Source organism: Panthera onca, chromosome X, assembly GCF_046562875.1.
Source record: "Panthera onca isolate mPanOnc1 chromosome X, mPanOnc1 haplotype 2, whole genome shotgun sequence".
NCBI classification, from domain to species: Eukaryota; Metazoa; Chordata; class Mammalia; order Carnivora; family Felidae; genus Panthera; species Panthera onca.
In genome coordinates this window covers 13,208,777-13,328,905 of record NC_138357.1, presented here as the reverse complement: position 1 = coordinate 13,328,905, position 120,129 = coordinate 13,208,777, and the positions used below count along the sequence as shown (strand labels likewise).

The following is a 120,129-nucleotide window of genomic DNA, read 5'->3' as shown; positions in this document are numbered from 1 at the left end:
ATTAAAGGAGGGAAGGGCCACATCATTCTGTGTGACCGCTGTCCACGGTTACACATGTCTATCAAACCCAGACTTGCTTTCGGTTTGGTCTTTGACTTGCTTTTCAGAGCAAAGGGATGACGTAAGGGGCCTGAGGAGCTTGAGGGGAAGGATCCTCTGAGAGAGTCGTGTTATTAAAATACATGCATCATGGAAGGAATGGCCCACCAGAATAGTTCTCTAAGAGCTTGCAGTTGAGTTGTGATGGAGGTAACTGAGAATGGTGACATCCACTCAGGTGTCTCGTCTCCCACCTGAAAAAAATGTTAACAGAAAGAGAACGGTCAGCGTGCAATCTAGACCTAGTACAGTCTTCGAGGAAGAATTCACCAACGTGTCTCCAATATCGTCCGAGGCTAAGGAAGAAGTTGCCCTAGACCAGAGAACATAAGCATCACGGGTCCTAAACTAGCCCATCCCCACAGTGAAGAAGGGTGCCCGGGGGGCTCACAGGCATGAGTCGTTCCAGGGAGCCAACTCACCTTCTTCTGGGGTGGCTGACCCACCAACTCACTCCCCTTTTCTACGGGGTTGCTGACCCACCTGCGTATAGACCTCAGTGTGTTAGAATAGCTCCCTTTATGATTTAATAAACTGGTGTTCCGGTTCACAGCTCAGCTTTTTGTGAACTTGGTTGATGTGAATCAGGCATCCTGTATTTCATGACGTGGGGAACTACTGACAAAATCACGTCTGGGACCACTTTGACCCCACCGAGCTGCTGCCCTCACCTCACCCCCAGCCAGGCCTCCCTCTCGCTGAGGTCTTTCAAGTGCCTCTAGTTCATACCTTTTTACTTTAGGTTTTCAAACCTAAATATCAATAAATGCATTTTCAAACGTCTCAGAAAGTGTTCCTTGTCGCGTCATTCACAGAGACGTGTCCCAAACACTACGTTCGGCAGGGCCCTCGGCGTAATGGGCCCAAGTGCAATACAGCACATCTGAGTTTTCATGGACCTTGCTAGTCTGTGATTTCGGGATGTCTCGTTCCTTTATTCAACAAATATTCAAGGACTGAACACTGTGTGCCAAACGCTGACGTGTTCGTCCAATATGAATCCACGTTTGTGTATCTTGGGACGGCACTAAAATGACGTATCATGAAAGGAGGCCGGAATAAAAATAGTGAGTGAGGCTGATGCTTCACGAACAGAGGAAGCCAGTTCTGCTCTTGTTGGCTAATGGAGGGAGAGACAGGAGACACTCCGATTGGCCGCCTTAGGTTTGAGGAGGATCCCGATTCACGCGTGCAAACGCGTTACTTCATGTGTGAATGACAAACGGTCTGGAGCCCCAGCCCTCCAGGGTTGATCAAAGTGAGCCAGTCGAGGCCCGGTGGCCACGGAGACCACACCGACAAAGGCCGCAAGGGGGGGTGGCTTGACACTTCCTGGGACAGGTCCTCCCCGTGGCAGAGAAAGGAGATCCTGGGCCCCTAAGTCTCCCAGCCACGGTTCTCCTTTTCCCACAACGACTGAAGTCATCGGGAGCCACCTGCCATGTGTGGCCACAACTCAACACGTGGGGGGGCCCCGAAGCCCGCCCGAGAGCCAGCGACTTCACAGCCAGGTCCTCGCTAGACTCCACCCAGGGCGCTGGCAGTGGCCATGGAAGAAGCGTTAGCGCTTCCCAAACGGCTGCAGCTACTTAACCTAAACGGGTGGAAACACACCGCTGCAATATTGGAAGCGACAGGTTAGAACAGAACTCACGCTGCGGGAAGAAATGTGTGTTCACGCAGGGCGGTCATCTTAACTCGCTGCTTAAGTATGACGGGTTTTGGTTCTTCTGAAGCTCCTTAGGTTCTTTCTTTTCTTTTTTTCTTTTCTTTTTTAACACTTATTCATTTTTGAGAGTGAGAGAGACAGAGTGCGAGTGGGGGGAGGGGCAGAGAGAGAGGGAGACCCAGGATCCGAAGCAGGCTCCGGGCTCCGAGCCATCGGCCCAGGGCCCGACGCGGGGCTCGAACCCACGGACTGTGAGATCGTGACCCGAGCGGGCGTCGGACGCCCAACCGACTGAGCCACTCGGGGGGCCGCACGAAGCCCCGTTGTTTCTGATGGCGGGAACGGAGCACTGTCCGATTTTTCTGCCAAAGGAGAAAGAATGGGTTTTCTTCTCTACTCTCCGAAACCGTGACAGACCAGGCCACAGAGTCGCTTCGTTATGATTTCCCAAACAGCTTCCAAACGCTTCGGACACCATCAAAACCACTCTGCCCATTGAACAGATGAGGAGATGGAGGCCAAGATAAGGCCGGGCCCAGAGGAACACACTGGAGGAGTCAGGACTCGAACTCAGGTCCCCCACTCTATAGAGCTTTCGATCGGACAGCCGGCTGTTTTTAGGGCAGCCGGGGACATCTGCAGGTGACCAAATCAAGGCCAACAGGTCGTCCGGAAGGTAGAGCAGCACACTGTGGCTGCGGCCACTGCCTCCTGGCAGGCACTCGGTGACACAACACGTGTGGGACAGACCCGCGGGGCTGGGCTCTAGCCTCTAGCCCGGCCGTGCACACTGGGCCTTCCAGATGTGACACCCGACTTCTAGAACAGGTTCGTCGGTGTCCTCCGGCACGCAGGCATTCGGCAACGTTTCGATTCAATTGACTGCGGCTGTGCCGGCTAAGACACAGCCGGCCACGGCAGACCACTCCAGAAGCTGAGAGGCCCGCAGAAGCCGAACTTCTCCCCACGCAGAGCAGCTGTGGGGGACCAGGAGGCCGGCTTCAGCCGCCCCCAGGCCCGTCTGAGCCACGCCCTCGGGAACCGGGGCTCCTCTTGAATCCGAAGCTAAGGCCGGCTAGAAATCTCATGGTTAAAAGCCCCCCAAATCAACGTGTTCTGCAAACCGCGGAGGCTGCCGAAGGAGTCCCAGGGGGTAAAAGACCGGAATTTCTGCCCCTTTCAACCAGTCCGGGCACGCCGGCCACTCTACTCATTTTCTCCGACGGTAGTTTCGAGGCAGACCTTTTCCCACCCTAGCCTTGAACTTAGGGCTTGCGTTGAGATTTGCAGTTATTTCAGCCTCGAGCATGGGAAAAGTTACCAGAAAGAAGAGTAGGACGCAGATTCTTTTATCTACCTATAGAAATAGATATAGGTATAGATATAGATAGATGATATGTAGATATATAGACACAGAGAGACAGATATATAGAGACACAGAGATAGATATATATAGATGAGATATAGATATAGAGATATATAGATAGAGATATATACAGATATAGATGATATATATAGATACATATAGATATTACCTATAGATAGATGATATAGAGATATAGATAGATATAGATAGATATAGATATAGATATAGATATAGATATATAGATATATAGATATAAAGAAGCAATGGCTTCTGGAACAGGGCCACAGCGTTTTCTCCACACCCTTGCAGAACAACAGTAGGATTTCGAATGCCCCGCCAGATCGCTCACTCCGGTAGGAGTTTTCCCAGTTGGTTGAGAGAAGGGTAGAAATAAGGACATGGATATTCCTGATTCCAAAGACTTCTTTTCAAAAGGTTGCTTCATTGCAATGTTAAATATGGGATCTTAATCTATAAAAATTTGCTGAGATAGCAAATCTCCTGGGTGCTGTCATTCTTAAACTTTTAAAAATGCAGTCCTCTGTGACTTCTCCAGATCAGTAACCGGGAAGTGGCTTAAGCACTGACCTCATAACGATAAAGTGGTCCCGTGATTTATGCTGTCGAGGGGCTCAAACCCCACGAACCGTGAGATCATGCCCTGTTTGTTTCTTAAAGAGACCCAGTTGTTTAACATTTACTAACCTACCAGTGGGTGGAATCTAATTATTTGACTAAAAAGTCTTCATTTTTACAGTCCTGCTACTCAATTATTGCTGTAAGGGAGCACTAAATAATACTGTGAATTAAAATACAGAAGTTACTTAAGAAAGCATAATATTCACGAGCTAGAAAGCCTAAAAAATCAGACCTTTAAAATTGTTCTCAGAGAGCAACAGGTACTTTATGTAGTCAAAGAAAACATAACGTTCCTTAAATGCAAATATTTCTCCTATATAACACGTTCACACAGTGGTAAATTGACAAAGGTTTATTCTGTGCTCGCTTTCTGCTGGTATGCTCGTTCACTGTAATTTGTACGATATTTATAAATGGAATAGAGTGGAAAAGAGTTCTTGACAGTTCTTGACAAAGAGAGTTCTCAGCCAGCATGTAAGATTTAAAATAATAATAATAATAATAATAATCCCTGGGGCGCCTGGGTGGCTCAGTCGGTTAAGCGTCTGACTTCGGCTCAGGTCATGATCTTGAGCTTCGTGGGTTCACGCCCCACCATGGGCTCTGTGCTGACAGCTCAGAGCCTGAAGCCTGGTTGGGATTCTGTGTCTGCCTCTCTGCCCCTCCCCCTGCTCATGCTCTGTCTCACTCTCTCTCTCTCTCTCAAAAATAAACATTAATGAAAATTTAAAAAAAAATCTGCACAGGGATGTATGGAACAGGAGTTTGAGGCAGGGCTTCACTACATTTCAGCCATCAGGGGATAAGACATTATATTGCACTTTTTCAGTACTGAATTAAAGTGAGCATAGCTTTCTACAGCATAAAATGTTTTGGATGCATAAAAATGTATAGAGAATAACATCATGAGCTCCCACGTATGAATACCCATCCATTCCTTCTCTCTCCCCGACCCTCAGCTACCAACCTTAATTTGATGTTCATCATCATCCAGCATATACTTTTACTTTAAATTACCCATTAAAAGTACACATATTTTAAAACTTTATACAAATGGTATCATATTTATCCTGCAGTTTCCTGTGAGATTCATTAATGACAGCATAGCTCTAGATCTTTTATTTTTTAATTACTTTAAGCGGGGGAGGGGGGGCATGCGGAGAGAAAGAAAGAGAGAGGGGGAGAGGGAGAATCTCAAGTAGGCTCCACACTCGATCCCACGACTGGGAGATCATGCCCTGAGCAGAAATCAGGGATCATGCCCTGGTCGGATGCTCAACCAACTGAGCCACACAGGTGCCCTGAGCTCTTATATATTTTTTATTTTTTTTTAATTTTATTTTAGAGAGAGAGCATGCAAGTGGGGGGGAGGGGAGAGACAGGCAGAGGGAGGGGGAGAGAGAGAGACAGAGAGAGACAGAGAGAGAGAAAGAGAATCCCAGGCAGGCTACACACACAATGCAGACCCCAACAAAGGGCTCAATCCCAACGCCCCTGATATCATGACCTGAGCTGAAATCAAGAGTCAGATGCTCAACCGACTGAGCCACCCAGGCGCCCCCTCTAGATCTTTCCTTTTAACCTCTACACAGTATTTTGTTGTAGAATATTCCATAATATCCCATTCTTCTGTTCATGGTCATTCCTGTTGTCTCCAAATTTTGTACTGTGCTACTATGAACATTCTGGGACACATCTCGAGCACGTGTGTGTTTCTCTGGGGCAGATATTTAGGAACGGAACTGCTAAGTTATACAGTACTCATTTCAACTTTGCTTACTATTGGAAAATTGTTACCGAAGTGTTGCACCAGTTTATGCTCCCGGTAGCACCGTGTAAGAATTCTTGCTTCACATCCCACCCCCTCCCCCGCCCCAGCACTTGGTGTTTTCAGAATCCAGGTAGATTTCTAAGGTCCTAATTCCGGTATGTAAGATGGCTGTTTTGCACTGAATTCGGGTATTTTAAAACTAGTTGTAAATGTGCAGGGAGGTATAGCCCTATATCTTCCCCAGCTGCAGTAAAGAGATCATTTTAGCTTCTGAAGATAGATTCCAAAATGTCCGCCATGGTGGAAAAGTTACGGTTCCGTTTGTCACTAACGTTTTATTTGTTCTGCTTTGATTTCTCATAGATTGTCATGGAAAAGAGCACATTCACTATCAAACTGAGAGTAAAAGTTAACTGAAGTAGGGGGCACCTGGGTGGCTCAGTGGGTTGAGGTCGAGCGCCCCCGACTTCCGCTGTCATGATCTCGCGGTCCGTGAGTTCGAGCCCCACATCGGGCTCACTGCTGTCAGCACAGAGCCCACTTCAGATCCTCTGTCCCACCCCCCGCTTGTGCTCTCCCAAAAAATAAATATTAAAAAAAAAAAGTTAATTGAAGTAATCCTAGGCACATCAAGCTCTTTTCATGCTTCAAATCTTTGACTTTCTCTTCTGCTCCATTATGATATTTTAATTGTTCTCCAGCCTGGTTGCATTTCTTTGCTTATTTTGATAGTGATCAAGTTAGTGAGTCTCTCTCACAAATATGCAGATGAAATGTATCTTCGAAATGGTTTATATTTGATCTTGGTTGGGTTTATCCAAAGTTTCATTTAGCTGAAGGAATGCATCTTCATGAAGTCCAACTTCACTGGCTGTTCTCAATACACGTTAATAGTCCTATCTGGAGGTCATACGCTGAAAGCATCTCCCCAGAATTTAGTGCGCTAATTTGTACATGTGAAAATGAGGTGATCAACAAACATCGGATAGGCGCTCGCTAAGTGCAAAGCAAAACTGAAGACCTAAATATATCATGCATGAGCTTTAATATATATAATACAGTTTGAACTAAAAAGGAAAGCCTATTGTCACTTCTACTGATTTTCTTTTCAACAATACAAAGGGTTTAAGTTTTCTCTTTAACACTGGTTCCTTTTTTTTTTTTTAATGTTTATTGTTTATTTTTGAGAGAGAGACAGACAGAGTGTGAGTCGGGGAGGGGCAGAGAGAGAGGGAGACACGGAATCCAAAGCGGGCTCCAGGCTCCGAGCTGTCAACACAGAGCACAACACGGGCTCGAACCCACCAACTGTGAGATCATGACCTGAGCTTAAGTCCAACACCTAACGGACTGAGCCACCCAGGCGCCCCAGCACTGGTTTGTTCCTAAGCGTTTTGCTGGCCTTGGGCAGGCCCCATGAAACCAACTGCAAACTGACCATTTCAAATCAACGTAGGGAAGTGTACCAAAATGTGATAAAAATAACTTGCTTTGACAATTACTTGCTTGAGACTTGATTCGTTAAGCACTCTCGAGTTTACTGCCCCTAGGGGAAGCAGGTTCCTATGTTCTAATACCTATTAATAATAAGCATTTTTCTCAGAGAAAGTCTATTGAGTGAAACTGGAGTGATTTCTGACCAAGCCCCAAACAGAATCACTAATTTCTCTTCCAGTGAAGCATTATACTCCCTTACATTTACAAAAACATACTCAGAAATGTCCTCGCTTCTTAAGAGAATACTAGAGCCCAGATGTCAGCATGGCTTTCATAACAACTCTATGAGATTCATACGCAATTTTGGAAATGTCACCAATAACGTTTACTCTTCAGCCAACATAGGAATAAAAACTGGAATACCCATTTTAATTTTCAAGGAGCTCTTTGGAGATTAGCTTCTTTCTAACTAGTTCACTGAAAGCACTTGCTCAAAAAAAAAAAACTCAAAGTAAATTTAAAGGCAAAAGAAATGTTTCGTTGTGCGATGGGATGCTCACTGAGGCACCTGAAACATTTCTCAGTTTTTAAAGAACAGAAGATTCAGTTGAACCAACTTGATAGATTTTTGTTCCTTCTCTGTATTAAGCCCAAAGTTCTGGTTCCCTAGTGAGCTTTGGAAGAGGTGAAGTCTGGTGAACCCAACTAGGTGCCCTTTGCAAAAGCAATGGTTCAGAAAACCATCTCAGAGATCTAGCTGTTTTCCGGGTTTCCTTGGGCTCCATGATATGGAAGCAGATTTTTTTCAGAGTGTAGAAATATCCACTCACCAATGTGGCTATCCATCTGACCCCTGGAACCTCATTTACAGCTATCTTGGGGGAAGAAACTGTCTTTAAGTTTATTTAGTTTGAGAGAGTGACACATTGCAAGCGGGAGAGGGGCAGAGAGAGGGGGGAGACAGAGAGAATCCCAAGCAGGCTCCACACCATCAGCACAGAGCCCAATGTGGGGCTCGAACTCATGAACCGTGAGACCACGACCCGAGCCGAAATCAAGAGTCAGACACTTAACCGACTGAGCCACCCAGGAGCCCTAGAAAAAAAAAAAAGTCAGTTTTTCTTTATTTAAGTAATCTCTACACCCAACATGGGGCTTGAACTCACGATTCCGAGATCAAGAGTCACATGCTCTTCTGACTGAGCCAGCCAGGCGCCCCTGGATGAAGAAACTTTTTGAACACAACATTTTATCCTAGTTCTAGTCAGATCTCTCCATCTCTGTCTCTCAGGGAATTATGAAGCAAGGCTCAAGGTAAACATCTATTTTTCCCAATTTTCTTAGCATCGTTTATTAAACAGTCCCCAATTTCCCCACATGCCATGCTACATCCAATAACACAGCAAATTCCATATGTGTAAGACTTTGTTTCTGGTTTCTCTTCTCTGTTCTATTGTATCTGGCTACCATGAGGCTAATTCTCACTGTTTTATTTATTACCGCATTATGACGAACCTGAAGGTCAACATTTAACTCAAAATACCTCTGGTATCTTTCGGGTGTCGCTAATAAAGGAGAGGAAAGGAGGGTTCAACATATAATTGATACTATACTAAACTGAAGAAAATACACGACTAAATTTAAGGTTGAATATTTTTAATGTGGAATTAACACAAGTACATTTACATTGTAAGTACATTTACAATGTAATTAAATTTTGAAGACTTAAAGGGAAATTGCTGCTATGTTTTATAGTAACACACATTTATAGCCCAATAAAATTAATACAGTGCATTTCCATGTACAAATACATATACAAATGTAGCATTCGTTGTACAGTGATTAAGACATTAAAAGACTATAACTGTATGTTTGAAACTACAGAACTCAGTATCGTCTTAAAGGATTAAAATCGCTAGTTTAATACCATAAAAATGAAGACGTTTTGTGCAGAGGGGCATCATCAATCAAAAATTTTATCTCCTAGCTGTGTCTTCTAACCACAGGGTCAGCACTCAAGAGAAACGTACTTTAGTCTCATTTTGTTGTTGTTATTGTCGTAGAAGCATTAAGCGAAACATCACATTTATGGACATTTTCATGAGCGAGTTATAAATCAATCATCATAAATTCGGCAAATTGGACATTCGAAGACTTATAATTTGCAGGTACCTTTGAATAAAATACAATCGGTTTGTCATACAAACTGTTACATCAAATGATACCACTGGCATTAACTATGATCTTAACATGACACATAAACCTACTTAAAAGATACATTTATGTCTAATATAGTTATCGTGGTGTTTATCATAAAACCATAATCAAAAACCATGCGCCTAATGTGCCAACTTGACAGGAAAACTCACAGCCCGTGATTCAAAAGGCAGCAATTTCAAACCATTGTCTTCAGTGGTCCATAAAAGAAAATACTCCAAGCATAAATTCAACACCGCATGCAAAAGCTGGCCCTGGGCTTTAAAGCAAGTGGTCACGCTTTTTACATATTTAGAAGAAAGACATCTCTACACGGATCACCAAAAAAAACAAAAACAAAAACAAAACAAAACAAAACAAAAACCCTAGGAAGAGACACAATATAACTTAAGAACACCTTTACCAGAACTGCTTTTTCTACAAAACGCAAAAGCAAGTGAAGACACTGGAAACGTAGAGCTTTGTAACAGGAACACCTCTTGTGCAAATAGGAGTCTTTCACTTAAAGCTGTGACACGTGTATCCAAGTTTCAATGCGTAAAATGTAAACTTCAACACATCCTAACTACAGGATTTTTGGCTTTGGATCTTTCCAGAGCCGTAAGACAGCTCTGTCAACCCTAATACCAGTCAAAGTGCAAAAGAGGTCCTTCAGAACACATCCCTTTGGTACGTTAGAGTCCCACAGATAACAGAAGTAAATAATGAAATAAAACCACCAGCCCACAAAGGGGTTTACACTCTCTGGTTATCTCTCTTCTCTCTTTGGAATTTCGTTTTGTTTTGTTACTGAAAAGTTACCCCGAACATTACAGGGAAAGCGTTTTGCCTGGAAATGTTCCGAGTGACTGATCTCTGGGTTTTAGATGGAGTCCGAATGCTTGTCGTGGAAAACCCTACTTGGAAGCGAAGTAACCTGCACTTGTCACCTGAGGGGGGGGGGGGTGGGGCGGAAGGTGTGAAGATGGTTCTTGCAAGAATGAGACAAACTGCGAATGACGAAGTCCTTCTCAGTCCTGAGGAAATTCTGTGAATGTCACGGGCAGCACAGATCATCCTGACTCTTGTGCTACGTATCTGTAACGCTTTTAAGAAATATAATCTAGTTCACACCTCCAAAGGAAATCTTATTTCGAAAAGTCTATTCATTCTCCTTTCATTCAAGGGGAACTTAGTTTCCTTGTGTTACTCAGAGCAGCGGCTACAAAATAATGAAGAATGATCAACGTGAGGATTCAAAAGGTGCATCCTAAATCCAAAGGTGACGTCTCTTGCTTATTTTACTATGAAAGGTGTTATTCTGGTACAAGATTATTTCTTGAAGCCATCTAGTTTATGAATGGCATAACTTTACTGGCAGCAAAATAAACAGAATTCACATCTCCTACAACTGGATTTCATAAATATTATATGAGCTATGCTTGTGTGCATATAGATAACAGGAAACATGTTAAGCACGTAAGTATCAAAGAGATGTTCACCCTGTATTTGCCAGATTCCAAATAAGATAGCCTCGTGTCTATCTTTAAACCTAAGTGCTGCCGACAGTTGCCTGTGTGGTCAACTGTAATTTCCTAACCCACTAACTGGCACAGATTCAATTTTTGTAGGCCACAATACACTGTTTTGCTCCATGCAGTGTAATGAGGGTAGATCTCAATCCAGACCACTTGATATTATAGCATTCAACAAAAATCTACCAATGAGTATCAATGTGTCAAAGGACTTAAGTCATAAATGCACGTGATGGGAAAGGCATGCATGCTCTCAAAAGGTCTGAAGTCAGAACTTTCTAGAGAATAGGGACCAAGGGGACCTAGAGCCTTGATCCAGTAGCATACCGCGCTGAGAGCAGTAAATGCTTTAAGTGCTGGTGATCTATCAATACATTACATTTCTACCCTCCCGATGGCATGAAACAAAGAAAAGGCTATTGGAAAACTATACTTACGGTAGACAATTAAAAGAACTAGAAAAGATAATGCGGTTTTTGCCAACTAAAGTGTACACATTAACAAACATAGAGTAAGCCCTTTGCCGTCTGGAAAACAAGCACTGGCCCAAAGCCAGTGTAAGCTGTTCGGCCACGTGCTTTCCAGAGGGTAGTGACACACACTGAATCTACGGTGATTGGTTACAGTAATGGAATCACTTCAAATTAAAGCTAATCGAATATGTAATTTTACATGTCCCACAGTTCAGTTAGCTGAAATGTAATGTAATTAACTTTGTCCCGAATTAAGTATGAGGACAATCTGGCTCTACATTTAAAATGATGATACAAGTGATGGAAAACCTACCAAGTCTTCCTGTATTATATATATGGAAGCTAGATGAACATACTTGGTGTGTTCAGTTTTCAATCTTGGAGACCGGAGCATAAGAAACGCCATTATTTTCCAATACACACATGGCTTTATTGGTTTTTGAACTGCTTCGTAAAAAATGATTTATATACGTTACTTTCAACAGCTTCTCCAGCATGTACTTTCAGGGACTCCTGTATTTCTTCTCTCATGAATCATTTATTTTATTGTTTTGAGAGGTGGGGAGAGGGAGAGAGAATCCTAAGCAGGCTCGATCTCATGAACTGGGAGATCGTGACCTGAGCCGAAATCAAGAGTCGGACGCTTAACCGACTGAGCGACCCAGGCGCCCCTGTCGTCAATCATTTAAATAAGCATAAAGCAGTTAGCAGAAAGCTGGCCATGTTGATTTTCAAACTTTTCAATGCAGCAGATGGAATCAGTGAAATCTGGGGGGACATGTGATTCGGTACAACTATCTGGCTTCTGAAAGTGTTGGCTTTTAGTATCTTAGATTTTATCTTATTCTAACAGATACAAATTTTTAAAGTTGTATGTGCAACTTTCAATTCAGCATGTGCAAGGTTTCTGTTTGATACTCTTCGTTTATAGTTAGTGCTTCTTCTGCCTCGTATAATGCAAGAAAGAAAGAAACTGTTAACTACTTGCAGTTATGAAGATATTGTCCTGTGCTTTCAGATTTCAGAAGCTTTTACTCTGGGTTTTATGTTCAGGTCTATGATCCAACTCAAACCGCTTTTTGTATACGGTATGAGATGTACGGATGAAGGTTCATTTCTTCTCCGATACGGATACCCAGTTGCTCAAGCACCACTTGTTAAAACAACCTGCCTTTCCCCATCCGGCTGGCTCGGTACCTTGATTGAACATTTTTCGATTATGTGCATGTGGATCCATGTTAGAAATCTCTGTATCTTTCTACACTTACATCAATACCACATCGCATTTGTTACTATGACCTTATAGTAAGTCCTGAAATCAGATATGTAAGTCCTCCAGATTTTTGAGATTCTTTTGTTCTGGATTTTTTGCCTTTCCATATGCATTTTTTTTTATTTGAAAGAGAGAGAACATGAGTGGGGGAGAGAGGTGGGGGGGGGAGAGGTGGGGGGGAGGGAGAGGGAGAGAAAATGAATCTTAACCAGTCTCCACGCTCAGTGTGGAGCCTGATGCAGGGCTCGATCTTCGACCATGACATCATGACCTGAGACAAAATCAAGAATCAGACGCTTAACTGACCGAGCCACCCAGGAACCCATCCATATGCATTTTAGAATAAACCTGCATTTTTTTAATACTCAGATTTTGAGTGCGTGAACTCTATAGGTCAATTGGGTGACGATGGATTTTTTTAAAGTTTATTTTGACAGAGTGAGAAAGCAAAAGTAGAATAGGGACAGAGAGAAAGAGAGGGAGAGAGAGAGAGGGAGAGGGGGAGAGGGAGAGAGGGAGGGAGAGAGGGAAGGAGAGAGGGAGGGAGAGAGGGAGGGAGAGAGGGAGGGAGGGAGGGAGGGAGGGAGGGAGGGAGAGAGAGAGGGAGAGACAAAGGGGAGGGAGAGAGAGAGGGAGAGACAAAGGGAGGGGGAGGGAGAGGGAGAGGGAGAGGGAGAGGGAGAGGGAGAGGGAGAGGGAGAGGGAGAGGGAGAGGGAGGGAGAGAGAGGGAGAGGGAGAGGGAGAGGGAGAGGGAGAGGGAGAGGGAGAGGGAGAGGGAGAGGGAGAGGGAGAGGGAGAGGGAGAGGGAGAGGGAGAGAATCCCAAGTAGGCTCTGCACTGTCAGAGCCCCAATGAGGGCTTGAACTCATGAACTGTGAGATCGTGACCTGAGCCAGAACTAAGAGTTGGACACTTAACTGATTGAGCCATGCAGGTGCCCCAGGGGACAACGGATTTCTTAACAACACTGTGATTTCCAATCCTTAAACATGGTATCTCTCCCTCCCCCTTATTAAGTTCTCTTATACATATCTCAGCAGTGATTCGTGGTTGTCAGTATAGAAGGCTTAGACATCTGTTGTTAGATTTATCCCTATTTATTTTACATTTTATATGACTAATGTAAATGGTATTGTTTTTTGAAATCAGTTTTTTCAATTCTCTGTGGCTAGGATCGAGAATTACAGTTTATTTTGTATAATGATTTTGTACACTATGGCCTTATAAAATGTTATTACTTCTACTAGGGTCTTTTTGTGTAGAGGTTCCTTATGGTTTTGTACAAATACGTGATCTGCTCGGCATGACGGTGCTGCCTCTTCCCTTCATTTTGTTCTCTCTTTATCTTGAGTTATGAAAATGGCTATAATAGAAATGGTGAGAGTGAATATCCTTGGCTTGTTCCCAATCTCAGGGCGAAGGCTTCCAATATTTCACCATTAAGTGTGATGTTAGTTGTGGTTCTTCATGAGCGTACATGATCAGATTGAGGAAATTCCCTTTATTCGTCTGGTGAGAGTTTTTATCACGGATGAATATGGACTCTTGTCAGCTATTTAAAGGATGACATAATTTCCCCCTCTGTTACGTTCACATGGTGAATTGCGGTGATTTTTAAGTTTGTAACACAAGTATCTGAACATCCAATTTGAAATAGTTCCAATTTCTCTCGTGCTTTTTTGTCCCACGTGTTCTTTGGAGGTGCATTGCTTACCACCCAGAGATCCACGGACATCCATTTCTAATGCTTTTTAAGACTTTATATGATTACAGTCTTTTGAAATTTACTGGGACTTATTTTAATGACCCAGCATATGATCTATCTTGGTGAATGTTCCATGTACACTTAAAAATAATGGTGTATTCTACAGTCATTGGGTGCAGGTTTTAAATAAATGTCAACTAGTTCAGATATGTCAGACTCTTCTGATTACTAATTATGTAAATCATTCAATAATTATCTAAATAATTCAACAACCGGTGAGGAAATACTCTAAAAGGTGACCCAGATTTAGGGTACCTAAAAAAGCAAACAAGAAGTGACCTTTATTTATTTAATCTCTATACCCAACCTCTATACCATTTAATCTCTATACCATCTAATCTCTATACCCAACGTGGGGCTTGAACTCACGACCTTGAGCTCAAGAGTCGCATGCTCTTCTAATTGAGCCAATACAGAATTCCAATACAAGTCCAAACCTAGGAATTCAAAGGAAATATGTGCATATGATAAGAATGTTCACAAAAAGTCTGTGTTTTCGTGGGGTTTTTTTGGTGATACCTTTCGATAGATAGCTCAGTATTACTCAGGGGGAAAATGTAAAAGAATACTGGTTTATTTTCAAATACAGAAGTTTTATGTATTAAGTGTAGGGTTAATAGAAGGGAATATTAGGTCAGCACTCATTACTTTATGCTACCTTCATATATGACGTCTTGGACACAGACACGAGTGTGTGTGTGTATGTGGCTGAAAGCTAATGTAAGGAAACAACGTACTCAGAACTGACTAAAACACACTGGTAAAGCGTTCTTGGACAGTATAAGGCTGGTACTTTAAAAGCACATCATCAGTATTTAGTTCTGAAGGATCTCTTACAAGACACCTTGGTATCTGAGACTCTCTTCCATACCAGTCAACCTCGCAGGGAAAAGTGTAACATGTTTTAAAAATCTTTCTTTGTTATTTTAAAGCTACGAAAGGAAAAAAAAATAAAATAAAATCCTAGCCAACATAATATGCTTGCAGCTCTATTTCTAAGTGCAGAAAAGTTCTTGCCTATGTCGATTGCATCCTTGGTGGAGCTTTAAAACTGTTAGCCTTTAAACAAACAGTATACAGTCTGTTCATATTATACCTGTAACTTTGGCATTCTGAAACCCATAGTCACCAATTAAAATCTGCGAAGTATTCCCGGGAATCAGACCTTCTTTTCTTCTGTTTAGATTTTTCACCAACCTGAATGATAAATGAATTAGTAGCCAACAGTGGTAATATACGGTAACGACAACAACAAAAAACACATGTAATCCAATGACCTTCATGACACTGTCCTTGAGTCCTTTGAGTGACCTACAAGGGACTTAGGTTACTAGCAAAAATGCTGATTACTTTAATGATCCGTCATTACTTTTCACCCTGGCCTGTACTCGTCCACCTTTAGAGTCAAAGTACACACTCCATGTGGCCTTTCAGCTAACGTCATGGGCACAGTGAAGACAACAATCATTTCACAGCAAAGTTCCAAAAGATTTATGGAGTTTCGTTCACTCAGTCCTCTCCCAAACTAGATTTCCTTACTGCTTTGGACTCTCTATAATTACACAGTATATTCGGCAGAACCATCTTGGCAATCGGTGCTAAGTGAAGTCAAATGCATTAGAGTAGAATGGTAGGACTAAAAAGTCAATATGTGAATTGACAAAGAGAAGGTGACTGTGTCGTAAAGTAGCAAAGCATGGTTCCTGGCACACACTGGTAGGCATTCATTAAAAATGAGATGAGTCAATGAGTGACTTCAACGACCAAATGTAGTGGGATCTGTAGCCATTACAAAGCCAGGTCTCTCAGTTGAAATGTCTGAGCCAAGGGTAAACCACAAAAGAGCATGCAGACTCATAGCATTTCATTCTTTCAGAGCATGTTTCACTCACCAAAGGTTAACATTCCTTTCAGTGAGCTATAGAGGCATAGCTGAAGCAATGAAAATGAGATACTGATAAGAAATGTGATATTTCTGCTTCTTGGGACTGTATAACAAAGATACAAGTAAAGCGGAACATTTGATTAGATATGCATGTGCCCCCGGCAAAGGTCATCGTAAGCACGGAGAACACACTCACCATTGACCTTCGGCATCTTCATGGAGAAACCGAAAGACATCTCCATTTCTGATCAGGAGGTCTTCTGGGCCCCTCTTCCTGCCATCTGCTAGGGCTTTGTAATTGCCTGGAGACTATAAGGTTGTTTTGAAAGATCACATTACAAACTTGACTATAAAACGGCCTGGGTAACTGCATGCTCTATGACATAAAGAATTCACCCTTCAGTGGGAATAGTGGTGGCTACAGCAGCCCAGCGGGGATGAGCAAACACGGAACCGTTTGCGATGGGGGAAGAAAAAGCAGAACATGGGCTTATGGAGCCTGAAGAATTCATTTTTGTTTGCAAAAAAGAGAAGTAGAGCACGAACTACACAGAAGATAACAGAGAACGATGACTTTAACTTCTATGAATTATAAGCACAAACCCACGGGGCACCTGGGTGGCTCCGTCGGTTAGGCGTCTGACTCTTGATTTCGGCTCAGGTCGCGATGTCACGGTTTCGTGAGCTCAAGGCCCCGCATCGGGCTCTGTGCTGTGAGCCCAGAGCCTGCTTGGGATTCTCTCTGTTCCTCTTTCTCTGCCCCTCCCCCCACCTCTCTCTCAAAATAAATAAACTTAAAAAAAAAAAAAAAAAAAGCATAAACCCAGAAAAAAACCCAGTGTGAAACTAATTTTTCAATACGGTTACTTGTAAACTCCTCCTATGGAAAATTTATCTAGACACACACAAAAGGCAGCAGCCCTAAGCAAAGACTAACACCCTCAAAAGGATTTCTGGGATTTGTATCATTTTGCACAGGTAAAAGTAATGAACACAGACATTCTGGGTCCAATAAAAGCACATTAAACCATACTGCTGTGCTTTACTTGGCCTTAATCTTTTGACAGCTATCATGTGAGCTTGATTCATTAAGAAGCTAAATAAATTATCCAAGGCCCACTGATTGCACTTTGCTACAACGTAGAGAGAGACGAAATAATTTTCAAGTCCAGAAGTATTCTTTTTTTAAAGATTTTATTTTTAAGTAATCTCGGGGTGCCCGGGTGGCTCAGTTGGTTAAGCGCCCGACTCTCGATTTCAGCTCAGGTCATGATCTTGTGGTTCGTGGCATCGAGCCTCACGTCAGCGCAGAGCCTGCTTGGGGTTCTGTCTCTCCTCTCTCTCTCTGCTCCTCCCTCGGCTCGTGCTTGCTCTCTCAAAATAAATACATAAATAAATAAACTTACAAAGAAAAAAAAGAATTTATTTTCAAGTAATCTCTACACCCAGTGCGGAGCTTGAACTCACAACCCCAAGATCAAGAGTCGCGTGCTCCACCGTCGGAGCCTACCAGGCGCCCCAAGTCCAAAGGTGCCCTGAGATGAGGCATTTTCCAGCACAGCAGCTCACCCATTGAAGACGGGCATTTAAAACGAGTACCGTAACTAAAAATCTTTTAAATGAAAGAGTTACGTGGTATCGATTCTTTGCACATGCCAAGGAATTAACCTGAAAACAATATCCACATCACTCGGGCCAAACATCTTTTGAGCAGTACTTTTCATCAGCCTAACAGAGCGGCTCATTGCAACCCATTTTACTTTTTGCTCTCTCGTATGTTCTCCTTAGTAGCGCAACTCAGGGAATAACGGCGAGGAGACAGAGCTTACAGGGTCTTCTCCATCCCCATCCCGTGATGAAAGTCACGCTGCCTACACACTTCGTTTTCTGCCACCGTGGCTGGGAAAATGCTTACTCAGCACCTTGATAGCTCCTGACGAGCCCTTCACAGAGCATCTGCAGAAAACATCTAAACCCGAACTGGCTTCCTCTGAATTTTTGCTCACGTCTGAACTCTCTCTCCCGTCCTCAGATAGTATTTAATTAAGAAAACTCCCATCCAAATATGTATTACGGCCACTGTTTCATTCAGAGAAAGACTACTGTTACTTTTTTTTGAAGGTTTGATTTATTTTTGAGAGAGAGAGTGAGGAAACACAGGGGAGGCAGAGGAGGAGACAGAGGATCTGAAGCGGGCTCTGCACTGACAGGAGAGAGCCCGATGCGGGGCCCGGACCCACGAACGAGATCATGAGCTGGGCTGAAGTCAGATGCCTAGTCAACTGGGCCACCCAGGCGCCCCTAATTCTGTTACCTTCTTAAAGAAAGCATTCCAGGGTCGGCGCTACGCAGCTCTGTGACTATCCACACCACTAACCCCCTTAGCCCAACACGAGAACGGTCCAACTGCATTTGCTGCTCTGAAGGGCACCGAGGAGAGGTCCGCTCCACAGGAGTGTTCCCACCCTCCAAGCTGCTGACCTCGGAAAACTGTAGACAGAACCCTAAACAGTCCTAACTGCCCCTCTCCTAATAATCGGCTCGGATCCTAACCACAGCACACACTATTTCTTCCAGAAGTTACTTTTACTCTAAAACAAACTTTTAGTTTTATGGGGTGCTCCCTTGCTCCGTCAGGCCGATGTGGCACCACTGACACATGTTTTGGCCACCCACAAAAATGTGCTCCCCAGATGTTATCAAAGAGTTTCATACGTGTAAAGTTTATTCCCTAGGTTTTCCAATCTGGAAACGAAACTGATCAGTAAAGTAGACGTGACTCTCTCCTGTGCTCTCTGATTTTATCTCCGCCGCTGCGATTGAAGACAGGGGTGAAGTTCAACGAGAGAGAAAACTGGTCCATGTACAGAGACGCGGAATTGACAGACCACATGTCCCATCTGACATCTTGCTGGCGCTCAGCAAGAGCGCCACAGGGAGCTCAAACCCATTCTACCAGCAGAGAGGAGTGCTTACTACTGAATGTTCATGGTAAGACTGGTTTCAAATCTTTTGGCTACGAAATATACCTAACGGCCTCGAGGATCTGGACGGAAGACTGCCCCCACGTGCCTCACTATTGCATCAGTAAAACTGCCCCAACCGTTTTTCTTTATTTATTTACTTGCATATGTCATTACTGACCATTAGGGGCCTTTCTTCTTCTTCATTGTCATCATAAGAAGAATAGAAATAGTTGCTTGACCACTCCTCAGGGTCTTCAGAAATTTCTGCAGGTGATGACATCTGGGTCCAAACTAGAAGAAAAACATGGGGGGGGGGGGTGCAGTTCCTTAATGGTGCTGGTCTAACACAGGGAGTGAAGTAAAACTAAGGCTATAACCGTCAATGGCCCAGAACAGTATCCTTATATAATAACACCTCCAATTAGACTGTACTAGTTTAGAATTTCTGGTATTTCAGAAAGGGCCTGGAATGTCACATACTTCTGTTACTTCCTAGGATGGTTGCAAGTTGGAGTTGGTGGGAGAATTATTAAAACTAATAAGTTAAATAACATTCCGGAGAATATTGACCCTTTCGATATAGAGAATATTATAGAGAAGAGAATATAATCCCTTCCAAAGTTGTTTTCTATGGAATTGCTACTGGTCCTACTCAAACAGCACTTACAACATCCTACCTAATAATATTATTATCTTTGACCTGTCTTACTTCCTTATTAGGCAAAGACCGTGGGTCGTACATTGTATATCCATAAGAGTCCTGCGTGTAAGAGGTGCTTAATTCATAAAATATATCAGGGGCGCCTGGGTGGTGCAGTTGGTTAAGTGTCCGACTTCGGCTCAGGTCATGATCTCACGGTTCGTGAGTTCGAGCCCCGCGTCAGGCTCTGTGCTGACAGCTCGGAGCCTGGAGCGTGCTTCGGATTCTGTGTCTCCCTCTCTCTCTACCCCTCCCCCACTCATGGGCGCGCTCTGTCTCTCTCTCTCAAAAATAAATATACATTAAAAAAAAATCAAAGGGGCGCCTGGGTGGCTCAGTTGGTTAAGCATCCAACTTAGGCTCAGGTCATGATCTCGTGGTTTGTGAGTTCGAGCCCCGCATCGGACTCTGTGCTGACAGCACAGAGCCTGCTTCCGATCCTCTGTCCCTCTCTGTCTCCGCCCCTCCCCAGCTCTCACTGTCTCTCTCAAAAAAATAAATAAAATAAATAAAAACATTAAAAAATAAAATAAAAATATATTGAATTGATACAGATTAAATAATCTCATACAGGCAGAGAACTAACAGAATCTCATCTTGGCCACACTAAACTATTCATGTTATCTTGGAAAAATCACGTCAAATTTCTCTAACTTGGTTTCCTCATCTGGCAAATGAAGGCAACGGTACCAGGCCCTCATCCTGACTGTTCAAGGGGCCGCAGCATAGATGACCTGAAGGAAGTGACTTTCAGTTGAACAAGGCTGTCATTGCTTGTTTCTCTTCGACTAGGAGAGAACTCGTCCGGACTGAGGGCCTTCTTATTCACGTATCAAGTATCAGACATTTGCTAAGCATTTCTCTTAAGCATTTTTCTAGAAAAGTCTATGCTGTTTATCCCAGAGTTGTGTAGATGACCTTGCCAGGTGCTTCTACAGTAATCTATTATATTTCTCTACTATAACACAGTAATTGCTTCTTAAATGATCATTCTACCCTCCTGGCTTCATAGGGATGGCAACTGAGTGTACCTTTTTGTTTGTTTGTTTTTTAAAGTAGGTTTCACACCCAGTGCAGGGCCCAGTGTGGGTCTTGAACTCACATCCCTGAGATCAAGACCTGAGCTGAGATCAAGAATCAGAGGCTTAACCGAATGAATTACCCGGGTGCCCCACAACTGAGTGCATCTTAAACAGACTGTATGCCCAAAGCTTTGCACAATTCCTGGCACACAGCCCGGGTTATATTTGCTGAATTAACCAACTTGTTTGAAATCAGCTTAAATGACACGATTTGCAAAAAAATAAGTAAAGATTCCAGCTGTAAATGACTCTTCTCTATTCATTAAAGCTATGGTGAGTGAAGTGTGCATTCCTCGAAGCCAGGAGATGTTTCACTCATCTCTGTACTCAGTGGGTTAAGCGTCGGACCTCGGCTCGGGTCGTGATCTCGCGGTTTGTGGGTTCGAGCCCCGCGTCGGGCTCTGTGCTGACAGCTCAGAGCCTGGAGCCTGCTTCCGATTCTGCGTCTCCCTGTCCCTCTGCCCCTCCCCTACTTGTGCTCTCTCTCTCTGTCTCCCTTTCTCTCAAAAATAAATACACATTAGAAAAAATTAAAAAAAAAAAAAAAAAGAAGAACCACATAGAGAACGTGTTAAATCACACATGGCTGGGTCTCACTCCCAGAGTTTCTGACTAAGAAGGTCTGGGGCAGACCCAGAGAGTCTGTCTTCCTTAAAAGTTCCCACGTGATGCTGATGCTACTGGTCCAGGCACAGCTCTGACACCCAAGCTGCAGGGCCCGCCAGCGTTATCTTGCACGCGGAAAACAAAAGGACCTTACGAAAATGGGTTAATTTTGCTTTCTCTATACTAAGGTAGCGGACAGGAAGATTTTCCGAATTAACAACGGGAGGAAACACTGTGCACAGCCATGAGTCTTACCTTCCTACGGCCACTATGCATACCTGTGTTCGCTTTGGCCTGAACCAGTGGGACGGTCTCCCGGACGTCCACCACAGTGCTGCTGTGTTCTGATTCAGTCTCCTCGGCACCCATAAAGGATCCGTGTTGCCTTCTGAGACAGTAAGTGTGTAAAAACAAGTGAGCTTTTATATGCTTTAAGAGTAACAAGAAATTAAACATGGAATTTTCCCACTGAGCTCGTGCGTTAGGAACATGCTCTAAGAATCATTCAAACCCAGCTGATTGCCCCCTGAATTTCAGCCCGTGGAATGATAGTAATATCAGAAAAGCTGATCCAAGCCAGCAGGATCTCTCTTTAACACAGAAGGAAAAAGGTACTCCCTTCAGGGCCCACGACAGGTATATTGTTTAAAATTCTTATCATGTGCTGTATTATATGATTGAAATTTGCTGAGAGGTAGATCTTTTGTTTTAAATAATTTTTTTAAAGTTTATGTATTTATTTTGAGAGAGAGAGAGAGATTGATTGAGAATCCCCAGCAGGCTCCATGCCGCCAGCACAGAGCCTGACGACACGGGGCTCGAACTCAAGAACCGTGAGATGGTGACCTGAGCCGAAATCAAGAGCAAGATGCTTAACCGACTGAGCCACCCAGGCGCCCCTGCTAAGAGGTGGACTTTAATGCTCTCATGACACACACAAAAGGATGGTTGGGATTAATATTTCACAACGTGTATGTATATCAAGCCAAGTTTTAAATATATATCGTTTTTAATTGTCGACTATAATTCAATACAGTTGGGAAAATGTAAACAAAAAAGTCCCATAAAAGGAGGACTTTATTGGCTCTTGTAACTGAAAGTCTAAGGATTAACACTGGACACATATGGATCCAGGAGCTTAAATAATGTCATCAGGAATCTTTCTATTTCAGCATGGCTCTTCCTCTGTGCAGCAGTGACTGCCGGTCCTTCGTTACTCTTACAACTCTCTTTCTCCAATCAGATTGAAGGTGGCCAAAACTATTTTGAACAGAAAGCCACGAGTGCAGCCATTGTTTGCCAACACGCTACTCCCTCCAGGATATACTGAGGACAAAGCATCTGTAATCATGTTTAAAAATTAGCCCAGGGGCGTCTGCGTGCCTCCGTCAGTTAAGCATCTCACTCTTAATCTCGGCTCGGGTCGTGATCTCATGATCGTGGGATCAAGCCCTGCGTCGGCCTCTGTGCCGGATGTGGAACCAGCTTGAGAGTCTCCCTCTCTTCCTCTTCGTCTTCCCCTCCTGTGCTCGTGTGCGCACACACATTCTCTCTCTCAATAAACAAACAGGTAGATAGACAGATGAACATCCTCTCAATAAAGAGGTAGATAGATAGATGGAACGAAAGAATAAAATAAAATAAAAATTAGCCCAAACTCTGGGGTGCCTGGGTGGCTCAGTCGGGTAAGCGTCCGACTTAGGCTCAGGTCATGATCTCACAGTTGGTGAGTTCGAACCCCACGTCGGGCTCTGTGCTGACAGCTCAGAGCCTGGAGCCTGCTTCGGATTCTGTGTGTGTGTCTCTCTCTCTCTCTCTGCTCCTCCCCTACTCATGCTTTCAATCTCTCTCTCCTTCAAAAATAAAGAAACATTTAAAAAAAATTAGCCCAAACTCTCATATTATTTTTAACATCCAGAGAAACAATAGGATAATATTAAGGATCATTAGGCTCCACGTATAAGGATAGAGCTGAGAAGATGATGTATTTATGGAATTTGATGAGTTACTCCTAAAAGAGAGGGTAGTTTTTCTCAGAGATACTTTATAATAACATTGTCTCGTGGACATACAGAAAACAGAAGACTGCAGGAGTGATAATTTCTTAAAGAATAATCACTTACGCATCAATCTGCTGAGTAGGAAGCTGATCCTGTTGTGTTAACTGATTGTGTTGCTTTCGTTTTTTAACTGTGAAAGAAAACAAAGCTTATGGGAGCACCATTCACAAGCCGCACTTCTTCCATGAATCATGCACACGCATGCACGTACGTGTACACACACACACACACACACACACACACACCATTCCCATTAGAATTAACTTCACAGACCGGAAATGACCAGGGGGAAAGGCCGGTCTGGATGTGAAATATGGAAAAGGACTGAACTACGTAGTATTTTATCAAGAAATTCAAGTTTATAACTGTAACCATCACCATGTGAACATTGCTTGAGGTCCCTGGCAGAGTTCACTCATGGGAAGGACTTAGAGTTAATACGGTTAGTTTGTTGTGTTACTTCTCAAGCAGTGGAGTTCACTTGCCAGTGTAAAGTTCATTCACCAAGAGAGTTCAAACAACCCCTTGAACCTTGCTCTTCTACTAATTAGTTTAACAAACCCTTTCACTATAAATAGTATAAAGTAAATATCAGCCCCATTCCCGGTACAAATTATCCCAAAACAGGAGTCAATGAGCTGTTACTGTACTTCTTGTTCTGAAGAATGCAAGCTTGAAATTACCTGTCATAAGTTCCTGTTGCTTCAACAAAATACTTCGTATTTCTTTCAACCATGTCATTTTCACATCGACATTCGGAGCCTAAAGATTTTCAAAAGGGAGGAGGAGAGGACAGGTTTCCTTTGAAAAAGAACGCTTCACAACAAAACAAATGTAACTAAGTATATCACACATGATCTACATCCCAAACCACCAAATTCAAACTCTACTATCTGATTCTTAAAACTTCTAAGAAGCAAGTAGGTAGCCATCAGATGAGATGAAATCATCAAAACCCTTTTGAAACTGCCCTTAAAAAATAATGCTCAGGTAAAAAAAAAAATAATGCTCAGAGAAAAAGCACAATACAATCTAAATTATTTTTCCTTTGTAGGAGGGTCCTTTTAAAAATATAAATGTTGACGGGAACCCTCTTGCCCTATTGGTGGGAATGCAAACTGGTACAGCTGCTCTGGAAAACAGTGTGGAGGTTCCTCAAAAAATTAAAAATAGAACTACCCTAGGACCCAGCAATAGCACTGCTAAGAATTTACCCAAGGGATACAGGAGTGCTGATGCAGAGGGGCACTTGGACCCCAATGTTTATAGCAGCACTTTCAACAACGGCCAAATAATGGAAAGAGCCTAAATGTCCATTAACCGATGAATAGGTAAAAAAGTGGTGGTTTATATATACAATGGAATACTACGTGGCAATGAGAAAGAATGAAATATGGCCTTTTGTCGCAATGTGGATGGGACTGGAGAGTGTTATGCTAAGTGAAATAAGTCATACAGAGAAGGACAGATACCATATGCTTTCGCTCTTATGTGGATCCTGAGAAACTGAACAGAAGACCGTGGGGGAGGGAAAGGGGAAAAATAGTTTCAAACAGAGAGGGAGGGAGGCAAACCATAAGAGACTCTTAAATACAGAGAACAAACTAAGGGTAGATGGGGGGGTGGGGGAGGTGGGAAATTGGTAATGGGCATTGAGGAGGGCACTTGTTGGGATGAGCACTGGGTTTGTATGGAAGCGATGAATCATGGGAATCTACCCCCAAAACCAAGAGTGCCCTGTACACACTGTATGTTAGCCCATTTGACAATAAATTATATTTATTAAATAAATAAAATTATATTTATATATACGTGTATATGTATATGTATGTATATGTATATATACACGTATATATAAACATTTTTATGTTTCATTTTGGTAAAAATGAAACAAGTTCTCCTGATTCTGAAAAGACAATCTACTGTAATCTTGATAACTTACAAGTTTGTAAAAGGACAGCAAGAAGTCTTATATGTAAATCAAACTCAGAAAATGTATTTTTATGAATTCTTATCACCTAATATAGAACTAAAACGAAGAAAAACCACTGAGCAATTTCAACAAATAACAGCACATTCACAGGTCACAAGTCATATACAAATACTTATCACGATGACAACATCCTCTTGAAATGCTCTCATTCGTCTCCCCTTCCCTGAAACAGGTTGGACCTTGTAGTGCATCACGCCAGGGCTTTAAGCGTATGTTTATTTTTTTCATCATGATAAGGGTACTCTGAAGCAAATTTTTGAGAGACAGTGACCAAATCTGAACTGTCATATCACTGTATCTCACAAATGAGAATACCAAGCCCAAGAAAAACTCATAACCATTCGAAATCTGTAACTCTAGATGCTTGACGGGGACAGAGAAGCCCTGCCAAGTTCTTGGTTATCAGCTCCGGTTGATAAGTATCCTTGTAGTTGTAAAACCTCAAAGCCCTAGAGGGCCACCCGGGTGGTTCAGTTGGCTAAGCGTCCAACTCTTGACCTTGGCTCAGGTCACAGTGCCACAGTTTGTGAGCTCGAGCCCCACATCGGGCATCTGCACTGATGGCAAGGAGCCTGCTTGGGATTCTGTCTCTCCTTCTCTCTGCCCCTCCCTTGCTTGTGCTCTCTCTCTCTCACAATAAATAAACAAACTTAAAAAAATTCATTTAAAAACTCAAAGCCCGAGAAAGCACCATAGACCCATCTCAAGTTAAAGAAAACATGTGCTACTGAAAAAATGCTTGATTACACCACAAAAAAATATGAAATAATATTTAAGCGACCTAAGTGAGAGGAATGAGAACTTTTATAATGGAACCAAAGTTATTTTTGTTCGTTGCAGGTTATGGCTTCTAGAATAATTCTTAAAGGACCAACCTGGACAATATAAACTTCTTCCTTGCCAGCATACCAGATTTCAAACTTGCGGTTATCTCCTTTTACATATTCAGTGATGCCAACTTCATCCATCTAGAATATGTTAGTCAAAATTGTCATGAGGGTTTTATTTGGAATATGAAATTACATTAAATCTACACTCGTCATACTCTAAATGAAACAGAATTTCTCACTTGGCAAAATACACATTTTATATTCAAGAATATGAAATGATAAATACAACCACAGACCTGAGTATTTAAGTGTTTTCACTGAGCCATGCGCTTACAGTATAGATTACATATTCCATTCCAGTGATGGAAACAAATGTTACAAATCTGAACCTCCAACTAGTCCCCATAAGATCGAATCCCATTACAATTAACTGCACACTATGAAAACAAATTATTGTGTCAAACGCAGAACTAAAAGTAATTAAACATCAATAAAAAAGCTCATCCCAAAGTAATTTAAATGGTTACTTTTAATAATCCTTTGTCAGATAAATTCATCTGACAGATTATTACTTATCTCTATGGAAGCCTTATAAGTGATAAACAACCAATTTATGGGGTGGGGGAAAACCAGCTAGGTACACAAGGGTCCCCTCTATTCCACCAACCTCTCAGCTTCTCTGGAAGACAAATTATCTGTCATAGCAGAGTGAGATCTTCCCGTAGCCAGTGAAATTGTTTTTTTAATGTTTATATACTTAGTTTTGAGAGAGCGAGAGAGAGAGCACGAGCAGGGTAGGGGCAGAGAGAGAGAGACAGAGGATCCCAAGCAGGCTCCATATTGTCAGTGCAGAGACATGGGGCTCGAACTCATGAATCGTGAGATCATGATCTGATCGAAATCAATTAACCAAGAGAGCCACCCAGTCGCCCCAACCAGTGAAGTTTTTGTATGCAATATCCCTTTGTTACCACAATTTTTTCTTCCCTGTATGATTGTGCAAAGCACAAACTTCAATTTTCTTTCATCCTGTGCTAATAGCTTGGTTAATTCTATTTTGTGCCATTTCACTCCCTCACACACACATTCTCTTTCAGTTCTCTTCTGCCTTCTGTTTTTGTTCAATTCCCGTCTAATTATCTAAAGGAATATCTCATTCTTTGTTCCATTTATAAGTACCCCAAACAGCGCTGATTAGAGTTGCTAAGCATTAAAAGCACCCCTAGTGAGATCACCATATCAAGGGAAAGAAAAGGGGGGCACCTGGGTGGCTCAGTTGGTTAAGCATCCGACTTCAGCTCAGGTCATGATCTCATGGTTTATGAGTGAATTTGAGCCCCATTCTCTCTCTCCCTCTCTCTCTGCCTCTCCCTTGTTTGTGCATGTGCTCTCTCTCTCTCTCTCTCTCTCTCTCTTTCTCAAAATAAACATACACTGAAAAAAGGGAAAGAAAGGGGATTATGCTTAGAAATGAGATGCATACATACAAGAGTCTCTGATGTCTACCCTGAATGTGGTCCCATGTTACTTCCAGAGTCTCCAAAAATACTTTTTAAGGTTCTTTTTTTAAAGTTTATTTATTTATTTTGAGAGAAAGAAAGAGAATCTCAAGCAGGCTCCATGCCGTCAGTGCTGAGCCTGGTGCAGGTCTTGATCTCACAAACCATGAGATCATGATCTGAGCGGAAATCAAGAGTTGGGATGCTTAACCAACTGAGCCACCCAGGCGCCCCTTCTTTTGAGAGAGAGATACAGAGAGAGACAGAGAGCGAGCGAGCATGTGCACAAGCAGAGGTGAGGGGCAGAGGGAGAGATACTTAAGCACTGAGTGTGGAGCTGGATGCAGCTCGATCTCACGACCCTGGGATCATGACCTGAGCCGTAATCAAGAGTTGGATGCCACCCAGGCACCCCTCCAAAAATATCTTCGTATTCCTACTCAACCGCCCCAACTAAACGTACTTTGGCTGAAACATCAAGATTTAAGATAAATAATAACCTCATGTTCAATCCCTATTTAAATTGATTGCATTTCAACACATACTTTTAATCGCTCAAGATGGATCACACCTGGGCTTTGGAGTCTGAGAGGCCCGGGTTGGAATTTCATCTCGTATTATTAAGAGCTATGTGTTCTGATGGAAGTTGCTTAACCTTTCTGAATGGCAGTTTCCTCAACTCTAAAACGGAAAGAATACCTTCTTCACAGGGTAGATTAAAGGATTAAATAGCATGCATTAAATGCTTAGATCGTATAATGAGCTTTTTAAAGTATGAGTTTGCTTTGTAAACTTTCCCTTGTTTGAATTACAGTAGTTTTGTTATTTTTCACTTCATACGTATAGCATACGTAGCATTATAGATTAAAGGAGCTTTTTTTGATTTGCCCTGGTAATCTAACCATGATGTCGAGCAGACAATCTTGTTCTGAGTTCCAAACAATTCACTTACAAATGATCTACTGGAATGCAAAGGTTTTACTGAAAGGTTGTCAGATGTTATTAAATGTTACGATACCATGAAGTGTTTACTATACTGTGAAATTTACTCAGTTTTAGAATCTAGAGGCAGTTAAAGGTCTAACTATATGCATATAGTTATATAGTACTCTATAGTACATATTATATATAATAACAAGCCTGATTCTATAGTTACATCCGAATTGTGGTCTCTGCTGTATCTATTATGTTTGCATTCATATTCCTGGTAGCTATGAACATAAATCCTTTATTATAAAGCATTTTATCTGAAGACATCTCAGTGTGTCAAGTATTAAGGGCTCCAACTTGTAACCTAATTTTTTGTCATCAAGGTAACGTAAAGATGTCAAATCTTTACATTGTTAAAAGTCATCCAGTGGGTCAAGAACTCGGCAATGATCACCAACAACTACCAAGCTGAAGACATTTATATTTATGGAATAGAATGTATTTACTTCTTGGGTTAGTATAATTTAAAATATTGAGCGCCATCTGGGTGGCTCAGTTAGTTAACCATCCGATTCTTGATATCGGCTCAGGTTGCGATCTCACGGTAGCAGGATCGAGCCCCGCGTGGGGCTCTGCAGTGAGCCTGGAGCGTGCTCGGGATTCTCTCTCTCCATCTCTTTCTGTCCCTGACTCACTCGCGCTCTGTCTCTCAAAATTAAATAAGACAGACATTTGTTTTTAAAAAAATTATTTTATTTTTTAATGTTTATTTACTTTTGAGAGAGAGAGAGAGAGAGTGTGTGTGTGTGTGCGCACAAGCAGAGGAGGGGCAGAGAGAGGAGGACAGATAACCCAAATCGGGCTCTGTGCTGACAGCAGACAGCCCGACGTGGGGCTCGAACTCACAAACCGTGAGATCACGCCCTGAGCTGAAGTCGGACACTGAACTGACTGAACCACCCAGGTACCTCAATAAAATAAACGTTAAAAAAATTGATCTTGAATCACATTAACAAAAAATGTAGCTAAAATGTAAGTGCTATGAGGCAGGTACAAGAAAGATACTGGGTATAAAACGGTAACATGGCTGTATCGTTTTTTTTTTTTAATGTTTATTTATTTTTGAGACAGAGAGAGACAGAGCATGAATGGGGGAGGGTCAGAGAGAGAGGAGGGACACAGAATCCGAAGCAGGCTCCAGGCTCCGAGCTGTCAGCACAGAGCCTGATGCGGGGCTCGAACCCACGAACCGTGAGATCATGACCTGAGCCAAAGTCGGACGCCCAACCGACTGAGCCGCCCAGGCGCCCCAACATGGCTGTATCTTAAAAACAGTTTCTGAGACCAAAAAGAAGAAGAAAGAAAAAAGAGAATTATAACGGATTACAATTTATGCAAATTAAACTAGATGCGCACAGAACATCAACACACATTTAACAAAAACACGCAAACTGAAGGATATACATCAAATAAATGAGAATGGTTGCTACAGGAGTAGAGAGGAAATTAAGTGTGGAGAATAGGGAACAAAGGAAGGAATGAAAGAATGAACGAACAAAAAAACAAGGCCTTCCAGCATGGTGCAGTGATTAACAGCATGGACTCTGGAACCATCTACCTGGGTTTGAACCCGTGCTGCGCGGCTTACTAGCTATGTGCCCTTAACCAAATCAGTCGCCTCTCTGGAACTTGGCTTTCCCACCTTCAAAATGGGGCTCATCATAGTTCCTACTTCATCTAAAGTTGCCATCTGGGTTCAATGAGTTAACAGTGCCATTTATAAACACTTAGATCAGCTTCTAGCAAATAGTAAGCACTCCATGCAGGGTTATTAAATTAAAAAAAAAATTAGGTGATGATAATAAATGCAGGAACTGAGGAATCTGAAGAACTCGAACCTCTCCGTCTGGCTGTGACCTGAGGGCCTTTCCTCTGTACAGAAGTGGCCGGCTTAAAATATAGCATGCGATTGTTAGGCCACGGGATTCTAGCTTGATAGGATGAACTCAAGACAACGGTCCGTGAACCCCAATCGTTACGTCACACACCGACTAGTACTGCTAGCGATGATTTAATCCCAGAATCTCACAATAGGAAAGCAAGAAGAAGTAAACAGACTGAGGCTTAGGAAACAGCCAAACTCGGGGCGCCTGGGTGGCTCAGTCAGTTAAGAGTCTGGCTTTGCTTCAGGTCACGATCTCAGTTCGTAGGTTTGAGCCCCACGCCGGGCTCTGTGCTGACAGTGCGGAGCCTGCTTGCGACTCTCTCTCTCTCCCTGCCCCTCCCCGATTTGTGCTTTCTCTCTCTCTCTCTCCAAATAAATAAACAGACATAGAAAGAAAGAAAGAAAGAAAGAAAGAAAGAAAGAAAGAAAGAAAAAGGAACTAGCCCAATTTCCATCTTTGTCTGTCAATGCGATCACCATTTTCCTGGTACTCCTGGCCTAAATCTTTGCAGGCAGCACTGAATAATCTTTTTTATTAAAAATATTAGACATTATCGGGAAACCAAAGAAAAAGGAGACTGATTTTTTTTTTCCCTTCAAATGGCAGGTATTATTTCTTTCCTGTATCTAGTAAGTCACCAAGCCCGTCGGTCTCCTTCCACTGAAATGTTTCTTGCATCTAGCCGACCCTGTTTCCATGGTAACCATTATAGTTTGAATTCTCATGACTTGGTTCCCGCATACCAGTCCCTCCTCACTCTAATGTACTTCAGAAACATTCTGTTGCCCACCACAGTGACAAATTCAAGTTAAAAAAAAAAAATCGATACAAATCAGAAATACAACATTAGGTACTGGCTAGGTCACTCTACAAATAAAAAGCTAACCAAATGCATTTGGGTCCAACACGCCTATGGAGAGAGTCTCATCCCCAGAAATAGGCACAGAGACAGCAAGAGATCTAAACCCCGGCTGAGGTCAACCATAAAATCTTGGTGCTCGATCGCTGTTTGTTGGAGACATAAAAGAACAACGGAGATCTGGGGGACGTGGAGGCGGGCTGCTGATGTCAAAAGGGCAACTCGGTGCATTTGCTGTAAAAGCAGCCGGAGTTAAGGAAACTTGTGGCGCTGCTGAGGGTTCAGAGCAAAGCAGGGGAAACTCGACAGTAGGAAGAGGCCCGAATCGGGTCGTAACTCTGGGTAGGAACTTTGTTACCAACAGCCTGGGACTGTCGGCCTTGTGGGGAGAATCAAAAGCAGGGCCTGCTTATCTGGGAGACTCCAGACACAAAACACCTCGGGACACATCGCTTATCCTCTGTCCCTGCTGCTGAAAACGTCGTCAATTTTCAAATGGCTGACAACGAGGAAAGAACATGCTCATAAAAAATGACTCAAGTCAGGGTGGTTGGGGAGGCGAGGCAATAGTTTTCTCCATGTTATATTGCCTCTACAATTTTTTTGAAATTTTATTTTTAAGTAATCTCTACACCCAACGTGGGGCTCGAACGTACAACCCCGAGGTCAAGAGTCACATGCTCCACCGTCTGAGCCAGCCAGGCGCCCCTGCTTGTACAATTTAAAACTTGAGGGGTGCCTGGGTGGCTCAGTTACGTGACCGACTAAGACGGTGCTGACAGCTCAGAGCCTGGAGCCTGCTTCAAATTCTGTGTCCCTCTCTCTCTCTCTTGCCCCTCCTCCGCTCATGCTCGCTTGCTCTCTCTCTCTCTCTCTCTCTGCCTCAAAAATAAATAAACATTAGAAACAAAAAAAAAAGACCTCTACTGAAGATTTTGAGGGTTGGGGGAGGACAAAACGGGCAAAGGGAGTTCAAGGGTACAAGTTGCCAGTCAGAAAATAAGTAAGTCCTGGAGATGTCACGTACAGCCTGGTGACTGTGGTTAATAATACTCTATTGCACACGTGAAAGTTGCTAAGACAGAAGATGTTAAAAGTTCTTACCGTAAGAAAAAACTTACAACGGTGTGGTAATGGATGTTACCTAGGCTTATCGCGATCATTTTGCAACACACACAAATATCACATCGTTGTGTTTTACACCCGAAGCCGATAATAACGTTATACGTCAATAATGCCTCAATAGAAAGATTTCATTTGAAAAAAGGGGATGTGAGGGACACCTGGGGTAGCTCACTTGGTCGAGCGTCTGACTCTTGATTTTGGCTCGGGTCATGATCCCAGGGTTGCGGGATCGAGCCCCGTGTTGGGCTCCACGCTGAGCGTGGGAGCCTGCTTGAGATTCTCTCTCCCTCTCCCTGTCTCTGTCTCTCTGTTCCCCTCCCCTGCTCGCATTCACGCTCAAATAAAAAACAATAAATCAATCAATAAATAAGTAGATAAATAAAGGGATATGCATGTATAAAACCCACTCATTTCACTTGAAAAGGTGCACAAGCTTTTTTACATATGAAATAATATTACGTTACACAATTTAAATTGTCTTACTTTCAAACAGTGCTTAAAGCTGTACGATGGGTATCTATCAGACCCTTCTCCGCTTTCAACGCGCCTCTTACAAAAGACAATGGCTTTTTCGTACAAGAACAGATGCCGCTGCATTGGTTTGAATCTAGCAAAATCCTTCATTTTTGTAGCACCTTTCTTGTGTCCAGTCCAAACACTGAATGCTCCCTGCATTACCATCTTGCCCAGTTCATTTAAGTTTCCCTATGAAGGAAAATCAACACTCATCAGTACAAGGTGGAGCTACATTCGGGCCTCTGACATCAACGTTGTACCGTGTAGCTTGAGCTACTAAATTCCTGCAACACAATCTGCACGGTCTTTAAAACGTCATTCATCACAACTTTACGTGAAAACACGCCATGTGTCACACGGGTACATAATTAGGGCGGGGACAAGAGACAGAAGAAAGCTCCTTTTCCCTGGCTTCCTGTCTCCATGTGGATGTATTCGGGGTAGGCCCACCCCCCACCCCACCCCCCGCCCATCTTCTCCTCAATCCTGATTGGCGACTGACATCTACCGGTCCAGGGATCCCCACTAGGCAGAGCTAAGTCTAAAGACTTGATTTTTTTTCTTCCGTATCTATCTGGGACTATGCGAGCAGCAGTTCCGGGGCAATACATCTCCTTAGAAGACCGAAACATTCCTTCAAACAAGATCTCCCATTCTTCGGCTCTTTTTTATTTCTCAGCTGGTTCCGGGTGGCGACGAAGAAAGAGATCTTAACTCGCTTACCCACAAAACTGCGACAATCGTTACAATTTACTTACAATATAGCCATTTATTGCGATCTGATGCATGGAGTCATTAACTGACTTCAGTAAATCCAGCATCGTGTCCAGAGCCTCCTTTAATTGTTCAATCCCTTGGCAGCCGTTGCTATATTTCAGCAGCTCCTGTGATTAGAAGTCAAAAATTAATATTGGGCAGATATTAATAGCGGGAGAAAATGAATACATTTCTGGCTAACATGCTTTCAAGGAGGAGTCCACAGATAATGTCATTTTGTGAGTAATACCTTTCATTTGCTATCCGTCCCATGAGTACTATATTTTAAAAACCGTGTCAAAATTTGGGAAGAAATGGAATAGTGACTAAACGGCATCGAGTAAAGGGCACTCACTGCTCTTGAAGCTGCAGAAAAACAGCTATTAGGACCCACTAGAGATTTATGTTTAAAGTAATCACACTTTTCTGGCCTTCGACATACAACAATTTGTCTTATTCATTTTGCCTAGACCACAGAACACCGTGAAAACATACTGTCAAATAAGCTCAGTGCTTACACTTAACATTTTTGTAACCTGAATTTCAACGTGACACGAGGGGTGAGCCTCCTCCAATTTTCATCAAGAAGGCTACTACGAAATACTGTCTCAAACTCTACGAAATGTGTGTTTAGTTCTTCTCAACCATAGTAAAAAGATTGGGGCGCCTGGGTGGCTCAGTCAGTTAAGCGTCCGACTTGGGCTCAGGTCATGATCTCACGGTCCGTGAGTTCGAGCCCCGCGTCGGGCTCTGTGCCGACAGCTCAGAGCCTGGAGCCTGCTTCGGATTCTGTCTCCCTCTCTCTCTCTTCCTCTCCCCTGCTCGCTTGATCTTGTGGTCACTCGCGCTCTCTCTGTCTCGAAAATAAACATTAGGGGCACCTGGATGGCTCAGTCAGTTAAGTATCCAACCCTTGATCTCGGCTTGGGTCATGATCTCAGAGTTCATGGGTTTAAGCCCCGCATGGGGCTCTGGGCTGACAGTTCAGAGCCTGGAGCCTGCTTCACATTTTTTGTCTCCCTCTCTCTCTGCCCCTCCCCCGCTCATGCTCTGTCTGTCTCTTTCTCTCTCTCTCTCAAATAAATAAACATTAAAAAAACTGTTTTTAAATAGTAAAAGTTCGGCATTACACATACATCAACGTAACTGGTATGGATAATTAACTCGCTATAAAGACTCCAGACAGCCTCAGATTACATCTATGCGCCGGGCACTTTAAGGGCCACAGTGAACCCAGGCCCTGAGCCTACCTATTCCTGGTGCTTCCTAGTCACCTGCTTCCTTTTTAATGGCTTTGATACATTTGACCCACAGAAGGAAGGAAGGAAGGAAGGAAGGAAGGAAGGAAGGAAGGAAGGAAGGAAAGAAAGAAAGAAAGAAAGAAAGAAAGAAAGAAAGAAAGAAAGAAAGAAAGACTTTATGTAATTACCTTTAACAGTAACTGATACTTAGTGATTCGTTGCACGGGTTTGAGCAAATAGGAATCCAGACCAAGCCTGTGTTTTAATTTTCTTTGACATTCCTGTCATTAAAATATAATTATCAATGAATTTAAGACATGCACCCATGAAAATACCAAGCATTCACTGATTAGACCCAATGCATGCAGGTTTCTTACATCTCAAGGGAAATTTACCAGGAAAACCACTGTTACATATGGTGTGGAAATTATAAGCAGCGGTATACGTAAAAAAACCACTGTAAATGTTGCCTTAAGGATTTGAGAGGTATAAAATGCCAAGATTTCAAATACTAATAAGTTTTTACCTAAAATTTGCATTGATGTGGAATGCCTAAAAGATGAGAAAGCAATGAATGACCATAGATGAACATGATTAAACATGAAACATGACTAAAAAACGTACGTAAGAAAATTTTTAAAGGGCTCAGCTGCACAGGTCAAGGCCAAGAAAAGAAACAGGTTGTGCTGAATATAAATCAAACTGGGTATGAGGAGAGGTTTTTTGAACACCACAAGAAAAATGGAGACCTCATCAACTGGTGCTATATTTCATCTGATTATTGGCTCGCTGCCACTATAAATATGAGGGTCATGCCTTTGGGTCCTGGGAACATTGTAGGGTCCCTAACTAGGGCGAGATGGGGCTGATTTGGATGAAATGTACATGCAAGCAGTACAGAACACAGAGAGAGTAGGAGAGGCTATATGTGTGTAAGATCTGGGACCTGCCTCTGAATATAGATAAAAACCAACATACAATCTAATTCACACAGCGGCTTATGGTTAAAGATGATGGACCAATACATCCATTTAGCTCCCCTTACTCATGAAACCCAACTGAAATGATTAAAAAGTAATTTTTACAACGCAAAACCCAAAGTTACAAAGATGGGAGAGGAAAAACACATCAACCAAATACGGAAACTGAACGCCAAAGTGATAACGTTAGACAACTGTGCACGCTAGAGAAACGTGACTCTCAAGTTGGCAGAGTTTTCGGAAAAGCCAAGGAACAAGTCAGTTTATGTTATAGAACACCTTCTCCCCGCTTCCACAAAGACTCCAGAATTACAGACATCAAGGACCTCTGAAAGGGGGGAAAGGAAGGTCAGGTTTCAAAAAATGTGGTTGTTAAAAGTCTGCTTAAGAAGTAAGTAGAGGGGCACCCGGGTGGCTCAGTCGGTTAAGCATCCGCCGCCTGATTTCTGCTCGGGTCATGATCTCACAGTTCGTGGGTTTGAGCCCTGCTTCAGGCTGTGCATTGGTGCGAGTGTGCAGTGATCAGGACATCACACACTGCTGGCCGCGATGTAAAATGGTGCAGCAACTTGGGAAAACAATCCAACAGTTCTTCAAAAAGCTAGAGACAGTTACCAAATGACCCAGAAATTTCATACCCAGGTACATGGCCAAGAGAAATGAAAACATATGTCCACAGAAAAACTTGTACGTAAGAGGTGGAAAAGAACCAAATTACCATCAACTGATGAATGGGTACATTGAATGTGGAATACCCACATAGTGGAAAGAAGAACTCATATCTGCTACCACATGGATGAACTCTGAAAACATCATGCCAAATGAAATCAGCAAAACACAAAAGATCACATATTTTATGATTCCATTTATATGAAACGTTTAGAACAGGCAAATCTAGAAAGACAGAAAGTAGCTTACCGATCACAGAAGGCTGTTGGATGGGGGGGGAGGGGGGGGCGGGGAACGGGAAGTAATTACTAAAAAGGTATGGGTGGGGTTTTTTTGTTTTTTTTGTTTTTGGAGTCATGAAATTGTTCTTAAACTGATTGCAGTGATGGTTGCCCAACATTGTGGACATAGTAAAACTACTTAATTACACATTTGAAAAGGCTGAATTTTATGGAATTTTAATTACACCTCAATGAAATGGCTACCCCCAAAATTAAATGAGCAGAAAAGTTAAAAAAAAAAAAAAAAAAAAAGGAGAGAAGGCTCAGAGAACCATGCCACCTTGCACAACTAGGTGGATGCCTGTCCCATCGCATAGCAGGAGAATGGATGTTTACCTGAAAAAAGTAAAATGGAAGGCCTATGAACTAGGGAATATCTGATCCAGTTGAAGACAGAGTACCATATTGAAAGCAAAGAGATTACTTGAATATTTATGTACCAAATTAAATACTCTCAGCGTTTTCACCTAAGTTGGCTACCAGAATACTGGCAACCAGGTCCTTATTCACCAGGTAGTAGACTTAGGAATCTAACCAGCCTGAGAAAGATACAGGTGTGGGGATCCCCTCAAGGAAACACCTTGACACAAATCACTCAATAGTGAGGACCATGGTCAATAAATCCACATATGTGCAGGAAAATTCCAGCGAGCTTTGTATTCTAGTGCTTACTCTCAAGGTAAGTGGCCAAACAAGTGTCACCAGACATTTGTGGGAAGTATCGAATATGAGTGACAGGAACAAAATGAAGAAAAAGAAAAAACAAAAGCAATCTGAAGACAGCAGAAATTATGCAAGGAGAAGAAAACTAGTTTTAAAAGGAAAATCTATTCTTATTACCCTCATAAAGATAAGTGAAGATACTGAATTCATGAAATGAAAACAGGGTTCTATTGAAAGGAACATTGAGGGAACAAAAAAGGGTAGAGGCTCTACAAAATTAAAAATATAATGGCAGACACAAAACTCTCAATAAAAGGACTGAAAGACAAATTCCAAAAAATAGAGCAAGACAGCCAGAAAATAAAAAGAAAAGATCAGAGAATTAGAGGAATGGTCGAGAATGTCCAACATCTGTACAACAAAAATTCCAGAAAGACAGAATGGAAAAATTGTGCAGAGAAAATCAAAGAAAAAAATCCAAGTAAATTTGGACAAGAGGTTCCAAATTCAAAGGGATCGCCACAAGACTAACATAACGGATGAAAATAGTGCCAATGTCATGGCACTATTTGTGAAATTTCAGAACTCTAAATACAATATGTTCCCATAAGCTTTCAGAGAGAAGACAAAAATAGGTTACACACAAAGGATGGAAAATCAAAATGGGGGGGCACCTGATACCTCAGTCGGTTAAGCATCTGACTCTTGATTTCAGTTCAGGTCATGATATCATAGTCATGAGATTGAGCTCTGCATGGGGCAAGGAGCCCACTTAAGATTCTCTCTCTCCCTCTCCCTCTGCTGCTAGCCCACTTGTGCTCACTTGTGTGTGTGCATGCTCTCTCTCTCTCTCTCTCTCTCAAGAAAATAAATAAATAAAAATAGCATCAGATTTCTTAACAGCAACACTGGAAGCCAGAAAACAGTGTAGCAAATACCTTTAAAATTCTGAGGAAAATTATTTTTTACTTACTGGGTATAGACTTCTATACCCAGCCAAGCTAGCAATTAAGTGTTAGGGTAGATACACTCAAGACATTTGTAGACATGCAAGTTCTCAAAACTTTTACCTCCCAGTAGACATACAAGTTCTCAAAACTTTTACCTCCCAGGCACACTTTCTCAGTAAAACTGCTGGAGGATATGTTCTACAAAACAAGTGAGTGAAACAAGGAAAAAATATGGCACCTAGGAAACAGGAGAGCCTACGCAAGAGACCATGAACAGAATCCCAAAAGTTATATTCAACAAGATCCCAGGTTGACAGCTGTGCAACAGGTCTAGTGAGCCTTGATGAGCAGATCAAACAAGTCCAGGAGAGATTAATTCAAAATGAAATTCAGAGAAAAAAGAATATGTTTAAATGTACTAAGAAGAAATTTATGTAACTCTCTTAACTCGGAGAGTCTATGGGTAGGTAGAATAGGGAAAAGTATCTAAAAAACTAAGGAAGTAAAAAAGACAATTGCAGGGGTAAAAAAGGGATGGAAATGCAACCATCTTATACCGGAGGATTCGTCTGAACATAGGAATTACCTAGTCTTACTAATTTACCACTGTATCGATATAACTAAACTTATAACCATATTGGATGTTTTGGAGGAAAAGAAGTATGTGTATGTATCTGGTGGTGAGGCAGGGGCAGTGAAAGAGGGCTAAAGTAGCGATATAAATGTTATTCGGAAACATGGAAGTAAATATCAAAGGAAGCAGCTGAAAGAACCGAGAGTGGTTGCCTCTGGGAAGCAGCACACAGATTTGTGCGCGTGTGCGCACGCGTGTGCACGTACACATTGTGTGGCAGGGTCAAGTTGTTCTTTGATCTATCTGTATTATATACAACTCACAGTAGGAATGGATTCATAAATAAGAACTATCCCAGTGTCTTCCGGAAAGAGTATATCCAATACCTGAATAATTACTATACCTGGAAAAAGGCGCATTCTGAATACTTCTTCCAAATTGCCTCTGATCTGGGTTTATTCTGACAGTATTTTGCATACATCTGAAAATCATCTTTCTGTGATAAAAAGCACATTCAAACGTATTATCAATCCGTGAACATGTACTGTTCTTATCAAGAAAGGCTGAGCTAGAATGAGTAGAGCCAAGCATTACACGTGGCCTAAAGGGCCTGCCACACTGGCAGTAAGTCAGGATCCCTCTCTGGAATCCAAGAAAAACATGCCCACCAGACTGAGCAGAGGAACACATAATTATCTCAGGAATTTCACCACCTCCACTTACCAAGTTGGAGAGCTAGGGAAAAGCCTTCTCCGACTGAACTAGACAAATAGATGAATTTGTTCACAGCTGTAAGCCAAGAGGGTACCAAGGAACACGCCGTCTCCATGCCACCAGCCTCTCAGTTCCCTAGTGAATGAACTTGTGGCTAACTTCCAAGTCCCTTGGCTTGTCACTGGGATATCATCATTGTACCATGACCCCGCTGGGTGTGTGACCATGCTATTCTCTCCCCCTGGAATCGTCTTTCCTGGACCCCCATCTAACGGGCTACCTCCTAGTCACTCTCTAACCCCCACCTCATGAGTCATCTCTTCTGGAAAGCCATCCTTCATACCTCCAATCTATGTCAGATGCCCCTCTTCTTGGCTCTTACAGGATCTTTCGTATATTCCCGATACAGCACAACTCACACTGTATACAATGATTTTCCCCCTGTTCTTCTCTGTGAATATAGTCTTGGTCGAATATAAAATCTCCAACGAGCAGCACAGACATTAAGTACTATATGAGCCCGAAGGAAAAAGACTGGTGTTGCTTAGGGAAGTCAGGGAAGAATCTGGCTACCACTTAAATATGTTTAAAGTCCGAATATATTGAGAAAGGTAAGGACAAACAGCTTTTTCTTAACCATATCATATTCTGAGTCCATTAACGCTTTCTGGGATAAGACATCTCTTTGGAAGCTTTCAATGATCACCATTATCAAATTGACTCTCAAATCAAGATGGAACTGATTTTTCAGGAAGAGGAGGAAGTAGATAAGTAGATAAGCAGAGAATATTCTAAGGAAAATTCTAATGGAGGAGAGTATGATTACAAAGCTTGGGAAGTCCATTGTGCTAAGTATTCTCTTGGGATGTGGAGAAATGAGCCTCCCTGAATGATCTCATAGAATAAAAAGAACAGACAGCCCTCTGTTTTGCAAAGTCCCCATGATAGATGCCCTGGTGTCTGAAAGCCAGACTACGTTTGATTCTAAGACTTTACGTGCATTAGAGGGGAATACCAAGGCACCTCTTAGGCTAAAAATTAACCAATCCAAGAATGGCTGAGCTAAGATGATTCCTACTCTCACATCTTCATAGCCAGGCTGGTCCCTGGACTCCTGGGATCACCCAGAGGTCAGTGGGCACAAGCTGAGCCATCGAAGCGTCTGATTCCATCAGTCTCTGTAACAAAACTGGGTTTACCATTAAATACTTGCTGGAGTGATGGGTCTCCTCCCAAAACATAAAGACATAAAAAAACAATACCTATACAAATCCGGTCTCTATACAACGAGCTGCTATTTTAGTGGCCCGTATTTATATATTTTTAAATAATAATTAACAAACCCTTTCGAGGAAACAAGGTCCCACTCTCTCTGGAGCGTCAACGCAATTTTCCAGACTGCTCAAGAAAATGCTGTGAAAATGTCAGAGAAAAAAAAAAACAAAACCACGATATAATTTTACATCAAATACAGTAAATTAGTCAACAGCCCTTTAAATAATACGATGCAAAAGAAACATTCAATTCGGCAATTACATACTCGTTATGGAATTCATAGATTTCTGCCATATTTCCAAAGAGGACATCCTTTTTATTTCTCAGGAGAGGTGGCATAAGATCAAACATCTCAGGATTATCCATCTCCGCTCTGTAGCCCTACCCAAAATAAATACATTTGTTCATTTAAAACACGTTCACGTTAACACTCGGTTGGGCCACCAAAGGGTATAGCTACAGCAGAAATGTGTACGGCAGGACTCCTGGGTGAAAGCTGTTTGTAATTCCAACAATCAAATCTTCCAGTACCCGAAGTTACCCATTTACAAAAAACTGTTGTTCTCAGAAAGCCAGACAAGGAAATCATCGTTGCCCGCTCAGCGCGTAGAACAAAGTGACTCTCTTGGCCTTCAGGGTAGCTGATGGTATAGGAAACAAACTAGAAATCAAGCAGGAAAAACTGTATTACAGGCCATTAACCTCTCCTTAAGCTGCCAGTAAGTGTGTGGGTTTTTAGACCAAATTAATATTATGACATGTGTATCAAATGAACGGTTTTCTTTTACCTTTAACTCTTTCCAGCACCATTTCTACACAGCACAATTCTCACTACTGAGGGAGAACCCGAATATGCACATTTAACGCATGGGCAGCCTCAAACAATGGGAGAAACACCTACTGCTGGCATGTGACAAGGAAGGAAAGGGACAGAGAAGACTGTCCTCAGTACTTCCTAATGAACGTAGCAGGGAGAGCACTGGGGCGAAGGTGCGAAAATAGAATTTGAGTCACTTACCAACAAAACAGTAAACAGCTCGCGAACATAGACCCTCTCTGTCTGTATCAGCTCATTTAGGACGTGGCTAAAGCAAAAAGACAATATTTATCAGTTATTTTGTTGCCTTGGAATTATAATCTTTCAATCGTTATCATCATAAATTGTCTAAGGTAAAAATTGTTAACACCTAGGAACTACCAATGGTTTTGGCTTTATCATCAAAATATGGAGTGAATCATACAGTCTCTAGAATAAATATCGCCCACAAGACGCTTTAAAATATATTGAAAACAGGGGCGGGCACCCGGGTGGCTCAGTTGGTTAAGCTTCCAACTTCAGCTCAAGTAATGATCTCATAGTTCGGGAGTTCGAGCCCCGCATCGGGCTTGGTGCTGACCGTTCGGAGCCTGGAGCCTGGAGCCTGGAGCCTGCTTTGGATAGTCTCCGTCTCTCTCTGCCCGTCCGTCCATCTCTCTCTCTGTCTCTCTCTCTCTCTCTCTCTCTCTCTCTCTCTCTCTCTCTCCCCCCCCGCCCAAATAAATAAACATTAAAAAAATTAAAAAATAAAAATAAAATATATTTAAAACAAAGGAAAGGGGACTCAGGACTTATTTTTCAAAATGAAAAAAAAAGCCCACTTTATTTCTATCTCACTAAGCTTAAGAGTCAATTTATTAAAAACTCAAAAATCTATTCCTAAAACTTTGGTTTATTTTGTTGTGGGGGGTAGGGAAAAAGACAGTTTCTCTTTCTCCCTCTCCAAAAACATAATGATATTAACATTTAATGCCCGATTTTCCCCTTTCCCAGTAATGTTCTGAAATTTTCCAAGACCTGAAATGGATTTATTTTACTGGTTTTCCTAAATGTAGATCATATTTAAACCTTAGTAATTTTGATCTCTTTAAAATAAAATACATTCCTCTTCCAATGTGATTTCTAATTGACACTTTTTTTTTTTAAGAGAGGGAGAGGGAGAGAGACAGACAGACAGACAGACAGAGAATCCTAAGCAGGCTCTACGCTCAGCAAGGAGTCCAACACAGGGCTTGACCCCAAAACCCTGGGATCATGACCTGAGCCGAAATTAAGAGCCGGACGCTCAACTGACTGAGCCACTCAGGCAACTCAATACCATATTTAAAATCCATTTCCTGGGGCCCCTGGGTGGCTCAGTTGGTTGAGCGTCCAACTTCAGCTCAGGTCATGACCTCCTGGTCCGGGAGTTCAAGCCCCGCATCGGGCTCTGTACAGACAGCTCAGAGCCCGGAGCCTGCTTCAGAATCTGTGTCTCCCTCTCTCACTGCTCCTCCTCCGCTCATGCTTTGTCTCTCTCTCTCACTTTCTCTCTCAAAAATAAATAAACATTAACAAAATAAAAAATAAATAATAAATAAAATTCATTTCCTCACTCTCCAATACAGGTAACACATTTAACTTCTACTTTTGCCTTTCTTTTATTTTTACATTTATAAGCATTAACATTATTTATCTGAATATGTATCGCCACACAACTCTAGGATATAAAATGTTAAAGGTGAATCTTCTTCTTTTAATTTTTTTAACGTTTATTTATTTTTGAGAGAGAGAGAGAGAGAGAGAGAGAGAGAGACAGAGCACAAGGTGGGGAGGGGCACAGAGAGGGCGAGACACGGAATCAGAAGCAGGCTCCAGGCTCTAAGCTGTCCGCACAGAGCCCGATGCGGGGCTCGAACTCACAAACCGCGAGATCGTGATCTGAGCCAAAGTCGGATGCTCCAACCCACTGAGCCGCCCAGGCACCCCCCCGAAAGGTGAATATTCTTATGTCTAAAATAGTAACGTTATAAAAGTGAGCACGCTATTTTTAACATCTCTAAAATAACACTGTATGTCTAAATAATCCTTGTAGTTTTTGAAACAGCGACTGTCCCATTCCCTGTCATCTCTTTTACAATAGAGGAGATGAAGAATCTAGAAAACTCTGGCTAATTTTCAAGTCACACAAACAGAGCACATTCGCCTGGACCACTGAATCAGAGATTCCTACTGGTAGATGTGTATAGAAGTGTATGTCAAAAAAGAAACGATACTTCTGTAAAATATCCAAGCTATTGTCATTGTCCAGACTGGAGGATTGACCAGAATTTCTCTGCTCCCGACAATCATGCACCACTTCGATCTGAAATGATGAAAATGAGACTTAAATTAGCATCTATGTACGTATAGTTCCTCTTGAAGGAAATCTAGTTCAAACTAAGTTTTCTCTAGGTCCTAACTGTGTACATAACTTGAAAAAGAACACTAGGATTTTTTTTTTCAGATTTAAAATGCTAATTAGAATTTATTGTACACATTAAATAACGTTTTATTTGGCACTTCGGGGAAGTGAGGTTAATGTATAAAACGTTGAATTTCCAGATAACTCGTTTATTTACTGAAGAAAAAACCCAGCTTTTTAACCTTAATGATTTTTAATGGAAGCCTTTCTAGGAAATATGACATGAATCCTGGAGTCCTTTAAACACAACATCATTGACTCTCTTTCCAATGATCCAGAGGTATCATCAGGAACATGAATGATGTGATAAAATCCAAGGGTTAACACTCTGGGGCTAATAACACGTGGGTAACTATTCTTTCTTAAAATGGCCGTAACTTGTTTATTTCTGCCTCTGCTCTCTGCCACATGTCAGCTTTTGCTACAGGTGATTTCTCTGATCCTAAACCACGATCTTATTTCGAAGATTCTACAGTCCTTGAAGAATATCCGATGGAAAAAAAGACAGTCTCTTTAACAAATGGTGCTGGGAGAACTGGACAGCAACATGCAGAAGAATGAGACTAGACCACTGTCTTCCACCATTCACAAAAATAAACTCAAAATGGACGAAGGACCTGAATGGGAGACAGGAAACCATCAAAACCCTAGAGGAGAAAGCAGGAAAAAACCTCTCTGACCTCAGCCGCAGCAATTTCTTACTTGACACATCTCCAAAGGCAAGGCAATGAAAAGCAAAAATGAACTATTGGGACCTCATCAAGATCAAAAGCTTCTGCACTGCAAAGGAAACAATCAACAAAACTAAAAGGCAACCAACGGAATGGGAAAAGATATTTGCAAATGACATATCGGATAAAGGGCTAGTATCCAAAATCTATCAAGAGCTCACCAAACTCCACACCCGAAAAACAAATAATCCAGTGAAGAGATGGGCAGAAGACATGAATAGACACTTCTCTAAAGAAGACATCCCGATGGCCAACAGGCACATGAAAAGATGCTCTACGTCGCTCCTCATCAGGGAAATACAAATCAAAACCACACTGAGATACCACCTCACGCCAGTCAGAGTGGCTAAAATGAACACATCAGGAGACTCTAGATGCTGGCGAGGATGTGGAGAAACGGGAACCCTCTTGCCCTGTTGGTGGGAGTGCAAACTGGGGCAGCCACTCTGGAAAACAGTGTGGAGGCTCCTCAAAAAATTAAAAACAGATCTACCCTACGACCCAGCAATAGCACTGCTAGGAATTTACACAAGGGATCCAGGAGTACTGATGCAGAGGGGCACTTGTACCCCAATGTGTATAGCAGCACTTTCAACAATAGCCAAATTAGGGAAAGAGCCTAAATGTCCATCACCTGATGAATGCATAAAGAAATTGTGGTTTATATACACAATGGAATACTACGTGGCAATGAGAAAGAATGAAATCTGGCTTTTGTAGCAATGTGGATGGGACTGGAGAGTGTTATGCTAAGTGAAATAAGTCATACAGAGAAAGACAGATACCATATGTTTTCACTCTTATGTGGATCCTGAGAAACCTAACAGGAGACCATGGGCGAGGGGAAGGAAAAAAAAAAAAAAACATTAGAGAGGGAGGGAGGCAAACTACAGAAACTGAGAATAAACTGAAGGTTGATGGGGGCTGGGAGGAAGGGGAAAGTGGGTGATGGGCATGGAGGAGGGCGCCTGTGGGGATGAGCACTGGGTGTTGTATGGAGACCGATTTGACAATAAGCTTCTTATTAAAAAAATCAATAAAAGTAATGTTAGTTTCAAATTAAAAAAAAAAAGACTCTACAGTCCTTGGACTGGCCCAGTGAGTCAACTACAGGAGCTCTGGGATGGCTATTTGTTCTTCAGAAGCATTAGAAGTATCTTCCAGGGATCCTGGCTGTACGGGACTTTTGAGCTTGCAAAAATCTCTGAACTCCACGTAAATGTAGCACTAGAACCCAAAAATGAAGTACAAGATCTAGCGGCTAAAAAGCATTTCCACAAAATATGACAAATCCATGTGGAAAGGAACAAACATGTATCGACTACTTCCTATATATTCCTATCTATTGTGCATATATTGTATCCATTCCCCGCCCCCAGCAATTTACCAAGCTACGGCACACTTATCCTCATTTTACATATGGGAAAACTGAGCCTCAGAGCTATAGCAACAGGGCCAAGGTCACATACCTGGTAAGCGATGAAAGAGTCAAGCCTGTGATGTGTCATCATTATGCTCCCTCTTCAAGACTATGGTCTGATTTACTCTATCTGAATGTATTAACTGTTACCATTTTCATACACTAAGACTGAAAATACCATGTACGTCACTCATCAGATAGGTAAGCATCATTTACTCCTAACAGGTTTCTGTTCCAAGGCTGGAAAGTTTTGAAACGTAACTTTATACCTTTAAATGCCTAAGGATTGTGCAAAATGGCTAGAATTGGAAGAAGGTGTGCCTTCTGGAACTGGGTCCACCAGCTAGAAATCTCACCAAGAAAATGTACAGAGCCACAGCCTCCTATTTATTTCCTGAGACATGCAAATAAAAAGATCCACATAGAGGAATGTTAAGGTGTCATGAGAGGAACGTGGAACCGTAAGACACGTAAGATGATGGAATTTGGCATTCAGTCCGTTTCTTTCTTGAAAACACAAGCCGTGACCGCACAACGTGATAACCAGGCATGGTATATCAGTATAGGCCATTCTCTAGCCTAATAATGGTATTGGACACTTAGAACACTACCGTATGCCACGCATTATTGGAAATACTTCCCAAATATTATCTCATTTTTACACTAACTCTATGATGAGGGTGTTCTATTATCCCCATTTTATAGATCAGGAAACGGGAGTGCGAGAGAATTTACCCGAGGTCACGCAGCCGGTGATTGTCGGAGTTGGGATGAAAACCCAGGTAGTCTCTACAATTGCTCAATAATCCGTATCACTGCTATACTGCCTCTCGGAGATAGATGTTCTTGTCCTTACTGACCATCAAGAAGACACAAGGAAAATGTAGGGCCCTACAGTTATGACGAGGCTACTCTCTGCAGGTACCAGAATATCATGGGTAACTGAGAAGGAATCTTGTCTCTATCAAGAAATGAACAGATGTGTGTTTTTTGAGCCCCGAGTATGGACCATTAGAACCTGTCCTCTGTCCGTGTTCCATACTTATAGGAATGTAATCAATTATGAAAGAAATCTTTTGCGGAAAGGTGCAATACTTATTTAAGTTTATTGAAGTGGTGTGGGGGAAAGAAAAGCTGGGACTTATAGATGCTTTACAGAAACTAGTTCTGAACTTGAGCCAAGACTTAAGAAACCGCTCACACATCTGGGGAGATGTCAGTACTGCAATTAGACACAATGCATCAGTAGCAGCTTTTTCTTTCAGATTAAAGAGGCTTTTGAGCACACAATATTGGTTTAGTGGATTAAAAATATGGTTTAAGCCTCCACACTGATTCTGCAACTACAGCAATAAAGCCAATGTTGAATTAATTAATGATATTTACTTTTAAGTTGCTCTGATTTTGTCTCCAACTCTTCTTCCCTGGTAGAAAAATATGAAAGAAGAATTTCAGACCAGAATGAAAATCAACACTTTTAATTAAAATACACGAATGTTTATTCAGCAATTAGAGACACGGGACTATTCCAACTTATTTATACGAGTACTTTTAAATCACGCTACACGAAACAGGTGACTGGTCAGATTTATCTGTAGGATTTCGACTTCTTATTCAGCATCATCTTGCTATGTGCTCACCCATTCTGTGACTCATCAAGCATTCCCCTGATTGCCAAGTGACCACGAAGAGTTAGTAACATTTATTTGGCACTTACTGCATATGCCAGGTACTGTTCTAAGCCCTACACGGCCATTTTGTTCTTTAATCCTCCAATCGACCCTACCCGAAAGGGACGATTTCTATCCCCACTTTGTAGATAAGTATGGTTAGTGTCCTGTCCGGGAAGCAGAGGTGGTATTCAAATGTGCATAGTCCGCCGTCAGAATATACGTTTCTAACAGCTACATAAAACAACAATTCTGAAGCACGGTAAGATGCTAAAACAACACAACTTTGTCAAAATCCGAGCTTTAATCTTTCTGCTCTTCCTGTTTAATCTCTCCTCTGTCCTCTTTTTAAACACGTTGAAAGGAAAGTCATCTGTATTTTTTTTTTAAGTTCATTTCTTCGTTTTTAGTAATCTCGACACCCACCGTGGGGCTCAAACTTACGAGCAGAGATCAAGGGTCGTATGCTCTTCTAACTGAGCCAGCCAGGCTCCCCCCTCCTTTTCTTTCTGTTCTGTTTATGATGGGTAAGCCCCTATATTATTTAAAGCAAGGAGTCCAAACGTCCCTACAAAGCCCAGGGCATGGTTCAAGTGCAAGACTAGGTTGTTATTTGCAGCTAAAAAGGCTGCCACCCACACAGGCTTCATGGATCTCTTCTCTCTATGGAATATACTTTTTGTCCTTTCCTCCTCGGCAGAAACCACTGCAAGGCAACCTCGGGGAAAGGCCACGCTGTTTTGTTCTCCAAATTTTATACTTCGCTTTCATTATTTAAAAATATATTTTAGGGGCGCCTGGCTGGCTCAGCTAGTAGAGCATGTGACTTGTGATCTCATGGTTGTGTGTTCAAGCCCCATGTTGAGCAGGGAGCCTACTTAAAATATATACAGACGTAGGATGACTGTGCTGTATGCCTGAAACTAAAGTAACATTGTGTGTCAACTATACTCAAATAAAAAAAATTTTTTTAAATATGTATTTTTTATATACAAGTTTTACATTTATAGCATCAGCTATATCAATATATAAGTTAGACATAGTGGCACTTACCACATAAAATCAATTTCTTCATGAACACTGATGTCTACCATTTAAAAGACACCTGATCCACAGAGATCCGAACTTATTTATAAAGGTAACTTAGGGAGCCTCTCTAATTAGCTTTACTAATTGATTCCTTGCAACTGCACTAAGAGATGAAAAAGGAATATACACAAAACTCATGAGGAATGCATCTTTTTTTCTGAAAAGCAAGGTAGACAAGTTCATTCTCGCAACAACGTAAACGTACGGTAATACCTTGGCTCGCGAGCATGATTCGTTCCAGAAACATGCTTGTCACCCAAAGCATTCATCTCTCAGAGCGAATGTCAAGAACCACTGGCTCAGCTGTCACGCCGAGGTCGGCGTCACGTACTCCTCGTAACGGAGGACATCGCTCGTGCATGAAGGTAAAATTTACGGGAAATGTTTGCTCGTCCGGCAGAACACTCGCGGACTAAGTCACTCGCGATCCGAGGTTTTACTGTATCCCTAAAATTATGGAGCACCTAGGGTACGTGCTAGGTTCTGTGTTTGGTGCTGGGGATGCAAAGGTGAACTGAGCACGGTCCCTGTCCTTACAGAGTTTACAGGCTGACAAGAGAGACAGAAAAGAGGCAATTACACAAAAGCTGTGAAGACCCAAAGTGGGGGGTTGTTAGCCCACAGCATGAACACCTAAGCGAACTGGGCGCGGGGCAGGGGGGTGGGGGGGTAAGAGAGGCAGGAAAGAAAAGCTTACCTGAAGAGAATGGACTAGAGACAGGAAATCTGCTAGAAGAAGAGCTAGCAAAGGGGAAAGGGAGAGGGAAGGGACTAGCATCCCAGAGAGAGAAGAGTATTGTAAAATCCAACAGGCAAGACAGGTAGGGGCATCTGGGGAGGCAGGGAGACAGCTGCGGTTGTCAAGGCAACAGATGTTAGCTGGGATTAAGGACGCGGCAGTGAGGGCTAACAGTGGGGTTGGAAAGAAGGTTTGCATGTGGAATCTGACTTGCCTACAGGAAATTCAAGGAGGCGAATTGTAAATGCCACGTCCGAAGCATATGAGAAAGGCGTAGACTAGAGCTACAGGTTTTGCAGCTCAAACCACAGGTCCCCCCTCACAGTGTTCTTCGCTAACTTGTACCCCTTGTAGTAAATCGTTAATTCAACACTCATCACATCCTCCTAGGTGCCAGCACCGCGCTAGGTATGGGATCCTGTCTGACGCAAGTTAATAAAAATAAACAAAATCAACCCCCCCCAAAAAACCAGTTTGACGCACTGTATGAAAAACGAACACAATTTGATTGGACCAAATCTTGTATGTTTGGCGTAGCAATGCCTGCAACGTAAATAATGCTTTGATTTCATGTCGAAACCATGATAAATAGTGGGTAAAATCACTTATCCATCCATATCATTTATTCGGTAAGCTGCCTTCTTCCTCATAAATACATGAGGCGGTCTTAAGCTGAAGCCGATCTAAGCTGCTCCCAACAGATAGCTGTACTGCGGATGACACCCGAGTCGCTAGAATGAAAGAAACCTTGGTTTAACATCGCCGATTGGTTTCCCTGGTTTCTTTTTACGAGCGGTCATTCGATGAAATGGGAGTTTGGAGGCATCGTCTACTTTTCATACAGTCGTTTTCCCAGGTAAGTTGAACGCTAAGAGAATAATGGATGCGTGTTATGAAAAACGGGAGAGAGTTAATTGCAGGCAACATTCAAGAATAAATTGCTGCTGGCTTTAGACGTCAAACTGGTTTTTCACGTGTGCACAAACTCAGAAAATGGACCGAAGTAATAAAGATGGGTACCTTTTGAAAAAAGTTTACACGCTTGAAAGAAAGAGTATCCAACTCCCAATGCAGGGCAAAAAAAAAAAAAGTGTAATGGCATCAAATGAGAGAATCAGAAAGAAAAAATAGATAAAACAGAATGGAACAGATTGTCTCGTTGCAACCCTTTGAAGGCAGCAGGCGTTATTGTTCCCGTTTCACGTACAAGGAAACTGAGGCTGAAGAACGTTCAGTGAACGGCCCGAGGTCACAGAGCCAGAAGTCTAACTGAGGTCTGTCTTCTGCTAAGGAATATCAACGTGTTCTATTTTTATTCTCCTAGCGGTAGATGCTTATGCCCTTATTGGTTTTTTGGGGGGGGTTTTTTGTTTTGTTCTGTTTTTTTGCCCAGTATCTTCTTAGTCGACATTATTCATTTGTGAGTATATTTTTATATTTAATAACCATTAGCTACACAGCTTTCATCGTCTTAGCTTAGTTACATGCCTACATCACCTCTTTCTCAGATGATCCATGCTGGGACTGCCCTGGGTTTTTATACTCCTTCAAGCTTTCTCTGCATTTCAAAGCATTTCGTACATATATTAATGAAATCTGTGATCCTCTCAGATTAGACAGACCGAATTTAGTCCCATGTTCACCCATTCAACTAACTTAGGGCCCCAAAGGCCAAATTATTCTCCCCAGAGGTCGCGCAAGGGCAGCTTTGGGCAATCGAATCATCTCACTTCCAGATTAGTTCAACACCACCGTCACGAAAATTATTTTATCCTACAGAATGCAGAAAGGAAACGGATATTACATGGTTAAAACTCGTCTACAAATATTACAACAAGAGAATGGACTCTAACAGTTCGTTTCTAGCAGAATCATTCTATTTATCTGCACTTACAAAAGGCAATCCATTCTGTTATCTGAGCCATTCACTTACTAGAAGCGAATAAGAACCAAGTAATAGTTTATCCATTTAAGTAGTAAATATGTGTGAGCGCGTGCACACGCTTGCGTGTGTAGACCAGATCCATATCCTTTCCTCCAGCTGCTCAAGAAAGGGGTGAGTTTGATGCTGGTAAAATGTTCATGCTCATTGCAAGGTTGGACTATTCAGTCCACATTTTCATCAGTCCCTACTACGCTGTGTTCCTATGCTTTACTGTCGTATGATCCTCTCAGCCGTGACTCCTGCCCTGTGCATCAGAGTTTAAACGTGACCAAAGATGCTGACATAAAATCTCCATCCATCAGGATTGAAGAACGAACTCAGTGTTTACATCAGGAGTAACAAACGACAGCAGGAAAGGAAGAGATTTAAAACGTGAATGCAAGATACTTTACCATGTTTCGGTGACAAAAAGGGTACTCCGGATCTGATCAAACTGTCAGAAGCAGGTACCACAAACTGGATTGGCTTCACACGCTTGTCCGTCAGGTTCCTGAACCCAGCTTGTTGGTTCTCAAATATACTCCGAATGTTTTCAAGCTTGAGTTGCACTGTCTGCATTTGCACCTACAGGTCGCGTAAGAATTCTATGAAGTATTTTCCGGACTGGGCTCATTACAAATCTTATTACATTTCTCAGACTCAGTCAAAAAATTAATTTAGAGTTTAAAATGTAACTAGAAAAAATGAGGAAAGTAACAGAAAACAGATGAATGCAATGTCTTCACACGGTTATAAACCCCGAAGCTCTCAACCAAAACAACTTGAAAAAGAAATTTACTGGGGCTCCTGGGTGGCTCAGTCGGTTGAACACCCGACTCTTGATCTCAGCTCAGGTCATGATCTCATGGTTCGTGAGTTCGAGCTCCATGTTAGGCTCTGCCTGCTCGGGATTCTCTCTCTCTGTTTCTCTCTCTGCCCCTCTCCCGCTCTCTCTCTCAAAATAAGTAAACAAACCTTAATTTTTTTTTTTTAACGTTTATTTATTTTTCAGACAGAGAGAGACACAGCATGAACGGGGGAGGGGCACAGAGAGAGGGAAACACAGAATCGGAAGCAGGCTCCAGGCTCTGAGCCATCCGCCCAGAGCCCGACGCGGGGCTCGAACCCGCGGACCGCGAGATCGTGACCTGAGCCGAAGTCGGACGCTTAACCGACTGAGCCACCCAGGCGCCCCATAAGTAAACAAACTTTAAAAAAATTATTTAAAAAAAAGTATAATAAAACAAAGAAATTTCTCAAGCAGTCATGAAATCGGTCACTGTATAAAGTGCTTTACCCTTCATGGCTGGAACAAAGCAACGGCTGGAAAAGAAGGCATGTTTAAGCACAAGAAAGCCACCAAGGTAAGCACTGTCTTAGAAGTTTGTTATGTTGTAGCCCGCGGGACATTCTATAGCTCTCTGTGTTGTAAAAAGCTCCTCCTTGACTCTCCTCGATGATATGAGGCAGTTAGTTTCGCTTGGTGGCTTCCAGAGAAATCACTTGGTTATTGCTATAGGCACATTTCTGATTTTCTGGGGCACCCCCTAAGATGTGCAGCTAAGCACGGTTTTAGATAAAGTTCCAATTAAGAGTCAACTACGCAGGGGCGCCTGGGTGGTGGCTCAGTCAGTTAAGCGTCCGACTCTTGATCTCAGCTCAGGTCGTGATCTCACAGCTCGTGAGATCGAGTCCTACGCTGGGCTCTGCGCTGACGGCACGGAGCCTGCTTGGGATTTCTCTCCCTTTTTCTCTGCCCCTCTCCTGCTCGTGCTCACTGGCTGTCTCTCAAAAGTAAACAGTTAAGCTTTAAGAAGTTAAAAAAATTTTCTTTTAATTAAAAAAAGATTAAAAAAAAAGGGGGGGTCGACTATACAGTTTGGCCACAAATAGCATCACAAAAGCTCTGAGCTACAGTGTGGTGAGAGGGCTTCACGACATCTCCAACAGGGGGGCACCGAGCTAATCCACAGGTCTCTGCCTCATTAATACCAACATCTGTTGGCACCCCCTCCCCAAGAAGCTGAGTAGGAGAGCCAGATCTGTGTCCACAGAGCACCGGTACTGGTCCCGGCAACAGAAAGACAAGACATTTGCCGTAGAATGCTCTCGACACGGACCCAGTGTTCTCCTAGGACAGCATTGGCCCCGTCTCCAAGGATGCACAAAACAATGGCACGTGAGAGCTCCTCACTCCTCATTACACAGCCAAGCATAAGCCTTTGGATTCTTTCCTTTTTTTTTTTTTAAGTTTGTTTGTTTATTTATTTATTTATTTTTTTTTTTATTTTTTTCAACGTTTATTTTATTTTTTGGGACAGAGAGAGACAGAGCATGAACGGGGGAGGGACAGAGAGAGAGGGAGACGCAGAATCGGAAACAGGCTCCAGGCTCTGAGCCATCAGCCCAGAGCCTGACGCGGGGCTCGAACTCACGGACCGTGAGATCGTGACCTGGCTGAAGTCGGACGCTTAACCGACTGCGCCACCCAGGCGCCCCTGTTTATTTATTTAAAGTAATCTCTGCGCCCAACATGGGGCTCAAACTCGTGACCCCAAGATCAAGAGTCACACGCTCTTCTGACCGAGCCAGCCAGGCTCCCCCAGCCTTTGGATTCTTTGATGCTTACCCGTGGGACTAATATCACCCCTCCTCCTTCAGAGAGCCGTGTAACTACAATTTGAATAAAGTTAGCTGTGAACTTGACTGGAATCATAGTTTTTAAAAAATGCGTTTATTTGGCGAAAAAAAAAAATCACGACAGCCTCCTACCTTAAGCTCGGGTGATAAAATTACATCAAATTCATACTGTAGGGTATCAGGATCGTAATTGATAAAGGGCAGAGCCATTTCAAGAAAATTTTCAATGTCTTGGAGGGCTTTCTGAGCATCTTCTTTAGACTGAAACTTCTCTACTTCCTGGTTAGCTAGAAGGCATTCTCCTTCATCACAGCACTGACGAGCCTGGCGAGCAAATCACACACGCACGCACACACACAAAACCATGAATGAATAAACAGAAATATGTTCGCCTTTTAGGAGTGTTTAGCAGCCTCTGTGAATCAGAGCTGCTTCCAGAGCTGTTAAAAAGTAAAGATACCTGGGTGCAGCCCCCAGAAATTCTGATTCAGTAGCTCTGGGCCCTAAGCCAGGCGTTCATAGCTCTGCAGAGCTCCACAGGTATTTCTGATGCACACGCATAGCCAAGGCTGAGAAGCACGGTATTTTCTTTCACAACAAGGAATTCATTCTGCAGCGAGAGTCTGACCATTCTCTCAGCGCTAACACGTCAGCTGCGTGCTATTTTCCCCAAATCAGTAAGTGAAATATGAAACACCTCGCAAAATACATAGTGTCCTATAAATGTGTAGTGACCTGCCAAGGACAAGGATGAAAGTTTCCTTGCCAAAGAAGGAGGGGGGACAGGTTAAACTGTTCACGCTCAGATGCGATGTCTGTAAATGATATCCCTCGTTTACATTCCGCTTCCGAGGCCAGATCTTCCTTTCGCTGCCTCTTTCTGAAAGGGGTCAGACCCACAAGCCAGGGAGGAGTATTTTCCAGTCCCTGTTTAATTTCTTATTGCGGTAACTATGAAATGTGGAAGGAGTTTCTGGCGTTAGCAAACTGCCTCTAGGGCTGTGAAAAGTGTTCCGACTGCAAATTATCACCAGAGGAGAGGATGCAGAGATGTACCCAAAATAGAAAGGAAGCCATCGCGACCGTGATCTCAATGTTCACACCAGAACCCGCAATGCTTACGATACTAGACCTGCCAGGAATACTGCAAAGGTACATGGATTAAGCAAACATCATCAAATTCAATCCTTCCACCTCTTGCACATTCAACTCCGAGGCTATACCAGACCCTCACCCTAGAACGCAAAAGCAAAAACAAACGGTCTTCTTATTAAGAAATGTATCAGGTCTCACGACACTACCTGCTGCAGGAGTTTATGCATTTTGAAGATCCTGCTGAGCTGTATCCGTTTGGCTTTAATCTCATTAACCAAAATATCAGAAAGGTAACGGAGTTCATTGCACCTCTGGCAGATCAAATCAAGTGCATAATGGTGATTTGAAGCAAGTCTGTGTCCGTGTAATATCACAAAGCGGGCCTTTGCTAACAGATCCTAATTTTAAGAAAGAAGTAAAATAAACACCGTATGATCGCTGTTCAAATAGAGGAGGGGGCAAAAAGAAAGCAACTGAGAAGCAAATTGGCTTAAGCAGGGCGGACGGAGTGCCAAAAATATGATTGCATGTCATACTTCTGCAGGCTGTCAGAAAGCTCAGGGTTACAAGTAATTAGCTACGGCAGTGACGTCATCAGAAGCCCACGTGTTTCTGGTCACAGAAACAGAAAATGAACCAGCCTGCTCAGAGTGTGGACGAGATTTGCTTCTCCCGGTATGTACAGATTTAGAACAGAACTGCACATATCAGATGAGGGACACACCAGCCAAACGAAAGCGAACGGATTTCATGCCGTCTCAGCTCTGGAAATCTCGTTAGAGTCAGCACCTCCCCGCCTCCTTGACATCCTGAAGTGAACACCACAGGGCTCTCAAGTCCAAAGGGATCTTGGCGGCCTTGCCTCCACTCTACCAACTACTGGCATCCCGCCCCCCCGCACCCTGGTCCCCCACTTGCTCCCGACCTAGCAACTGAAAGAGCAGGAGGTCAGGAAATATTTGGCAAGGTAAAATAAGGAGAACTGAAGCCCGGAACGATGAAGTGACTGGCCTACCTAGCCGGGGGGAAACACAGGATTATAACAGGGAGTTATTTTTTTAATGGGTACGGCTTCAGTTTTGCAAGATAAAAAAAGTTCTGGCAATCTGTTGCACCACAATGTGACTACACTTAACACTACCGAACCGTGTACTTAAAAATGGTTAAGATGGGGGCGGGGGCGCCCAGGCGGCTCAGTTGGTTAACTGTCCGGCTCTCGGTTTGGGCTCAGGTCATGCTCTCGCAGTTCATGGGTTCGAGCCCCGCGTGGGGCTCTGCGCTGGCAGCTCAGAGCCTGGAGCCTGCTTCGGATTCTGTGTCTTCCTCTCTCTCTCCCCCTCCCCGACTTGTGTTCTCTCTCTCTCTCTCTCTCTCTCAAAAATAAATAAACATTTAAAAAAAACTAAAAAAACACAAAAAACAAAAACCAGTGGCCTTGCTCTCTCATACAAGACAGAAGAGCAAAGCTAGTTTGTTAACTGTTAAAGCCATGAGTCCAAGCTTTAAGACCAGCAAAGTGATCATCGTTTTGAGTACTTATTCTACAACCACATTTCCCGGGTATTGTGCTAAGTGTTTTATCTACAACATCGAAAACAGTCCTCCCCTAATCATTCCGCAAAGTAGGCCACTTTAGCCCCAATTTATAGATGAAGACGTTGAGGCTTAGAACACTTAATCACTTTGCCCAGGGTCATGCAGCTAGTAAGACGAAGCAGATTTATCTGTCTGAATCCATATTTGGTTCAACTGCAGATACCACATGATGGGTATTTAAGAAATTATGCTCTTGTACATTTCTATTGTTTCCAAGTAGCATTCCTGAGAGACATTTTGCTGGCTTCTTCAGAATGCTTTATGCTTCTGTTCCTATCGGTGGGCCTGAAACCGCTCACACGGTGACCTCAGAGACTGCCCGTTGCAACTACATGACGCATCGGCAGGGTCACCTCTGGCCCACGTTGATTGGGAAAGAATACAGACCAGTGTTATTAAACCCATTACGCAGACTGTTACCAGGAAAAGTGAACCGGGAGGGCTCATGCTCCTGAACCCTCACAATGAACTATTACAATAGCGACCGTCTGAGATGTCCTCTTACCTGAGAATTTTCATCTAAGTTTTCCAACTTTTTAATTTTTTGTTTTACTTGACCTAGGTTCCCGGTGACGTCTGCCAGCTCTGCTTGTTGGTTTAACAGAAGTTCGACTTCACTCACGAGCTGCAAATAGGAAAAAACCAAGGCTTTAAGCATACAAATTATTAAGCATTTTTCCTTTGATCATTTTCATAGGCAGTGCTAGTAAATAAGAACAGCGATATGGAAAAATCGCACATGTGGCAAACACTTCTGTCATTTTATTCCCAGGAATCGATATAATCTATTAACACCCAACCTACTAGATATCAGTGGATACTCATGATCTGTAAATATCTCTATGTACTTGCATATATACTCCCTAGCGCTATGGTGAGTGGTCCCAGGAAAGAAGGTTCCCCCAGTAGTAATTAGCAGCATACTTGGAACCCAGATCTTGGTCTTTCCTAACATATCCCAGAAAAAGAAACCTCTGATGAGCAGGAAGATATTTGCATGACCTTAAATTTTCTCCCCACACATTTCCTACTAGTTACAAGTGGGGGAAAGTCATTAGTGGAGAAACTCCACGGAAGCCTGACTGGGTAATCGAAATGCACATCAACGATGAGGGGCAGGTGGACTTCATTAACTCCCTCAGTTGGGGAGGAGAGAAAGATCGGGAAGGGCCAAGAACAATACCCTCGGCAGAACACATCGCTCATAGAGTATTCCTGCTGGTCATACAATGGTTAATCTAATCATAAGAAAATGTCAGACAGGGGTGCCTGGGTGGTTCAGTGGGTTAAGCATCCGACTTCAGCTCAGGTCACGATCTCACAGTTCGTGGGATCGAGCCCCATGTCGGGCTTCTGTGCTGTGAGTGAAAAGCCTGCCTGGGATTCTCTAGCTCTCTCTCTGCTCCTACACACAGCCCCCTCTCTCAATAAATAAATGAACTTTAAAAAAAAAGAGAGAGAATGTCAGACAAATGGAAAATGAGGAACATTTTATATTAAAAAGCACTGTGTTCTTCCGAAATGTCAGTGTCATAAGAGACAAAGAAAGGCTATGGAAATGTTTGTTCTAGATTAAAGGTGACTAGACAGGACAACTTATCCAACACCCAACCCTCTAAGACTGACTCCTGTACTGGAGGGGGGGAAATGATATAAATGGCATTATTGAGCCAATTGATAAAACTGGAATACCAATGGTAGGTGATATAAAAGGAATGCGTTATTGTTAAATGTCCTAAATTCGATAACTGTCCTGTGATTATGCAAGAGAATATTCCTATCCTGTAGATTCAAAAATATCTCAAGTTTGAGAATATTCAAATTTTCTGTACATCTGAATTTACGAATAAGACCTTTTTTAAGTGAAGTTCCTAAATACACAGAACCTATCGACAAATCACCATGAGATACAGATCACGTCAGTGAGGTTACGATCCGAGGAAAAGAACAATACCGATTAGAGGCAACAAGGATTTGAAGAAACAGAATGTAACTCCAGGTCAAGAATGCAGTATGGATGCAAACTAACACCGGAGTGGAGGGACAATGGGGCACATTCAGGAAGAGTGTTGTTCTTACATGGATTCGGTTGGGGAGGAGGGAAAGATCTGGAAGGACCAAGAGCAACTTGGCCTATTCTTTCTTTAAGGAAGATTTCACAGAGAGCATGGCATTCCAAAATCTGTTTGAGTCACAGGAGGGAAAGGTCTGGCAATCCCGAGCCCTGTGTCCAGAATGCGGCACCCAAACCCAATTCTGCTCACACAGATGAAATACCAAGTCAGTAAGAAAGTCATGGGTAGAAAACAAGCCAGCCACATGTGAGAGAGAAAAGAGGTGAGTTTTCTTCGGATCTCCTGGAAAAGTACTATGAAAGAGACTATGTCTCTTGACCAAGTGTGATGTATTTTCCAGAAGCATCCAACTAGAATGTACTTTTAGCCTTTCAAATAATGCTTGACCAAGTGTGATGTATTTTCCAGAAGCATCCAACTAGAATGTACTTTTAGCCTTTCAAATAATGCATAATTGAACACGATTTCACTTCACCCATCAGGCTTTTCATAGAAATAAATTACTGGATCAGCAAAAAAATGTTTTGGGGTGCCTGGGTGGAAGAGTCGGTTAAGCATCTGACTTCGGCTCAGGTCATGATCTCACGGTTCGTGGGTTCGAGCCCCACGTCGGGCTCTGAGAGCCCTCTCCCTTTCTCTCTGCCCCTCCCCCACCCATTCATTTTCTCTCTCTCTCTCTCTCTCTCTCAAAAATAAATAAACATTAAAAAAAAAAGAAAAATGTTTTTGTTAGGTCGTATTAAATACGGTCAGGGTAAGTATATGGTATTAAAACAACAACAACAACAACAACAAGAAGGAAGTGGGTATTATTTCCTTGGAAACCTAGTCCATAGCCTGAAAGCATTTTATATGTAAAATAAGTTTCAAAAATAAACATCAGGGTGGACAGCAACTGAGTCCTCCTTACAAGTTCAGTGCTTTATCCTAGGAGATTAGTAAGCAAGAAAGACATCTTGGCAGGGTTCGCTCACATTTGCTCCCTTTCCATCCCTCTCTGGGTGTCAGTGGGCATCTTGTGAGACTGTACTTCTCATGATCAAGGAGTAAGAGCCGCTGGCAATAATGAAAAACCCCGTATAAAGGAATGTTTTAACTGACCTCTTGAAAATCCTGCTCAAACTTCCATAGTTGCAGATACTGCTCCATTTTTAGTTGGTGTTTTTCCCAAAATCCATCAAAAGCTATTTCCATATCATGTACTTGAGTCAGCAATCTTAACAAAGAAAAGTCGTTAGAATTCCTTCACACCAGCGATTTGTTCTGTAGGGAAGTACATCAATCTGGTCCGGACATTAAGAATTATAAGGAGGGGCCCCTGAGTGGCTCAGTCAGTTGAGCGTCCGACTTCGGCTCAGGTCACGATCTCGCGGTTCATGAGTTCGAGCCCCATGCTTGGCTCTGTGCTGACAGTTCAGAGTTTGGAGCCTGCTTCGGATTCTGCGTGTGTGTGTGTGTGTGTGTGTGTGTGTGTGTCTGCCCCTCCCCCGCTTGCGCGCTCTCTCTCTCACTCTCTCTCAAAAATAAATAATAAAAAAAAATTTTTTTTTAAAGAATTATAAGGAAAGTCAGGGCACCTGGGTGGCTCAGTTAAGTGTCTGACTTCAGCTCAGGTCGTGATCTCAGGGTTCGTGAGTTCAAGCCCCACATCAGGCTCTCTGCTGTCACCACAGACCCCACTTTGCATCCTATGTCCCCGTCTCTCTCTGCCCTTCCCCCACTCACGTGTGCCTGCACACGTGCGCTCGCGCTCTCTCTCTCTCTCTCTCTCTCTCAAAACTAAACATTAAAAAAAAAGAATTGTAAGCAAAGTCAGAGACCATGACTCTTGGTCCACGAAGAGCCCATCAATGTCCACAGAACCTCTCCTACAAGCAAACTGATGTCTGTGAGATGAGGGAAGTTGTTTTCAGATTCCCAAAAGTCCAGAAATACTTGCACACTTAAGAGACTGAAGCAAAATTAGAATTCCCGTTCGAAAGTGTAAGATCAGTAACTCCAAACCAAAAGGAGAGTACTCACTTATTAACGGTTTGCCAGTCACCATTGATTTGCGGCCGACGTTCAAGTCTTGAACTGACGACATCTTCAATGCTAGGCACTTCCAGACTTGTGAGGAGGATTCTTCCTTCTTTGGTTACAGCTGTAATATCATTCTGGAAAAAGGCACACGGTGGGATGAATTAGCCTGCTAGCAACCCATCCCGCATGACTTCACGACAAGGAAGTGTACACCTAGAGCACGCTATAGAAGAGAAACGGCAGTTCTAGAACGGCCTCTACTGAATCCGAAACCCGTGAGAATTTCCAAGAAGCCTCTGCCTACTGAGACGGGTGTTGCGATCGCTATTTTTATAAGATCTTTATAGGCAGCAGTCCTTTGTGGTCCAGATGTAGTCTCCTTCTCTTACTGGTAGAAAGTTCTAACTCATTCTACCCTACTAATATTTTTAACGTGCTCTAATAAAGCAGTCGTAGCGTCATGAAGTCTACCACATTGGAAAGCATGCAGTTAACATAATATTTAATGCACATTCAGGGATAGGGAGATGGTTATCAACCACCGCCTGCCATATTATGTTACGTCACATTTGGGTTCATTAATTCCTCACAGAGCATACGCTGCTTTCTATTCAGAAGGTCTTAACCTTGGTGGGTAAATTCTTCGGGCATCTAAGAGTGAGCTATGACTCCCTTCAGGAAATCCAAGGGTCCTCTGAACTGTTAGGCAAAAATGTGGGTGCCCTGTATTTGTCCGGGAACAGGTTCTAAGCCACCACCAATATAAATAAGAACATAAGCACTGAGAGCTAATATTTCCGGGGCGCCTGGGTGGCTCCGTCAGTGAAGCGTCCGACTTCGGCTCAGGTCATGATCTCACTGCCCGTAAGTTCGAGCCCCGCGTCAGGCTCTGTGCTGACAGCTCAGAGCCTGGGGCCCACTTCAGATTCTGTCCCCGTCTCTCTGCCCCTCCCCTGTTCATGTTCTGTCTCTGTCTGTCTCTCTCTCAAATATAAAATAAAACATTAAAAATTTTTTTTAAAAAAAGAGCTAATATTGGGGCGCCTGGGTGACTCAGCCGGTTAGGTGTCCGACTTTGGCTCAGGTCATGATCTCAGGGTCCGTGGGTTCGAGCCCCGCATCGGGCTCTGTGCTGACAGCTCAGAGCCTGGAGCCTGTTTCCGATTCTGTGTCTCCCTCTCTCTCTGACTCTCCCCTGTTCGTGCTCTGTCTCTCCCTGTCTCAACTCAGAGGGAGGGGGCAAACTGCCCGATCACACAGCTTATGAGGGTCAGAGCTTTCTCTCCTGGAACAGTTTTACTTTGAGATTATGATTCACGAGTTCAGTCTCTCTCCTCTTCATCTACAAATGTCCCCTCAAAAAGCAATTCAAACTAAAATACGAGCGTCGTCTCTACACAGAGCTCGTATCCGAGCGCCGCCTCCCCACCCCCCCACCCCCCCACCCCCCCCCCTGCCCCAGAAGGACATGAGTGATAGAGCCTGGTGCTTCTTGAGATCATTCTTCAACTTTTGGGAGAACGTGCATCTCAAAGTACTTGGTGATTGTCTGAACTGTGACTCAGAATCCTTCACAACCCAACACTCCAGACAACTGGGTAGGAGGGGAAAGTCAACTTGCCATCTAAGGTCTATGGTAGAAAACAACAAAAGCTAGTACTCTGGGGATGCCTGGCTGGCTCAGTCGGTGGAGCGCGTGACGCCTGGTCTCAGGGTCGTGAGCTCAAGCCCCGTGCTGGGTGTGGAGCCTACTTTAAAAAAAGGAAAAAAAAAAACCTAGTACTCTGTGTAAAAGAAAGCTTGTGATCAATTTAACAATGTTTGCCTTGGTCGCAGGCCCCCTGACTCCTCATCTGGTTCTCCTTCTCCACTTCACGTCGCACCTGGGGTGGGCGTAAAACTAGATCACCCATCTGCCTTCTGATTCTCCAGCTTTCCAAATGAGCGGGCCTTTTGAAAAGATAAAGAATCCGTGATAACAAAGAGGACTGTAGACTTCTTATTCTGGGGCAGCATGGACTCTTCTATTAACAAATAAAGAACTTCTCAAGAGAATGCACCAGTTACAAGGGGGCCACTTACGTTCAACAGATCCGGGCCATTTTCCCCTTGTGGGTCCCCCACCCACCAATCAGTGTGAAATGCACGCGCGCCGTAAAAGAAAGGCCATGGGTCATGGTTGTTTGTTGACGCTTTCAGACATACCTTTAACATGTGATACCTCTCGGCACGAAGCGCAAGGATTTCTTCTATTGAAGGAATATCATCTGGCAGTTCTGTCTCCGCCAGTTCAGTTCCAAAGGACTGTAACATCTGAGCCATTTCCTTCACTGTGAGAGCAAAATTTTCTATAGCCTGCAAAGACCCAGTGATCCTTTTAATTCCATGGAAACTGCCAGCACATCAATACCTAGATCAGTAACTATACTCACTTTCATTTAGGTATGACAACAAGCACATATACTATGACCTCTCTTCTGCTAAGGAAAGTTGGCATTGCCCTTGGCAATCAACGCTACCTTTGTAGCTAAGCCTCTACGAAACTGACGTGAGGTTAAAGAGTCTTCTTGAATGTCTTTGATCTAAACTTCTGTACTCATCTCTTGAACGCCAATGAGAACAATGTCTCTGTTTTAAAGTTTCTTTCTTTTTTTCTAGTAATCTCTACACCCAGCGTGGGGCTCGAACTCACGACCCCAAGACTCGAGAGTCGCGTGCTCCTCCGACGGAGCCAGCCAGGCGCCCCTGAAAACAATTTCTTAAAGATGCCGTGGACTGAGTCATTTGCTTTCTGACTTTGTTTAGGTCTATCCCATTAGACCCTGCAAATGTAAAATTACTTGATACTAACTTTACTTTGGAAGAGAACATCAAAGCCACCGGACATTTATTATAACTTATGAGCAAGCATTAGCATTCCAACAAAGCAATGCACGAGGGTGATGGGGGAACAAACTGGCCATAACAATTCATTCAGGCACAAGACTTGAAATTGTGATCGCGAAGGTTCGGTCGCCCTCAAATGTCAAGTCGCGTTGCGCTGTTGATTGTTTCCAAAATCAACTGCTCGGGAAAAGAAAAGTTGGGGGGGGGGGAGCAACCCGTAGAGACCTTATAAACCCTCTGCTTACCACGCAGCTCGAGGTGATCTGCTCTTTCGTTTGCAGTTTTAGAGGTTATGAAAGGCTAGACGCTACTAATTTTGACGATACGCTTTCGTATGAACAAAAAGAACTGTTGAGTGACAAAGATGAGGAAAACAGGATCCTGATTGAATGAGAAATCATTTCCTTCAGAAGGGTTCCCTTATCGCTGGGATCTGGGACAAAGATTCTTCTAGTATAAACTCACATCTGCGAGGCACAGGGTCTTTGCCTATTTGCCAATGTCTAGAACCGAAGGAAACTCTACTGTAATCCTAACTGCCTCAGAAGCATCGCTAGGATGACATGAATCGTATTACTTAGCATGTTTCGAGGGCTTGTCATCTGTTAGGCACTGTGCCACGCAATTTACATCTGTTATCTCATTTAATCTTCCCAAAATCCCTATGACGTAAAGTAGTATTATTCCCATTGTATAGTTGGGAAAACTGAGAGCCAGAGAGGCTATATAGCGTGCACAAGGTTACACAGCTAAAAATCAGCAGTGCTGAGGTCTGAACCCAAAACGCTTTGTTTCTCCAAGTTACTACACGGCCACCGGAGGCAGTGGACAGAGCATGATCGCCTTACTCCCTAGGCCTCTCCTTCAACTGCCATCCTCAGTGCCTCTTCATCATTTCTAGATATTTCCTAGGGAAGAAAATCAAGATGTTGAATTATATGTGTTTGAAAAACAGGAGCCGCAGCAAGCTGTCTTTCCCAAAGAGGAGCACAATGCCGGAACTAGATTTTAAAGGGTAATATGAACTACAGGCTCTACGGTAAGAGCAAAGGCAACATACATTTCTGAAGATGATCCATTCACTGTTGGAGTACTGCAAGGTGCCGCCTAACTCAGGGGTTAACTGCTTGTCATCAATGTATGTCAGCAAATCACTAACTGAGCTCAGCATAACCACCTATATAAATAAGCAAGAGAGATACTGTTAACTGCCCTTCGCGGCATCCCTCCATTCAACTGTACAATGAACTTCAGCATTTCCTTAGCACAAAGTTACCTTTTGCAAATGGTTCTAACAGTTCTCTCCTGTACACCCTCCCCCGCCCACGTCCGTCTGCACTACGTTCTTTGGTAATAACAGTTTTCACATACGAAACATTTCTCTGTAAAGCAAAGTTAATCTCCATAGAAACCCAAATCGCTGGTTCTCCTTGATCTAAAATTTTGCATTATTAATGGCCAACCTTCCGAAAGAATGTTATGCCTACGACGGAGGAAAAGGGCTTTCTGTAGTAAGTTATAACTTATCAGGAGGGGCTGATCTTCGCAAAAGTACCATAATTTACGAGGACTCTATCCCTAACCCTAAATAAACGTATAAAAATATATTTGAAAAAAAAGATCATGGTACTATGAACTAGCTCAGGATGCTAAGTTCATGGGAGTTCAAATACGTAAAACACACGCTCATTTTTTCCCTAAAAATAAAACGTCCTGATTTTATACACACACGCACACGTGCATATACACACACATAAATAACGTAGGTGACATAGATCTCATTCAACAGGGATCGCTTTGTTACAAATTGACGAAACTCTTCCTTTATTTTAACAATAGAAACAGAAGACTTTGGGGGATTTCAAGTTTGTAGTTTGGGAAGACAAATTCTATTTCTTTTCTTTCAGATGCTTTGTGAGCACGGGTAAAGCATCAACAGCATGGTACAAAGTCCTCACAAGAATTAAAGAGACAAAACATTTAAACAATATACTCTTACTGGTAACTTCAGCATGAAATCCTCCTGACTAAATCGAAATCCAATGTCTGTGAAAGTCCTTTGAAGAAAACTGCTGGGACGTAGGACCAACACCAAGTGCAAGTTCCCAGGAAAAGAGACCTACGGAAAGGAGAAACGCAGGAAAGGAAGAACAAATCGTCAAAACGTGCACTCGACTGAGCACGTATCAGAAAATACGTAATTAAAGGAAACCGTTTTTAAAGCAATAAAAGCCACTAGAAGGACAAAACTTTAAAAATGGATATTGATACAATCTAAAAACTTGGAAACAGAAACAGAACTAATGTAAGGTCATCAGATCAGACCCTTGCAATGTTCATGGCAGGGAATTTTCTCACACAAAAGTAGATCCCAAGTTAAGAACAACTATACTTTTTTACAAAATAAATCTAGGTTTTTATTTTATTTATTACTTTTTAAGTTTATTTCTATTTTAGTCATCCCTACACCCAACATGGGTCTTGAATTCACAACCCCGAGATCAAGAGTCACACGCCCAATCGACTGAACCAGCCAGGCACCCCACGAACCATACCCTAAAACTTCATTTAAAAAAAAAAAATGTTTTTAATGTTTACTTTTGAGGGGGAGGGGGACAGAGAGAGGAGACACAGAATCCAAAGCAGGATCCAGGCTCCAAAGTGTCAGCAGAGAGCCCGATGCGGGGCTCGAACCCATGAACCGTGAGATCGTGACCTGAGCCAAAGTCGGAGGCTTAACCGACTGAGCCACCCAGGTGCCCCTGAAACGTCATTTTAAAGTTAGTCATTTGTATTTGAATTGCATTTATTCCCTGTGAAACAGAATTAGAACGCAGGTTCCTAGGATAACCCCAAAAGTCAAAGGGAGCTTAAACATTATATACATGCACTAAGCAATGGAAGAAACCGGTGTTATGGAATCATATTTTTATTTTCATCCAAGCAACATTCACGGAGTCTCTTCTACATGTCCATTCCATGTACCTAAGCGAACGACTGTCGCGCACTGTTAGCAGTCGGTGTCCCCAAATTAGTAAGATGTAGTCCCTACCCAGTTTGCAAGAAAATCAGTCTAATAGTGCAGTTCATTAGTAATCGTTAACTCTATAGCACAAGTTGATAAGTGAAACAAAGGAAGAAGAATAATCTGCAACAGATGGTCAAAACGGTCTGTTTGAAGCCTAAGAAAAGGAATTACTTAGATCAGAATGTCATTCTGGTGCACCAATGTTTCCCCCGTTTCCAGAATACGGACATGTAGGTGGTCAAGAAATAGTTGCTGAAAGAAAGACAAGGAGGGTGGGCGCCTGGGTGGCTCAGTCAGTTGAGCATCTGACTCTTGATTTTCGCTCAGGTCATGATCTCACAGTTCACGGGATCGAGCCCCGCATCAGGGTGTTCGGTGACAGCATAGAGCCTGCTTGGGATTCTCTCCTTCCCTCTCTGCCCCTTACCCACTTGTGCTCTATCTTAAAATAAATAAACATTTTTTAAAAAGATAAGGAGGGGACTATGGAAAATTAGTGAGAGACAGAACAGTATGGCCCAACGTTAATAATGAACTACCATATATCAAATGCTTACTCTATGCCAAGTATTTTGCCAACATTATCATAGTTCCTCTTCATAATAATCGTGTGAGGTAGTTAAGCTAGCGTCTTTTACAAATAAAGCAAGTGGGGGCGCCTGGGTGGCTCAGTTGGTTGAGCGTCCAACTTCAGCTCAGGTCATGATCTCACGGTTGGTGAGTTCAATCCCCACATTGGGCTCTGTGCTGATAGCTATCAGCACAGAGCCTGCTTCAGATTCTCTGTCTCCGTCTCTCTTTTTCCCTCCCCTGCTCGCTCTTTCTCAAAAATAAATAAACATTAAAAAAAAAAAGAAAGAAAGAAACTGAGGCTCAGAGAGTTTAACTTGCCCTGGCTGGTGAAGTCTTAATCTATGCCTGCATCAGTGCTCTTTTTTTTTTTTTAATGTTTATTTTTGAGAGAGAGAGAGAGAGAGAGGCAAAGAGAGAGGGAGACAGAGAATCTGAAGTGGGCTCCTCACTGACAGAGGCACAGCCCAATATGGGGCTCCAACTCCCCAACCGCGAGATCATGACCTGAGCCGAAGTCGGACGCTTAACCCACTGAGCCACCCGGGTGCCCCGTAAGTCGGGGCTGTTAATCACTGTACGCTTCCCTATCTCTTCGAGACGTCCCGGTCAGGAAAGCTAGAGGAAAATGATGCTCGAGAGTGTAGCAACGGGAGATGGTGCTAGAAAGACAGGTAGATGCCAGATCAGGAAAGACCTTGGCTTTTTCGTGGAGGCAAGGGGAGGCTCTAAGAGGTTTTAGGCAGCGGAGCAACACGATCAGCATTTTAGAGGGATCACTTCAGCTTTAGGAAAGGACTAGATTTGGACAAGAGTGGAGGCAGACAGACGAGCTAGGAGGTGGATATTAACAAAAAGAGGAACTTTCACTCAGGTTTAAGACCTAGACTCTTGGGAAATACACATTTGAAAATGGGGATATTTTGGGGCGCCTGGGTGGCTCAGTCGGTTAAGCGTCCGACTTCAGCTCAGGTCACGATCTCGCGGTCCGTGAGTTCCAGCCCCGCGTCGGGCTCTGGGCTGATGGCTCAGAGCCTGGAGCCTGCTTCCGATTCTGTGTCTCCCTCTCTCTCTGCCCCTCCCCCGTTCATGCTCTGTCTCTCTCTGTCTCAAAAATAATAAAATAAACATTAAAAAATTTAAAAAAAAAAAAAAGAAAATGGGGATATTTTAAATTCACTTTGAGGGGTGGCTGGCTAGCTTAGTCGGTGGAGCATGAGACACCTGACGTCAGGGTTGTGAGTTTGAGCCCCATGCTGGGTGTAGAGGTTACTTAAAAATAAAATCCGTAAATACAACTTGAGACGGTGATAAAGCATCAACAGTTAAGTGGCCATGAGAACCAGAGCAAGGGAAGAGGACCGAGTGGGAGACTCACAAATAAGTGAAAGAAAAGAGGTCAAAATGAAATCAATAAATTAATCAATGATCATAAACAGACACAAATCGGGCTGGCTGTCCAACTCCGAACTCCCCCAGGTGGCCGTGCCTCTGCTACCCTCTCCCTTCAGGAGAGACTTCTTCCCCTCTCTCAGGTACTAAGTGGTTATGTCCCCCAAAGTTTGTGCTGAAACCCAGCCCTCAATGTGAGGCTGGTAGGAGGAGAGGCCTTTGGGAGGTGCCTGGGTGATGAGAACGGAGCCATCATAAGGGGACTAGTGCCCTCATCAAAGAGACCCCAGAGAGACCCCTCACCCCTCCTGGAGCCTGCTTCAGATTCTGTGTCTCCCTCTCTCTGCCACCCTCCCCCGCTCCCACCGTGTCTCTCTCAAAAATAAAGATTTTAAAAAAAGAACTGTGATCTTCCTACATGACCTTGCCCTCCTATACACACAGCGATTAGTAGTGGGATGAAGTCCTGCCCTGGGATTTTTCACACCAGTGTGGAGGGAAGAACACTTTGAGGGTGCAATTCCAGAGCTGCTGGTCGCCGTGAACCTGCTGAAGAAAACTTACTTCAAAGCACGCAGCTAACATGCGTATAGAACTAGAAGCAGAGACAGAGTCCCAACGATGCTATATACCACACCCTCTATGACGTACATAGTGTGTATTTTATGTTCAACATGGTACGTACTTCCTATAGTTATCGTAAGAATTAAATTAAATAATGAACACAGAGGAACTTTGTTAAGCCCTAAAAAAAAGAAGATAGGCTTTAATTTTTACCTTGCATTCTTAGATCTAAAGACAAGTAGGCTTAGGTAGAAAACTTCCAGGATATTGATAAAGTCTTGCTTTTTTTTTTTTTAATTTGTTTAAATTCAAGTTAGTTAACATACATTGTCGTATTGGGTTCTTTTAAGTTTTTTTATTGACTTAGGGAGAGAGAGAGAGCGTGCGTGTGCAGGGGAGGGGCAGAGAGAATCCCAATTCTCCCTCGATGCAGGGCTCGATCCCACGACCTTGGGATTCCAACCTGAACGGAAATCAAGAGTTGGATGCTTAACCGCCTGAGCCACCCAAGGGCTCTGATAAAGGCTTGCTTAAAGGGGAGACTCTGACAGAGCCTTGGGAAAACTCTGGACCTATTTTTAAATTTTTTTTTGATGTTTATTATTTTTGAGAGAGAGAGAGACACACACACAGAGCGCGAGCGGGCCAAGGGCAGAGAGGGAGACACAGACTCCAAAGCAGGCTCCAGGCTCCGAGCTGTCAGCACAGAGCCTGACGCGGGGCTTGAACTCACAGACCGAGAGATCATGACCTGAGCTGAAGTTAGTTGCTTAACCAACCAAGTCACCCAGGTGCCCCTCTGGGCCTATTTTTAGATAGAAAGCATAGATTCTACTTCGATGCCATTTGCTTTAGGAGTTAAGCCTCTCCTTCTTCTTCACACGGGTAAGTTCCCAAAACCATTATACTTTCCTGCCTTGACCCAGCTGCCTTTCCACTTTTTTTTTTCTTTCAAATGGAACTGAAAGCACCCGACCTCTGTCAACACTTATGGCAAAATGTGTTTTGTTCTTTCATGGACCCTAGGTTGATCTGGTCTCATCATCTTTTCCTCTCGGACTTTCCTTAACACCATAGTCTCTGGTATCACATAGGAAATCTCTAGGTGGCCCTAAGCCTGACCACCTTAAAGCCTGGCAACTCTCTGCCTGGGGTAAAAGCCCCGGTCTCTAGCCTGCCACGCCAGGGAGAGCAAGGTTGTCCCAGCACCTAGGTCCAAGGTCCATCACATGGCAGGGAACAAAGGAGAGAGGAGAGAAAAAGCAGAATCATGGTCTATAGAATCCACAGGGAAGCGAATTCGGGCAGGGTTTGGGGGTGCTCCGCTGCTTAAAAGTCAGGGATGTTATGTAGCTATTATTTTTAACATTTTAACCATCTCATTTAACTGTCTCGTTTACTTATTTATTTCTTCTATTTATTTAAGTGATCTCTTACACCCAACACGGGCCTTGAACTCACGACCCCGAGATCGAGAGTCGCACGCTCTTCCGACTGAGCCAGCCAGGCGCCCCCGTTTACGGAATCAGTCATTGCCTATATTTGACAAAGTGGTTTGCCCCAAACATGGACACCTGGAAAAAAAAATCCTTCTAAAGAGAATTCTACATTCTAATCATATCATGCTTAAGGAAAACTTCCTGATTATTCGGCCATACGTTGTCCTTCCTTAATTCTTTCAAAATGTTTAGGGATTCACTTGTGGCCAAAAGCCCACAAAAAGTAGCATTTTTAAAGAAAAAATTTTATCAAGGACGAAAACTTCAGTTATTGCCTGCATACTTGCATTTACAGTGTTTTTCATGAAGGGATAGGTAGAGAATCTTTATTTCGCGACCACACAGATCGTTCTGGAACACACGGGCTCCGTTAAACTAATAGCTACTCTCAAATTTAAAAGCCATTTAGAGGAATAAATCCATCTGACTGGTCGGTTATTTATTTATTTTTTTTAGAAAACGAAATCACACAGTTCAGACCACGTATACGGTTTGTATCCCTCCCACCCATTGAATCCCCTGTGCCAATCGGATAGACTGGAGTTTTTGATCCCGGTCCCATTTACTTTCCCAACCTAAAAAGGTGCTTGCCATATTTGTCTAGTTACAGCAAATCCATAGCCTCGCATGAGTGACTCCGTTTCATAACTCTCTCGAGCAAACACTTACATACGTGCAGCACAAAGAATTCAGAAAATGAGATTGTACAGCCTTGTAGGGTAACAGACGGTAGCTACCCTTGCCCCGAGCACAGAACTTATAGAAGGATCCAATCACTGTGTTGCACACCTGAAACTAACATAACACTGTGCGTCAACTATATTCGAACACAAACATTTTTAAACTTTTTCTAAAAGTTTATTTACTTATTTTGAGAGGAGGGGGAGGGGCAGAGAGAGAAGGAGAGAGAGGATCCCAAGCAGGCTCCCCGCTGTCAGCATAGAGGCCAATGCAAGGGCTCGAACTCACACGCCATGAGATCATGCCCTGAACCAAAACCAAGAGTCAGACACTTAACCAACTGAGCCACCCAGGCGCCCCAAAACTTTTTTTTTTAATTTTTTTTTTTTTAACGTTTATTTATTTTTGAGACAGAGAGAGACAGAGCATGAACGGGGGAGGGGCAGAGAGAGAGGGAGACACAGAACTGGAAGCAGGCTCCAGGCTCTGAGCCATCAGCCCAGAGCCCGACGCGGGGCTCGAACTCACGGTCCGTGAGATCGTGACCTGAGCTGAAGTCGGACGCTCAACCGACTGAGCCACCCAGGCGCCCCGCCCCAAAACTTTTTAAAATACACACACACACACACACACACACACACACACACACACACATATTTATGTATGTTTGGGACCTCTGAAGGCCTTATGGTAAGGGAAAGGAGACTGACTAGCTGGCCATGGGTGAGAATGTCGCTTTTTACTGAAAGCCTTTTACAAGAATCACGATCACCATGAGCATAATTACGATATTGTGCTGAGTGCATACATTAGATTCTATTTTTATCCTTATTTCACAACTGGAGAACTTGCCTGTGGTAGGCTGAATAATCACTCCCCAAAGATGCCCACATCTTAAGCCCTGGAACTTGTAAATATATTACCTTATAAAGCAAAAGGGACTTTATAAACATGAGGAAGTTAAGGGTCTTGAGATGGGGAGATAATCCTGGACTCTTGCAGTGGGAACAATGTAATCACAAAGATCCTTACTAGATGAAGAGGGAGGCAGGAGAGTCAGAGAAGATGTGACATGAGAAGCCCAGGGCAGGGACGCAGGGCCGAGAGCCAAGGAAGGTGGGCGGTTCTAGAACCCGGAAAAGCCAAGGAAGTGGATTCTCCTCCAGTTTCCAGAAGGAACGCTGCCCTACGAACACCTTTGTTTTAGCCCAGTGAGACTCATTTTGGACTTCTGATCCCAGAACTGTTAACAGAATACATTTGTGTTGTTTCGAGCTGCTAAGTTTGTGGTAAGTTGTTACAGCAGCAAAAGGGAAGTAATACACTGAGGTTGTGGGAGGTTAGCAATTTTCCAAAAACTTCTAGCTTGTAAGTGGCAGAATGAAAACCCAGATTCACCTGGGGCGCCTGGGTGGCTCAGTGGGTTAAGCGTCTGACTTCGGCTCAGGTCACGATCTCACGGTCCGTGGGTTCGAGCCCCGCGTCGGGCTCTGTGCTGACAGCTCAGAGCCTGGAGCCTGCTTCGGATTCTGTGTCCCCCTCTCTCTCTGCCCCTTCCCTGTTCACACTCTGTCTCTCTCTGTCTCTCAAAAATAAACAAACATTAGAAATTTAAAAAAATTAAAAAAAAAAACCCCACATTCCCCTGACTCTTAAACAGGCTATGATTGAAAAATAAAAAGAGTATTTTCATTTCAGCTTTCCTTCCTCTGGAGAAATTCCTAATGGATAGAAAAAGGAGCAACAGGAGGAATTTGGGGAAGCGTGGCAACGATGGTACAAGGATCGGGTTCAAGGTCAAGAGTCTAAACCTGAAACCCAAAACAAAGGTGACCAATGTGAATGCCTACCACGTGTTAGGGGAAGAATGGAAACACGTGAAGTAGGCAGGGTTTCATCAAAACACAGCCTGAAGGAGGTGGAAAATGGCAACTCACACTCTTCCCAGATGGTGAGTAGTCACCGGAAATGGTGGGGATTATGGTGAACTGGAGAGCATGGGGGGGGGGGGGGGGGGGGGGGCACCACTAGTCAGTTTCAGCTAAATGTCAGGTGGAAAGGTGGGCTTTGCCAAATCTTCAATTTCTCAAAAGAAGCCAGAAATCCAGAGTTGTGTGAAACATCAGGATTTTTAAAGATGGGAAACAAGTTCAAAGTTTGTTGAAACACTGTATGACCTAAACAGAACACATCTTTGGACTACCAGTTTGTGACCTGTGACCTAAAGCTTCATGTCATCTGAACATGGGTAGGTATCAATATATGCTCCTCTCTCTGTGATCGCTGGCTAGGAGAATCTCGACGGGACAGAGCACTCGAGAAATTTTAACCAGAAAGGCCATATGGATTTAAGATCAGGTTGCAGATGTTTGACTATGAGCATACACATAGGGAGAGAGAGTGCTTTTTCTCTATACGGTATGCACACATTTGCCTAAAAGTTTCAAGATAATCCATTTTAAAACTATTGTTTAGGGGCGCCTGGGTGGCTCAGTCGGTTAAGCGGTCGACTTCTGCTCAGGTCATGATCTCGCGGTCCGTGAGTTCAAGCCCCGCATCGGGCTCTGTGCTGACAGCTCGGAGCCTGGAGCCTGTTTCAGATTCTGTGTCTCCCTCTCTCTGACCCTCCCCTGTTCACGCTCTGTCTCTCCGTCTCAAAAATAAATAAAACGTTAAAAAAAATTAAAAACAAAAACTATTGTTTATTTTTTGTTTATTTTATTTTCAGACAGAGAGCGAGCACGCACAAGCGGGGGAGGGGCAGAGAGCGAGAGAATCCCAAGGAGGCTGCACACTGTCAGTGCAGAGCCCGACTGTGGGGCTCAAACTCAGAAACCACAAGATCACGACCGGAGCTCAAATCAAGAGTCGGATGTTTCACTGAGCCCCCCCCCAGGTGCCCCAAAACTAGTGTTTAAATGAACAAACAGCATATCACCTATCATACCTAGTATCAGACGCACATATCTTACAGCAAAGATAACCCAAGACCACTGAGCTTTTCCATTTCTGTTTGGGGATACTACATTTCTAAATTCTTTGGTATGCTGCTTTAAGAATCCCTAATCTTTATGGTTATATAAACATGAAAAAGCACAATTTCTATTTTCTCCACAAACCCCAGATTGTAAAACTATAAATCGTGTTTGAGAGCCTGTCAAAAGAGCAAAGGGATGTGGCCAAAGGTCAGCCTTATTTTATTTTGTTTTTATTTTTATTAAAAAAAAAAAGCCAGCATGGGAGAGGAAACAGCATTGCTTTTAGCTTCTTGCGGGCATTTTTTTTTTTTTTTTTTTTTTGGAGTTTCAACATGTGACTGCTTAAAGGCACCTCCGTAGAATGAACATGCCGACATTTCTCCAGTCACTATACGCGACACGCCCCCCTCCCCCCCCTCCCCGCCCCCGCAGCAGATCTCTCTGGTTCTTCTGGTTAATGGGCACAGAATTAGCTCGCTCTCTCTCTCACCTTTCCTTCCTAGAGAAGATCTACTCCCTTCTCCTCACGCCTACCCTCAAATTCCACAGCTACATAGCCTTATAGCAGTAAGGACAGCAAGAACAACAAAAGGCATACACTTGGACGCATCATCTCACTCCTAAAGTCTGGAAATTAACCTCGCCTAAATCCTTTGTGTAGTACCAAAGAGAGGCAATTCATACACCCTGTATACACTTGTCTGTGATTCTGTAGTTATTTCTTTTAAAATGTTCAGGGGCGCCCGGGGGGCTCAGTCGGTTAAGTATCTGATTCTTGATTGTGGCTCAGGTCATGAACTCACGGTTTGTGGGCTCGAGCCCCGTGTAGGGCTCCACGATGACAGTGCAGAGCCTGCTTGGGATTCTCTCTCTCTCTCTCTCTCTCTCTCTCTCTCTCTCTCTCTCCTCTCTGCCCCTACCCCCCTGGTGCTTGCTCTCTTTCTCCCTCTCTTAAATAAACTTGGGAAAAAAAATGTTTAAAGTGCGTTATACATCGCAGAAGTTTGGTTACATTACAATAAAACAACTTCTATTCCTACAGACTTTCTCCGTTTTTTAATCTCTAAGGCAAAGCAACGCAGTAACACTAAGACGAAACCTTTGGCTGAAAGCCTATTACAGATGTGCGAGGCTTGGTACACACATTACCTAGTGAACCCCCATAACACTGCGGTCGAGTAGCTTTTACGGCCTTTTTCGGATGCACAAACCGAAGCACAGAGCAGTGCAGTAACTTGTCCAGGGTTCAGCCAGTGAGCAGGGGCACCCAGGCCTACCTGAATCCTCAGGGAGAGCTCTTTCTAAGACACAGAACACTTTTCAGTGTTACACAGGCTGAATGCACACTGACACTTGCTGCCTGGCGTTCAGGAATCACTTGACCCGAACATCTAACAGAATGGGACAAATATTAATGGTCAAAAGAAACTGGGGGAAAGAATCTGGCATCATGGAGCCCATTGAACAGAGACTGCTCTAATCCAATAGCCTAACAGAATAGAACGCTCAGGCGTGGCCATGTGATTGACCTTGACACGGTCCGAACTACCTCTTCAGAATACACCGAGGACAATTTCATGACTTCAGGTACAGAGCAGAATTTCCAGCGTCGTGAACGAATTCCACACTGTTCTCCCAGACCGCGCCCTTACAGAGTACAGAAAGTAGGAGTGACTCTGCAGACCTCCAAGTAACTTGCCACATGACCTCAGGGGCAGAAGAGTCGTGGGCAACGGTCCTTCCTTGACGTCTGTCCTTCTCGTCACTTATCTGTTATCATGCCCTCCCTCCCACTTGGCCACAGTCATTGCAATTTCCACCAAGTAACCCATTCAATCTTCTCTCTGGACTTTAAATCCACTGTCCCATCCTCTCAGGTGCTACTTATATCACAGTCTCCAAAATCAGCCCAACTCCAGAGATCCTGCAAGGTCAAACCGCTGTGTCACCGGTGAGTTTCACATTTTTTGCCCTGGTCAAGCCAACCCATGTAAACAGAACAAATGCGACTTCCACTAGAGTTCTGGGCTTCCGACTTAATCCAATAAATTGCATTTCAAGACATTGATCCCTAGGGGCCACTTGAAAGAATTCATTTAAGAGAAGAATGGAGGAGAGAAACAAAGAAAGGTAATAGAAACCTACATTCTTGCTTAAGGTCCAAACCAATATTCATTTCCTTCATGAAGCCATCCACCTGGAAGTTCTTTGGTAAGAGTTAGTTATGAACATGTCCTCCCTTCTCGAAATAGATTGAGAGCTCTTTCAGTGCAACAGTCACGCCATAGTTACCTTGGCGAAACCTATATTGTGTGTAACGCAGTAGTCTATTGGCCTACTACTAGGTATATGTATTCAATGAGTGCACGTGTCCTGAATTCACTTGTGTGTCTATTAACGTAGGTGCGTATACACGAAACTAAATTTGTCGCCGACAAAATATCTGTGTACATAAAGGAATCGGGAACTTTCCGGAAGCTTAAGCCAGTTACTTTTGATAACAAAAGTACTGATGCCAGCTGCCCCCAATGCCACGAAGCACGTACAAAGGCATTTCTTGCACACTACAAATTGTCGGGTCTGAAACTATTTATTCCCAAAGTACAAAATCATGTGTAGAGCTAAAGATACACAATTTTGTCGAAATAGAAAGATTCATAACCTAAACTATAGTTTAAACTACATCATTCTGTGCCAAGACCTTGAGTAGAAAATAAAGCATTTACTCACCCATTGAAGTTAACACTCCTTCAACCACAATAAAACTCTTACTGGTTTAGTTTCCTTATCTTACTTTTGATTCCAGATGTCATTTTTTTTTTTTTCCTAAGGCTGATTTTTACTTTCTCATGTTTGTGTGTGTTGTCTTGATTTTTTTCAACGAGCAAGGATTGTATTTTAAATCCTAACATCGATAACATTAACTTTTCAAAGAAAAAGAGTGACATTTAAAACCTTGTTGATGACCAGATATTAAATTAGTGTTATTTCACACACCCCCAAAATACATCTAAACGTCACTTAAGAAATTTGCTGGGAATTTAGTACACAAGTGAACCAATGAAGGGAAAAATTTACTTAGAAAAGTGTTTGAAACCTATTGAATGGAGAGATTTCTAAATTCTAGTCTATAATAAAAATCAAGTCACTTCTTTCCCTTAAAAAAAAAAAAGTTGTCAACAGGCTAGAATTCTGCATCTTTAAAGTTTGAATTTGGAAGACAATTGCAATCAGAAAGATTTCAAGTCATCAGACTTTTAAAATTTTTCACTGGAACAGTAAGTAACACCCAGGAAGGGCTGCCTTTTCAAACGCTGATGAAGTCAGCTCCAGACCTGTCCATGATATCACACTCTACTTGACCATGGTGAAAGGATGCATCCTTTTGTTAGATATTATCTTAACTCGCGATTTAAAGCTACTCTGCCAAACGATTCAAAACTGCTCACATGGCCTTCGACAAATAACACGCCTGACGATGTTTCCTCATAAACTTGATCACATTTAGATTTTGAAATTGCATTCAACCTCCTTGACTCCTTTATGTTTCCCTATGTCAAGATCACAGTGATCGCATCAATGCAATTCATGCAAACACAAGTCTCCATTCTCTCTCCATCTGTCCTTTAAAAGCCTCATTCGGCAGCAGTTTGTGCTATAGCACCATGCCGCAGCATCCCTGCACTTGAACTTGGGAATATAGGCTTTCCAGGACCGCAGGCAGAGCCCTTACCGCATTCCTTCTGAACCTCATCTTGCCTCTCGGGGGAGTTGCCTCTGCCATCTCGCCTATACACAATAACACTCTTCTTTTCCAGTTGTCAGTGCAACACGGATGAAATATGAGCTGCTTCTTGGGTAGTATTTAAAAACGGCAGCCAAAAATCTCTATCAAACAAAGCTACCGTAGCTGCTTCCATTACCAGCGTGGCAGCACAGCAAAAACACCCACTCTTCCTGATTAGTCAGCTGACGAGCCTTCCCGGCTGCTCATTGTAATTCAGAGTTGACACATTCCCCCAATTACTTAGCCAGATTGAACCTCATGGATTAGCTCCTGCCGGACTGCTGAAGATGAGGCATGTCCTGAGAGTGGAGAAAGGGGGAAAAAAAAAATGACTCTCTCCTAGGGGCTTGATGGGACTGGCTTTCTCCTCTACGCAGTTTGATTTTTAAGGTGGAATGCTGAGAATCTCTGTGAAGGTAGTATTAACGGATACCCTTATTCTTGTCCTACCCTGATCCGTAACTGAAAATTCACTCCAGGTTTGTTGTTGTTGTTGTTGTTATGGTTAAATGCTATTCTGAGTTTAAGCCTTGTGACAGGTTACCGGTTGGTGGAATGTTGTCTTGATGATAATCTAGAAAGAACACACAAACTTTCTAATAATGGATAGGCTTCTCTCCCAGACTGACATTTCCCCCAATTGTACAAACTGAAAATAATCTTGTTTCCCATCATTAAAAAGTATAACCTGACTGCAGTTTATTTTGGAATTTACAAATTAAGGTCTTCAAATTGAGTTGTGTAATTATTTCATAGATGTTTAAGGTAACATACCAAAGACAGTTACACCTTATCTTTTCAGTGGCAATTTTCGCCAGAAATCCTTTTTGCTGAATCCAACTTTTGCTCTCGAAATTAGCTTGTATTCAGTATTTATCTTTAATGCAAACAGTGCCCAATGGCTACTAATGGTTGGGATGTAATTAACGTGCTGGGTTTTTAAAAAATGTTTACTTATTTATTTTTGACAGGGACACTTGGGTGCCTCAGTGCGACTTTGGCTCAAGTCACGATCTCACAGTTCGTGAGTTCGAGCCCCGCATCAGGCTCTGTGCTGACAGCTCAGAGCCCGGAGCCTGCTTCAGATTCTGTGTCTCCCTCTCTCTCTGTCCCTCCCCCACTCACGCTCTGTGTCTCTCTCTCTCTCTCAAAAATAAACATTAAAAAAAATATTTTTGAGAGAGAGAGAGAGAGAGAGGGAGGGAGGGGCAGAGACAGGGAGACACAAAATCCCAAGCAGGCTCTGTGCTGTCAGTGCAGACCCCGACGTGGGGCTCGATCTCACAAATCATGAGATCACAACCTGAGCCTAAATCAAGAGCTGGAAGCTTAACCGACTGAGCCACCCAAGCACCCCTGTAATGAATGTGCTCTTGAGTATGGGTGTAGAAACTATACCACAAGCAGAAACATTTAACCTGTTAAAAAGAAACAACACCTAAGGTAATCTATAGCTGGTTATACGTCTTCATCACCTGGGCTCCCAATCTTGCCCAGCGCCATCACTTTGGCAGTAAAGAGAATGAAGGAACCCTGCGTGCCAAGGTCTGTGCTGAACAGGGTTCACACTTCCCCACTGAAAGATCGTCCCTAGAAAAGCAGAAAGGGGAGCTACACCTCCCAAGAAACAAGTCATTTCTGCTCCATTGACTTGCAACCAACAGCATGAAGACCAAATCTGATATTTCTCTTTTAGAAAAAAAAAACAAAAAACAAAAAACAACCCTCTGTTCCAAGTGGCCTATTTGATTAATAAAAATAAAACCTTAAAAAACTGATGCTATGTGCCAAACGGTCACTCAACGAAAATTAATTTAATCAAGCAGATTGTTTTGGCCAAAAGAAAAAAGCTGGGCTGGGTAATAAAAAGTGTTTTATTGTAACAAGTGCTATATTAAGTAGAAAAGAATTGTAAACTGAAATCTCGTCAACAAGCGCAAGGACAGATCCTAAAAGGCCAGAGCAAGGTCAACAGCTTTGACTTGACTTTGCCCCATTGACACGGCTCAATAGTATACACCAGGCAGATTTATGCTCTCCGAAGGAATTTTACCTTTCAAAAAAAACCCAAAAAACAAAAAACACTTAAGGGGCACCTGGGTGGCTCTGTCGGTTAAGTGTCCGACTTCGGCTCATGTCATGATCTCACAGTTCATGGGTTCAAGCCCAGAGTGGGGCTCTGTGCTGTCAGCTCGGAGCCTGGAACCTACTTCGGATTCGGTGTCTCCTTCTGTCTCTGCCCCTCCCCCCCCCCGTCGCGCTGTCTCTCTGTCTCTCAAAAATACACATTAAAAAAATTAAACATTTTTTTTTTTTTGGTCTATCCACAAGTCATCTGGAAAATGATAGAAAGCAGCAGGTGGAAAGTGCAACAACTGAAGTTCATGACAATTCAATTCTTGCTCCGCCTCTTTTAGTTACTTAGATATTTGACCTTGGATTTCACACAAAACCTTTTCTGAGTGTGTATATCGACGTAATTCCCTCAGCTATGAGACAATTATAATGATACCTGCCTGCAGTACTTAGGAAACAGAATGACCATTACTTAATAAATGTGAACACTTGAAAAAGCAAAAATATATTACATGAAGTCAAGGCTTTGCTATTTTATTTCAGTCACATGTATGAATTTGGTATTCTTCTCTCCATTGCTTATAGTTAAACACTTCTGTTAAAGAAACAAACAAAAAAAAACCCACTTGGCTGATTGGCTCAAGATGAAGAATCATTCAAGCTGGGTATGAACAGAATCTCATGCATTTTACCATGTGAGTGCCGGTAGATTTCTTACGCTCTTTGGCTAGGCTAGCGCAGGAAAAGGTACGCCGGTCAAGAAGTCCAACAACTTAGATCTCTGGCTTGCCTTCGCCACTAAATCAACTTCCTCCGGTGAGAGTGGCCTCCCATGTCAGTGGGGAGACGAAGATTTCTGATGATGGATGATGCTGGACTCTCAAAGAAAAGAATGTATTGGGGGCGCCTGGGGGGCTCAGTCAGCTGGAGCATCCGACTCCGGCTCAGGTCACGATCTCGCGGTTCGTGGGATCCAGCCCCGTGTTGGGCTCTGTGCTCCGAGCGTGGAGCCTGCTTGGGATTCTGGGTCTCCCTCTGTCTCTGCCCCTCCCCCACTCATGCTCGGTCTCTCAATAATAAACATTAAATACACACACACACACACACACACACACACACACACACACACACACACACACATTGATTCCCAGCTACTCTGGTCTGATAGAGGAAGTTAACCGCATGGTACTTCTACAGACAGCCCCAATCTTGCCAGCTAGGTAGTCTACGGGTCCCACACTGCCCTCCTCTTCTATGAAGAAGGGTCTGACAATGCCACCGCATCCACGTGAGCCTAGTAATGTGAAAGATCACCCAGGCTGTGAGCAAGACTGCAGCTCTCATGTTTTTCTCTTAGGGAAACTGTTTTCTCCATCCGGGTCTTGGGAAGCTAGGGGCTAGAATCCAACAGGGGAGCTAAGTTCTATTACTGTTGAGTCACTGCCCTACTCTATCCCAGGGGAGGAAATGTCTTGAAAGACACACATCAAAATGTTAAAAAGTGGGAGCACCTGGGGGGCTCAGCAGGTTAAGGATCTGACTCTTGAATATCGGCTCAGGCTGTGATCTCAAGGTGGTGAGCTCAAGCCCCGAGTCGGGCTCGCCGTTGTCAGCACAGAGCCCACTTCAGATCTTCTGTCCCCTTCTCTCTCTGCCCCTCTCCCGCTCGTGCTCGCTCTCAAAAATGAATAAAACATTTAAAAAAAAAAAAGTATCTGCAGAATGCATTGGTACTTACTGAGGTTTTTTTTTTTAATTTTTTAATGTTTATTTATTTTTGAGAGAGAGAGAGACAGAGACAGAGACAGAGACAGAGTGCAAGCGGCGGAGGGGCAGAGAAAGAAGGAGACACAGAATCTGAAGCAGGCTCCAGGCTCCGAGCTGTCAGCACAGAGCCCAACGTGGGGCTCAAACTCACAAACTGTGAGATCACGACCTGAGCCACAGTCGGACGCTCAACCGAGCCAACCAGGCGCCCCAGTACTTACTGAGATTTTCTGAAGAGAAATTTTGAGAGAAGACCAAGTATCCAATCTTCGATCAAGAATAATGGTAAACCGGGAGTCAGATCCATTTTGCCTGCAAGATAAGAAGAAATCATGTTTTGCTTAGTAACTACCCAAATTTGCTAGGTATGTCCTTAATTCTGACTGTTTCATTTACATTTGCTGTCTCAGCTAAAGATAAATTTATTTGGATTGGGAAAGCTATCACAAAGCGCTACATGGGAAAACCAGTTTAATTCCGTGTTCCACCACTCAATATTGAAAATTTCTTTTTCGGCACTAAAGTCATTCTTTTTTTTTTTTTTTTTTTAGGTTTATTTTGAAAGAGAGAGAGAACGTACTATCAAGCACAGAGCCCAGTGCAAGGCTCAATCCCACAAACCGTGAGATTATGACCTGAGCCAAAATCAAGAGTCAGATGCTTAATCGACTAAGCCACCCAGGTGCCCCTAATGTCATTCTTTTATTTTTTTATTTTTTTTTTTTTAAAAGGTTTTTTTTAATTTTTTTTTTTTTTTAACGTTTATTTTTGAGACAGAGAGAGACAGAGCATGAACGGGGGAGGGTCAGAGAGAGGGAGACACAGAATCCGAAACAGGCTCCAGGCTCTGAGCTGTCAGCACAGAGCCCGACGCGGGGCTCGAACTCACGGACTGTGAGATTATGACCTGAGCCAAAGTTGGCCGCTTAACCGACTGAGCCACCCAGGCGCCCCTAATGTCATTCTTTTAAATAGTCAAGGGATAGCATAATGCAAATAGGCCACTAGGATAAATTTGGCATAGTGCAATCCTGGGTGTGGGAAAACTTTATAGACAGCTGTCCTTCATTACATCAGATTTAACTTTTCATGGCAATCCATCAAGAGCCCATGATCCATCCATCCATCCATCCATTCACTCACTCAGAAAAACACTGTTAAGTACAGGTTTCTATCCTGTCTGTGCCTTTAGAGGAGGAAGTTTAACGAATGTTTTATTTGCCCTAAAAAGACCACTTTTAGGCTTTAAGGGGTGCACTATAAATTTAGTTTTCTGTGATTTTGACTGTCGTTCATGAGACTCTTCATATTTTTACCATTGTAGACTTGTGCCCTCTTAGTCTTCAGGGTTAATAAGTGGAAAATGTTTCCTTTAAAAATCTGTTTTTGGGGGAAAGTGGGTGACGGGCATGGAGGAGGGCACCTGTTGGGACGAGCACTGGGTGTTGTATGGAAACCAACTTGACAATAAATTTCACATTTAAATAAACAAACAAACAAACAAAATCTGTTTTGGGGGCACCTGGGTGGCTCAGTCGGTTAAGTGTCCGACTCGACTTCAGCTCGGGTCATAATCTCACAGTTCATGAGTTCAAGCCCCGCATCCAACTCTGTGCTGACAGCACTGAACCTGCTTGGGATTCTCTCTCTCTCTCTTTCTCTCAAAGTACATAAATAAACTTTCAAAAAAATAAATAAAAATTTGTTTTCAACCTAAATACAATCTTTCAGGAAGCTTTGGAAACTTACCCTCACTCTTGGCTAGGAAGATTTCCTTTTAGACAAATCGAAGGCTTTAAGTTTGATCATCGTTTTCAACGTATGCTTTTCTTCACGAGGACAATTATTTCTAGACTCCCAATTTTGTTTTCCTAGATCCTCGGTACAATCTTTTTTTACCAATTTAGGTGGCTGTCCGCTTCCCCTTACACGTTTTCTTTCTTATCTCCTCTGAAGGTGAGTCTTATAATCCACTTACAATAATAATTACAGCCACACTACAAAGGCATTTTCCTGTTACATTCAAATGGGTACCTGATTCATAACAAACTGAAAAAAATGTAACGAGACGCCATACCTTGCAATAGATGTCAAGTAAGTCAACGCTTTCGCTATCACTTCTTCCGGTATACATCTGAAATTACAATTTTCTGGAAAAGTAATGATCCAAGCATTATCCTTTCCCCGGCCACCTAAAACAGTATGAAAAAAAAAAAAAAAAATCAGCCGAATTAACAATTCATGTGACAACAATACAAGGAAGAGGATTCGAAAGGGGCGGTTAGAAGACAGTTTGGGGCCAATGTAACTTATATAAGGATGATGGTCTCCACATAAATCAAAATGGCAACACGCTCCAAAGTTTAAGAAGCAGCCAAGTAGTTCTACATGAAAACAATGCAAGAAAGAAGAGGGAGCAAGAGAGAGAAGGCAAAAGGAGTGATTAGAGTCCGAAGAAATTTTCATAGAATGCATGTAATAAATGTAGTTGAAACCACAGCTGAGCCCTCATATTGGACAGCCAAGAGTATTGGGGAATAACTGTTTCCATACCAATGCTAAGGGCCTAAATCCCAACTGGTGACTGACAGCCTGACAGGAAATGGAAACCTTGATAGAGTCAACCACTTACAGCTATGGTGAGCCTGAAAGAACACAGGATATAAACTACAGGAAATAAGCAATGTTCAAATGGATTTGTGGAAGAAACAACATAAGCAGTAACGGCGACAATGGTATAGAACTCTTACTGATGAATGCAAAGAAACAGCAAAGACCATAAATTCTTTGTGAGTTAAAATTCAGTGCGCACCCTACCCCAGAGCCCTCCCCATAGCTCGGAAACTATGGAACATTCAGAATGAAAGCCATCTAAGTGCAGGGATGAGCCTTACACATGTTTAAGGTCCTACTCTACAGCCTGCCCAACAGCTGGGCACAGAGTAGGTGCTCAATAAATACTTAGTGCTAAATGGAAGTTGAAGGATTCTTTTAGGAGGAAAGTTATAGGGTGGCCTTCAAAGTTAGCTTGCTAATGGAAATTTTTTGAGAAGTTTAGTTGTAATTCTTATTTGGCTGAATTCAAGTGAATAAAGATATCAGGATATAAAAAAAATTCAATGCGCAATAAAAATATGACAAGGGCAAGGCTCCTGGCTGGCCCAGTTGGAAGAGCATGCGATTCTTGATCTCAGGGTTGTGAGTTCAACCCTCACGTTGGGTGTAGAGATTACTTAAAAAAATAAATAAACTTTTAAAAAACTATGATGATGGCAAAGGAGAGAAAATGGAGTAAAAATACTTAATGCAAAAGAAAGCAAAAATGGAGTGAAAAAAACCAAAGAACTAATGGGACGAGTAGAAAACGAATAGTAAAATAGTAGATTTAAACCCAGCTATATGAATAATCACATTAAATGAAACTAATCTTGACATCCCAGTTCAAAGTTAGAGATGATCAAGTTGGATTAAAAAAAAAATCAAGACCCAATTATACACTACCTACAAGAAACACACTTTATTTTTAATTTAATTTCTTTTTTTTGGAGTTTACTTATTTATTTTGAGAGAGAGAGAGAGAGAAAGCAGGGGAGAGACAGAGAGAATTCCAAGCCGGCTCCACGCTGTCAGCACAGAGCCTGAGTCAGGGCTCAATCTCACAGTTCGTGAGATCATGACCTAAACTGAAATCAAGAGTCAGATGCTTAACCGACTGAACCACCCAGGCGCCCCTCAAATGATTTTCTTAATATCTAGTAATATTCCTGACTCCGAAATCTATTTTGTCTAAAATTAGATGGCTTTATTGGGTCCCTCACACTCAGCATGGAGCCCGCTTGGGATTCTCTCTCTCTCCCTGTCTCTGCTCTTCCTCCGTTCTTTTGTGCACACTCTTTCAAAATAAACAAACAGACTTTAAAAAGAAAAGAAAATCATTTGATAATCAAACAGTGGTAAATTCATCAAAAGAACATAATAATCCTAAATGCGTATGTACCTGATAACAGAGCTTCAAGATACATAAAACAAAAACTAATACAGCTACAAGGAGAAACCGACAAATCCACAACTTGAGCCAAAAAATTTCACCACCCCTCTCTCAACAACTGACAGAACAACTAGACAGGAAATTTGCAAGGATACAGTATACTTAAACAGCAATCTTTTTTTTTTAATGCTTATTTATTTTTGATAGAGCGTGTGAGCAGGGAAGGGGCAGAGAGAGAGGGAGAGAGAGAGGATCCAAAACCGGCCCTGCGCTGACAGCAGCGAGCCCTATGTGGGGCTCGAACTCCTAAACCGTGAGATCACGGCCTGAGCCAAAGTCGGCTGTTTAACTGACTGAGCCATCTAGGCTCCCCCCTCCATGTTTATTTTTGAGAAAGAGAGACAGAGACAGAGACAGAGAGAGATCATGACCTGAGCTGAAATCAAGAGTCAGACGCTTAACCAACTGAGCCACACAGATGCCCCAGAATATTATTCAGTCTTTAAAAAGGGAGGAAATTCTGACATATACTGACATATACAACTTGGATGGACCTTGAGGCTATCATGCCAAGTGAAAGAAGCCAGCCACAAAAAAGACAAATCCTGTATGATTCCACTTATATGAGGAACCTAGAGTAGTCAAATACCCAGAGACAGAAAGCAAAATGGTGGTAGCCAGGGGCCGGGGGGAGAAGGGGACAGGGAGTTATTTTTTAGTGGGTACAGAGGTTCGGTTTTCCAAGATCAAGAGTTCTGGTGATGGACTGCAGGGATGGCTGCACAACGACGTGAACATACTTAATGCCACCAAACTATACATTTAAAAACGGTTAATGGGGCGCCCGGGTAGCTTAGTCGGTTAAGCGTCCGACGTCAGCTCAGGTCATGATATCGCGGTTCGTGAGTTCAAGCCCCACATTGGTCTCTCTGTTGTCAGCACAGAGTCTGCTTCGGATCCTCTCTATCCGTCTCTCTCTCGGCCCCTCCCTGCTCATGCACGCGCTCTCTCTCTCTCTCTCTCTCTCAAAAAATACATATTTAATAAAAAAGGGTTAAGATGGTGCTCTCGGGTCCTCACTTCCAAGATAACCAAGAAGAGAAGGAATAAGGGTCATGACACAAAGGGCCACGGCCACATGCAGCCTATTTGCTGTAGCAACCGCACTCATTGCATGCCCAAGGACAAGGCCATTAAGAAGTTCGTTATTCCGGGGGCACCTGGGTGGCTCAGTCAGTTGAGCTTCCGAATTCGGCTCAGGTCACGATCTCACGGTCTGTGAGTTCGAGCCCCGTGTTGTCGGGCTCTGTACCGACAGCTCAGAGCCTGGAGCCTGTTTCAGATTCTGTGTCTCCCCTCTCTCTCTGACCCTCCCCTGTTCATGCTCTGTCTCAAAAATAAATAAACATTAAAAAAAATAAATAAGTTTGTTATTCGGGGTGGGGGGGTGAGGGGGTCCTGGATGGCTCAGTCAGAAGAGCAGGTGACTCTTATCTCGGGGTGATGAGTTTGAGCCCCACGTGGGGTGTAGAGAATAGTTAAATAAAACTTAAAAAAAAAAAGTTAATTATTCAAGAGGTACCTGGCTGGCTCACTCAGTAGAACATGTGACTCTTGATTTCAGAGTCATGAGTTCAAGCCCCATATCGGACTCCATGCTGGGCATGAAGCCTACTTTTAAGAAAATGAATACAATCTTAAAAAAAGGAAGAAGAAGAAGAATTTTGGTATTCAGACCACAGTAGAGGCCACTGCCATCAGGGACATTTCCCAAGGTAGTGTCTTCAATGCCTATGTGCTTCCCAAGCCGTGTATGAGACTACATTACTACGCAAGGTAGTCCGGAATCGCTCTCGTGAAGCCCCGAAGGACCGAACACCCCCACCCCGATCTAGACCCGTGGGTGCTGCCCCACGACCTCGACCAAAACCCATGTCAGGAGCTAAGACCTTGAGGACCGAAGAAAAACTGTTCTCTGGAAAAAGATAAAATGGGAGATTATACTTTCTTTGAATGTTTCTTTCTTTTGAGAGAGGGAGCGAGAGAGAGCAGGAGAAGGGTAGAGAGAGGGAAAGAATCCCAAGCAGGCTCCATGCCGTCAGCACAGAGCCCGACACGGGGCTCGACCTCACAAACTGTGAGATTATGGTATCAGTGGAAACCAAGAGTCACATGCTTAACCCACTGAGCCAGCCAGGCGCCCCAAATGGAGATTATACTTTTTAAAAAATGGTTAAGGGGGCGCCTGGGTGGCTCGGTCGGTTAAGCGTCCGACTTCGGCTCAGGTCATGATCTCACGGTCCGTGAGTTCGAGCCCCGCGTCGGGCTCTGTGCTGACAGCTCAGAGCCTGGAGCCTGTTTTGGATACTGTGTCTCTCTCTCTGCTCCTCCCCTGTTCATGCTCTGTCTCTCTCTGTTTCAAAAATAAATAAACGTTAAAAAAAAAAATTTTTAAAAAAATGGTTAAGGTGGTCAATTTTACGTTATGAGTATTTTATCACAATTTTTCAAAACTACGTACAAATGCATATGCATACACCAAGGCATAGAACATATATGTGAAAAGTAAAACTTTCTCGTAAGTGGAACTCTAAAAAAAATAACTTAGTACAAGCTGCTTAATTAGGGTCACTTGATGGCATTTGTAAGAAACATTTAAATAATCAGAGGGGTGCCTGGGTGGCTCCGTCGGTTAAGCATCCGACTCTGGCTCAGGTCATGATCTCACGGCTCGGTTCGTGAGTTCGAGCCCCGCGTCAGGCTCTGGGCTGACAGCTCAGAGCCTGGAACCTGCTTCAATTCTGTGTCTCCCTCTCTCTGCTCCTCTCCCACTCGCAGTCTGTCTCTCTCTCTCTAAAATAAGTAAACATTAAAAATTTTTTTTTAAATAATCAGAGCTATGGCAGAAGAGAAAATCTCCAGGAAGTCACCTCAGTTACCACCCTCTCTCTCAGAATTCTGCTTGCACCTATCACAGATTTCCAAAGGCGTGTCTGAAAGGCAAACGTACGAGGGTAGCAAGATTGTTTTCGTCACGAATCGAAACACACTTAAAACCTCTATTCTGTAAACGTCTATTTGTTTAGCAACCATGTGCATAATGCATAAACGTTCATTAAAATAGTGCCTCTCAGCAAGCAACTCTCGATCTCAGGGTCATGTTGAGCCCCACGTCGTGTGCAGAGATTACTTAAATACATAAAAAGTTAAAAAAAAACAAAAAAACAAACAGTGCTTCCCAAACTCCGCGTGCACCTATGTGTGCGGCTACTTATATAATAAACGGGTGACCACACTCGTTTTGCTAAGAAATTCGTTCATCTGGGGCGCCTAGGTGGCTCACCCGGTTGGGCATCCAACTGTTGATTTTGGCACAGGTCACGATCTCACAGTTCGTGGGTTCGGGCCCCACGCTGGGCTCTGCACTGACAACGAGGAGCCTGCTTGGGATTCTCTCTCTGCCCCTCCCCCGCTCGCTCTCGGTCTCTCAAAATAAATGAATTAATTAAAAAAAAAAAACCGACACGCGTTAGAGAGTGAGGAAATACATAATTTACAAAAAGAAATTCATACACTGTTCTAGTCTAAACACACGAAAAGTCTGCTTACCGGACAAGAAGGCGATATCTTGCATTAAGAAATGACTGATGTCCTTCACACGGAGCAGCAGCTGGGTTTCTATGACAAACGAGAAAGGGAGAGGGATGACACGCGTGTTGGAGCTCGGCCGGAAGCATCCGCACGATTTCTCATCATGCCGAAAAGAACCCCGGGGGCCCCGCACACACACCGCTGCCCTTCCCCCTCTACTCCTCTGGGCTACACCGCAAGGAAATCGCACTCTTGAAAATATCGCTGGGGAAGCGGGACCAGTGTCCCGGTTCTCAGAGTCTACACCTAGGGCATAAGCTACTCTCCCTCACCAGAAAGCCAGGGGCCAAGGTCCCAGCTCCAGGACGTCCCGATTTGTTTAAAGGGTAGGCTGTCACACAGAGACACCGTAGCGGACGGTCTTCTACTTCTGATAATGATAATCCCTTTCATTCTGCAAAGCTTATTAGCGATTACAGAGCACTTCTCGCATCTTTCAGCTTATTGGCGTTCAGGAAACGGTAACATATGAACTTGCCTTTGATTATTAGAGGCGGAACGACATCCAGGCATTGCTAAGTGGGTTTTAGTTGCCCCAGATCTTCAGTGCTAATTTCTCATGTCCCTTTCCAGTGAACTCTACAGGAGCCAAAAATCAAAGCCTACTACCTGCCTCTGGTCCATGGGCAGGGATAACTTTTTAAAGGAAACAGGCCATGAAACAGGGCTATTTTGGATGGCTGGTTTTAATGCCTGTGGCTCCACATCCCCTACAGAAGCCACGTTTTCCACGGCTCTCGGACACAAAGCGCCTTCAAAGACCAAGTAGATGGTGGTGTCAGGCTGATGGCACATTAGAAAGGAATTAGAAACCCAAGTTCTCGGTGGGTCCACCCTAGACAGCGTAATGGGTATCAGTCACGGAATGACCCACCCTCACATAAATCCTCCCGATGTAAAACATAAAAAAAAAAAAAAAAATTCAGTGACGTATCATTTTCATAAAACGCGTGCCATTAAAAATCTGCAATCTCTCAGGACATAACAGTCAATTCCCCAAAACGTCTTGTCATTAAAAAAGTAGATTCCTGCTACGTCCCAGGCCCGTGCATTTCCATCTGTGAGCCTTCACATCCAGACTGCTGAACAGTTATTTGTTTAATGCTACAAGTTTCCTCACATCAAAGAATGTGTCTGTGGGGCCCCTGAGTGGCTCGGTCGGTTAAGCGCCCGACTCTTGACTTTAGCTCAGGTCATAACCTCACGGTTCATGGGTTCGAGCCCCACAGCGCGGAGCCTGCTTGGGATTCTCTCTCTTCTTCTCTGTCTGTCCCTCCCTCCTCCACTCCAAATAAATAAATAAACTTAAAATTTTTTTTATTTTGTTTTAATATTTATTCATCTTTGAGAGACTGAGACAGAGCATGAGTGGGGGCGGGGCAGAGAGAGGGAGAGACACAGAATCCGAAGCAGGCTCCGGGCTCCACGCTGTCGGCACAGAGCCCAATATGGGGCTCAAACCCACGAGCCGTGAGATCATGACCTGAGCTGAAACCAGATGCTTAACCGACTGAGCCACCCAGGCGTCCCTAGTCTACAATTCTTTAATCCGTTCATGTAGTAAGAGGCACCAGGGCGTAAAATAAAATTAGGCCAAGAGCTGCGAGTGGAAGGACGCAGGCCTAGTGCGGGCCGGGCCACGGAGCAGCGCTGCGACCCTGAGCAAGTTACTCCAGACCACCGGCCTCACTGTCCCGGTTTCAGAAAACAAATGCTTTCTCGGTTCCCTTCCATTCTAGGAGATCCAAGAGCAGGTAAAATCCATAGTTACAAGAAAAACTGATGTTTCTATAGTAAAATATCACCCCCCAATTGTGCCATAAAAGGAACATCTCCACACTAATGAAAAAGGGGGAAATAATGGGTGAAAGGGAACACGTCACTACTCTAAGAAATGATCACGTTCTGGATCGGAAATAGACTGAAGGGAGAGGAGCCAGAAGACACAGGGTTATCACTGAGCAGCCACAAAAGATAAGGGGAGACGGCTGCTGACAACAGAGAGAGAGAGAGAGAGAGGGAGAGGAAGAGAGAGAGATCTGAGACAAAAAGCACACATTTGTCTTACTTGGGACTGGTTGCTAAACCAAAAACGAGCTGGTTACGAACACCGTAAAACCCCCCCCGACGGAGCAGCCCTTCACTAAGAGCTCTGCGGGACGACGATGCACTTGAACCGTCTAACACAACCACACACAACCTAAAAGCAAAAGACAGGTAAAGTGCTTGCCAATTCATTCATTCCATACATAGGACTAGGAAGCAAACGAGGACAAGTTTTTACTGCCTTGACCATAAATTATGAACCGATCATGAACGTTTCTTTTATAAAAGACAGTTGTGCAGGGGCGCCTGACTGGCTCAGTCGGCAGAACATGCAACTCTTGGTCTCGGGGTGGTGAGTGTGAGCCCCGCGTTGGACATAGAGATCACACACACACACACACACACACAAAGGTTTGCGCAAATGAGGAGATGAGCTCAGAATTCCAATCTGAAGAATTTAGGGGCACCTACCTGACTGATTCTGTTAGTAGAGCACGCAACTGTTGATCTCAGGGTTGTGAGTTCAAATCCCACGGTGGGCATGGAGTGCACTTTACATTTTTTTTTCAGTGTTTGTTTATTTTTCAGAGACAGAGAGAGACAGAGTGTGAGCAAGGGAGGGGCAGAGACGGGGGGAGACACAGAATCCGAAGCAGACTCCGGGCTCCGAGCCGTCGGCGCAGAGCCCGACGCGGGGCTCGAACCCACGAACCGTGAGATCGTGACCTGAGCCGAAGTCAACCGACTGAGCCACCCAGGCGCCCCGCATGGAGCCTACTTTAAAAAAAAGTAACAAAAAATATCGTTTTTAAAGACCGATGTTGCATGCATTCGCTTTTTTAAACAAACATTTATCCAGTCCCTACTAGGTGTTACACACTGTTAAGTTTGGATAGATGTTCTGGGTGAAAGTAAAGGTTCGCGTTCACATTAGTTTGTGAAATCGTGAGTCTGAAGCAAACCGCAACATCCCCCAGCACAGACACATACGCACCATGCAACTCCTTGGGCTATGTCTGCAGTACGCGTGCTATTTGATCACGTACTTTCGGTTTGTTGGTTGGCTGATCTCGCAGCTCGTGAGTTCGAGCCCCACGTCGGGCTCTGTGCTGACGGCTCAGAGCCTGGAGCCTGCTTCTGTGTCTCCCTTTCTTCCCGCCCCTCCCCCCCGCTCATGCTCAGCCTCTCTTCCTCTCAAAAATAAACAAATATCAAAAAAGTTGTTTTAATAAAGAAATAAAATAAATAAAAAATACAAGTCAGAATGCTCTGTAGATGAAATGACTGCCATGGGAGGTAGACAGAGCAGCCCTCCCCGTCACAAATAGTGTTTGAACACAGGCCGAGCTGCTCTGTGGGAAGGAGGCTGGCGAGGACAACCAAGCACGCAGCTGGCTTGGAATAAATGCTCTCTCTCTCGTGTCCTACTTCTTCAAGAGTCCATGCCTCCATGATGTGAGTATGTATTTCCATTCCAAGGAACCACAACTCCACTGGGTTTATCAACCCCTAGAGGGAAAATGGTAGTTTAGAAAGTTAGGTAACTTGGTACCTACGAGCATTCTCATTTTTTTTTTTTTAAGATTTGTAAAAAAAAATTTTAACTAATCTCTAACAGAAAACCATGGAGGAGGGAAAGGGGGGGGGGGAAATTACAAATAGAGAGGGAGGGAGGCAAACCATAAGAGACTCTTAAAACCTGAGAACAATCTGAGGGTTGATGGGGGTGGGAGGGAGGGGAAAGCGGGTGATGGGCATGGAGGAGGGCACCCGTTGGGATGAGCACTGGGTGTTGTATGGAAGCCAATTGGACAATAAATTATATTTTTTAAAAAAAAATTTTAAGTAATCTCTACACCCAGGGCATCTGGTTGGCTCCGTGGGTAGAGCACGTGACTCTCGATCTCAAGGTCGTGAGTTCAAGCCTCACGTTGGGCATGAAACCTACTTTAAAACAAAAATAAGTAATGTCTACACCCAACGCGGGGCTTGAACTCACAGTCCTGAGATCAAGAGTCGCACGCTCCACTGACGTTTTTACTCTACATCCTGCTGTGTAACAGCAATAATTCCAACCCTTGAGCTTTATTTCACAGTGACGCTCTCTCCCAGGGACGTTTATCCTTTCTCCGGGGTTTCTGTCCCTAGACGATAGAAGAAAACGGAGTTCTGAACCGTGCTGCACACACACGCCATTCTGTCCGGGCGCAAAAGAACCACGGCAAACAAACTGCTTCAAAGGCCAAACACCACTAATATCCTCAAGTTTTCCTAAAAATAAAAAGCAAAAACGGAGCTCAGATTCAAATAGAAGGGAAAACAACAGAACCGTCAACTGGAGGGATCCAGTCTCTTCCATGGCCACCGCCAGGATGAAAACAGACGGGAAAACTGTAGCATATGATTAGCAGTACACGTCATTTGCCGAGCACCTACTATCTGCCAGGCACAGCACAGAGCATTTTGGATGCATTTTCTCTGGTCTCAACAACAACCTCCCAAGATGTGTATTGAAACCCTCACCTTCCAGATGAGGAAACAGGCTCGGAGAGGCTCCCATTCACACTTATTCATTCAAGAAATTCACACTGAACAACTATGAGGCAGCAAGCACTGCTCAGACCTGTGGTAGAGACCAGTAGATTTAGCAGAAGCTTTTACAGCCCTATCTATTCGGTCCCCTAGCCTTCTTCAGACAGACGGTCTAAAATCTGCCCTCGGAAGAAAATCCACAATTAGCTCTAATGCAAATTACTAACTAGGGAGGTCTCCATCACCTGCCATTTCCTTCCAGGAAGTTTCATTCCAAACTATACCAAGATTGTTTACCAACAATCTTTTGCAAGAAACACCATTATTTTTCTAGCCTGAAATTCTTAACAATGATGCTTACTTTTAGCCATCATCTCTTTGAAAGTTCCCTGTTGCTGATGTGCAGAACTCAGATAAAATTAGGTCTTGAGTCCTAAATCCTGTCGCCAGGCACATGGGATTCTAGGGGTGTAATTTCTTCTCTTTCGATATGAGAGGCAGATCCACTATCCATCCGTAAACAGCAATGACTTAGCACATGCAACACGCTGAACTTGTGTTATGCTTTAAAAAGTAGAATCAGGGGCGCCTGGGTGGCTCAGTCAGGTAAGCGTCCGACTTAGGCTCAGATCATGATCTCACAGTTTGAGAGTTCGAGCCCCACATGGGTCTCTGTGCTGATAGCTCAGAGCCTGGAGCCTGTTTCCGATTCTGTGTCTCCCTCTCTCTCTGCCCCTCCCCCACTCACACTCTGTCTGTATCTCTCAAAAATTGATAAATGTTAAAAAAAAATTTTTTTTAAGTAGTATCAACAAAAGGGTCATTCTGAAACCATCACAAAATGGGGGCGCCTGGGTAGCTCAGTCGGTTGAGCATCTGACTTCAGCTCAGGTCATGATCTCATGGTTCACAAGTTTGAGCCCCACGTCGGGCTCTATGCTGACAACTCAGAGCCTGGAGCCTGCTTCGGATTCTGTGTCTCCCCCTCTCTCTGCCCCTCTCCCACTCATGCTCGCTCGCTCTCTCTCTCTCAAAATATAAACATTAAAAAAATTTTTTTAAAGCTTAAAAATTAACAGAAGATACAACATATAAACAACCGGCCATAATATATAGTGCAGTATGTGCTATAATAGAAATATACAATATAGGATGTAAGGGGTGAGAATTATTACATCTAAATTGAGGAAGTGAGAAAAAAGGACAGTTTCAGAGATGATGTAACATCTGAGCTGGGCCCTGAAAACTGATCAGGGTTCAAATACGTGGATGGCGAACGGAGGACATTCCAGGTAAAAGAAACAAGGGGCCTGCGCAGGAGCAGGTGAAGATTGGGAGACTCCGTGTGGCCTGATATGGTTTGAGTTTAGAGTACGGGATAGTCTAGCCAAAGCCAGAAAGCATGACTAGAAGCAAAAAACGGAGAACTCTGCACGCCTCCAGGGAACAGGCTTCTGAGATGCCTCTGATCCAGGATCACTGACTTAGCATGAAGATATTTTCCAGGCAGGCAACTCCTGCAACACGACAACAGGGCTGTAGAGACTGGTGGATTCCATGATCGGTTAGCTACCCACTTCTGGTGTAACCTCAGGCAATTCACCGAAGGTTCCCGGGACTCGGGTAATTTCTAAGCACCTACACAACAAAGCGTGCAGGAAGGAAAAGGAAAGTGTGTGTTCCAAACTCCAGAAAAAACTTGATTTGAGTACTATTGTAAAATGCTCTTTTTTATTTTCCAATGTTAACATTTCTGAAATCTGGAGATACCTTAGATTCACCATCACATTTTATTCAGTTTTTCATTCTTCCATCCAAAACGCTATGTTATTAAGTACCTCAGAACAAATCGATTGCAATCATAACAAGGAAAAACAGGAAATTAAAAAATACATTCCCAATCTCTTTGTGGTTGAGATATATACACATACATATACATGTATACACACACACACACGTAGACACACGTACACACGTCATTAGATTTCACAACTGTCATTTGATTTGTATTTTTCTAAACAGGCTCCATACCCAACACGTGGCTTGAACTCACGACCCAGAGATCAAGAGTCACGGGCTCTACCAACTGAGTCAGCCAGGTGCCCCCACAGCTGTCATTTTAGATGTACCAGAGAGGTACATGTTACAACTGAGGAAACCAAACTGACACAACATTATCAATTGATTTTTGACAAGGACAAGACAATTCAATGAGGAAAGAATAGTCTTTGCAACAAATGGTGATGGGACAACAGGATGTCCACATTCAAATGAATAACGTTGGGGAAAAAATAAAACTGGACCCTAGCTTACACCATATACAAAAATTAATGCAAAGGAATCAAACATTGAAACAGAAGACCTACGGGTGCCTGGGTGGCTCAGTCAAACGTCTGACTGTTGATCTCGGCTCAGGTCATGATCTCATGGCTTGTGAGATTGAGCCACCTGTTGAGCTCTGTGCTGACAGCACGGAGCCTGCTTGGGATTCTCTCTCTCCCTCTCTGCCTTTCCCCCACAGTCACTCACGCTCTCTCTCTCAAAACATTTTTTTAGTTTATTTATTTTGAAAGAGAGAGAGCTGACAGCATGGAGCCCAATGCAGGACTCAAACTCACAAACTGTGGGATCATAACCTGAGCCAAAACCAAGAGTCGGACACTTAACCAACTGAGCCACCCAGGCACCCCAATAAATAAACATTTAAAAAAAAAAAGAAACATAAGATCTAAAAACAATAAAACTCTTAAAATATAGGAATAAATATTCGGGACCTTGCATTAAGCAAAACCTTCATATACATGACATCAAAAGCACAAGCAACAAAAGAAAAAATAGTTAATTTGACTTTGTCAAAATTTAAGCTCTTGTGCTTCGAAGGACAACAAGAAAGTGAAAACAATCCACAGAAAGGGGGAATATATTTGCAATTCATTTATCTGTTAAGGAATATGCATCTGGAATGCATAGACACTTACTAATCAATAATAAAAAGGCAAGGGGGCACGTGGGTGGCTCAGCTAGTTGAGCGTCTATCTGACTCTTGATTTCAGCTCAGGTCATGATCCCATGGCTGTGGGATCAAGCCCCACATCAGGCTCTGTGCTGACAATGCAGAGCCTGTTTGGTATTCTCTCTCTCCCTCTCTGTGCTCCTTCCCCCCTCTACTCGCACTCTCTCTCTCACAATAAATAAACATTTTTTGAAAAAGAAAGAAAGCTAAATAGAGAATTACCATATGGCCCACAATTCTAGTTCTAAGCATATACCTCCCCCAAAATGAAAACAGGGGTGCCTGGTTGGCTCAGTGGATGGAGTCTGTGACTCCTGATGTCGGGGCTATAAATTCGAGCCTCACGTTGGGTGTAGAGTTCATCTAAAGATAAATTCTTAAAAAAATGAAAATGTACATCCACACAAAAACATGCACAGAAATGTTAATAGCATTATTCCCAATAACCAAAAGGTAGAAACGATGCAAACGTCCATCAGCTGAAGAATAAACTAAAGGTAGCACATCCATACAATGGAGCATTCGTTGGCAATAAAGTAATGAAGGGCTGATACATGCTACAACATGGATGGGTCTGGAAGATATTCTGCTAAGTGAAGGAAGCCACAGGTTTTATTATTCCATTTATATGAAATATCCAGAATAGGCATACGGAGAGAGACACCAAGCAGATTCGTGGTTGCTTAGGGCTAGGGAAATGGAGGAGTTGAGGGCATGTTGGCAGAAGGGTAGAGTTTCTTTTAGGAAGGATGAAATGTTGGGGCACCTGGGTGGTTCAGTGGGTTGAGGGTCCGACTCTTGATTTACGCTCAGGTCATGATCTCACAGTTCGTGGGCTTGAGCCCCGCGTAGGGGTCTGTGCTGACAGTGAGGAACCTTCTTGGGATTCTCTGTCTCCATCTCTCTCTCCCCCTCTTTGCTCCTCCCCCACTCATCCTCTCTCTCTGAAAATAACTATAAAAAAATTTTTTTAAAAAAGAAATGATGAAATGTCTTAAAATTGATTGCAACAATGGTGCCACAATTCTGTAAATGTGCTAAAACAGTGAATCTTATACCTCAAATGAGCAAATTGTATGATAAGTGAATTATATCTCCATAAAACTTACCAAAAAAAAAAAAAGAAAAAAAGAAAGAAATGAAGGGCAGAATTAGTGTTTGTAAGAAAAAAGTTCCTCGCTGGGGCGCCTGGGTGGCGCAGTCGGTTAAGCGTCCGACTTCAGCCAGGTCACGATCTCGCGGTCCATGAGTTCGAGCCCCGCGTCAGGCTCTGGGCTGATGGCTCGGAGCCTGGAGCCTGTTTCCGATTCTGTATCTCCCTCTCTCTCTGCCCCTCCCCCGTTCATGCTCTGTCTCTCTCTGTCCCAAAAATAAATAAAAAACATTGAAAAAAAAAATTAAAAAAAAAAAAAAAAGAAAGAAAAAAGTTCCTCGGAGCCAAGGATGCACCTTTTCTACTTCTCCTTCCTTGGGAAGTTAATCACGAAAAACCAACAGAAGTAAGCTCAACTTTTGGAAATAAATGTTAAGGAAAAAAAAAAAAAGATGAAGGTTGTGCATAACGATTCAGCACAATGACATCACAGAAGCAATAGGTTAAAATGGTGGTTTTATTCTGGATTTTATCTTGGGTGATGTATACACATAAAATTCTGATTTTTGGGGGGGGGTCGCCTGGGTGGCTCTGTTGGTTCAGCGTCTGACTTTGGCTCAGGTCATGATCTCACGGTTCGTGAGTTCGGGCCCCGCGTCGGGCTCCAGGCTGACAGCTCGGAGCCTGGAGCCTGCTTCCCATTCTGTGTCTCCCTCTCTCTCGGCCCCTAACCCGCTCGCATTCTGTCTCTGTCTCTCTCAAAAATAAATAAACATTAAAACATTTTTTAAAAATTCTGATTTTTTTTTCACACAATTTCACACAAATAAATATTTCTTAGAGACGTCATATAGCACAGTACTTTGGAGCACACGCTTCAGGGACAGATTGCCTGGATTCCAATTTCGCCCTCAGCCCTTGCAAGTTGCAGGACCTTGGACCCTAGACGACCTGCTAAAGCAGCCTGCGTCTCAGTTTCCTTTACTGGTCAGATGGGGACGGTGATAGGACCTATTTCACAGGGCTGCTATCATGAGCAAACTTGTTGGTACACACGAAGACCTGGAACACTGCCCGCTGCAATGGCAAGTGCTCAATAAATGTGAAATTGTTAAAGAATAAAGAAAAGTCACACTGTAACGTTAAAGGTTTAGCGTACCAGTGAGCAATCGGGCGGCAGATAAACATGTACTTATTTATTTTGAGAGAGACAGAGATAGTGTGTGAGTGGGGGAGGGGCGCACAGAGAGAGAAGACCCGAGAATCCCAAGCCGGCTCCACGGCACCAGCACAGGGCCGGATGCGGGGCTCGAACCCCCGAACTGTGAGATCGTGACCTGAGCCGAAACCAAGAAGATGCTTAACCAACGGAGCCACCCAGGCGCCCCTACTTCCATCTTTTGGTTCATCTGCAAACGGGGGAATAGGTTGTGGTTCCTTGTCTGTATCTCAGGTCTTGTATACAAGGAAAACTCTTAGAAGATCTCCTCTTTGACCATAAAACTTGAACTTTCAAATGTATGGCTGAGCTGGAAAAACAAGGAAATCCTCAGAGGCCAAAACCATTACGGAGGTGCAGATCCAGAGAGACGGGCCAACTGAGAAGAGCAGTTGCCCTATTGGCACCTGCCAAATCCCAGGTGACTTAGAACTTGGTTTTCATGGTCACGCACTAGTAAAGATTCAAAGCCTCCGGCACTGGGAATCGGATCAGAGAAAATACAGAACACAAGCAGCCCAAAGCATAAAAGACTGATCATTTAGGCTACATTAAATTTAAATTTTTCTTTCGTCAAAAGACATCATAAAGAAAATGACGAGATAAGCCACAAACCATGTGCAGGTGTTTGCGAAACAGTGACAAATAGACTCAAGGATATGTGAAAGATGTATGAGAGTCCGTAAGAAAAAAAGACAAATCACCCCATAGAATAGTGAAAAAAAATAACACAAACGGGCATTTCACAAAGATGATGACACGTTTGAAAAGGTCCTTGGGGCGCCTGGGTGGCTCAGACGGTTGAGCGTCCGACTTAGGCTCAGGTCATGATCTCACGGTCCGTGAGTTCGAACCCCATGTCGGGCTCTGTGCTGACAGCTCAGAGCTTGGAGCCTGTTTCAGATTCTGTGTCTCCCTCTCTCTCTGCCCCTCCCCTGCTTGTACTCTATTTCTCTCTCTCCCTCAAAATAAATAAACATTAAAAAAAAAATTAAAAAAAAAAAAGGTCCTTGATTGCATTTGTACTGTGGGAAATGCAAATTTCAAGGACAATAAGATCATCTCTTCTACCAACCACTTAAGCAACAATTTTTAAAAACCAACATTAGGGGGCGCCTGGGTGGCTCAGTCGGTTGAGCCTCCGACTTCGGCTCAGGTCATGATCTCACGGTCCGTGAGTTCGAGCCCCGCGTCGGGCTCTGTGCTGACGGCTCAGAGCCTGGAGCCTGTTTCAGATTCTGTGTCTCCCTCTCTCTCTCTCTGACCCTCCCCCGTTCATGCTTTGTCTCTCTCTGTCTCAAAAATAAATAAACATTAAAAAAAAAAACCAACATTAGCAAGCACCTGTACATACAACAACATAACCACAGGTATGCTTTGGTTTTGGCCTTGGCTGTTACTACAGATTTCTTTTTCCACGGAACATCCACTTCGAAAGAACCACCTTAAAAATTGTTTTAGTGATAACAGTAAGAAAATGTATCAGGTAGAGTTTCTACCCTGCTAGAGCTGAAGGATAAATACGGCGATTAACACAGTCTAAAATGGAAAATTAAAGATCAAAGGAACTCTGAGGTCCCTTTAAAGACACATATAACGTCAGAGGTGCCCGGGTGGCTCAGTGGGTTTAGTGTCCGACTTCGGCTCAGGTCATGATCTCGTGGTTCACAGGTTTGAGCTCTGCGTTGGGCTCTGTGCTGACAGCTCAGAGCCTGGAGCCTGCCTCGGGTTCTGGGTCTCCCTCTCTCTCTGTCCCTTCCCAGCTCACGCTCTGTCTCTCTCTCAGAAATAAACAAACATTAATGAAAATAAAATAAAATAAAATAAAATAAAATAAAATAAAATAAAAGACACATATAACGTCAAATCACACATTGGGAAGCGTGGCCTGAGTACCTACTATGCATTCAACACCATTTTACCACTTGCTTACACTGCACATGACAATGAATAGGTTCCAATTCAGGGAAGAAAATCCACAGGTCTGGCTGTTCTCAGGTGCTCAACCTTTTAATTGTGCTTTGAAGGCAGGACCCGTGGGACGGTTTTACCCCAGCAGCACGGAGTGGAACTCTAGGGGAAGATGGGAAATGGGAGGAAGAAATGAGAGGATGGAAGGAAAGAACAGGAAACACAAAACAGGAATCCACATTGCGACCCAACGTTACATACATGCCTCTCATTTATCGATCAGCCACATGAACCACTCACGTATTCCTTTCGACAAACCATCGTCAGACTCCCATCTCATGCCAGGCTCTGTGCAGTGCCGGAGACACTGAAAGCGCTTAAAACCTTGACCTGGACCCCACAAGGCTCTTCGTCCAGGAGCAGGAGGCAGTAACAGCCCAGAGTGCGGAGTTAAAACAGCACTGAGCCCAGGATGCTGGGAGCACAGCGACAAAAGGACATCCAGCACTAAACCCACAAAACAGATAATGTAGAAACACAAAACAAGAACAAAGAAATAGTTTGATGGCCTAACCTATGCCGAATACCTCCTGGGACTCACTGGCAGCATCGAAGTTTCAGATCCTGACCGCACCTTACTCTAAGGTGACCTGCTTCCAACGAGGAGAGCGGCGAGCTTCCTCACCTTTCCACGGATCACACACGTTTGCGGGTGCCGCAAATGAAGGGGAAGCAGGCATTTCCGCAACTTCTGCAAACACCGGTGTTTATGGGTTTGCGCACAGGTACGTAGCGCTCAGATAGGAAAATTTTTAGTATTGCCATCAGCCGTGTGGCGAGCCTGGAAAGTTCACTCCTCCGTCTTTAAGATCACTTGTAAAGTCAATACGCAGTATGAAGAGGCTCACAGGGACAGGAAAAGGTAAAACCTGAAGTGTGGAGGCTTTTCTTACTCTTCACCCCAGCTCTGAAGCTCTTGGGTGACTTGAACACGTGTCTTCAGATGTGCCCCGGGGCGCCTGGGTGGCTCCATCAGTTGAGCATGGACTCTCGCGTTTGACTCAGGTTACGAGAGTTCGAGCTCCGTGCCACCCTCGTGCAGCCTGCCTGGGATTCTCCCTCTCTTCCTCTCTCTCTCTCTCTCTCTCTCTCTCTGCCCCTCCCCCATCGTGCTCTCTCCCTCAAAATAAATTTTTTAAAAACTTGTAATAATTTTAATTTGCAGCCCCTGAGTCAACCACGGTCAAAAAAACAAAAAACGATGATAAAATAACATAAATTTACAGTCCCCCCCCCACACACACACAATTGATTAAATCTTTACTGATGCCAGAACTCTGGTAAAAGTACTTTTATTTTGCTTACGTTTTATTTTTTTATTTTGAGAGAGATGGGGGGGGAGGCTAGAGGGACAGAGAGAATCCCAAGCAGGCTCCGCGCTGTCAGCGCAGAGCCTGACGCAGGGCTCGAACCCACGAACCGTTGAGATCATGACTCGAGCCAAAATCAAGAATTGGACGCTTAACCAAATGAGCCACCCAGGCGCCCAAGTAAAAGTTCTTTTAAAAATGTATCCCCGGGGCACCTGGGTGGCTCAGTCGGTTAAGCGTCCGACTTCGGCTCAGGTCACGATCTCACGGTCCGTGAGTTCGAGCCCCGCGTCGGGCTCTGTGCTGACAGCTCAGAGCCTGGAGCCTGTTTCAGATTCTGTGTCTCGTGCTCGCTTCGGCAGCACATATACTAAAATTGGAACGATACAGAGAAGATTCTGTGTCTCCCTCTCTCTCTGACCCGCCCCTGTTCATGCTGTCTCTCCCTCTCTCAAAAATAAATAAACGTTAAAAAAAAATTAAAAAAAAAAAACTATACAACTGTTATGAAAATAAATGTCTTTGAAGGGCATTCTTGCTCACTCAGTAGAGTGACCTTGATATTGGGTTGTAACTTTGACCCCTGTACTGGGTGTAGAGATTACTTTAAAATCTTTGAAAAAAAATAATAAAATCTTTGAAAATAAATGTCTTTGAGAATTAGCTTCCTTGGGTGCTTCTGAAAGCACAGTTAAAAAAAACAAAAATAGGGGCGCCTAGGTGGCTCAGTCGGTTGAGCGTCCAACTTTGGCTCAGGTCATGATCTCATGGCTTGTGAGTTCGAGCCCCGCGTCGGGCTCTGTGCTGATGGCTCAGAGCCTGGAGCCTGTTTCGGATTCCGCGTCTCCCTCTCTCTGCCCCTCCCCTGTTCACACTCTGTCTCTGTCTCTCCCCAAAAAAATAAACATTAAAAAAAATTTTTTTTAATAAAAAAAAAAAAAAACAAAAACAAAAACAAAAAAACAAACCTCTTCAGGATGCCTGGGTGGTTCAGTGGGTCGAGCATCAGACTTCAGCTCAGGTCATGATCTCACAGTCTGTGAGTTCGAGCCCCGCGTCGGGCTCTGTGCGGACAGCTCAGAGCCTGGAGCCTGCTGCGGATTCTCTGCCTCTCTTTCTGTCTGCCCCTCCCCTGCTTGTGCTCTGTCTCTCTTTCTCTCTCTCAAAAATAAACGTTAAAAAAAATTTTTAAAAACCCTCTTCATCACACAATTTTAAATGTTCCTACTCATTCCGTAACAAAAGAAATTTGGGGAAAAGCCATGTAAATCAAAGGGGCATCATTTTATTCATCCAAATCATCACAATTCAGTGCCCACAGTACAGATGAGCAGGGACATGTCTGAACATGAGCTTAAAGACAAAATCAACATTCACCTTAGCCTCTTCTTAAATCTTTATTATAACTTCAGGCCTTTCGAGAGCAGCTATTTAAAGCACGAGCCATAAAAGTACACAAGATGGACCCACTAATGTCAGAACTCACGATATCCACGCAGCCACACAACTACCTGCCGCATCTCCTATTCCGTGCCCATCCGCCTCTTCTCGGGTTCAGAAAACCTAATTTTGAAATACCCAGCATCTGCAATGGTAAATCCAATGAAAACGACTTACTTTATTTCGCTTAGAAGGCATGCAAAAGACACACGTTATCTGTTTGTGGTCCCTGGAATGTGTTAACTAAGGAAGCAACCGTGACCCTCTTTTGTAAACTGTCAAGTGCAAAACGGCAATAAAAACCAGGGCTGGCTGCTGCATTTTGCTGTGATTAGTCACATCATCTGGCTTGCAACTGCAAACTCAGAGATGCCCCTCAAAAACACACACGTTACTTTTAAGTGTTATCCACGAGTCTAAGGATATCTCATCACACCATTTCGGTTCGGTCGGTCGTTCGTTTGTTTATCAACATTTATTTTTGAGAGACACAGAGAGAGCGAGCGAGTTTGAGCGGGGAAGGAGCAGAGAGAGAGGGAGACCCAGAATCTGAAACAGGCTCTGGGCTCCAAGCTGTCAGCCCGTGAGATCATGACCTGAGAGCCAAAGTCAGACCTCCACTGAGGCACCCGGACGTCCCCCATTTCAGTTTCAATAGAGGAAATGCTATTTAAAATCATCCCCTGTGGTTTTTCTGATCAGACTATACATTAAACAGCTAATGCTTCAACTTAACTGCGGGCCGCGAGTGCAAATGAAGGCTTGAGAGACAGAAAACCCAGTGTCCCCGAATAAGAACTCTCCTGGCTGACATCACCAGCAGACGACCCAACCAAAGTAGATTTGGAAAGGCAACTCAACCACTGCCAGGCCAGACTTTCTGGCCACGAAGTTATTTAAAATTAATATTCTAGTAGCATCTACAAGCTTTCTTCTGCCTGCAGGCTTTACAAAGAAGAGTCATTAGCAACTTACTAAAAATGAAATCAGTATATAATTATATATAATATATGTGAAATACATATACAACATATATACACATATACATACACATATTTTATGTGTGTGTGTGTGTGTGTAACTTGATTTTAAATCTTATTTCCAGTGAGAAAATGTTGTCATGGAACGGTTTTGGGGGATGGGAAGTGATAACTTGATTTTTTAAGGTTCAAACTTCTAGGGGCGCCAGGGTGGCTCAGTCAGTGAAGCATCCGACTCTTGACTGCGGCTCCGGTCACGATCTCATGGTTCGTGGGTTTGAGCCCCGAGTCGGGTTCTGCGCTGACAGCTCAGAGCCTGAGGCTTGCTTTGGATTCTGTGTCTCCCTCTCTCTCTGCTCTTTCCCCACTTGTGCTCTGTCTCTCTCTCTCTCAAAAATATATAAACATTCAAAAAAAAATAAAGTTCAAACTTCTACTTCTAAGAGATCATTTGAATAACAATAAATTCATAACAGTGACACTGAAATTATATCTTCAAGCCATTGGCCGTATACATCCATAAACACATATCAGACAAATGAGGATCGGTTTCTTCAATAATGTCTATATTAGAATCTCTTGTTGAAAAAAAAGAAAAAAATCTCCTGTTCATCTTAACTAATTTCCTAAGTAGCTGGAGGTGGTCTCAGTATGAAATTGGTCCCGTCTAGATCAAGGAAATACAGAAAGATTCAATAAAATTTGATCTACTTCTTCAGACAGAAGCAGTGTGGATAACTGGGTAAAGAATGTATCATTCTCAAGTACGACAGCTTCTCCCTGGGTTTATTTCAACCCCGGGTCCACTAAGACAAAACGGGACAAATGCTTTTTTTTGTGCTGAAAAAATGGAGTAGCCTTTGTGCTCTACGGAAGGAAAACGCTCGAGTAACACAGCAGAATGATTTCAAAGCATGTATTTTGTTTCTTGAAAATTATGAAATCCGGCTCTTGGTTTCGGCTCAGGTCATGGTCTCATGGTTTGTGGGTTCGAGTCTTGCATCAGGCAAGTGCAGAGCCTGCTTGGGATTCTCTCTCTCTCTCTCTCTCCTCTCTCTCTGCCCCTCAGGCGCTCTCTCTCTCTCTCTCTCTAAGATGAATAAACGTAAAAAAGTTTCCACAATGAAATCATTTAAAAATAAACACATACACGTGTAAGCCACAGATCAACACATGGGGTATGATCCCACTTCGGTAAAACACCTAGATACGGCTGGATTCTTAAATTGTCGTCCTCACCGGTTAGAAATAAGCTCCCTGAGGGCAGGGATTTGTGTCTGTCTTGTTCAGCGAAACGTGCCAACAGTGTCTAGCACGTAGAAGGTGATCAATAAATATTTACTGAACTATCTATGCCAAACTATCTATGCCAAACTGTTAGCGTTTTCCTCCAGAGAGTAGGACTGGGCTAGGCAGAAGGGTGACTTTCAACTCATTAGTTTATGGGCATTTGCGGTTTAGATGTTTGACAAACATCATATAGACGTGATTTAAGCACACAAGAAACTGGAAAAATAAAAGATACTTCCTCCCTGCACGCAAACAAACAAACACACGCCACACACAGGAAAAAAAGGAGTATCTAAGGCGCTAGGCAAGGAGGTGAGAGCTACACAGAAGAAACCGTGAAGAGAAAGCAATGAAAGGGCCAAAAAGTACCTGAGGAAAATGAGGTACAGCAGGTGGGAAGGGACGACCTCTACCCCAGGGCTTGGTGTCCCAGATTGCCGGGCCTCGCCCATGTCTGCAGTAGGTTTAATTAGGAGCACCGCTCTGGGGGCGCCCGGGGGGGCTCAGTCGGTTGGGCGTCCGACTCTTGGTTTTCTTGGTTTCGGCTCAGGTCACCATCTCACAGTTCATGGGTTCGAGCCCCACGTCAGGCTCCGCGCTGACAATGCAAGCCTGCTTGGGATTCTCTCTCACTCTCAATTTCTCTCTCTCTCTCTCTCTCTCTCACTCTCTCTCCGCCCTTCCCCCCCCCCCCAAAATAAATAAATAAATAAATAAACTTAAAAAAAATAAGAGCATAGCTATGGAAAGGTTTTCCTCCCTCCCCCCTTCAGATTAAAAGCCACCCAATGGAGACAGCAGGTTTTCCTAACTACAGGCAGGTACATTTTGAGAGGGACTGAACCATTTCATAAAGAACTCCGTATGTGGTGATTTACTGGAAGGAAAACTAGGGATAAATAACTGTTTTTTTCCTCCTTAAAGCAACAGCAGGGCTGACCTAAGCTTACCCGTCTAGGCTTTGCAATCTATTTTCCTAAAAGACCTCTCCAGCCAGCCGCAGGGATGCGGATGGCACATTTGACTGACAAAAGGTCTTGCCCTGGAAAGGTCTTTGCAGATTCCCGGTCAATATAGTATCAAAACACGTGCCTCTCATTTTCTCTAGATTATCCCGCCCCGCTCCCACACAGACTTGCACAACAAAGGCTGAATCACGACCACTGAGGCAATGGAGTTAGTGACTATTTCGCTGTTTGTGTCTTTGCTTGTGCTTTTGTTTTTCCTTGGAAAAATTCTTGTGGATATTTTTTTTCTTTTTTCTTTTTCTGCCTCTTAAGCTTTCGGCAGGGGCTCGAGAATAATTCCCACAAGGGGAATGAGTTCGTATATGGTAACCTTCCTAAACTCATGAAAAACGACAGACGAATAACCATCCAAAATGAACACTGACTGACGGGCCAGAATGCATCATAGTTCCTAATTTCCAAATACTTTAAATGTGACTACCCCAAATTTAGGGAAACCTCATAAAAATTAAGTTCAGGCATTCCTTAAGTTGATCCACAAATTCAAAGCAAAATTCCTAGCAAAATCCCGGCTAGTTTTTTTTTATGCAGAAATTGACAAGCTGGTCCTAAAATATGGAAATGCAAGGGTCCCAGAATAGCCAAAACAATCTTGAAACAGAAGAACGAAGTTGAAAAATTCACGCTTTCTGATTTCAAATTTTCGTACACAGCTGCCATAACCAAGACAGCGATACAGGTATGACAGACTTGTGGATAGATCAGTGGAATTAAACTGAGAGTCCAGAAATAAACACTTACATTATGGTCATTTTAAACCAGGGTACTCAGACGTTTCGGCGGGAACGAATATTCTTTCAACAAATGATGCTAGGAACGCCTAGATACATGTGCACGCAAAACAATGAACTTGGACCCCTAACTCACATAACGCACAACAATCAACTCAAAAAGGATCAGACCTAAATGTAAGGGCTAAAACTCTAAAACTCAGGGGCGTCTGGGTGGCTCAGTTGGTTAAGCTTCCAACTCTTGGTTTCGGCTCAGGTCGTGATCTCACAGTTCATGAGATCGAGCCCCGTGACAGGCTCTGCACTCGTAGCCTGGAGCCTGCTTGAGACTCTCTCTCTCTCTTTCTGTACTTCCCCTGCTTGTGTACGCTTGTGTGCATTCTCTCTCTCTCTCTCAAAATAAGTAAATAAATAAACATTTAAAAAAAAACCCTAAAACACATATGAAAACATAGGTGTGATTTTGTGATCTTGGATTAGGCCAGGTTTTCTCTTTTTTTTAACGTTTATTTTGAGAGAGAGCAGGAACACACATGGGTGTAAGCGGGGGAGGGGCAGAGCGAGGGAGAGCGAGTATCCCAAGCAGGCTCCTCGCTCGGCGCAAACTCACGGGCTCGAACTCATGACCGCGAGATCATGCCCTGAGCCGATAGCAAGATATCAAGAGTCAGCTGCTTCACTCAACTGAGCCACCCAGGTGCCCCAGGCCAGCTTTTCTCATATGGGACACCAAAGGCAGACGATGCCAGAGAAAAAATAGGCCAAGAAGTACATTAAAAGGTGCTTAAACAATTACCTAGTCATCAGGGAAATGCGAACCAAAACACAGTGAGCTATCACCTCACACCAGTCGGGATGGGCGTCAGCAAAAAGAGAATAACAACTGCTGGGGAGGATGCGGAGAAAAAGACGCTCTTCGTGGGCTACGGGGTGGGAATGTAAATTGGTGCAGCCGCTCTGAAAAACAATATGGAGGTTCCTCAAAAAGTTAAAGACGGAACTACTGGAAGATCCAGCAATCCCACTTCTGGGTAGCTACCCAAAGAAGACAAAAGACTAACTCAAAAAACCACCTGCCCCCCACCCCGCCCATATTCATTGCAACATTATTCGGGATAGCCAAGATATGGAAGCAATGAAGTGTCCATCCATAGATGAATGGATGAAGAAAACTGGTGTGTGTGCGTGTGTGTGCGTGTGTGTGTATAATGGAATAAATTCAGCCATAAAAAGGAAATGTTGCCTTTTGTAACAACATGGATGGACCTTGAGGGCATTATGGATGATCTCACTTACATGCAGAATCTTTAAAAAAAAAAAAAAAAAGCAAGCTCAAAGATACAGAGAACAGACTGGTGGTTGTGGGGTGTGGGGGCGGGGCGGGGGGGAGGGAGGTAGTGCCTGGTTTAACAAGGGTCAACATGTACAAACTTCCAGTTGCAAAATAAGTCAGTCCGGGGGACCTAATGTACAGCATTAATAATTCTGTATTGCATATTTGAAAGTTGCTAAGAAAGTAAATTTTTAAAGTTCTCATTATAATAAATATATTTTGTAAACTATGCATGGTGACAGATGTCACCTAGAGTGAATATGATCATTTTGCAGTATATGCAAACATCGAATGCTGTAGATCTGAAACGTTTGACATAAAAAATATGTATTATTTAAAAAAGGGGGACACCTGGGTGGCTCAGTCGGCTGAGCGTCTGACTTTGGTCCAGGTGGTGATCTCACGGTTTGTGGGTTCAAGCCCCCAATCGAGCTCACTGTTGTCAGCACGGAGCCCGCTTCGGGTCCTCTGTCCCCACCCTTCTGCCCCTCCCCCACAGCGCCCTGGCGCTACTTTGGCAGTGTGGAGACTGCTAGGGATTCCCTCTCTCTCTCTGCCCCTCCCTTGCTCATGCTGTCTTTGTCTCTCTCAAGATAAATAAACTTAAAAAAAAATTGTTTTAAAGAGAGAAATGAAAACATACATCCACACAAAAACTTGTCTAAGAACGTCCACAGCAATATTACTCACGGTGGCCAAAAAGGTTTAAACAACTCAAATGTCCATCAACCGAATACATGCTGATACATGCTACAACATGGATGAACCTTTAAACGCTATGCTAACCGCAGCCAGCCCCAAGACATCACATATTATATGACTCTATTTATCTGAAATGCCCGGGATAGACACATCTAGAAAGGTAGAAAGCACTGTATAATATCGGCCATCAGGGGTTGGCGGGATGAGCGGTGGGCAGGTTTGTTTCCGGGGTGACAGGGATATTCTGAACTTCTGGTAATGACTGTACAACTCTGTGATTATCCTAAAAACCACTGAAATGTACACTTTAAATGGGTTAATTGCATGGTATGTGAATTATATCTCAACAAAGCAGTTTAAAAAAAACCTTGAGGGCCGCCTGGGTGGCTCAGTCAGTTAAGTGTCTGACTTCGGCTCAGGTCACGATCTCATGGTTGTGAGTTCGAGCCCCGCGTCGGGCTCTGGGCTGACGGCTCAGAGCCTGGAGGCTGCTTCGGATTCTGTGTCTCCTGCTCTATCTCTGCCCCTCCCCCCACAAAATATAAACAAACATTAACAAAATTTTTTCAAAAACCTCTTTTCTCCTCCTCCTTGCTTTCCCTTTTCAAAATAATGCAAAAAACAAAATGATGCAAAAAATTATCCGAAAAGAGAGTAGATGTATCTCCATACGGGTGCTAGCACATAATTTTCAAGAGACAGAATACACATATGTAAATTTTAAGTACTGAGATAAAACCCAGCATCTGCAGGGTTAACAGCCAACATAACCTCTTCATGACAGAGATGAGAATATCATTACTAAATATTTGAAAGTCAGAGAGAAGATAATCTATTTTTAAGAGTAAATTTCAGTATATTAAAACGTCACTATACTTGCTATCTGGGGTACCTTGGAAAACCACAACTCGACTATTTGATAAGCCCCAAACTTAATTGTGAGTGTACCATGGTCCTTCTTTCCAATATGCCATCACCTTTTGGTTTTTCCATTAAGATATAATTTTTTTTAGAAAATTATACCATGGGGGGGGGGCGCCTGGGTGGCTTAGTCAGTTCAGCATCCAGACTCTCGATTTCAGCTCAGGTCATGATCCCAGGGTCGTGGGATCTGAGCGTGGAGCCCACTTGGGATTCATTCTCTCTCTATCTCTCTCTCCCACCCCTCCCCCTCTCTGCCCCTCCTGTCCCACACTATCTCTATCTGCCCCTCTCCTCCACACGCATGCGCTCTCTCTCTCTCTCTCTCTCTCAAATAAAAAGAAATTTTTTAAGTGCAATGGTTTAAAAAAAAAAAAGAAAATTATACCAGGTATTGAAAACGATAGGAGATAAATGAATAAGGTTCTCAACTGGAAAGCAATAACAGCTGCTTAATATTTCGACTGAAGGAAGAATAAGACGGGAAAGGATTCATCTCCGGCATGAATTTAAACCATAAAAGAGTAAACTAGAGAATTTGTAAAAAGAAAAAAAAAGGGAGGGGGTTGTGTAATAAACTACCGATCTCGTGTCCCCAGTAAAGTAGGATCAGTTACCGTGAAAGCTGTAGCTTGTCTCATTGGACAGCTCTGAGCACAGACCTCTTCTCCACCCCCAGGCATAGATTACACCGGTTCCAAACTGTGAGCAAAGGAACACGATGAGTCCAAGGGACCCGGGAGCCAATCCGACAGCACAAACGTTTGAGCAACAAATCCCAGCAACGCTTTGTCTTTTTGGAGCAGTGCTTCCACTCTGCGCCCTCGTTCCTCCTCAAGAACATTTTGCTTTGGGACACGAACAACGGTCTCTCGTGACTGACCTCTTCTCCATCTACGCTCGCGCATCCAGGCTTTAAACACCACCTAGAAGCCTGATGGCGCCCAAACCTACATCCCCGTCCGAGGCCCCTTCCTCGAATGCCAGGTCCCCACGTCCCATCGCCTACTTGACACCTCCACGAGGACAGCACGTAGGCGCCTCCGAGTTAACAGGTGCCAAACCAGACCCCCGCCCTCCCGATTCTTCTCACAGACCCGCTCCCCCTGCACACGTGTCCGTCTCGACCGATGACAACCCCTCCTCTTTCTCTCGGACCGTGTAACCGAAGCATTTTGGCAAACGCTTTTTGGCTCCACCTTCAAGAGATCCAGAACCTGAGCACTGCTCACCACCTCTGTCACCATCACCAATCCTAATGGTCTCTTTTTTTTTTTTTTTGCAATTTATTCATTTATTTATTTTTCTGTCTCTCTCTCTCTCTCTCTCACACACACACACACACACACACACACACACACACACACGAATACAAAACACACTGCTTCGGCCACACACGTCCCTGTCCTGTGGCTTGAACTTGTCAGTATTCTCTCGTGTCAGGGCCTTTTAACACCCACGGTCCCCTCTGCCTGGAACACCCCCCGAGTCGTAAGGTGTTTGTTCCACGTCACCTTCCTAGTGCTGGAGTCGCCAGCTGGTCAGATCCTTACGTGTGTCATACACATACAACGTGGGGATGCTTTGGGTGAAAACTAAGTAGGAGAAAGTGCTGTGACATTGGCCTCTTGCCAGGAGCGAGCTGCCTCCGGGACAAGACCTTGGCGAGCTGCCTCCGGGACAAGACCTTGGCGGCAACAGAGAGGGGAGACTCACCTTGACCGCAGCCAGATCGGGGGCATCTCGCCCTCCGGGGCTGACCCGCTTCCGCCCTGGGGCAGGTGAGGGGCAGTTCTGTCACCCCCAGAGGGTGCCTGTTACAGAAGAGGCTGTAACAGGGATGTTTGCTTTCCTTGGGGGGGGGGGGGGCGACGTCTAAGACTGAGGTGCCTCCTGGGGCCCGAGAAATGCAATGGAAAAAAGAAACCTTGACTTTCTGACAGATCTTGAACAAACGCATTCGTCTGTTTTCCAAGAAACTAAAATATTACTACGCCATGTGACAGGAGAACACGGGCTTTTCCGGATAACTTACTTAACATCACCAACCCTCCAAAACACCACCAGCAACGAGAAAAACAGAAAATAAAAGGCTTTTATGCAATCAGAACTGACAGCACAGAGTCCAAGTGTGAAAGTTCACATACGTTCATGGAAGTAGACTCCCCGTGGCCCCACTCATCATCTACTCACTCCTATTTTGCAGACAATTCTAACGGGTTTCGTCACGTGCATGCCTGCTCAGAGCAGCACGTTAGAAGAAGCCAATGGCAGAGGAACCAGAGGACTAGACACGGACTGCCGGTTGGTAGAAAGTTGTGGGGGGTTGTTAAATGGTTTTATTTTTTATTTTTGAGAGAAAGACAGAGACAGAGACAGCACACGCGGGGGGGAGAGGCAGAGAGAGAGGGAGACACAGAATCCGAAGCAGGCTCCGGGCTCCGAGCTGGCAGCACAGAACCCCACGCGGGGCTCGAACTCACAAACCACCCCAGAAACAGTTTAAAACGACAGCAGTAGGGGCGTCTGGGTGGCTCGGGGGGTTGAGCATTCACCTTCGGCTCAGGTCAGATCTGGCGGTTTGTGACTTTGAGCTCCCGCTTGGGCTGTCTGTCGTGGGCAGGGAGCCGACTTCAGATCCTCTGTCACCCCTCTCTCTCTCTCTCTCTCTCTCTCTCTCGGCCCCTCCCCTGCTGGCTTTCTCTCCCTCAAGTATAAATAAAACATTTTTAAAAAATAACAGCAGCAAAAAATGAGACCTAACAGACAGGGGATATATGAAAAGATTAGAAAAGCAGGCATTACAAATTAAGAGGCAGAACTATCTGTACCCAACCCCCCAGACTTTAGGAGCCCCTGAGACAACACTATATACAGCACTTTAAAGTAACTAATGCTATTATAAGGATAATCTTGAGTCATCAAAAAAAAAAAAAAAAAAAAAAAAAGATGCACTTATTACCAGGTTCAGGAGTTAGGAGACTAAATCATCTTTCCGAAAGGCTTTCCACCCAAAATGTGACAGATCTGGGGACAACGGGGGGAGGGGGATGTATCAAGCACCAAAAGTGCTAAACCTCATTTACCCAGAAACACTCAGTCATGTGGAACACGTGTTGATTTTGTAAGGGCGTAGCTCCGGAAGATGTGTGGATGACAACACAAGTTAATTACTCAGTATGCGACATGTACGCCCTCACAAAATAAACCTTCCAGTGAGCAGGTGCTCACAACTACTTATCTGAGTTATCCGAGGTATAGTTTGCATTCTTTTGTCCTGTAAGGAATGTAAAACATTACTTTCTTTTTTCCTCTTTCTTTCCATCCTCGGGTAAGGAAGGTGTGGCGGGGGGGGGGGGGGGGGGGGCAGCATTTATTTGAGGACAAGTTCAAAAGGTAATTTTATAATAAACTATGGGCTATTTTTTTTTCATTTGAGAGAGAGAGAAGGAGAGAGCACTGGAGGCGGGGGGGAGGGGGGAGAGAGAGAGAGAGAGAGAGAGAGAGAGAGAGAGAGACGGACTCTCTTAGGCAGGCTCCACCCTCAGAGCAGCGCCCAACACAAGCCTCGACCCCACAACCCTGGGATCATGACCTGAGCTGAAATCAAGAGTCAGATGCTCAACCGACGGGGCCACCCAGGCACCCCAAGTGTGGGCTACTTCTGTGCTAGACTTCCTGAGTTATCGAGATAACCCGTGTAAGCGGTTAAGCACCTGACTCTTGATTTAGGCTCAGGTCATGATCTCACGGGTTCCTGGGATCTAGCTCCGCATCTGGCTCCGTGCAGACGGTGCGGACCCTGCTTGGGATGGTCTCTCCTATTTCTCTGTTCCTCCCCCTACTTGTGTGTTCTCTCTCTCTCAAAATAAATACATAAATTAAAAAAAAAAAAAAAAGATTTGCTTCTTCCCAGCTCAAGACCTACTGGTCAGCTCTCTCTGAATGTTCCACAGAAACCACACCCCCAAAACTGAACCCAAAACGTGCTCTTCCTCCTCCACCCAGTCACCCTAAGCAGAAATCCGGAATTAATGGGTCTCCTTCCCTGTCCCTCAAACCTCACGACCAGTCACCGAGTCAAATCACTTGTACCCTCTCAATCCTCCAAGCTTGCCCCAGGTCCCAGAACGGACTCAGTCCAGGACTTAGTGCACGCTTACTCGGCTTTCTACAAATGCCTTCTAACTGGCCGCCCTACCTCAGGGCTTCCTCTCTACTGCGTTGTCCACACACTGTGTCCTCCACACAAATGCCAGGGTGAGATCTGTAAAAACAAGAAGCCCCACCATGCGCTGCCACCGTTGATCACCGTGCACACCACGCACTGTGCAGTCCTAGCGAGGGCATTGTTCACGGTGCAGTAAATGTGAATGGAGCCCCTAAGGGTTGTGCAGTGCACAACCTGTACAACCATATGCAGCAACCTTGCTGTATTCCTCTCCATGGGCTCCCCCATTGCCCTACAAATGAAGTAAAGCCCTTTAGTATGCATGACAAGGCTCTGCCTGATCCAGTCCCGGCCTACCTCTCCAAATTTCTCTCTCCTGTACTTTCCACACTTTGCACGCCAATCATTAAAAAACAAAACATTTCCCCAAACCTACTATGCTGCCCCTTTTCTGCTTATTTTTGCAAATCTTAGTTCCTTTGCCTAGAATACCGTTCTCCCTATCCCCACCACTCTATCCCCCGCCCCCAGTGCACTTGCAAACTGTCCACCCTGAAGACTCAAATAGAGGCAACCATTCCCTCTCTGGCTGGCCCCCAGCAGGTACTGCACGAGCACGTGTAATTTAGCTTATTACACGGTACCATGCTCCTGGTAGTGAGCAGTTTATAAACGATCATTAGTGAAACCATCTTTCAGGAAGTTCTGCCCCACAATGAAAATCACTGTAAACACATTTTTTAAATACATTAGCATTCTTAAAATATATGAAATACACATGAAATCCTTTTTCACGCATAACATTCTGGTACCATGGCCTGTGTTCTAACAGCACGGGTACGCACCACTTCCGGGACACTTTGTTGATCCACAAGGTGAAAGGCATTCCTGCCAAAAATGCTGAAAGGTAGAAAACTACCGCAAGCCCCTGGAAAGACAGCACAGCAACTGGTATTATTTAGGTGCCGTGCTCTGTCATGATGCCAAGGCCACAGGGACCTGCCCACGGGCAGGAGCCTTCCACAATACCGGAAGATGAAACTTCACAATATAGAAATAAGGGAAATCACCAGCGGTAGAAATGTCAGCTTGGATTTCACAGCAGCGCTAACTTAATATTTGCGTCCGTCACCACATTGCCCCCTAATGATTTATTACATAGAGAAATCACTGCTGACCACCTCAAAACCCAAACGGACAAGACCAACAAGTTCTGTGTTCCGAAGGTGCACAGATGGCCGTCCCGACCTACTCTGGTCTAATAAGTAAAGGGGTTTGTGTGGCGGCCTCCTCTGGACTCGCGGATGACCCTGAATAAGGAGGAATCTTTGGAACGTGTGTTGTGACCCCCTGATGCGCAGAAAATTGCCAACTCTTTTTTTTTTTTTTTTCCGGATGCCCAAACTCCCACTGCAAGGCTGAGCACCTGCTGAACCAAAACCACAACCTGGGCGGACCGCGGTGCCTCGCGGATCTGTCCCGAAAGCCTCGGCTGAACTTAAGGTCCCAGAGTTGCACCCCGTCCCCGGGGTGTCCCCACGCCCCGGTCTGCACGGTCCCGCAGGGAACCCGGCACCTCCGACTGGGTGAACGCGCACGCGCCCCGCGGCTGGCAAGTGGCCAAGGCCACGTTACGCCGCTCACACCCCTTTTCCAAAACGCGGCGGCGGCACCGAAAGTTGTGTGAGTCGGGGGGCGATTTTGTCTGTCCGTCCTGTCACGCACCAAAACTTCGGCCATCGGAGTGAGGACCACCAGGAGGCAGGAGGCTCGCGGGCCGGCTGGAGACATGCACCGCTCCGGGGAGGAGGGGGGGCGGGAGGGAAGCCCCGGCGGCGGCCGCACCGTCTCTCTACCCCTCCTCCAACCGCGGCCCGCGGATCCCAGCGTCTTTTTGGACTAGGTTTCCCCTGCACGTGTTACTCGCCACCCCCCCCGCTCCCCCCCCCCCCCCCCACTTTCCCTGCATTCAGGGACCAGCAGAAGGGAAGCGCGGCCCGGGGGAGGCCTGTCTCGGGTCCGCGGAATGCGGACCGGGAAGAAGCCGTCCGGCCCCACCTCTCCCGTGACACGCGGCAGCGGAGACCTCCCCGCACCGCCCGGCCGCCCGCAGCGCCGCGCCCGGCCCGGGGAACAACGGGCGCCCCCCGCAGTGGGGAAGGGTGCGCGGGGTGCGAGCTCAAACAAAGTGTGCGCGCCGGCCGGCCGGCCGCGCCGGGGAGGGAGCGGGGAGCCGAGGCGGCCGGGCGGCGGGCGCGGGGAGGGAACTCACCTGCCACGAAGACCGCATGCAGGAGGCAGAGGTAGCTCTTGCCGTACTTCTCGGATATCCTCACGCGCTGCAGGGCCACGGCCATGTCCACCTGCCCAGGGACGGCCCGGGCGGCCGGCACGATCGTGCCGCCGTCCCGGTTCGGGGGCAGGCCCGGGGTCCCGCCGCACAGCGCGGGGGGCCGGGGCGCCGAGCCCAGGCGCGCGGACCGGGCCGGCGGCGTGGACGCGCCCGGGTGGGGCGCGGAGCCGGCCGCCGCCACCCCCGCCTCGGAGTCCGGGCCGGGACCCCCGAATTCCGCCACGCGTCCGCCCTGGAGCATCCGGGCAGGACCGGAGGGGGCCCACCACCGGCTCCGCAGCCCGGGCGCGCGCGCGCGCGTGCGTCCCCGGAGCCCGGGAACTTGCTCGGAGTTTGGGGCCCCGGCGCGCTGCCTCGGACGGCTGCCGCAGCGAGAGCGACCGCCCCGGGGAGCGCACACACGCCCCCTCCCAGCTGCGCGGAGGAAGAAGAGTGGAGGCGGAGGAGGCGGAGGAGGGACTCAAGGAGCCCGCGGGGAGGACCCCTGCAGAGACGCCTATTGTCAGGGGCGGGAAGGCCGGGCCGGGCGAGCACGCGTGGTGGGAGGGGACGGCCGGCCTCGCACTCCCCTGGCAACTCCTGCAGGTCTCGACGGTTCCGCAGCATCCCCGCCCGCAGCGGCCAGGCGGGGATCCGCCGCGCGGGGGCGTCGCTCAGCGAGCGCACGGGCGGGTGGCCCCAGCGGGACCGCAGTCCCAGCCGGCGCCCAGAGACTGGCCCTGGATGGTCTGAAAAGGGTCTGTGCTGCAGCCCGAAGATGCCCTCCCCGCCCCCAACGCAAACACACACACCAGTCGGATCTCTTGGGGATGCTAAGCCCCTTGCCTTCCAGATCCCCGATTCTCGAAACGCCGGGGTCCTAGGAAGCACGCGGTACGGACACCTGGGCTGCCGTCCCTCAGCGACTTGGGGATCTTCACAGGTCTTAGAGCACAGGAGTATAGAGGCCACAAGAAAACCGAAAGGCGAGAGGAGGCGACCCTCCTGAAGAAGCCAAGTGGGAAATGGGGCAGAGGAGAGATGGGGTCCCGCAGTGCCCGCAATGAGCAGGACCCGCGGGAGCCCTCCCCAGGAACCCGCGGCCTGCTGAGGAGAGGCCAGGGAATGCCAGTGTAAACACCGCACAAGTCTGAAACCGACTCAATGCCACCGGGATTCGCCCCCAATTTTGCTTCAGTGCTAGAAGTCTTTGTGGGAATTGCAAGGGCCAGTTCTCTCTTTAATCCTTATCCTTTTTCAAAGGTTTCTGTCCGGAAGAGTGGTCTGATGTTATACAGGCCAGTCCTTCCAGGTGGATCTTGTAAACACTCTGTGGGGAGCCCCTGATTTATACCCGAGGAAAGTGGGTGCGGGCAAGTACAAAAGTAAGGGGGGAAAACGCGCTCCCGCACACGCTCACACACCTCTCCCTCTGGCCAGGGTAAGCGCTCTCTGAATGTGTTAAGTCAACAGGCAGACTGTTTTCCAGCCCTTCTCTGGAATATGTGCTGAGGGCAGAGGAGGAAAGGTTTATAATTGTCCCCTCCGTTGTGGAGAAGATGGTA

General features: G+C 44.1%; 1 protein-coding gene and 1 pseudogene across 3 annotated transcripts; one reads left to right on the top strand and one right to left on the bottom strand.

Annotated features, from left to right (window-relative positions):
* Positions 1-8,632: 8,632 nt before the first annotated feature.
* Positions 8,633-118,589, bottom strand: MCF2 (MCF.2 cell line derived transforming sequence). 3 transcript variants are annotated; one of them, XM_081793637.1, is made up of 31 exons: positions 118,505-118,589; positions 90,411-90,479; positions 84,891-85,005; positions 83,035-83,125; positions 66,471-66,590; positions 65,532-65,648; positions 63,791-63,940; positions 61,586-61,719; positions 60,665-60,779; positions 57,994-58,113; positions 56,099-56,290; positions 54,930-55,121; positions 52,571-52,742; positions 51,254-51,301; positions 48,122-48,159; positions 44,397-44,485; positions 42,343-42,409; positions 41,590-41,705; positions 41,393-41,462; positions 39,739-39,831; positions 35,407-35,499; positions 33,980-34,105; positions 33,189-33,410; positions 26,392-26,484; positions 24,207-24,285; positions 23,587-23,653; positions 21,742-21,851; positions 19,254-19,366; positions 16,306-16,418; positions 15,321-15,421; positions 8,633-10,399 (listed from the first exon to the last, which is right to left on the bottom strand). In XM_081793637.1, the coding sequence occupies exons 1-31, from the start codon at positions 118,587-118,589 to the stop codon at positions 10,359-10,361; spliced, it is 3,351 nt and encodes a 1,116-aa protein (XP_081649763.1). In that variant the 3' UTR covers positions 8,633-10,358. The 3 variants fall into 3 exon arrangements, with proteins under 3 accessions (XP_081649763.1, XP_081649761.1, XP_081649762.1); XM_081793635.1 differs by lacking the exon at positions 51,254-51,301; XM_081793636.1 differs by lacking the exons at positions 51,254-51,301; positions 83,035-83,125; positions 84,891-85,005; positions 90,411-90,479; positions 118,505-118,589 and adding an exon at positions 78,917-79,330.
* Positions 87,469-88,790, top strand: LOC145714388 (small ribosomal subunit protein eS26-like; annotated as a pseudogene).
* Positions 118,590-120,129: the final 1,540 nt, after the last annotated feature.

Bases quoted from the DNA above. Each gene is read 5' to 3' on its own strand.
- MCF2 (XM_081793637.1), bottom strand. From the start codon at position 118,589: ATGGCCGTGGCCCTGCAGCGCGTGAGGATATCCGAGAAGTACGGCAAG. The intron at 34,106-35,406 runs GTAATTACATAA...TTCTAATCACAG, and splicing joins AGTATCAGTTACTGTTAAAG to GAGCTGCTGAAATATAGCAA. The intron at 19,367-21,741 runs GTATGCATAGTG...TTTTTCTTCTAG, and splicing joins TCAGGCCAAAGCGAACACAG to TTTGGACCCAGATGTCATCA.